Source organism: Lepidochelys olivacea (assembly GCF_965140295.1).
Source record: "Lepidochelys olivacea isolate rLepOli2 genome assembly, chromosome: 1".
NCBI lineage: Eukaryota > Metazoa > Chordata > Testudines > Cheloniidae > Lepidochelys > Lepidochelys olivacea.
Genome location: NC_140411.1, coordinates 274,835,461 through 274,979,639, shown reverse-complemented (window position 1 = coordinate 274,979,639; position 144,179 = coordinate 274,835,461). Strand labels below are relative to the sequence as shown.

The following is a 144,179-nucleotide window of genomic DNA, read 5'->3' as shown; positions in this document are numbered from 1 at the left end:
CCCATGCACGTCGGTGGAAACACTCTATGTAGTCTGTTGTTTCGACTGTCAGGAGGATTCCATGCAGAATCCTTCTTGTAGAGTTGGTAGGAAGGTTGCTGTGGGTTAGTGTGCTGTTCAGTGGTGTGGTGGAAATATTCCTTGAGTTGGAGATGGTGAAAGTAGGATTCCAGGTTACCACAGAACTATATCATGTTTGTGGGGGTGGTGGGGCAGAAGGAGAGGCCCGAGATAGGACAGACTCTTCTGCAGGGTTAAGGGTATAGCTGGATAGATTAACAATATTGTTGGGTGAGTTAAGGGTACCACTGTTGTGGCTCCCTTGTGGTATGTAGGAGTTTAGATAGTTTAGTGTCCTTTTTCCTCCTTAGAGAAGCAAAGTGTGTGTTGTAAATGGCTTGTCTAGTTTTTGTAATGTCCAGCCACAAGCAAGTTTGTCCACTGAATGGACTCCATCGGGGGGCAAACCAGAAGAGGCTTACTGCAGACAGTCATATGCTTTGAGGATGGTGGTGGGGCATGTCAACTTCAGTAGTCCCATTCAGACCAAAGAAGGTCCTGGGTAGTAACAGTAAGCACAATAACCTAGCCTGAAAAGCAACCACAATAGTCTGAGGTAATAAAGTAAACACAGTAGTCCTGCTCCAGGCCTACCTTCCCTCAGGGAAGCTCTGGCATCTGTCAGTAGGTTCTGACCCCACTCAGATCCTTCTTCAGGGAGCTAGCGTGAGAAATCTGCTCTCCTCAACTGACCTAGTTCTCACCAGTGAAGCAAGGCAGAACTGACTGAGTCCAGTGTGGGTTTGGTGCACTCCACATCTTTTTCCCATCCTCTTGCCCCCATTGGCTGCTTTTCACTGTCAGATTCTGGCAAGCCTCCACAAGCAAACTATACTCTGAGATTAGAAAGCCAGTCTTGGTTTTGTAATTTAAATCTTTTTCCCACAATGGTGATTCAATTAAAAGTTACAATCAGGAACCAAGTCAAGGGGAGTCTTGCTTAGAGCATGGAGCAGTAGTCCAGCCTATCAGTTAGAACTGAATCCAGCCAGGGCCAGGTCCTACAACAAGGCTACATGTCAGAGTCAAAAGCCAAAATCACAGTCAGAAGGCAGGGCTGGGACAAGCACAACCACAGACAAAGAGCAGTCAATACAACACTGCTATTGAGCTTAAGTATAAGCCTGCTGACTCCTGGTGTCTCAGTCAATCAGATGGCTTCTGTTAGGGCCAGCTGCACTCCTTTGGTTGCCAGGAGACTGGCTCTGTTGCAGCTTGGCAACTGACAATTAGATTTTCTAGCAGAGAGACAAGGTGAGTGAGGTAATATCTTTTATTGGACCAACTTCAGCTGGTGGAAGGTACAAGCTTTTGAGCGATACAGAGCTTTTCTTCAGTTTGTATTATGTTTAGACAATCCCCAACAGCTAGTTGCCTTGGAAAAGAGCTACCTTATACAGTAACTCCGCACTTAAAGTCCTCCCTGTTAACCTTGTTTTGTTGTTATGCTGCTGATCTATTAGAGAACATGCTCGTTTAAAGTTGTGCAATGCTCCCGCATAACGTCATTTGGCAGCCGCCTGCTTTGTCCACTGCTTGCAGGAAGAGCAGCCCTTTGCAGCTAGCTGGTGGGGGCTTGGAACCAGGGTGGACCCGCAGCCCCCCATCAGCTCCCTGTTCCCCTAAGTTCCCTGTGCGACAGCCGCCCAGCAGGCTATCAATTGCCGGCAGTTCAGCTGTCCCTCCCCCCACTGCCATGTGCTGCTCCTGCCCTCTGCCTTGGAGCTGCTCCCAGGAGCCTCCTGCTTGCTGTGCGGGGGGAGGAAAGAGGTGCTAATGTCAGGGTGCCCCCTCCCCTCTGCTCCTGCCTCCCGCTTACCCCTTCTCCATATAGAACAGGGTGGGGACACAACAGGTCTCAGGACGGAGGGAGCTTGCAGGCCACAGCTGCTGTCTCAACTTCCTGATCTACTTAAAAAGGAAGTGTACTTAGAGTGGTGTCAGCATAGTTAAAGGGTCAATGTGCATTTCTCTCTCTCACATGGGATGTGTGTCTCTTTCTCTTTCTGCCATGCTGTCTCCCTCCCTCCATTCATGCTGCCTGGTAGAGTGTGCGGCTACATTAACAACAATGCTCAGCCGAGTGCTAGTTCATCATTTAGCAGTAAGGCATTCCCTGGGAAATATCCCACCCTCTTCCACTCTCTAATTTCACCACCTCAACTAAGCTTCACAATCATCATTACTGTGTACATCAGTGGTTCTCAAAGCCGGCCCGCCGCTTGTTTGGGGAAAGCCCTTGGTGGGCCAGATCGGTTTGTTTACCAGCCGCATCCGCAAGTTCGGCCAATCGCGGCTCCCACTGGCCGCGGTTCACTGCTTCAGGCCAATGCGGGCTGCGGGAAGGGCGGCCAGCATGTCCCTTGTACCGTGCTGCAGCCCCCATTGGCAAACCACAGCCACTGGGAGCCGCAATTGGCTGAACCTGTGGATGCAGCAGGTAAACAAACCGGTCCGGCCCACCAGGGGTTTTCCCTGAACAAGTGGTGGACCGGCTTTGAGAACCATTGGTGTACAGTATTAAATTGTTTGTTTAAATCTTATACTGTGTATGTGTATATATGTAATATAGTTTTTGTCTTTGTTCTTGTCTAGAACCTAACCCCCCCTCCCCCATTTACATTAATTCTTATGGGGAAATTGCATTTGCTTAACATCGTTTTGGTTAAAGTCACATTTTTCAGGAACATAACTACAATGTTAAGAGATGAGTTACTGCAGAATAAAATATAACAGATTATTAGACTCTTTCGATAGAATTTTAAATCGTTTGTAAATAAAATTCTCTAAAAGGGATATATTTCCTTATTCTAGAGACATGATTTTTTCAGGTTTCAGAGTAACAGCTGTGTTAGTCTGTATTCGCAAAAAGAAAAGGAGTAGTTGTGGCACCTTAGAGACTAACCAATTTATTTGAGCATAAGCTTTCGTGAGCTACAGCTCACTTCATCGAATGCATACTGTGGAAAAAGATCTTCTACACTTTCCACAGTATGCATCCGATGAAGTGAGCTGTAGCTCACGAAAGCTTATGCTCAGATAAATTCATTAGTCTCTAAGGTGCCACAAGTACTCCTTTTCTTTTTATGATTTTTTCAATTTTTTAGTGTAATCTTTGTAGAACTCTATTGGTTTCATCACTATTTATTTCTCTGGGCGTTTTAAATAGGGATAAGAGAAGCATCTTGAAATGATCTTCTCATCAACACAACTGTTCTTCCAGACTGGCTGATACTGCCATCCCAATTCTTTACTTGACGAGCTGGTGCCAGTTATGGGATGGAGCAAAGGCAATTGTGGGAACTTGACTCCAAGCTCCCATACTTCCCCAAAAGGAGTGTTCATATCCCACAATGCACTACAAAAATGTCCTACAAGGCAGCATACTGAGTCTAGTGGACACTGGGATGCCTACCAACAGTACAGCACATATTTTTCCAATAAAATCTCTTGTGTTGAAGATGCGCAGCACCAGCAAAGGCAGACAAGTGTGCACATGCACTAGAGATATTACAACGTTGGTAGCTGTATTCTGGCAAAAATGTTACTGGTAAAACTTTCTAAAGTAGATATGACCTTTATAACAGGGTATACATTTTTTCCTTTCATATCTCGAACTAGACAAGTTAGGACAGATTGTTAATTTTATATGCTAAGTGAATTTTTGGAATATGTTGCTTCAGGGCGTTTCCATGCCAAGTTTCATTTAATTAGGACTGATAAGAAACATCTTTGATTATGATGATGCTAAGGAATTTTTATAATGTCAGACAAAAGCTTGTGCAATTTAGTAACTCCAGTACAACCTCTGTATCCTTTCTGATTATAATTGAATGATCCAGTTTGTGAACAAGAAGATCAAGTTTTTGAAAACTTGAATGAGTCAGAAGAAGATATGGTAGCTGTATAAATATGTCTTCAGTAAGAACATATTTATTTGGGGCAGTGGCAGAGGTTTCTTGGGTATTTTTTGGTCAACTGAAACCCACATTCCAGAATACAAGATATATATTGTATAGAGGTACTCTGTTTTCTTTGGCTATCTTCTTAATAATTCCTTAGTAGTTTAGAGGACAGTTTGGATGACATGTTGGATATTTATATACTTTCCCTTCTGTTCTCTATAGGGCTATTTTATGAGTTTATAAATACATTGTTATTAATGGAGATCTAAAAAATTATAAAGAGCTAGAGGTGATCAAAAATGTTGACATTTTTATTACAAATTTAGTCAGAATTGTGAACATTTAAAAGTTTCAACCAGCTCTAAAAATAATAAGGACAGGTTATTGTGCTGGGGTGCACATTTTCAACACTGAATAGACAGGAAGAATTAATCATCTGACTTGCATTTGAAGAGACTACAGTAGTATAAGGGGCCTATCATCAATCAAACGTAGGCTTTGCCCCGTATCCATCAGGCCACGCCCATCTGTATCCTTAAGACCCGCCCCCTGGGGGTATTACTTCCAGAGTCATGAATGACACATGACCAGAAGCAAAGGGTGTCATGTGACCCCTCTAATAACTCCTCCCACTGCCCTCTACCAGTCAGGATGGGTTTCATCCCCATAGGACCGCCCTGAGAGGAGATTTGACCAATTGGGGTGTTCTGGGGTGGGGTGACCTTCGACCACCCACAAAGGACAAAATGGAAGAATGAACCAGCTCATGGTGGGGTCATGGCACCCATTTTCACAGGCAGCTGTAAAAGTTCATGTTAAACCAGGTGATTAATAAAACTTGCTTAAATTTGTCAATAAGAACGTGTCCCCTCCATACTCATGTTAGTAAAAGACGGTACAGGTAACAGTCATGTCTATGCAGATGGCTCTGTTAAATATATTACACCTCCAGGGAAGTTGGGAGCTTCGATGGGGTGAACCCTCTTTTTCAAGTGGCCAAAAAGCATAGCAAATCTTTAAATAGAAGACAGGTAACAGCTTACCTTTCAGACCAGTACACTTACGCTTTACACAAACCAGTTTGAATACATTTTAAAAAAAACAAGACCATTGTTTCAGATGCACATACGCAATGGCAGGCAGATTTGGTGGATATGCATTGGTTCTCCAAACACAATAGCAGTTTTAAGTACATCTTACCAGTGATAGACACCATATCCAAATATGCCTGGGCCTTAGGCCTAAAAGTTAAGATGAGTGGTGAGGTGTCCAAAGCCTTTAAAGCTATTTTCAGTGAAGGTCACGTGCCTCAAAAATTACAAACCAATAGGGGGAAAGAATTTTTAAACAAACCTTTAAGCAGAGTGTTAAAGCAGCATAGCATTCACCATTTTGTTACTAATGATGAAGTCAAAGCAGGGGTTATGGAGCAATTTAACAGAACTTTAAAAACTAGGATGTGGAGATATTTTAGAGCCCATAACACCTTTCGCTACATCAAGGTGTTACTGACTTTATAAAGAGTGACAACTGGAGCTTTCACAGAACTATACCTACCAGACCCGCTGATGTTAACCCTTCAAATTCTCTGAAGGTATGGAAACCAGTTTATGGAGACAGTTTTAAAATAAAACCGGTTGTTACCCCTTTTAGAAAAGGCGACCACATGAAACTATCTAAAACCAAAGGAGCTTTTGAAAAAGGTTATGAACAAATGTTTACCAATGAGATATTCACAGTGGATGAAGCCTTAACCAGGGGTCAGAAACCTGTATACCAATTAAAAGATTACAAGGGTGAGATAGTTACTCGATCTTTTTATTCTTAAGAATTACAAAAAGTAAACCCCAAACGAGACAGGATTTACAGGATTGAAAAAGTTCTAGCGGAGAAAGGAAAAGGGAGAAAAAAGCAGCTACTGGTGAAATGGTTGGGGTGGCCAGATAAGTTTAACAGCTTCTCAACTATGTGACATTTAGACACAAACAAAAACAATTCCTCCTGCGAAGAGAGAGAGAGAGAGAGAGAAATGAGCGACGGTGGGTTTTACATTACTTTGCCCCGTGTTTTTCCCCAAAACACCATCTCGAACTTTACAATATGTCAAATTAAGCCCTTGGATGTCCTGGCTGTCTGGGAGGTGTGATTAATGGAAATACAATACCCACACAGCTGGAACACTATAAACAAAGACACCCGTTTCAAAATCACCTTTGGAGCTATGGAGTGGAGTTTTGACCTACGATGAGGTTATTACTCGTCCATACCTGAATTACTGGATCATATGAACAGTACCATGGCTCGTCATCCCGGACTGCCTGAGGTGCTCATGAACTATGACCCTGTGGGTAGAAAAGTTAGACTTAAATCCACCTATTTTACTTGTATGTTTTCTACCAGCGGGGAGCTAGCTAACAATCTGGGTTTGGGCCCCAAGTGCAGCATCCAAAACATCCCCTTCTCAGCAGACATCACAGAAGGTTTCAACTCTTTGTATCTATACATGGATATCATAAAACACCAGTTTGTGGGGGACTTTTCATTCCCCTGTTACGCTGCATTCCCATCCAAGGAAGTAACAATGAGTTTGTCACCATCACCTACGATAAACCTCATTACGTTCCTGTCAGTAAACACCACATTGACACTATCATCACTGAAATAAAGACAGATCAGAACAGACACGGCTCACTTTGTTTCAGCAAGGTGATCATCAAGCTGCATTTGCGTCCGCGAAGACAGTGAGGTTTCTAAAAAGCAAAGCGGTATGGTGACCCTAAAAAATTACGGCAACCCCACCGTCTACAGGAACTATTACAAAGCCCAGGCTGGATACCCCTTCCTGGATATCATGGAGCCGCCATGATGTCCAGGGCTGACATGGGCGGAATATTCCATAGCCTCTTTCTAAAAGCCATACCGCTTTTGAGGAGGGGGCTAGAGATGATTAAACCCCCCGTAAAAACCGCCACTCAAAACATAGCTACCACATCTCCCATGCTGTTCTGGAGAAGGTGGGGAATCCAGCTGCACAGGAGGGATTGGGACTGATGTACATTAAAAGGAGGAAGAGAAATGGGTCCCCCAAAACCCTTTAAAAGAAGGGCTTTGATGCTCAGTGCCGGCCGTAAGCAAAAGTCCAAGAGGAAGCCTGGGTGAAAGAGGAGACACTCTCTATCTGGTAAAAGAGATATATTTTAATCAACATGGCTTTTGTTCACAGCAGTTCTGAAGAGTGCACCAAGTCTGAACTAGGCTTGTTCCAAATAGCCCTTATGCAGACCAGCACTAAGAAAAGCATCTACACTGAGGTACTGCCTCTATTGGCCGTTACAGAGGCTGCCCCCATCAACTTTTTTATAGCAGGGAATGGCATGGATTATATGGATTTGAACAACACGCTCTTGTACCTATGTGGCAAGACTGTAAAAAGAGACAGAACTGAACTCACCAGGGACGCCGAAGTGGGCCTGGTGAATTGCCTCTATTTTCAGTCAGTTGGATGTCTCTCAGGGAGATTGCCTCATAAGCCAAAGCAACAACCATTACTCTTACAGGGCCTTTATAGAATTGGTGCTCAATTACAGTGATGACACCCTCGCCATGCAATTTTCTGCTGGCCTGTTTTACAAAAACACTCCCGGACAACACAAAGAAATAGAACTGGATGGTGGAAATCTAGGGTTTGTGAGGCGGGCAAAGCTGATGGCCCTGAGCAGGACCATAGAGCTGTTGGGTCATCTACACAGCAACCTGTTTTTTCTAGAAAAACTTTTGTTGAACAGAGTGGATGTGAAAATTACACTGATGCACAGTAAAGACACCTTCTGTTTAATGGGCAGTGCAGCCAAAGGCTTTAAACTGCACATTGTATCAGCATCCCTTTTTGTGAAGAAAGTATGGGTGGCCCTGAATGTCCATATGGGGCATGCAGAGGCCCTGCTTACCACTAATGCTAAATACCCCGTGGGCCATGTGGGAATGAAAGTGTTTAGCGTCCCCATGGGCAGCAGGGCCAGTAACCAGGAGAACCTGTTCTTGGGACAGTTACCCAAAATGCTTGTCCTAGGGTTTGTGAATAATGATGCCTTTAATGGAAGTTACGGTAAAAACCCCTTTCATTTTAAACATTGCAATATTAATTTTGTGGTCTAGTATGTGAATGGTGAAGACATACCAACTAAGCCTCTGCAACCAGACTTCGAGGCTGGACGCTGTGTGAGAGAATACATGAATCTGGTACAGACGGCTGGTAAACACATGAAAGATCGTTCTCTGTTAATCAACCATGAGCAGTTTGCACAGGGTTACACCTTGTTTGCCCTTGACCTGTCTCTTGACCAGGAATGCACCAATCACTATTCCCTGATTAAAACTGGGAACCTGAGAGCAGAAATACATTTTGGGAAGGCTTTGATTATTGTGTATGGGGTTTTTGACAACGTCATAGAAATAAATCGGAGGAGAAACGTTCGTTTGACTACATGTGAATATGGACACCGTGCAGCTCTCACGTTTCTTATCAGCCAATCCTTACACAAAAAAGAATTTCTTAGATGTGTTCCCTTGCGATTGGCTCCCTGGCAGCAAGCTGTCTCAGAGACCCCTAGGTTTTGTGGTCAACACGCATCCGCACAAACAACTGTGTGAACACTGGCTCGCCTTGTATCTGGCAGAGTGTAACCGTGGAGAGTTTTTTGACTCATATGGGCATCCCCAGAACAGTGTTGTTTCCTAGAAGCATTATGAAATTTTTAAACAAAAATGCCACTGACATCATGTTTCACACTACATGATTACAAGACCCCCACTCCACCACTTGCAGCTATCAGTGCATGTTTTTCTTACATCATCATAGCAAGGGTTTATCTTTTGACCAGATTTTAAAATTGAATTCTAACGACTTAGTGCAAAATTACCAAATGGTGATGAATTTTGTAAAAAATATAAAATGTAGATACTCGGGCATATCTAGCCTCACTCAAAACATGGTTCAACAAACCCAGATGTGAGTATCTTACAAGATTTTCATAGCCATGTTACCCAATAAAGCACCCCAGGTGAGGGGTTTAAAGACAATTGATGTTTGGTGGGTTTTTGTTCTTTTAAAAAAAACCAACCCAATAACCAATTCAGAAAAAGAACACGTAGATATTAATATTTTTTGAGAAGTATAAAAATGTTTTATTTAAAGCAAAACATTACCAGTTTTAATTTTCTTTTTAGAACATGAAAAAATTACATACTGGTCTTTTAGCCAATTTTCGTTATTTAGACGGCAAAAATCAGGTCAGTGTTTCTCAATCAGCCCCGGTATCAGCGGTTGAGTCCTTCAGGCATTCCAGAAGATCTCTGTTGGCCGAGTTGCCCATGACGGAAGATGGTACGTTCAGTTCCACCATGGCATTCATAAACACATCCCACCCATTAGGTACGTGTCTGCTAGGAACAGAGCGAGTCTGGATGATGGCCCTGACTAAGTCGAGCATGTTAGAACCGTTAAACACAGAGCCTTTGTACACAAAAGCCCCTTTATTGTTCCATGAAGAGATATTTTTATCCTGGCCCTGCTTATTTAGCAATACTAATGCATTTTTCTTATAACGCTTATTCACGTTATCCAGCACCTCCTGAGCAACAGAGTCTGAGGTCTTTGGTGTTTCTGGGAGTTTGGCAGTCACACTCTGTTCCAGTTCCGGTAGAAAGACCCTTTATCCGCATCACTCTGCTTCATGTACGTTAGGTACCTTTGAAGCACAGAGCTGTAAAGTTTAGCCTTTTCATAAATTCGGCTAAGTCAGTCCTTTGAAGAACAGACTTCATTTCAGCATCCCATAAGCGAGTTGTGGTCATTCTGATATTTTCCTCTGCTGGAGGGGGAGCCCTTAATTGCTCCAGCTGGTGGCTGGGCACCAGGTGCATTTTTTTGGCATACTCCATTATCGATTAGTCAAAAGCCCCGTTATCAGAGGGGTAGCAAAACTTAACAGAGGTCCGACAAACCCCCCAGACTGCTTTACCAGATGCTTCTTTCTTTTAAGTGAAACCCTTTTATTACACAAAGTTTTTATAAGTGTGCATCTCTTTTTCAGCATGTGCACTTGATTCATGCCAAAAGTAGGTTTCCTTTTAAGGTATTGAGCGCTATTTCTGAGATGGCTGCTACTAAACCATCAGAGGCCGAACACAGTATAGCCCTCCTTTGCTGTGGGGATTTCTCTTCACGCAGCTAGACATGTTTTCGGTCAGCAACCTTGGCAGTTAAAAAGGGCCTGCCGATAATTCATCTCTTTTTATACCCGGCTGTTGTTCTTTTCAAAGTATAAACTGCCAGCCAGTCTGGAGGGAAAAGACCAGTTCTTAGTCTATAAGCTTCTGGTGTGGAAGCATTTAAATCCATCACCAGGTAGCATACGTTCTTTTGGGAGCATCCTCAAAAACTTCTAGAAAGAATTGTGCTTTGCCAGGGTACATTTGCTGAGCAATTTGTAATTTATCCCTGCGGGTTTTGAACAAAACCATGTACTTTGTGTTTAGATTAACTGTGCGACTCTTTTTTCCCTGACAAAATATGTTCTGAACTATTACATAAGGCTCAAGTTCCTGTGATGCACGTACTTGGTAAAGGCTTTCTTGATTTCATGCTTTCACAAGAAGAGTTTATGAGATCGTCTACGATAATCATATTTACTTTATTAATAGGAAACAAACGGTCAGTGTCAAAAGCATCGGGCAGCCCCTCCACAAAATTGATAAAGAGATATTTACTGAGCAATTCTTTATACAGAGGTTGCCAGCAACTGTTACACCAAACAATGTTCTCAGGCATAACAGACAACATTTGGTTGGCATTATCCAACATGTTTTTAATAAAATAACTTTTCCCACAGTTTCTAGGCCCTGCAAGAATTACACAAAAGGGCTGTCTCCACCTTGTATCCATTTTCAAAAGCCATATGACAGGGTTTTAAACTGTTCTCCAAGGACCCTCTTGTTGCATTTTTTTTTTGCATTTTTAAGGGCCTTTGTCTCTATTTGCCCCTGATTTTTGTTCCTTATGATAGAGGGCTGCTGCACCTCTATCTTTTTTGGGGTGTTCTCTCCCAGGGCCGCACTATAGTCCAGGACTAGATCTTTCAAACTGTCAAAGGTGATCTTTTCACAGTTTGCTACGTTCAGGGTAATCCCTTTGACTTTCATATAGGCCTTTCCTCCTGACAGCTTATACCCATATGTTTTTGGGCCAGCTGACATAAACTTGGTGAGGTGTTGATCTGGTAGGATATCACTTATGAGGTCCTCTATGTCTGAAACCCATCCTAATTGGTAGAGGGCAGTGGGAGGAGTTCTTAGGGGGGTCACACGACCCTTTTCTGGCCTGGTCACCCCCTCCCCAGAACTCTCCCCATTGGTCAAATCTCCTCTCGGGGCAGTCCTATGGGGTGGGGGGGTGAGACCCATCCTGTTTGGTAGAGGGTGGCGGGAGGAGTTCTTAGAGGGGTCACATGACACCCTTGGCTTCCAGTATGTGTCCATCTTGACCCGGAAGTAATACCCCCTTTGAATCACCTCCGTGTGATTCAATACCCAGGGGGTGGGTCTTAGGGTGACAGGTAGGCGGGGCCTGATGAGTCAGGGAGGGGCCTAAGTTTGATTGATGGTAGGCCCCTTATACTGCTAAGAAGGATAACCAACGGCCAGGTGGGTGCCAAACAAACATCACCAACCATTGTCCAGCAAGGGAACGACAATGCAATGACTCACTTGCATAAAGTGACACTAGGAGAATTGCTTAACATTGTCTGGGCAATCAGAAATGCCCACCAGACATGCCTGGACTTGTGTTCTCCAAGGACATGGACTAAGGGTATAAAACACAACACAGTGGTCCCATGCTTTGCCTTTTCTCTTCTCCCCACTTATGCTTCAAGAAACAAGGAGGCTCAGAAGACTGAAGACTCCAGCAAAAGAGACTGGCCCAGGTTTCAAGGGTGAAACCTGTGTATTATGAACTGTAACATCTAGTGGGGTGAGAAAACTGCTTGATCTAAATACTGCCTAGTGTTTTGCAGGTTTAGGATTTAGATTGTGTGCTTATTTTGTTTTCTTAGGGAAAAAGTTAGAGATAGTTACCAATCACTTATAATCACTTAAAATCTATCTTTTGTCATCAATACACTTGTTTTACTGTTTACCTTTACCAGCGAGTTTGCCTAAAGGTTCAGTAAATCTACTCAGCTCACAAAGGCTGGTGCATGTCCACTTTCCACTGATGAAGTGATGAACCAATTAATAGACTTGCATTGCTCAAAAAAGGGTCTTGAGCAGTGCAAGACAATATATTCCTAAGGTACAAGGCTGGAAGCTGGTGGGATTTGGCTGGTGCCTTTCTCCGTGTGATTCATGAATGGCTCTGGGAGCATTCATTCAATCTAGGTGGGTGTGGGGCTCCACATGCGGTTGTACTGAGTGGAACACACCTGGAGGAGTTTGCTGCTTTCCACCAGTAAGGCATTGTGAGAGACGATCCAGAAGAGTGAATAAAGGGGGCATAGCAGTCCCACAGTCCCAGCTTGCACCCTGCGAATCCTGTCTCCCTCCTCCCCTTACCACAGGGACCCACCCCCTGCTCCTCCTCTTCCTCCAAGAGGCCCCACCCCCTGGTCAGGCTGGAAGCTGAAGCCAGACCATGGTAAGAACCTATCAGAGAGCCCAGGCCACTGTGGGGAGTCCCAGACCTTCCACTTGCCCTGTACAGAGTGACAGGGTTTCCAAAAGCATCCCCCAGTCTGTGTCCCTGCCCCACATCTTTCCACAGCGGCCCAAGCTCCAAGGGCAGCTCTTACTATAACCCGACTCCAGCTTCTGGTCTGGGGGAAGAGGAGGATCGGAGGTGGGGCCACAGAGGAAGAGGAGGAGCAGGGGGCAGGGCCAAAGTTCCAGCGCGGGTGGCCCCTCCATTTCTACATAGATCCCATGGGCCCATGCATTAATCTGCCACTGTGTATCAGGGATTGTCTACACAGGGAAACTGACCAGTATAGCTATTCAAGAATAGCTTCCTGTGTGGACATTCTATTCCAGAATAAAAGTCACTTTATTATGGAATAATTAGTGTGCTTTGTGATCTTCCTAGTTGTTCTGAAATAAAGAGACTTATTCCAGAATAAAGTGTCCACACAGGGAGCTATTCCAGAATACTTATTGTGAAATAGTTTATTCCTCAAAAATTATTCTGATCAAATTCCTCATTTAGACAAGCCTTAAATTCTCTCATTTTCCTTCCAACAAGGAATTAGCCAGCTCAAGAAGTTCAACCCTTCTTGCTTCTTGGAAGCCAGTAGATTTCTGTACATTGTGACTCCTTTTTTTCTCTCTCCCCTCTCCTTTTTCAGTCTTTCTATTTGTTTTACAGTCTGCATGCACTTTATTCAGTTGTGGAATGGAAACTCAAAACTATCCAAATTTGACTCAAGAGATTGAATCCACAATATCTGAGTAGATTCAGAATTAGATGAAACAAATTCACCCATTCCCTATTTGAAGAATGAAGGGTTGAGCGTTGTTCATGCTTTCTATACTGCAGTGTACCAGAAGGAAATATGACACCTGGAAAAATGCTAGTCTCTCCTATTTCAGCTTCTGATTCACAGTCTGTCACATATTGGTCACAGATAGCAGAACACTTTGTACTATGTGGGGGCAGGTATAATGGGGAGGCAGGTATAATAGGCCACGGGAGTTAAGCCTCCTCAAACCCAGGCAGTGGTCCTGTCCACACTCCACCCAGAGGCCGTGCCCTCACTCCGCCTCTCTCCCAAAGTCAGCAGAGGCTTGGCTCAGGTCGGTCGGTGGCCAGGGATGGCCTGGCAGGGGGCACAGCGGGGGTTTCAGAGATACTCTGGCTCTGGCGGGCGACATGAAGGCAGGGTGGGGCGGGACCTAGCCTCCCCGAATGGGCGGTTGACCTGCCACCCATGGCCAAATCAATTAGCTTTTGAAAGGATTTAGCACTCTTAAATTGCTCAATCTGAGAGTGGGATCATAACAAGTACCTTCTAGTGACTCAGTCAGTCAAGATGGAAATCCTGGTTTAAAAAGAAAGAAAGAAAGAACCATAAAGACTAAATGATGCACCTGAGCTAAGCTTTCTTGCCCTTCCACCAGATGGTGGAGCAGTGGTAGTTATCCAATGCAGAGTTTTTATGTAAAGCACCATTTAAACAGGCCTGAAAACTGAAATCAATTACTGAGGTTATTTCAATATCCCAACACTGCAGTGAGGGACGTAGGCCCACAAAATGTGGACAAAGGGGGACATGGATTCCAAAAGGAGTAACAAAATGTAGATATTATCTCTTCATTGTCCCTCTGTTTCTCCCCCAGTCTTAACTCCTTCCATCCTTATTCCCAAATCTTCCATTGTCTACTTCTATAGCTCCATTGCTTGCTCCATTTAATCTTTCTCTCTCTTAATCGGTCCCTTTCTCTTATCTGACAGCCTTCCCATACAAGAACAGGGCCTATGGGAAACAGATCATCCCAGACTAGAGGTGACAAGTGGGATAGGAGGGAGGGAGGTGTGAACTCTCCCAGTGCCTAGGTTTGGCCACACTCGTTACACTTTCCAGGTGGCCAGCAGCTGAGAAGTGATTGGCTTTAATGGGGCCTGTGATTGGCCTTTGTTCAAGACCTCCTGAGCTGAGAAGTACTCATAGCTGTTGAACGCTTCCTCCACTTGGCTGCCTGCCTTCAAGTTACTCCTATATCTGTCTGGGGTCCATGGTAGGTGGCTGGCAGAGGATGAACAAATAAATACAATATAGTTTAGAAAGAGATGGGTAAGTAAGTGTGAAAAATCCCCTCCTTCTTAAACCTGTTTCATTTGCATCTTGTCCTATGAAATGGCAGATTTTTCAGATATACAACCATATCTAGGCCTGGCTTAAATTCTGTTGTGGTCAAAAGCAGATTCTAAGATGGTTTGACTGGCCAGTATGGAAGTGGTTAGAAATGTATTAAAAAAGCAGGTCCCATCCTAAGTAGATTGTAAATCCATCAGAAGGGTAGAACATGATTTCTAAATATAGTTCTAACATAATTTGACCATTCTAAGTTGCTCATCCAAGCTATGTTAGAACCTGATCTTGTCACAGTTAAATTTAAACTGGGCTTAAGCATGAGGAAAACTCAGTTATAAAGAGTTTGAAGATGAGCCTTAAAAAATTCAGGTCCCTCCCCAGATCTCAGCTGTTCTACTCCCAGTACTTATTCAACACATTCAGGGATGATTCATAGAGCTTTATTCTCAAATCTAAAGCCAGATGGCTTAACATCATTTTAGAGTCTAGAACTCAAATATTAATGTTCAGTTTTATTTAAAGACACTTATTCATAAAACTGAAAAATGTAAAATAAAATCTATATGTGAATTTACTGAAGATGATGGAATAATATCCACTGAATAATTTGGGACAGGATTTTTTTTTATAGCCTTTTCATTATACAACCACTTTGCAGTGATGGGTAAATAAATTGCAAATATATTTATCAAATAACTTGTTATGTCAGCTTCACAAAGTTTGTATAACATAATCCATTTTCCCCGTTATTTGGGCATTACTAGAATTTACTCTTGCACTAGAAATGTAACATTTAAACAGGAATATTCTATTTTATTAAAAACCCTCACCCTGAAGCCTAATTACATTTCACACATTCCTCTGTCCTTTAAAGAACAAACTATTTAACTCTTGCAGCTGGCCCAGCAAGAGAGCACTGTGGCAATATGGGAGACTGTATTACACTGTTTCATGGAGAATACTAGGGATCCAAGTTTAGGATAATGGTTAATCCGATGAAGTGAGCTATAGCTCACGAAAGCTCATGCTCAAATAAATTGGTTAGTCTCTAAGGTGCCACAAGTACTCCTTTTCTTTTTGCGAATACAGACTAACACGGCTGCTACTCTGAAACCGGTGTAAAGATAGTCTCTGCAAGTAGCAGAGGTTGAGTCATCCTTTATATATTTGTTTCCTCAAGGTAGAAATTTTACATACTGATCTAGTTCTCTGACTATTCAGTATGGCATGATGCTTTCAGTAGAAATGTACAGCTACCTGGTGTGATGGTTACTTAGCTGCCTTCAGAGGCACAGCCCTTGTCCCCTTGTATTAGGGAAATGCTGTCCTATCTGAAGACTGTTTATGATAGAAGTCAAATACAAGGTCAGCCATGTGACTGATGAGGCCTGCAATGATTTTATGGCTGTGAAGAATCCTAAATAGCTATATTTAGTTTCTTTATATTGTACTATAAGAAGAGAACATCTTAATACCGCAATTACTACTTGATGGAAATTGCTGGGTTCTTCTGTTTAATTGTTTGAACATTGACTGAGGAAAGGAAAACAGGAATGTTGTTGTAATGGGTTGTGGGGCTAAGTTATATGTATAATTAATAAACTCCCTGTCAAGGTTCCTTCCCCACTCTGAACTCTAGGGTACAGATGTGGGGACCTGTATGAAAGACCCCCTAAGCTGATTCTTACAGCTTAGGTTAAAAACTTCCTCAAGGTACAAACTTTGCCTTGTCCTTGAACCCTGTGCTGCCACCACCAAGCGTGTTAAACAAAGAACAGGGAAAGAGCCCACTTGGAGACGTCTTCCCCGCAAAATATCCCCCCAAGCCCTACCCTGCAGTGGGCAAGGGTTGTAGTTTTCAGGGCTGGGTGGTGAACCTACAGGTGTTGGAGGCAGCGGGTGGCAGTAAGAACCCAGATGTTGGGGAAAGTGGTTTGGAGGTGACATGGTGGCACAAGGGAAGCAGTTTTGGGACGAGGGCTGCAGGGTGGGGGTGGGCGCAGTAGTGCTCCACCTGCATGGCTACGAGCACCTGGATCGAGTCCGCTTGGCGCTCCATGATGCTTATCAGCTGCTCTGTGCTTTGGTGCCAGCGAGCCGCATTCTGCTGGCGGACCCTCCTTTCACTCTCCCACCACTCCTGCACTTTTTTATTTTCATGAGTTGAATGCTGCATGACTTCTTTGCTTCTACGTGGTCTCTTCCTGATCCTTTGCAGCCTCTTGGCCATTGATAACACGGACGGCTGAGACCTCAAGGTTGTATCTGTAAAGGCAAAATGCAACACGTAACAGAGGCAGCATTGTTCACCCCAGACAGAGCAATGATTCCCCCATACTCCAGGACAAGCACAGTCTACACAGTAGCATAATTTGCCCATCCCAAAGCGAGCGCACATAACCCATGGGAGCCCCAAAATGGTGAGTAAGCACAGGGTCAAGCGTGACTGTTTCACAGCTGTAATGTCCTCTGAGTTTCTGTGCCTTGGGGAGAGCCAACAGCGGCAGGGGGCCCCTATACTGAACACTGTCCCCACATTTTCCACAGGAGTTCATCCTGAAAGATATCTTGCTGCTCAGGGTGACCAGGGAAGCAAGGGAGTGTCTTCTACTGCAATGTGGCTTCTGCCCTGGCCCCTATGCAGCTTGCCTGTGTGCAGCAATGGTCCCCCTGCCCCTCATGGCACAGTGGCATGAACAAGTTAGCCTGATTGGGGTAAGGACAACAGTGGCTCTCCTGAAAAACCTGCGCAAGCGCATTGCCCAAGTTCTGGATGAGACCTTTGAAGAGATCACTGAGGCCGATTACCACGATGTGAGAGAGCACATCAATGCCCTATTCCGCATCTAGGCATGCATGCAGCCCTAACCCTCCTTGCCCCAAGAGCCTGCACCAAATAACTTCCTTCCCAAAATAAAAGCCGCTTACTGGGAACCTCTTCTGGTTTTTGTCCTTCCCCAAGCACCGGCCGCCGCGACTGGCTATCTTCCTCCTGGCTTGAGAATAGCTCCTGGCTGCGTGAATCTAGGGATTCCGGGGTGTCTTCCTCAGCACCCTCACTCCCGCTTTGCTCCTCCTCCTCCTCCAGCCTTGTTGAACTGGGCTCTGAGGTGTCCATGGTGGTACTCGGCATGGAAGTGGGGTCGCCCCCAAGTATCGCGTCCAGCTCTTTGTAGAAATGGCAGGTTGAGGGGGCAGCACCGGAGCGGCTGTTTGCCTCACGGAATTTGTGAGAATGTAGGCATTCCACAGCTCCTTCACTTTAACCTTGCACTGCAGTGCGTCTCAGTCATGGCCCCTTTCCAGCATGGCTCTTGATATCTGCCCGAAGATATTGAAATTACTGTGGCTGGAGCACAACTGGGACTGGACAGCTTCCTCCCCGCAAACACTGATGAGGTCCAGTACCTCGCCACAGTTCCATACTGGGGATCTCCTGGTGCATGGAGGCATGGTCACCTGGAAAGATGCGCTGAGAGCACTCCATGCCTGGCTGAGCAAACAGGAAGGGGATTTTCAAAATTCCCAGAGAATTTAAAGGGCAGGTCTGATGGTTGGTCACCTGAGGGCAGGGGAGTAGAGTTCAAAGTGATGACCAGAGTGGCTAGAACAGGCATTGTGGGACACTTCTGGAGGCCAATCACAGTGCAATAACAGACCAGGGTGTCCACACTGGTGCCATGGCGCTCCAGCGGGGGGCAGCAAACCTTATTCCACTTGCCGAGGTGGAGTACCAGCAGCGTTGTAGCTGTGGAGACAGAGTGCCCTACATGCCTTATCAGTGTGGACAGGGAGTGAGCTAGGGCGCCCAGGGCTCCTTTCTTGCGCTGTAACTCGCAAGTGTAGCCAAGCCCCCAGCCTGTGCATGTGTATCATCAGAGCAGAGGGAAATGACAGTCCCACATTTCTCTTTCAAACTCCTCAGCAGAAGCAGTCCAGAAATCCCCTTGGACAGCAGCAGTTCCAGTCTTAGCATCAATAGTTGCACACATCCTCAGCATCCAGAGAGTCTGTAGTCTAGATACAAAGTGGCACAGGCTTTGAGACACAACGCCCCGCAGCAAACAAACCCTAGGCTTGCATTGTTCAGCCGCTGAGCCCACAGGACTGGCTCCAACCACTGCCGTGCAGGATATTCTGTTGTGGATCTTTTTCAGTCTCTCCTGTTGAAGCTGTTCCACTGTGTATAAATAATTAAATATCCATTGGGCCAGATAAGGAGTGAAAAATAATTCTGTAGTCTAGTGGTTAAGGCATTCACCTGAGAGGTGGGAGATCCAAATTAAAATCCCATCTCCACACTGGGAGTGGTGATGAATTGACATGAACAAGTATCCTAATGAGTGGAATAAATAATATAAGGGAGTTCACCTTTTTCTTGGCTGTTTTGTGTGGGTCTTTCTAGGAAGAAATGGTTTAGGGGCCTAACTCCAGGAGAAGGATAGGGCTTAGGCCACAACCCTCTCCACAGCTTCTGCTGTCAACTAGTTTAGAACATAAGAACGGCCATACTGGGTCAGACCAAAGGTCCATCTAGCCAGTATCCTGTCTTCCAACAGTGGCCAATTGCCACATGCCCCAGAGGGAATGAACAGAACAGGTAATCATCAAGTGATCCATTCCCTGACACTCATTCCCAGCTTCTGGCAAACAGAGGCTAGCGACACCATCCCTGCTCATCCTGGCTAATAGCCATTGATGGACCTATCCTCCATGAATTTATCTAGTTCTTTTTTGAACCCTGTTATAGTCTTGGCCTTCACAACATCCTTTGGTGAAGGGTTCTACAGGTTGACTCTGCATTGTGTGAAGAAATACTTCCTTTCGTTTGTTTTAAACCTGCTGCCTATTAATTTCATTTGGTGACCCCTAGTTCTTGTGTTATGAGAAGGAGTAAATAGCACTTCCTTATTTACTTTCTCTACACCAGTCATGATTTTATAGACCTCAATCAAATCCCCCCTTAGTTGTTTCTTTTCCAAGCTGAAAAGTCCCAGTCTTATTAATCTCTCCTCATACAGAAGCTGTTCCATAATTCTAATAATTTTTGTTGCCCATTTCTGAACCTTTTCCAATTCAAATATATCTTTATTGAGATGGGGCAACCCTATCTGTACACAGTATTCAAGATGTGGGAGTACCATGGATTTATATAGTCGCAATATGATATCTTCTGTCTTATTATCTATCCCTTTCTTAATGATTCTCAACATTCTGTTCGCTTTTTTGACTGCCGCTGCACATTGAGTGGATGTTTTTAGAGAGCTATCCACAATGACTCCATGATCTCTTTCATGAGTGGTAACAGTTAATTTAGACCCCATCATTTTATATGTATAGTTGGGATTATGTTTTCCAATGTGCATTACTTTGCATTTAGCAACACTGAATTTCATCTGCCATTCTGTTGCCAGTCACTCAGTTTTGTTAGATCCTTTTGTAGATCTTTGCAGTCTGCCTGGGACTTAGCTATCTTGAGTAGTTTTGTATCATCTGCAAATTTTGCCACCTCACTGTTTACCCCTTTTTCCAGATCATTTATGAATATGTTGAACAGTACTGGTCCCAGGGGACACCACTATTTACCTCTCTCCATTCTGAACACTGACCATTTATTCCTACCCTTTATTCCCTATCTTTTAACCAGTTACGAATCCATGAGAGGACCTTCCCTCTTATCCCATGACAGCTTACTTTGCTTAAGAGCCTTTGGTGAGGGACCTTGTCAAAGGCTTTCTGGAAATCTAAGTACAATATATCCACTGGATCCCCCTTGTCCACATGCTTGTTGACCCCCTCAAAGAATTCTAGTACATTGTGAGGCATGATTTCCCTTTACAAAAAACATGTTGACTCTTCCCCAACACATTATGTTTGTCTATGTGTCTGACAGTTTTGTTCTTTAGTATAGTTTCAACCAGTTTGCCTGGTACTGAAGTCAGGCTTAAACCTGCAGATTTTTGTGGATCCCACTTGTAGGTGCCTATTTCTCCCCATGCATTGTATATGGAGCCTATATGCCTAATTCAGGGCCATGGATTCCGTGAGGTGGGTAGGCATTAAAAAGCTCAGCACTGCAATGCTCAGCATTGCAGTGCCTAAGTCTCTTTGTGGAGTTAGCCTAAAAAGTTCCCTGTACTGCCCTCTGCACATGTGCAGATACACAGAGGATTTATCAAAAATCCATGTCTTCTCCCTGCTGCTTCTCTCCCCTCTTCAGACTAAAATAAATCAAATTGTCTCCTACCTTATTATTTCCTACCTTTAAAGAAGAGAGAATATTTTAAAATAGTAAAATGCTCCTACCTCATAGATTTGCAGTGATTAAAGAGAATGAATACAAAGTACACTTTCTTTTTCTATGGGCTCTTTATTGTGTGGATCTTTTCTAACTGGATGCAGACTGCTCCCTTCTTTGTGGGTCACTTCATGCTTCCAGCTTTCCACAACGCGATAGGAGTTCTATCACTTTCCAAGTGAGGGCTGAGGATTTTGTTCATTTTTATGTAACTTTGAGTTTGGGAATGACCAAATTTCAATCCATCTCAAAAAGCCAATTTTTGTATCTCCCTGCCCCACTAAAACTCTTACTGTCACCCACTTCCTCAAGCACCTGTTGTCCCCACTCAATCCTCCTTCACCATAGCTTTTCCCTGGCTTTGCCTCTCCCCAAAGGCTATCATTTCTCAACACCTCTTCTGTTCCCATCAGCTTCTGTTAAAGGCCTGGATTGTTTTGTGCTGGGCTGTCAGCTACTTGTAAGCATAAAAGCTTCAAACCATTGAATAGTACAGGTAAACAGGATTTAATATTGCTATACATTTTTAAAAGGTGATATGGTTCAAAGAAAGAACCCTTGACACAGAAATCACAAAAGCAATGTCAACTTAACCATATTGTATCAGAGGACAAGTGAAATGTTTGAGATGTTGAAACAAGTAACTTTATTTATTTTATGTTTTTGAAAACCTATTGATCTAGTGTTAAGTATAGAGACCCTTTAATCCTATTGCAAACACCAACAGGTTCAAGAAAGAACTGCTAACTCATAGATTGTCCTTTCTTTACCAGAAGTTTCAAAGGCCTGCAGCCCAGGATGGGCTTCTGATAAAACACTTTGGGTGTACTTCTAGAGGTCAAGTAGAAGAAGAGAGCTTCCAGCTGGCTGAAAGTGGAGAAGAACAAATAAATAATCCCACACAGGCTGAAAGTTCAGGATGCTGGAATCTCCCTTTTGTAATAATTAGGGGTAGGCGTTTGCCTGATCCTCAGTATAGTAGATCTATAGTATAATTGTTTTAGCAGGATTGGTTTTATACCAGCTTAAACCTGCCTTACAATCAGGTAAGGGTTATTACTAGAGCTGGCCCAAAATGGTGAACATCTTTGTAAAACATTTTTGAAATTGTGTGGAGAAGGTGAAGTGTTTCAAATTGCCATATTCATCAGCACACACAGCCATGAAGAAAGGTTCCAACGAAAGCTCGAGCTCTGAGGTAGGTAAGCAGATGTCTAACAGCTAGTGAAAACATTTGAGAGACTTCAAAATTCCTAAGAAATAAGGAAAGCACAGCCCTCCCAAGAGCAGGCCAAGCTGACTCTGTCTTTGGCAGTGCTCTTACAGAAGAATTCTCACAGAGACTGATCACCGTGGCACATGTGTGAGCAAATGCTTGCATTGCAGGATGACGTGCAACTGGTGTGACTTTTCAAAGTTGGAGAATTGATTCAATATCCTCAAGGATGAAAGAAAGGGATTAGAGGAGAATTCAGGGAATCAGTGTTTGCACCAAACCAACCATGATAACTGGCTCAGTCGACAGAAGTAACTACTTAGAAAAATGTTTCCCAATTATAATACCATTGTAAAATGCTACCTGGAGTGACTGAAGAATCAAATTTGCTCCTGAAGTGATGGGATGTAAGCAGGAAGAGAAGACTTGGGGGAACTGTTGTTTATTGTGGTAAATCTGGTTTTCAGTCAGCAGCCTCTGAACTACTGCTTATACCTCCCGAGTGTCCTGGAGATGCCATGGTATAGCCTACCAAGCGTCATTTTTGTTCTGGAGTACTGGAGACACATACATGTTGTGTAGATGGGAGGTAAGTATCCCAGCTATACATGCTGGCCTGTTTGCTTGGTCTGTCTTCATTTTATACTCCTTGTTCATGGTAACCTATGGTATCAAGGGCCCTGATTTTCAGAGGTGCTGAACATCCACAATTCCAAAACACGTCTTAAGTAACTGGGAATGTTACGTGTACTATGGGAAATAGCGCAGGGAGAATCAATCAAGTACACAGCTCAGTTTAGCAACATATTATGGTGGTTTTGAAAGCAAGTTGTTCCATAATGAAAAAATATTGCTGTTATTGAAGGAATCTTATTTGTAGTCAGAGAAATGCTGGCAGTTGAACAAAGAAAAAGCTATTATCATGTACTCTCCTGAGGGAAATCTGTGTTTTTATTTTATTACTCCTTCCTCAAGCAGAGTCCTCTGTTTCTTGGCATGAGTAAAAATGACACCAAGTAGCAGAGTACCGTGTTAGCTCAAATATTTTAGCGACTTGTCAAGGTGGCTGCCTCTGTTTGCTCTACTGTTGAACTCTTCCCTTATTTGACCACTTTTTTCACATCCAGATCATTTATCAGCAGCTGGAAGTTGAAGGCAGAATGTTCAAAGTGGGAAATGAAATGCAAATTTTTAATAGTGAGGCTAATAAACCACTGGAAAAGATTTCCACATTACATGGCAAATTCTCGAACACATTTTAAAAAAATCAGGCTTGGATATTTAAAAAGTGTTAACAAGATATACTGAGTTCAACCTTAAGTGATGGGCTAGATGCGGCCTAAGCCTTGTCCCTCCCCTGGAGTTAGGTGCCTAAGGTGTTTCTTCCAAGAAAGGTGGTGGCTCATGCCTAAATTCACTCAAAGCAGAGAGGGAGGTGAGGAGAAGAAGACTATCTTATAACTTTTAGCCCAGTAGTCAGGTTACTCACTCAAGCTATAGAAGACAGCAGTTCAAGTCCCTTTTATGCATGAAATGAAGAAGGGATTTGAAATTGGATCTCCCACTGCTTAGGTGGGGGCCTTAATTACTTGGCTATAGGATCATTCTTATGTTCTATTTGGCCCAATACATATTTAAGTATTTTTTGCCCAATGGAACAGCTTCAGGAGAGACTGAAAGAGATCCACATGAGAATATCTTACAGTACAGTGGTCTCTGCCTACTTCTACTCTTCTTGCATTTCTTGCAAAAAAAAAAACAAAAACCCAGCCAACCCAACAACAAAAACAACAACCCAGAGACAACAAAACAAAAAACCCAGTTTAGGCCTAACTCAAAGACAGGGTTCATGGCTATGAATCCTAGGCAGAGACAGGTACCAGCCTCTGGTCTGGATTTAGGCACCCAAGTCCCTTTGAGTGGCAGGATTTAGGACCCATCCATCTCCTCATCATTTCATAGAGTCATAGAATATCAGAGTTGGAAGGGACCTCTGGAGGTCATCTAGTCCAACCCCCTGCCCAGAGCAGGACCAATCCCCAATTAAATCATTCCAGCCAGGGCTTTGTCAAGCCTGACATTAAAAACTTCTAAGGAAAGGGATTCCACCACCTTCCTAGGTAATACATTCAGTATTTCACCACCCTCTTAGTGAAAAAGTTTTTCCTAATATCCAACCTAAATCTCCTCCACTGCAACTTGAGACCATTACTCCTTGTCCTGTCATCTGCTATCACTGAGAATAGTCTAGATCCATCCTTTTTGGATCCACCTTTCAGGTAGCTAAAAGCAGCTATCAAATCCCCCCTCATTCTTCTCTTCCATAGACTAAACAATCCTAATTCCCTCAGCCTCTCCTCATAAGTCATGTGTTCCAGACCCCTGATCATTTTTGTTGCCCTTCGCTGGACTCTCTCCAATTTTTCCACATCCTTCTTGTAGTGTGGGGCCCAAAACTGGACACAATACTCCAGATGAGGCCTCACCAATGTTGAATAGAGGGGAACGATCACATCTCTCGATCTGCTGGCAATGCCCCTACTTATACACCCCAAAATGCCATTGGCCTTCTTGGCAATAAGGGCACACTTTTGACCCATATCCAGCTTCTCGTCCACTGTCACCCCTAGGTCCTTCTCTGCAGAACTGCTGCCTAGCCATTTGGTCCCTAGTTTGTAGCGGTGCATTGGATGCTTCCATCCTAAGTGCAGGACTCTGCACTTGTCCTTGTTGAACCTCATCAGATTTCTTTTGGCCCAATCCTCCAATTTGTCTAGGTCCCTCTGTATCCTATCCCTACCCTCCAGCGTATCTACCACTCTTCCCAGTTTAGTGTCATCTGCAAACTTGCTGAGGGTGCAATCCACACCATCCTCCAGATCATTAATGAAGATATTGAACAAAACCGGCCCCAGGACCGACCCTTGGGGCACTCTGCTAGATACCGGCTGCCAACTAGACATGGAGCTATTGATCACTACCCGTTGAGCCCGACAATCTAGCCAACTTTCTGTCCACCTTGTAGTGCATCCATCCAGCCCATACTTCTTTAACTTGCTGACAAGAATACTGTGGGAGACCATGTCAAAAGCTTTGCTAAAGTCAAGGAATAACACGTCCACTGTTTTCCCTTCATCCACAGAACCAGTTATCTCATCATAAAAGGCAGTTAGATTAGTCAGGCATGACTTTCCCTTGGTGAATCCATGCTGACTGTTCCTGATCACTTTCCTCTCCTCTAAGTGCTTCAGAATTGATTCCTTGAGGACATGCTCCATGATTTTTCCAGGGACTGAGGTGAAGCTGACTGGCCTGTCGTTCCCAGGATCCTCCTTCTTCACTTTTTTAAAGATTGGCACTATGTTAGCCTTTTTCCAGTCTTCCGTGACTTCCCCTGATCGCCATGAGTTTTCAAAGATAATGGCCAATGGCTCTGCAATCACATCCGCCAATTCCTTTAGCACTCTCGCATGCAACGCATCTGGCCCCATGGACTTGTGCACGTCCAGCTTTTCTAAATAGTCCCGAACCACTTCTTTCTTCACAGAGGGCTGGCCACCTTCTCCCCATGCTGTGCTGCCAGGTGCAGTAGTCTGAGAGCTGCCCTTGTTCGTGAAGACAGAGGCAAAAAAAGCATTGAGTACATTAGCTTTTTCCACATCCTCTGTCACTAGGTTGCCTCCCTCATTCAGTAAGGGGCCCACACTTTCCATGGCTTTCTTCTTGTTGCCAACATATCTGAAGAAACATACCTTCTTGTTACTCTTAACATCTCTTGCTAGCTGCAACTCCAGGTGTGATTTGGCCTTCCTGATTTCACTCCTACATGCCCGAGCAATATTCTTATACTCATCCCTGGTCATTTGTCCAATCTTCTACTTCTTGTAAGCTTCTTTTTTGTGTTTAAGATCAGCAAGGATTTCACTGTTAAGCCAAGCTGGTCGCCTGCCATATTTACTATTCTTTCTACACGTCGGGATGGTTTCTCCCTGTAACCACAATAAGGATTCTTTAAAATACAGCCAGCTCTCCTGGACTCCTTTCCCCCTCATGTTATTCTCCCAGGGGATCCTGCCCATCAGTTCCCTGAGGGAGTCAACGTCTGCTTTTCTGAAGTCCAGGGTCCGTATTCTGCTGCTTTCCTTTCTTCCTTGTGTCAGGATCCTGAACTCGACCATCTCATGGTCACTGCCTCCCAGGTTCCCATCCACTTTTGCTTCGTCTACTAATTCTTCCCGGTTTGTGAGCAGCAGGTCAAGAAGAGCTCCACCCCTTGTTGGTTCCTCCAGCACTTGCACCAGGAAATTGTCCCCTACAGTTTCCAAAAACTTCCTGGATTGTCTGTGAACCGTTGTATTGCTCTCCCAGCAGATACCAGGATGATTGAAGTCGCCCATGAGAACCAGGGCATGCGATCTAGTAGCTTCTGTGAGTTGGCGGAAGAAAGCCTCGTCCACCTCATCCCTCTGGTCCGGTGGTCTATAGCAGACTCCCACCATGACATCACCCTTGTTGCTCACGCTTCTAAACTTAATCCAAAAAGAAAAGGAGTACTTGTGGCACCTTAGAGACTAACCAATTTATTTGAGCATAAGCTTTCGTGAGCTACAGCTAACTTCATCGGATGCATACTGTGGAAAGTACAGAAGACGTTTTTATACACACAAACCATGAAAAAATGGGTGATTATCACTACAAAAGGTTTTCTCTCCCCCCACCCCACTCTCCTGCTGATAATAGCTTATCTAAAGTGATCACTCTCCTTACAATGTGTATGATAATCAAGGTGGGCCATTTCCAGCACAAATCCAGGTTTTCTCCCCCCCCCAACACCGCCCCCAAAAAACACTCTCCTATTGGTAATAGATTATCTAAAGGGATCACTCTCCTTACAATGCGTATGATAATCAAGGTGGCCATTTCCAGCACAAATCCAGGTTTTCTCCCCCCCCGCCCCCCCCGCAACACACACACAAACCCACTCTCCTGTTGGTAATAGCTTATCTAAAATGATGACTCTCCTTACAATGTGTATGATAATCAAGGTGGGCCATTTCCAGCACAAATCCAGGGTTTAACAAGAACGTCTGAGGAGGCGGGGGGGGGGGGGTAGGAAAAAACTAGGGGAAATAGGTTACCTTGCATAATAACTTAACCACTCCCAGTCTCTATTCAAGCCTAAGTTAATTGTATCCAATTTGCAAATGAATTCCAATTCAGCAGTCTCTCACTGGAGTCTGGATTTGAAGTTTTTCTGTCGTAATATCGCAACTTTCATGTCTGTAATCGCGTGACCAGAGAGATTGAAGTGTTCTCCGACTGGTTTATGAATGTTATAATTCTTGAGGTCTGATTTGTGTCCATTTATTCTTTTACGTAGAGACTGTCCAGTTTGACCAATGTACATGGCAGAGGGGCATTGCTGGCACATGATGGCATATATCACATTGGTAGATGTGCAGGGGAACGAGCCTCTGATAGTGTGGCTGATGTTATTAGGCCCTGTGATGGTGTTCCCTGAATAGATATGTGGGCACAGTTGGCAACAGGCTTTGTTGCAAGGATAGGTTCCTGGGTTAGTGGTTCTGTTGTGTGGTATGTGGTTGCTAGTGAGTATTTGCTTCAGGTTGGGGGGCTGTCTATAGGCAAGGACTGGCCTATCTCCCAAGATTTGTGAGAGTGTTGGGTCATCCTTCAGGATAGGTTGTAGATCCTTGATAATGCGTTGGAGGGGTTTTAGTTGGGGGCTGAAGGTGACGGCTAGTGGCGTTCTGTTATTTTCTTTGTTAGGCCTGTCCTGTACTAGGTGACTTCTGGGAACTCTTCTGGCTCTATCAATCTGTTTCTTCACTTCTGCAGGTGGGTACTGTAGTTGTAAGAATGCTTGATAGAGATCTTGTAGGTGTTTGTCTCCGTCTGAGGGGTTGGAGCAAATGCGGTTGTATCGCAGAGCTTGGCTGTGGACAATGGATCGTGTGGTGTGGTCAGGGTGAAAGCTGGAGGCATGTAGGTAGGGAGACTCTCAGGTTTTTCTGCAGTTTCATACCTGAGCTCTGAGCAGTCATACTGCTTCCTTACATACAGTGCAACTCCCCCACCTTTTCTGGCCTCCCTGTCGTTCCTGAAGTGTTTATACCCATCCATGACAGTACTCCAGTCATGCGAGTTATCCCACCAAGTCTCTGTTATTCCAATCACATCATAATTCCCTGACTTTGCCAGGACCTCCAGTTCTCCCTGCTTGTTTCCTAGGCTTTGTGCATTTGTATATAGGCACTTGAGATAACCCGCTGATCGCCCCTCATTCTCAGTATGAGGCAGGAACCCTCCCCTCTCACATGCTCCTGCTCGTGCTTCCTCCCGGTATCCCGCTTCCCCACCTACCTCAGAGCTTTGATCTCCTTCCCCCGGTGAACCTAGTTTAAAGCCCTCCTCAGTAGGTTAGCCAGCCTGCTCGCGAAGATGGTCTTCCCTCTCTTCGTTAGGTGGAGCCCGTCTCTTTCCTATTGACTATCTTAGATGACTCACTGCTCAGCCTACTGGCTTTTGTGGATTCTATTCTTAGACATCTCTCTCTCCCCAGGCTTTGTGTAGGAACCTAGGCACTCATCTTGGGTCTGTGGATTCCAGTGTGTGGTAAGGTACCTATAAGTTAGGCATTGCTACATTGAGCATTGTAATGGCTAAATCCCTTTGTGGATCTAGCCCATTGTCACTTCAGTAAACACTGCTGCTGGGCCTGTTTGTCAGTGCTTTACTTTTCCTCCTTCTGATCCCTTAGTTCTATATAGCTAACCTTTACGGTGTTCTTTTCTTCTCAGTCTTCACACTCCCTGCAGTTCAGTCACACTTCGGATTATGAGGCCTAACACTCAACTCAATGGCATTTTTCTGTCAATAATGCAATAACTTTTGAAAACCACATCTGACCAATTACACAATTTTGGGGGAATGTTCAATGGGCAGAATCCTATCATTTTCCCACTGTTTTTGATTTCCACTAATCTGAGTGTTATGCATGGAGGTGGGGATAAAAGGCCTGGGGAGGCTAAATCTGCCCAAACAACTGGCCCACCACATTTGGAACACACTGCTGCCGAAAGGGGCCCTGACCATGGCCCTGCCCACGGTTCATCCCGAGGCCCCACTCGTCATCTTCCCCCAAAGTCCCCACCCTTGCTCTGCATCTTCCCGTCCCTGCTCCGCTCGTATGAGGGTCTTGGGGGCGGGGGGCGAAGAGGAGGAAGCAGTGGGCGGGTGGGTGTCTTGGGGGAGGAGGAGAAGAAGCGTGAGCAGTGGACGGAAGGCCTTGGGGGAAGGGGCAGGTGGGGGCGGGGCAGGGAGGAAGGCCTTGGTGGAGGGGGCAAGGAGGCGTGAGCAGCAGTAGCAGGGGGTAGGATTGCCAGGGGTCTGGTTTTCAACCAGAACATGTGGTCAAAAAGGGAACCTGGCAGTATCCAATCAGCACAGCTGACCTGATGCTAAAAGTCCAGTTAGCTTCAGTAATTGGCCTCTGTCCCTGGGGGCGGAAAGAGCAGCAGCTGAGGCTGAAGCCACATGGAGGAGCTGCTCTCTGCTCAGCTGCTGATGCCAGTGGCTGGCTTCTGGACCAGGCTCCAAGAGGTAGGTGCTGCCACTGCTGGGGGGAGATCCCATCCATCCCCCTTCTGCCCCACCATGCCCCAGGTGCCCCGGCTGGGGAGAGGGGTTGGAGGGGCAGTGGGGCGAGGGGGGAGGCTGGCAGAGGAGGTGGGGCTGGCAGAGATGGAGGGGGGCATGAGTGATGGAGATGGGGGAGAGAGTGAGCGGGGGCAGGGCTTTGGGGGAAGAGTCTGGGCAGGGGACGGGGAAAGGGCCTTTGGTTTTCAGCAATTAGAAAGTTGGCAACCCTTGGGGGGTCTTGGGGGAAGAGGCACGAGAAGCGGGTAGGGGGGCTCGGGGGAGGGAGCTGAGCATGGATGGGCCTCGGGACAGGGCCACAGTCCAGGCACGCCCAGCCTCCTCAAACGGAGGAGTCACGCGTCGCCCATGGTGTTAGGATTATCCAGGCTCTGGATACAAGAGTGAGGCAGTGACCTCACAGAGGCCCGTGGAAGCCTGGGAGCAGAGTCATTCTGAAGAGAGGAGTGAGGCTTAGGGGGGTCAGAGAACCTCCTCTGCCTGGAGCACCCAATGGGCATTCTGTCGGCCTGTTTTTTTTGTGTGGAAATGAGGCTGTTGGAAACTTCTCACCCCTCCCACTCTGGCCAGCACCTTCACCCACTGGGGATCTTGTCAGCTTGGCAGAGGAGGCAAAGAGGTGTGAGCAGCAGGGGCAGGGGGTAGGATTGCCAGGGGTCCGGTTTTCAACCTCCCCCAGTTTATACTGGGGTTGTGGGTTCTAGCTCGGTGTACAGTTCAGCTTACATAATCAACAAAGTGTGCAGTCCTTTAGTATTCTTTATTTAAATACATTCCTACATATTTTGCTTCCTCTAAGTTCAACACCCTCTTCAGAGCAGTGATTATGTTATAAAATTGTGGTCTGAAAGCACTGCTGGCAGCTTGCAGAGAAGTGGTTGGCCACATAGTGCAGATTCTCCACTGTGCTGCCTCCACTCCACCCCAAGCCCTGGTTCTGCAGTTCCCATTGGCTGGGAACTGCGGCCAATGGGAGCTCCAGGGGCAGTGCCTGCAGGCAGAGGCAGCACATGGAACTAGGAACGGAGTTGGGGGCATTGCTGTCTCCCTGCCCCGGAGTCTCCCCACAGGTAAGCACCACCCCACACCCCAACCACCAGCCCTGAGCCCCCACACACCCAAACTCCTGCTGTTGGGGTGCAGGGGGCCCGAGACTGCCCCAGCAGTGGCCGGTGTGCCTGGCCCAGGGGCTGCCCGAGCTGCTCAGGCACACCGGCTGCTGCAGAAGTCAGGGGAAGTCTCAGAATCTGTGACCAACACGGAGCCTTAGCAATGGTTAATGGAAAGTCAGTTGACAGAACAATCTTGCTATTAAGATGTTGTCCATGTAATAGAAGTTTATGAACCCGTAGTTTAGTACTTGCCTAAAGAGGTTTGGTGATTTTTTTCACTTTTCTCTGGGCCATGCATTCAAAATCAAAGGTAGTTTTCTTTTAACCTGGCTAAACCAAAGCACACCTTCCTGTATCCATATTTCTTGGTTTTATGTTTTTGTGGGTATCAGTGATTTTATCTGAAAGCTTAATAAGTTGTAGAATCATTGAAATATAGGGCTGGAAGGGACCTCAAGAAGTCAAGTCCAGACCCCTGTGCTGAGGCAGGACCAAGTTAACCTAAACCATCCCATTTGCATTTGCCTAACCTTGTTCTTAAAAAATCTCCATTGATGGGGATTCCACAACCTCTTTTGGAAGCCTATTCCACTATTTAACTATTCCTATAGTTCGAAAGTTTATCCTAATATATAACCTGAATTGCTCTTGCTGCAGATTTAGCCCATTACTTCTCGTGGACATGGAAAACAATTGATCACCGTCCTCTTTATAACACCCCTTAACATATTTTAAGACTGTCATCTGGTGTCCCCTCAGTCTTCTTTTCTTAACATGCCCTGGTTTTTTAATACCTTTTCTCATAGGTTTCATGGATTCCAAGGCCAGTAGTGACCATTCTGATCATGTAGTCTGACCTCCTGTATAACACAGGCTATAGAATTTCCCCCAAATAATCCCTAGAGCTTCTCTGTTAGAAAAACATGCAATCTCCATTTAAATATTGACATGATCCTTGGTGAATTGTTCTGATGATTAATTACTCTCACTGTTAAAAAATTACACCTTATTTTCACTCTGAATATGTCTAGCTTCAACTTCCAGCCATTGGATTGTGTTAAACCTTTCTCTGCTAGATTGAAGAGTGTGTTATTAAATATTTCCCCCCCATCAGCTACTTATAGAATTAAATAGCCACCGGCTGTACTGGAGTGAAGTTGATCAATCACCTGTCTGATACTTATGGTACAGCATTATAAATAAGTCTAGAAAACATTTGCAAGTTTTACAGTGCCAGAAAATTGTGGAACGGTACAAAACAAGTAGTAATCTATGTCCACGAGCTACAGAGCGATTTAACTACTTCACTGGGATGCTTTTCACCCAAGCTTTGGCAAAGGGGCAACTGCCCAAGAAAGTTTGCAGTATTGTTCTCAGGGAGTCATTCAAGAATTTAGACACTTCCTCTCTGCCTTAGTTGATGCTGTTAATTGGCTTTGTTGTCTACAAAGGTGAAGGTTGTTTCCTGTCTTGTTCATGCTGACAGCATTGTCTAATAGAAGGATAGTCTAAATATTTAACTTCAGGGACATGACAGATTAAATAGCCAATGAGTCCTAGTAATGATCAGTCACAATATAAGTGATGATAAGGAGAAATTTGTAACATGACATTTTGATACTTGTAATAGTTATACTGATAAAAGCTACAGGTTGCCTTCCAGCTTAACTTCAATTTGGCATATTTTACTATTCTGAAAAGCACAATACACAACAAATAAACAAAGAAGCTTCTGTGATCTCAATGGAATATTATTCCATGAGCTCAAGAAATATGTCACATTGTGACAAAAAAAGAAAGATAATTGCCCTGAATTTGGCTGGAAGCCCAAGCCCGGAGAAAATCATGTCTGCATTTTTAATTCCTGTTTTCTTGTCATGGGATTGTGCAGAAAAGGCCACAAATCAGGAGAGCAGTAATTGCTTATGGTAAATGCTCCTGTATTGTGTTGAAATAATCTTTTTGGGAGTATGGTGGAGGCCCTTACTCTTCATACCTCTGGGATTCAGCAGCGCATGTGAATTTCTTTTATGCATTTTACAATCTAAAATTTTGATTGTGTTAGCACATGGCCAGTGCAGCTGTGGGGAAACTTCAGCTCTTTTAGAATAGTTTTGAACTTTGGAAGAATTTCTACCACCAATAGTTACATGAAAGGGGTAAGAAGCTGGAACTTTATAAGCTGCAGTAAAATGTGAAATCCTGAACCAACCCATCTTCATTAAAAATAAAAATTGTCAATTGTTATCATTCAGGAACTTTCTGCAAAAATATAAATTAAGTAGTTCCTGCAGAAAACAATTCTATGCTAACATACACTAAAATGATCTTGGAGCCAGTGGGTCACAATCTCAGCTGGTGTAAATCAGTGTAGCTCCATTTGGCACTAAACTGTTAAACTACATTGCTGTAATGCAATTCATATTGTTATAATGCTAAGTGTTACTTTTCTGCTAGCTATAAGCTGGGGACACTACACTAAGTGGCCTTTGATTCTGGGGAGAAATCCTTCCTCTGAGGGAAAGGAACAAACAATTTATTTCTTATTCATCTTTGAATATAATATGACTTACATCTTTTTGGAGACCCACAATTATGTAAAATAAAGTACAAAATACAGCAAATAAGGGATTCTCTCAACTCTATAGAACATTTCAGGTTTTAGACTATAAATTACCTCTTTCCAAAAATAGACATTGTAAAACACCTTGCGTTCACAATTTTTTTTCCATGGCAATTGAAACCAAAGTACCAGCATTTGACCCAAATGATGAATATCTATATGCGACTTGGAAAGTTACCCTAAGTGGCTGAGATTTGTATTTGTCCTCTTCTGGGTATGTCTACACAGCAATTGAACACCCACAGCTGGCCTGGGTCAGCTGACTAAGGTTCACACGGCTTGGGCTGTGTGGCTGTAAAATTGTGGTGTAGATGTTCAGGCTGAAGATGGAGCCCAAGCTCTGGGACCCAGTGAGAGGGGAGGACCCCAGAGTCCAGGCTCCAGCCTAAGCCTGAATGTTTACACCACAATTTTACACAATTTACCACAGCCAAAAGCCATGAGTCTGAGCCAACTGACCCAGGCCAGCTGCAGGTTTTTAATTGCTATGTAGACATACCCTTAAGGAGCTACAATAATTTTTAATCTGAGGTCTGCGTGTAGTGTCCTGAATCACAAATAAAAATGTGTGTTGGCACTAGAAGCTTGATAATGGGTATAACACATCTTAAGACTTCATAGAATTTTATTTCTGAAATATCTGCACATTACTTAATAGAGTCTCCATGCAAAGGGGTCTAGAATACCATTAAATCCATTTAAGAATATGCCAGGATTTATGAGAGATCATGAATATGACTGAGTGAAGACAATGTACTCATATCATGGCAGTGCATAAAATCTTTATTTAGAACAATAAAGTATATGTATATAATGTAATTCCATTTTCAAACCAGTATAAAAAAGGATCAGGGTATACATCTATTTTTAAGAGGACATATATATACACACACATATCACATTTTATAAACCTTGTTGCTTAACCTTTCAGTCAGAATGTAACTATGCAAGATTGTGTTGTTATTTACACCAAAATATACAAACTCTCTCACATGACGCAACCACCAATGTCTGTGCCTCTGTCTCTAAAGAGTCTGAAATCTCCACATCCCAACTATTTGCTAATATAATAGCAACATGCCAGTATTACTGTACATCTATTTTAAATACATAGTTGAATCAACTTCGATCTGGAGAAAATTTCTGGATAATTCTTAAATGCAAATCTCATTGAAAATAGCTAGAGTAGTACACTGTTAACTTTTCAAATTAACAGTTGTGTTGTGTGTGCTGAGCAGTTTCACTATTACAAATGGATAGCAACAGAAAATACACAGGTGGTGAAGATCAGAGTCTAGAAAATGTGCAAGTTTAAGATGTTTTTATACATGTCCCATGGAAGAGCACATTAGTTTTTAAAAGCTCTTATAAAATGACTTCATGACTAAATAAGTACCATTAATTTATTCAAGTAAACACACTTCTAAAAGAGCACATTGAATTTTGCAGTATACCATTAGCTGCTTTATATTCTCACAAAGCTGCTATTAATAGCATGCAAAGTTCAGCTTCTCCCAAGGAAACTTCCAAATGTTTCTTCCTTACAAAATCCACTGAGATCTGAGAATAATTTAGGTTGACTTTAATACAACAAAGCACTCCATTTTAATAAATGGACACTCATTTTCTAATCACAACAAGACAAGGTCTGACCCTTCCTAAAAATGAAGGATTTTAACATTTATTTGTACTCAGGAATTGCACAACTACTTACAAGATAGGCAAAAGTAATTAAGGGCCTCCTTCTGCCACCATTACTCCCACTGAGTAGCAACTTACTCCAGCAGTGGTCCCAGTGATATCAACTGCTTTTTGTAAATTGGCAGATGACTGACACCATGCATGGAGTAAATTCTACACAACAGGTAGCAGAATCAGGCCCTTTATAACAATTTACATATATATCTTATTAGATTTCCAAATGCCAAACAATCTACCCTATTTAGAAATATTTAAATTTATTCAGGTTTGTGATACTCCTCTCAGAAGGCCCAAACACCTGGTAAGTCGGATAAAAATGAAGGAAAAGCCATGAGCTGTCAAATTGATTATCCAGCTCAAATGCTTCACGTGATGCTATTGCACTTTGTGCTAATGGATGTTTCCATTCCAAATGAGAACAATTATGATTGTGTAAACTTTGTGTTGTCAGAAGGATTGTACATGGGTGCTGTTTCAGGGATACATGAATGTCATTCAGCCTCAAATTTACCTTGTTCTGTGGCAAAGATGAATGTGTGTGGCATTGTTATAAACCCCGTCTTATAACTAAGTTTTAAGACTGTTACTGTTTAGTAGCATTGCATTTGGAGGCAAATTTTATATCAATTTATAAATGCACTATTCATTGTTATCAAGGGTAAAATGAACTCAACAAAAAACTGTAATTTGAACTTCAAAGCCTAATTTGAGACACATCAAGATGTATTACTCCAAATGCTTCATGTTTTATTACTGTTAATTTTCCTCAAATATTCAGTTTGGAAAAATAGCATCTTTATGAACAATTAAGGTAGTTGAATAACATTGGGTTTTGTTCCATTACAGAAGCTAAGAAAACCGCTACAAGATTCCAAATGCATTCAGTTTTCTTGAGAAAATACTGTAGATTGCAGCAACTGGGAAATGTTTATTGTCTAACATTTTTGTCAAGTGTTCAGTGATATTTGTTGCCATTTATTATGGGCACATTTCCTCTATCTCAACACAACCAGTAAGGGGCAAGCAGAGCCCTGAATGCGGTTATTTTTTTAATCCTGCTTCTGCAGGACCCACTCTCACCTGCTCCCGCATTGTTTCTTGCATTTTTTATTCCACTCCCACCCTCAAAAACCTTAGATTCTGCAAATCTTGTGTGAGAGAGATTCCCTCCATGCTATTAAAACAAACAACAGTGGGTTAACACACACACACAAAATTCAGACAATTTTTAACCACTAAAAGAATAAAACAAAGCTTGCTTAAACCATGTGAAAATACATTTAACTCCTGTTATAATAGACATCAAATCTTTCTATCCCTTGCTTAAATTTAAGCATTAAAACCTTTATTTAAAATAAAAAGAAACTTGCTTTACATTGCTGAAATTCTATTTATTCCAAACTGACGAGATATTTAGTGTTTTCCCACAAATTATGACAGTCTTTTTTTTTTTTTTGCCCACCCAATCCTTCCAGCAACAAAGGACATTTTACCCACTCCTGCTATTATGGCAGCGGGTTCTGCAGGATCCTAGTCCCGCTGCGGGGCTCTAGGTGCAAGTTCCCAAACAAACATTCGGTCATGCTAAGATTCAAAAAGTGGAACTTTTAAAGTAGGCATCAAATACTAGTCTAAGGGACCAGTAAATACAGGCACATACATTATTGTGTCACACTAAGCTGCTACAGATGGAGAATTCTACTGCTTGGTTTTCCGTAGTGCTAAAAGTTGCCAAGGGTTTGATTTTTAGAGGTGCTGAACTTCTCCCATTTATTTCAATTGAAATGGTAGATGCTCCAGCACCTAATGAAAGTCAGGATATTAGGGCCCAATTCTGACTTACACAAAAGCCTCTTTGACCTGCTGTAAGGACAGATCCTCAGCTGTTGTAAATTATCATAGCTCCATTGACTTTAATAGAGCTATGACAGTTTACACCGGCTGAGGATCACTGCTAAAACACTGAAAACTGGACTTAGTGTAAATGAAAACTAGACCTAATGGGCAAATTTTGACCCCACTGAAATCAATAGGAGTTTGCCACTGACTTGCCAAGTTTCCACCCAAAGTGTCTCTACATGTCTGTAATCTCCATCATTGACCATAATACTTTTTGTACATTGTGGCACTCAAATGTCTTAATAATTACTTGACCCTATATATAGCAAATTCCTTTGACATATAGTTCATAGCAGATTAAGGAAATAACTAAAGCATCCATGAGTTCTTTTAAAAGTTTAAATAAAAGTACATCTAAGATATAGTGAGCTTTATGAAGACATTAAAACAAAATATTTTAGACATATTTGAATTAAAACTGTTATTGGGTTAATAGTCAGCTGTTAGGCAGTTTGTCATTTGGGGTGAGACATTCCTACTTTCTGCAGCAGACAACTTTAAAATAGATAAGTAGTTTATCTGGAAAGAGCCTGTACAAATGGGATGCATAAAACGCATATTGCAAGTTTCAGTATAGTATTTTTAGTGCCTCCTTAAAAATGCATGCCTGAAAAAGACTTAATTTTTTATCAGTTTTGTTTCTGTAGTCCATGTATTTAATAATAGCAGTAGACACTGAGGACAACCAGAAATAAAGCTTTCATACCTTGACTAGATTTCATCTTAAAAAAAAAAAAAAGAAAAAAAAAGAAAAGGAGAATGCCAGATTAAAAAATAAAACATTATTAGTAATTTAAAACACAATACAAATAGCTTTTACTGTATGTCAGCAGTAATTAATAAATTCATTCTCAGTATCTTCCACATTTCCTACATCTTATACAAGCCAAGGAATCAGTGGCATGCATCATCAATATTTAGAAAAGGTTTCTTGCGTTTAGTGTTATTTCAGATGTTGAATGCAATTCAAATTCTTTGTTTCCCCTCCCCATTCTATGGCTGGAATGTTAACTGGAGTCTTCACACATCCAACAGTTTCTTCTAATGCTGTCAAAGCTCCATCCTGCTACCGTCACTTCCGCTTTACTTCTTTTTGATCCATTCTTTGCTTCTCCTAAATGGAGACCACCAGCCCAAACAAGTTCTGTGGAGGATTTTTGAGATGGACATACATCCACCCGGCACAAGACAGAGACCACCTCTCATTTTACATATGACCTTTGCTAGATATTAAACCAGTTTCTTAGAAGTGAAAGGGTAGCACACTGGTCCATTGCACCACCTGACTGGCAAGTTTTTTACAACAGTACTGCAGAGTATGTTTTTGTATCCATTTCTGCATTTTCTTTTTCAATTCAGAGTACTCCATTTGTAGGCATCAGGGTAAGCAAGAGGACACAGGATGTAAATTAAGAATACAATCTTCCTTATGACTTTCAAAGATTACATGTATCTGGCGGCATTTGAAAGAAAGATGTCTTTTGTTCAGGCCATGTACTTCCTTTGCCAGAATCAGCTGTAAGGACTATACAGTTACAATTCCACACAAGGTAGGTATTTGAATAACATACAGTCCTGCTCACAGCATACTCTTCTTGATGCTATTCAATTCAGTGTTGGTTTCACAGTAACACACACACACACACTTCGCCCTCATCTCTTTGAATCGATATGGATCCTAGGCAGCAACCAATGCAGACTCAGTCTGTCACTCCAGAAGGAATATGAATATGCTTAAAGTTGCTTCATTTATGAAGCAAACATGGAACTGTTGGCTGCCTGGGGGTGGGGGGGAAAGAAAATTGTATTTTTGCTGGTTTCTCATACTCATTAATAAGTAGTAGAAGCCTAGCAGAGAAATATAATACTTTCTTTATAGAAATAAATAATGAAATAACTTGTATGTACATTCTTTCATCCCAAAGCACATTGCCAAACATGTTTAAAGGGGCCCCAATTAGAGTTAATGTACAATTCCTCTAGCTTCCCAATCCTGGGCACAGAATGCATTTAGACCCTGTTCCTGCATACACACACGAGTAGTCCTGTTGAATTTAAAGGGACTGCTCATATGTGTATTTGCAGGATTGTTGTACAGTTGCAGTACAGGGAAGCCTTAACAATAGAGCTTTTAAAAAAAGTTAAAATGAAAGGCAAGCTGGTCTTCTAGAGTAAATTAATTGGTTATGGAAATCATGTAGTCAAAGCAAAATATTTTGGCATTTTCTTTTACAGTATTGTTTGAAAATAAAATCCATGTGCTTTTTTCTCCCACACAACTAGGTGGCCAAGTTAATACCAATATGATACTAATGCTTCATGAATGAAGGTCCTGGATAAATATAGAGTTTGACAATGATGCAGAACAGTCCAATAGCTTAGCAGTATAGTATTTCATATCTGGAATCACATCAGTATATTCTGTAAATATTCTTCCCCTGTGGAACGTTTTCCCTACTTTCTGTTATTTCCCCCACTCATCTATTGCATTCAGGATAATATATTTATATTATAAACTATTCTGAGACAGCCTGTCTCTTCATGATATAGCACTGCAGCTGAAGAGGGACTTGGGGAGTGAGGGTTGGAAATTTTCAATGAAGGGCCTATGACTCTTCAATTGGCTGTCACACCAAAGGAGGAAGTGAGAGCTGTCCCTCATTTTGGGATCTTTGTCTCCCACTGTGATATTGAGAGGGCTGGCTGCAAGTTAAATAACTAAATTCAGAACACAGGATAATTATATGTGCAATAAGACTGTCTTACAAGTAGGCTAAGCTGACTAATACAAAGTTAGCTTTAGATGTGGCTTCACAGAATAGACACCGTAAATTTCAGCTGACAAAATTTATGAAGTTTGTGGTAGGAATCTGTCATACTGTCATGTTTAAGGACTTACCAGTACATGAAAACAGTAACAGTGTTGGAAAAAAGCAACAGTTACACTTGTAAGAGCTCTTTTTCTCTTTGCTGCAACATACTGGAAGACATAAAATAAATTTATTTCCATTGTGCTAAAATTTCAGGGAATGGTGGCAATTAATGGCTGCATCTGCTAGTTAAAATAAATACATTAACAAGCATCACCACAGTGTTTGCGGTCAAATAGTGTTTGAGCACTAATAAGTGCTACTTAATTACAGTAGAAGATCAAAACTTTGTGATGGGATGGTAGGAGAAAATATTGACAGGTTTCAGAGTAACAGCCGTGTTAGTCTGTATTCGCAAAAAGAAAAGGAGTACTTGTGGCACCTTAGAGACTAACCAATTTATTTGAGCATAAGCTTTTGTGAGCTACAGCTCACTTTAGATAAGCTATTACCAGCAGGAGAGTGGGGTGGGAGGAGGTATTGTTTCATGGTCTCTGTGTATATAATGTCTTCTGCAATTTCCACAGTATGCTTCCGATGAAGTGAGCTGTAGCTCACGAAAGCTTATGCTCAAATAAATTGGTTAGTCTCTAAGGTGCTACAAGTACTCCTTTTCTTTTTAGGAGAAAATATTGTATATGTTTAAAAAGACTTGATGGGGAAAACAGCCAATTTGAATTTTTTGGAGAGGTAGTCTCTTGCATTGAACTGTGTCTCAATTTTTTTTCATTCTACCTGTGGTGTCAAGGGGAAGATGTTCAGCTTTATTAGTCACTGTACTAAAGTGGGATGAGTTTTTTGTTGCGAATGATATCTATATTAATGTAAGCCTTAATATGTTAACTAATCCTCCATGCATAGGCTGATGTTTATGAATTTGTTAGCCATTCTAAATTGTTTGAACACTCCGAAAATTTCAGTCTTTGGGTTCATAAAGTATGATTGGTCATCTAAGTCTGTGGAATTGTTTCTTCTCACTGATTGAATAAAAAAAAAAAAATAGTTAAGGAAGAGGGTAAAGATTTCAAGATGAACACACCTACCTGAATATTCACATGAATGTTAAATTTGAAGTTGGCTCATGTGAATTTTCACAATATTAATCCGTGCTTCATAGCACAGTGAATGGCAAAATCGATTTCCAATTGCTGGTCTCTACATAAATCCAATCATATTTTGGGATTGGCTAGATACCACCCAGCTGCTCCCCTTCCTGTATGGCAGTCTTTCAGCACTGTTTTATCTCATAGGACTGATCATTTCCCCCTTCATTAGCAAATTCTACCTCCCTTGTGGAGTAAGCACAGAAGGAAGAAATAAAGTCATCTGCTGCTATCTACCAACCTCCCCTTACAGCTGTTGCTGCTACCAAAACTCCCCAGGGGAAGAGAGGCCATCATGACCTGCCTTCCCTTTCCCCATACTAAGAAACACTGGAACATCTGGGTCCTTCATTCAAGCAGCAGGAGGGCAGGAAGTTGTGAGGAGTGCACCATGGTCTCCATCTGTAACAGAAAGGATAGGAGTACTTGTGGCACCTTAGAGACTAACAAATTTATTTGAGCATAAGCTTTCGTGAGCTACAGCTCACTTCATGGGATGCATGCAGTGGAAAATACAGTGGGGAGATTTTATATACACAGAGAACATGAAACAATGGGTGTTACCATACACACTGTAATGAGAGTGATCAGCTAAGGTGAGCTATTACCAGCAGGAGAGAAAAAAAAATATTTTTTGTAGTGATAATCAAGGTGGGCCATTTCCATTGTGTAACGACACATGCACTCCCAGTCTTTATTCAAGGCTAATGTAATGGTGTCCAGAGTTTGCGAATTAATTCCAATTCAGAAGGCTCTCATTGAAGTCTGTTTTTGCAGTTTTTTTTTGTTGAAGAATTGCAACTTTTAGGTCTGTAATTGAGTGACCAGAGAGATTGAAGTGTTCTCCAACTGGGTTATAGGTGAGGACAAAGCCCGTTGCCAACTGTGTCCACATATCTATTCACGGGACACCATCATAGGGCCTAATCACATCAGCCACACTATCAGAGGCTCATTCACCTGCACATCTACCAATGTGATATATTGCATCATGTGCCAGCAATGCCCCTCTGCTATGTACATTGGCCAAACCAGACAGTCTCCGCGTAAAAGAATAAATGGACACAAATTAGATGTCAGGAATTATAACATTCAAAAACCAGTAGGAGAAACTATTTCCCCGTGTTTATTTTTCCCCCCTACTGTTCCTCACACGTTCTTGTCAACTGCTGGAAATGGCCCACCTTGATTATCACTACAGAAGGTTTTTTTTCCCTCTCCTGCTGGTAATAGCTCACCTTACCTGATCACTCATTACAGTGTGTATGGTAACACCCATGGTTTCATGTTCTCTGTGTATATAAAATCTCCCCACTGTATTTTCCACTGCATGCATCCGATGAAGTGAGCTGTAGCTCATGAAAGCTTATGCTCAAATACATTTGATAGTCTCTTAGATGCCACAAGTACTCCTTTTCTGTTTGCGGATACAGACTAACACGGCTGCTACTCAGAAAGGAGAGGGGCATCTCTCCTCCCCCAGGGGAAAGCTGACATGCAGACAGTATCTTTTCTCCACCGTCTTCTACTACATAGAGGGAAAATTATTGATAGAAGAAGGGGAAGTTAGTCTGAAGAGATGAGCCTTTTCTGTCTCAGTACTGACAACTAGAGGTGAAGATGAAGGATAATCATATATGATGAAGGGATGTGATCCCAGGTGGTCTCCCTTGGGCCTACAAGTCTTTCATTTTTAATCTGCTACAGAAGGAATATTAAATCCATCTTATTCCGCAAAAGATCCCCTTTGAAGGGAAGTTGCTACCACAGGAAGCAGATTTTGCCATTTGCTGAGAATTCAGTAGCTGAACTCCCTCCCTTGACATTACAAGTATGGAACTTCTCCCTGGCTTCTGAGTGATTAACCTTTCAACAATAATGTTCTCCTAATGGAGTTTTTTTGTATCCAGAAAAAACATACGTACATTTAGAGTAGCAGCACACTTTAAGGGACATACTCTGGGCACAAATTCTATCCAATACATTTTTATGACAAGAATCTTGGTAATATGCACTTTTTTTTTTTTGTTTCCAAGTGCACCTTTCAGACAACAAGAGAAACCATTAAGAAACAGAAAAATGATACATCTCATCTTTGAAAAATCAAGTATGTAAAGACTTCAGTGAAGCAAAATACCTTATCTCATTATCCTCTTGACAGTTATTACACTGTGCTGTTTCATCACTTTCTGGTCTGGGTGTGCGATGTGTTTTCTACGAGGGAAGTGCATCAGATATAATTACTGTATAGTGACACTTTAAAAAAAATAACCAAAACAAATGATAATTATTCATTTAAGTCTCCCTTTCTATTTTCAGTATCAATATGTTCTTGTACCAGATAAATCAAATCTCGCTTTCAGATGCTCACATGCATCCCACTGAAGTCAAGCAGAGTTATGCATGCAAGTGTGATAGCAGAATTTATATGTATTTTATATTCAATGAAGTGTTATGTTTTTAACCAAGTACAATACCAGGTTAATAGCTCCTAATTGTTAGAGTGTGAGAACCAGTCCTACAAAATCAACTGGAACTCCTTGTGTGAGCAAGATTACTCCTCTAAAGCTGTGCAGGATTGGAACCTATAGAAACTTAAATCTGATCTACTGTTAAATGTTTTGCTGGGACAGCTATGTCATTAGGAGTGTGATAAAAATCATACCCCTAACTGATGGGGCTATGCTGGCAAAATCCCCAGTAAGACACAGTGATGCTGGCAAAAATGTTTTTTTGCCAGTATAGTTTACATAATTTGGGAACTGTTATAATCTATACCAGTAAAATAATTTTGTGCATCTGCTAGGTGGGTTTGCTGGTATAACTTTTTGACCAACTTGAATAACCTGGCACTCAGCACCAGTTACAGCCCCTGCTCTACTCCCAGCTGTAGATGGCCTTGCCGGTGCCATCCTCTTTTGGTGCAAATATGACGGGCTTGTGCCAAAGCCCCCTAGTGGGCATGCATCCTCCGATGTCGGCAGGCATATCTGCAATATACCGTGACAGTGTATTCAATTGTAGCGGGGATCTGCAGTAATTCATCAAAATTGCAATCTGGAATGTTGCAACTCTTTACAGGTGTGGTCATCAGGTCACTGTCTCAGGTGAAATCAATCATCTTGGCATATCAATCACAGGCCTAATGGAAGCAAGGCTGATAGATCATGGAAGCCATGAGGTGGAAGATTATTTCTGTATTCCGGCAGCCCCAACCACTTACATGGGGTAGCACTACTACTGCGAGGCGAGACCATGTCCTCCTTGATAACCTGGATGCCTGTGTCATCTCGATTACTTATTGCACGTCTTAAACATCGGCATGGTCACCTCGCTGTCATAGTCGTCTGTGCACCGACAGAGGAATCTGTTGATTTAGTCAAAGGTCATTTCTACAATCAGTTGGAATCTCTAGTACACACCGTCCCTCCACATAATAATCTCATGATCCTGGGAAACCTAAATGCAGTTATTGGCTCCCTGCGAATTGGGCTTGAATGGGTTATTGGTCTTTACGGTTCATGTACACCCAGTGATAACTCTTGCCGCTTGCTCACATTCTGCGCCTCTCAGAACCTTTCCATTCTTGGGTCATGGTTCAAGTGGTGATGCATATACCAGATGTCATGGATCTCTCACTATGGCATCTCTCAGAAGTAGTTGGATGACATCATCCCACGTGTGATAGGTGTCTCTTCACCTCCTGTAGAGTATTTGGTGGTGCATAATATGCTATGAACACAGACCACCACCCAGTGGTTGCCCGCATGGCACTGACTCTCCGACAAGCAGGTAAGCCCTCTGCGATGATGAAGAAATTTGACATTGATGCACTTCTCCATGTGCCGGTTTAGCCAACAGGTTTTGCAGCGACGTCAGCAATAGATTCTCTTCTTTAGCTGACCTGCCAGACAATATCAAGGTTGCCTGGTCTCTGCTCACCTCCATCCTCCACCAATCTGCTAAGCCGACGATTAGCTATAGGTAGGATGACCGTATTTCCCTATGCTGAATATGGGATACCTCGTAAAATTACTCGCCCACCGAGTTCAACGGCAATCAATCAGAACTATGCAGTACAAACGTTCAAATTAACATCAAGTTGCTTGTGCCCATTAAAAAGAAATGCTGCGTAGCTGGATTCTTTTAATTTACGTTCTTATCTCTAAGGCTTTAGGGTTCACACAGGAAGAGGTGACACCCCCCCCATACATCTCTCTTTCACACACAGGGGGATTGACTGACCTGAGCCTCCCTTCCTGGTGTTCCCCACCCTCCATGCCTGGCTGGGCCCCCTGGAATGGACCAGCCTCTCCTGGTACCTGTAGCCGCATCTTCCTGAGGCGGCATGGGGTGGGGGGCACACAAGGTCACATGCTCCCCCGCCCCAGATTTCTGCCTGGGTTCACACCAGAATGTGGCCAACAGCAGCCTTTCAGCACTGTGCTGGGGGAGGGATGACCTGGTCCGTGTCTTTGCAGAGCTCATCTCTTCTTTCCTCCTCTCCTCCCTCTCCCATGTGGCTGGAAGCAGCTTGTCTCTTTCTGCCCACAGAATGTCGAAAGGCAGCTAACATCACCAGGCTGCTGCTGGCCACTGACATAACCCAGCTACCTCCTGTCCCACGGGCTACAGTGCAGGCAGGAAAAGGTTAAGCCCCAAGGATGCACAGTGCTCCAGTGCCCAGGGAACCTGACTGCAGGGGCTTCAGCGAATATGGCCAGAGAGGTGGCTCATCAGGGGAGGGTGCCTAGGGGACAGAGCAGCCCCACGCTTCCTGGGGGTAAGACCTAGGCTGGGGGGGGGGGGTGAAGAGGGTGCTAAAATCCTGCCTCGGGGGCTGCTGTGGAGCCTGCAGATTTGGGGCACGAACAGTCTGGAAATTGCTTCCCCCTGCCCCTCCAGAGCTTAGCTGAGAGGTGGAGAGGCTTCCCCATACCAGTGCTGTGTGGGGCTTTGGCACATGCAGGGCTTTGGTCCTCCTGGTCAGCGCCCCAGGCTGAAGGGTCTTGGGCTTTCTCAGAGTGCCTGCCCAACCAGAGGCAGTGGGGGAAGGAAGGAGCCTGCCAGCCGGGCTGTTGGTGAGCTGAGTGCTCCAACCAGGGGCTGGTTCTCTGCACAGTGCTGGGAGAGAGACACACCCTGCCTGGGGGGAAGGGGGGAGGGATATGGAGCAGCAGCAGAGCTGGTGGTTGAAGGGGCAAAGCAGTGAGAGGACAGCAAGAGGGGAAGCACGTAAAGAGTCAATAGTGGGCAGCAGAGACGACATGTAACCAGCCCCTGCCTGGCACCTGCCCACACTCACCAGCCACCACAGTTTACAGCACAGAGCCAGTACTGGCCGGAAACAGTATGTGGGGTAGTGTCCTGGGGGCTGTGCTGACGGACCAGCAGGGGGAGCCCGCACATTGCAGCCCCGCACATTGCGGCTTTGCCCCGTTCCCAGCCTTGCACTCACCCCCCCCAATGTCGGCCAGTGGACCCCTCCACTCACCGCTGGTGGGCGAGCAGCTAGCGAGCATGAACCAGCCAGCAGCAGAACCCACCAGTACTGATGGGTGGGGGACAGAAAATATGGGACAATTTGCCTGTTTTCTAAAAAAAGTCAGGACACCTGTAGGAGGGCTTAAAAACGGGACTGTCCCTTTAAAAGTGGGACGTCTAGCTATAGGCACTCAGCACGCTGACTCTGGCTATCAGAGCAGGCCTTCCAGACAATCAAATTGAAGGCCACAGTCTGCCAGCATAGCAATAAGCACACTTGTATTCAGCTGAAGCGAAAGTTTAACACCCTGTCACACTGCAATCATGAGGCATATTATAACCAAGTGGCGGATGATGTCTCCCCTGGCTAAGCCCAATTCAACTTAAAGCTGGCATTCTGTGCAATCTGCAACCTCAGTGGTCAAGAGGTAATCGCTACAAACGGCATCCTGAGGGACAGCCAAAGCCACCCATGTAAATCGGATGATGACATCCTCTCACGCTGCATGGAACATTTTCACAGCACCCTGAACCACCCTCCAGCTGCTGCTTGTTTAGAGCTAGGAAATCTGGCAACCACTGTGATTTGGGACTGAGACACTTGCACCAATGTTGGATGAAGTGAAGAATGCCATCTGTAAACTGAAAAACGGACACGCAGCCAGCGCTGATGGCATCCCCCCCAGAGATGCTAAATTGTGCTATTGACCCTGTAGCAGAATCACTTCTGGCCATCTTTTCTCTGGTGTGGAGATATGGAACCTTGCCAGCTACCTGGAAGGACAGTATTGTGATCTCACTTTTGTAAGGGCAAGGGACTGCGCAGTGAATGTAAGAGCCACAGGCTGATCATCTTGTTGTCCATGCCAGGGAATGTGTGTATGTTCTGCTGGTGCATTTGGAGCCCCTGCTACATCAGAAGCATTGCCCCCAACAGTCAGGCTTTACGAGGAACAGGTCCACAATAGACATCATTTTGGCCCTCTGCTTGTTGTCGGAGCTACACCACGACTTCAAGAAGCCCACGCACATCACGCGTATTGATCTTAAGGCTGCATTTGAATCAGCTGACCAAGTCACACTATGGAAGGCCTTAAAAGGTGTACGTGTTCCTACCACTCTGCTGGACTTGATCAGAGAGCTGCATAATGGAACCACTGCCAATGTACCTCTGGGGAATTGGATGTTGGCATCTTTTAAATCAGTATCTGGTGTCAGGCAGGGCTGCGTCTTAACCCCTGCACTCTTTTGTCAGGAAATGGATTTCATAATGCAACATTCCATCAGGTCAACAGGCAATAAGCTTGGTGATCTCTTGCTCTCAGACTTTGACTATGCTGATGATGTTGTTCTTCTAGAACAGAGCCCCAACAGGTTTTACGAGGCACTCCAGAAAATGGAAAAGAGTTCGCTAGGGTTGGCTTCCATGTTTCATGGTCAAAGACAAAGCTGCAAAATCTAGGACCAAGTCCACCAATCTCTTTGAACAATGAAACTGTCAAAGCTGTCTCCAGCTTTTGCTATTTGGGTTCTATACTCACCAGTTCCTCCAACTCTCACACAGAGGTTCTCCATTGGATTGGTATTGCAGCACTTGCCATGTGTCGTTTACTACAAATATGGAATCAAGATCATCTCAGGATGACCACAAAATTCAGGATCTATTAGAGCTGTATCCTCTCCGTACTGTTGTACGGCTGTGAAACATGGACAGTATGCTACTCAGACTGGGCAAAGCTGGAGGCTTTCCATAAAAAAAAAATGCCAATGTCGTATATTGGGAATAAAGTGGAATGACTTCATTTGTCTACTGGAACCATTGTCCACAGACAGTGTCTTATGCTTTTCAAACATGTCACAAGAATGCCATAAGATGTTACAACAAATGAAGTTCTCAGCGTGGCTTGTAATATCTGGGATAAAATTCCACCAATGAGGGGTGGAGACAGCCCAGAGGCAGCCCCCTTATTACATGGGTTCATCAAGTCTGTTCTGATGTTGGACTCTTGGGCCATCAAGCCCTTGTGGCCACACAGGAACAGACCAAAAAAGGGCTAACAATTGCTACTGCGGACTATTCAGCTAAGTGTTGAAGAAGAGTAAACCCTTTCTAGTGCAGACAAGACCTCAATAAATGGAAAAGCACTACCACATCAAGACATAAATTGGGACAACTGGAAAGTTGTGGGAATTCTAGTTCCTAAATTTCAGGCCTAGAGTTATTGTGTTAGCACACCAACAGGCATTTTTTATTAGTATTATTAATTATTATTATTATTATTATTTGGAAGGAAGGGCAGGAGTGAGTTAGGAATTAAAAACAGAGATTCACTGATTATATATGTTTGAGAGTTACATAATTCAGTGAAGTTCAAATGATATGCCCCTAGTTTTTAAAATCAGGATACTTGTTTGCTTAGGGATAAAATGTAACCGGTCTCTGCCTACCCAGGTAAGTTTGAAAATTTCTCACCTTCCAGCAGACGGCTCCCAAAGTAAAGCCGATAAGAAGAGAAAACAATGACGGCAATGCTATGCTTATCCCTTTCAGGCTGGGGCTGCTAATGAAGTCGAGTGCCTCTTCTGTAATTAAAAGCAGGATAAGTGAAGACAGATTTTATGGAAAAAATTTCTCTTCAGAGCAGCATTGTTAACAATAGCTAATTTATGTACATAAAATGACAACTCTCAGCATTCCAGGTAACTGAGATAAATACTTCCTTCAAAGTTTTTTTTTGGTTGGTTGGTTTTTTTGTTGGCGGTGATATTCATGCCAAAAACTTACAGAAAATTTGAAGTGAGCTGTAGTCACGAAAGCTTATGCTCAAATAAATTTGTTAGTCTCTAAGGTGCTACAAGTACTCCTTTTCTTTTTGAGGAAATTTTTTGTTGCTACTGCACAAGTCCTATCCTTCATGCACACAAGCAATTTCCACTGATCTCAGCAGGAGTTATGTGTAGGCTGAGGCCAGAATTTGGACCTTTGGTTAGTTAGTTAAGGCAGGATATGAAAAATCCTGTGGGGGTAGCCTAGGATTCCACCTTCTAAACTGCAAATTGAGCTACAGGACACTTGATTTAAACAGCTTTAACCTAGCTTTACTTAGTATCAGGAACTGCAGCTGAAATGGTGCATTATCAGGATACATTGAAAACCTTAGACTGAGTATTGGAAAAGAAATGCTGTGGTTAGATAACAATAATATGCAGTTTATAAAATATAAGTCCTGTGTTTAATCATGATTCTGATCAAGACTGAACTCTACTAGAACCCTGCAGGTGTGTAAATACTAAAGGGAAATTTTAATCAAGCAGAACAGATACTCAATTATTACATTACTGAAAGAGTAGAGATTCTCTGGAGAAAGGAAGACAGGTAGATGCAGCAGACACAGTTATGTGGAACAGAGTGGGAACACTGAACACAGAACAAACTGGTTAATCTGAGGTCTGTGGCGGTTTTCCCTCCAAAGAATTTGCAGTTTCTGCTAGCTTAGTCTTCCAGTAAGTCTCTACTCCCTGTGCACATCTTTTATCAAGCCCTCCCACAATTCACAGAGTTTATGTAAGAATCTGGATTTGGGATGGGTTTGCTGATGTGCATTTCAGAGATTTAGGGCCATGACTCAACTAATAACTTAACCCCATATCTAGTACTAGACCTGAGGCGGTTTGGAACTAGAACTAGACCTCTTGAATACACATGAAAATAATTCATATTGCTGATTACACACAGATCTTATTTTTAGAAGTAATTCCAACATGGTTCTTGTGGTTTACTCAGGAAGAATGCAGACTTGCTTCTGCCCAGGGAAAGAAATCCATATTTTGTTCATTAGCCATATTTCCTTCTTGGACACTTTACAGTTATACAACTAGAGTATATAACTACCCAAAGCTATGGGCATTCCCATTTGTAAACACCTTACTCTTTTGACAAAGTTCCTCCACTGCCTTGGTGGGTCCGGCGCTTATTGGCGGATTTGCTTCCCTCAGAGATTCACAGCAGCCCTCAGTTTGGTCACTTTTGCTAGTGGCCAAACCTGCCATTCACTCAGCTAACCTCATCACTGGCCAGCATGGGGAAAGGGAGGAGAACAATCCCCGCGGTCTCTGCTGACCCACCTAGTGGGTCAGGGGATAGGCCAGGGACCTTCCCCTTTGGTGGGACCCACAGTTCAGGTCACCTCCTCATCTCAAATATGGAGTTGAGGGGGGATGGGGGAACCCAGGCCTGCCCTCTACTCCAGGTTCCAGCCCAGGGCCCTGTGGATTGCAACTGTCTACAGTGTCTCTTGTAACAGCTACATGACAGCTCAACTCCCTTGGCTACTTCCCCATAGCCTCCTCCCAACACCTTCTTTATCCTCACTGCAGGATCTTCCTCCTGAAGCCTGATCATGCTTGTACTCCTCAATCCCTCAGCAGCATGCCTTCTCACTCCTTGCACCTCCTCCCCTAACTGATGGGAGATCCTTTTTAACCAGGTGTCCTGATTAGTCTGCCTGCCATAATTGATTCTAGTATGTTCTTAATTGGCTCCAGGTGTCTTAATTTGCTTGCCTGTCTTAATTGGTTCTAGCAGGTTCTTGATTGCTCTAGTGCAGCCCCTGCTCTGGTCACTCAGGGAACAGAACACTATTCAGCCAGTGGCCAGTATATATGCCTTAGACCAAACTCCTGTAACTCACTGGTCTGGGTCTGTCACACTCTGTATACTCCAGGAAAAATGAATAATCTTCAAAGGAAGGTATGTATGTTGTTGCAGATCTCAGAGAGCAGAGAAGTTATTTGATAACGTGTTACCTTAGTTACCATATATAACCTACCACAAATTCTCCACCTACTCTACAATGCCAGTCTCAGCACGCAAGGGCAAGTGTGTAGACTTTTACATAAAACACTTTTAACAAAAGTTATTCAAAGTATTCAGCTAGATACACAGATATCTAGTTAATTGCTACATTTTCACATTTGTTAATGTACATATTTCAACAAGTCTTTGGACTATAAACTAGCTTGACTTAAAATTAGACACTACTGATTGGAAAGTCTCATTTCTGATAAGAAGGCCTCAACATTCAGTTTTGCCTTCATTTAGCATTGACACAAACTTGAAAGGAATACTCAATTAGGTTTGTACCTGGGGAGGCAGGGCATATGGGACACTGTCTTCTAAATACATGTCAGGTCATGAAAAATTTTAACTCTTTTGTAAATTTGTTTAAGATCCTTTTGAGTTTATAGAAGGTGGTAGCTTTATTTCTGGTAATGTCTGCAGAGGGGTAGGTACTTCCAAAAAAAAAAAAAAAAAGTAAAACTGTACCACATGATCCCTGCCCCTCCTGGAGAGAAGATATGGGGAATTGGTACAATATATGCAATTAGGTTCAGATGTTTATATTCAAAATAGATTATATTTACACTGTTCTCATAGGGCTCCTCAAGCTTCTCAGTTGGTTTGTTTTCTGTTGGAATCACAGCACAGATAGGGTTTTAAGAGGGAATCTAGGCCAAAGAAGTTAGTGGCCTTACAGATGTACTCAGGAAGAGTGTTCAGTTGATAGGGGATGCTATGGAGGAAAGCAGAAGCATTTGTGTGGGAAGCTGACAAAGCTCACCGTGGGAGAAGAGGGCACCACAGAATGAGAGGGGGGAATTGACATCATAGTAAATCTTGTCCAACTTCACTTTGAAAAAATGTTCTGCCTCTTTTTACTTCCTTACAATAGAAATTTCAAACCCAAATAGGGTAAGAGTCACCCAAACAACACTTGAGTTTCAGCAGGTTTTGGGCAACACCCACCCTCCATTTAAAAATTCCTAACAGGCTCAGACTCCCACAGTCTACTGATATTTTGTGGTGTGGAAATGTCTAATGATCTGCCTTTCTCCCTGTTTTTAGTGTTTCTAGGGGCAGTCAGCTGATCATTCTCGCCAAGCCGGAGAGGAAGGGAGCTTTCCCTCACTCATTAAAGAGAATCTGGGAGCAGGCTCCTCCTCTGAGGAGCCAGGTTTACCTTTTATTAGTGAGTACATCTGGGAGCTGCTGTATGGCAGAGTGCAATGGTCAGCAAACTGAAAATAGTATATGTTGTAAATTTCGTGGACACTCAGGAAGAGTTACAAGCTATTTCTGGAACCTGACAGCTTGCAACCTCTGCAGGGGGCCTCTGTAGCATCATGAACAATAATTGGTTTTTCAAAATACTTGGCTAATTTCCATGAAATAAGCTGTTTGTTCCACTGAACTTAAAAAAAAAAAAAAAAAAAAAAAGTCAGATGCATCACTGATCACACAAGATCCAGGCACTGTAGTTATTGGCCTCTGGTAGCTTACAATCTCTGTTGACAAAGCTATCTGAACTGGTAAATACATCTTACACCATGTATGTAGGTTCAGCAAGAAATTACAATTCAGGCCAGACATTACGTTTTGTTGCCATATCTGTCTCAAAGGGATTTGCCCTAGATATCTACTCATCTCCAAAGTAATTATCACACTATTTTATCACTTCAAAATCAGTATTTCCCACCTGTTTGGTAAATCTTTTGTAATTAAAAAGAAGGGGTCAAAGAAATGGAATGCAATATGAATTTCATGAACTGGAAACAAAGCAGATTAATGCCTTTTGAAGATATTTTGTTAAATAATATTTTCTTAATTAAAAAGATCCAAATTCTACCTGGAAAAACTTAGGGATTGTTATGGATACACACAAGGCATGCCTGGATATTCTTTGAGCTGCACAGTACTGAAGAAATGAGTCAAACTCTTGCAAAGAAACAGCAGGCAAAATGGCAGAATGCAGCACTGAACTTTCCATGAAAGTACAAACAGCACTACTGAGCTAGAAGTGAAAAATAAGTAAAAGTCAGACTTTTTGAATTTTAAACAGGGGAACAGGAGGCTACCCAACCTGGATAACAAGACTAACTTTGACTATTCATCTTGGTTTAATCTGTTGAAAGAACAGGCATCATTAGGACTCAAGGCACCAACCCTGCAACTTTTTCTGTGTTGAAGACCCTTATTGGACTTCACTGGGACTCTGCATAGCACAGCAGTCCACCTATGCAGAACAAACCGCAAGAATGTGACCAAAATCATTACTTAGAATTTAAAAATAGGATAGGGTACAGTAACTCCTCACTTAACATCCTCCTGCTTAACGTTGTTTCAAAGTTACATCACTGCTCAATTAGTGAACATGCTCATTTAAAGTTGTGTAATGCTCCCTTATAACATCGTTTGGCTGCCTGCTCTGTCCACTGCATATCAGATTTTGTGGAAGAGCAGGCAAGACTTTACAAGGGAGCTTTGCACAAGTTCCTCTTCTCCGCCTCCTCCCCCTCCCTCCCACTGCTTCCCCCCCACCAAACAGCTGTTCAGTAGTGCTTAGGACTTTCTGGGAGGGAGGGGGAGGAGCGAGAAAGCACTGCATCTCCACTTCTCCCCCACCCTCCCAGAAAATCCTAAGCGCTGCCAAACAGCTGTTTGGTGGCATGGAAGTGCTGTGAGGGAGGGGGAAGAGCAGGGAAGTACCGCATCTCTGCTCCTCCCCCTCCCTCCCAGAAAGTCCTAAGCACCGCCAAACAGTTAGTTTGTTTGTTTGGCGGCGCTTAGGACTTTCTGGGGGCGGAGGGGGAAGGAGCATGGATGCGGTGTGCTCCGGAGAGGAGGTGGAGTGGGAAGAGGCGGGCCTGGACCATCCCCTGGCAAAGTTGGCATCTGTTCTTCTCCGGGTAAGCTGCCACTGCTCCTGCGAAGGTGCTTCCTAGCATTCTTGCCTGCAGCTGGCTGAGCCTGTGTGGGGTAAGCCATAGGCACTTCCCAACCACAGTACAGTACATAATGCCTTTTGTCTGCCCCCCGCAAAAGTTCCTTGGAACCTAATTCCCCGCATTCCCATTAAATCTTATGGGAAAATTGGATTTGTTTAACATCGTTTCACTTAAAGTTGCATTTTTCAGGAACATAACTACAACGTTAAGTGAGGAGTTACTGTATAAAAATGGAAAGGTGAAGCACCAGACAGAAGAAGCTGTCAGTTGTTTTCAGTAGAGAAATCATGTTAGTGAGGGGAAAAAATTGGTTTGGAACATGTGACAGTTCCGTATTCAATATCATATGATTGGTACTGCACTACTGCCATCAAGGCAAAATGAGAATGGAATCAGTCCTTCCAGTTTACTATTCAGTTGGTTTGGGTAGGATTTTGTCAGAAAGGGGAAAGGAGGTGAGATTAAACAGACTGACAAGCTGTTTTTCCCTGTTTTCTTGTTATGGGAACTACTCAGGACATGCTGCTCTATTTTTGCAATTTTATTTCATTTTATTAAAATGTCCAGAGATCCTCAGGCATGACTGTTGAAATAAACATCCATTCAAACTGTAAAAAGTTTAATATCATTTCCTTATAATATATGCAGAATTCTATATTACAATCATCCTTTTTCAACAGAGCTTTTATAATACATTTCAGATTTTCACTATATGCTCTTTGGAATTCAAAGCAGTTACAAAGTCATCTTTTCTTGTGAACAGATTCATTAACAATGCAGTATTCATAATTTGTCAGACATTCATCTGGGAGGATATAATTGTAAACAGAGGTTCTATAAACATGAATCCAAAAATAATTACTTTCAATATTTAATTTAAAAAATTACCACAGATGGAGATGATCAAAATTTTGGCCATTTTTTTTCCCCAACTAAATAATTTTAATGGAAACGGTTTGCAGTTTTTTGACAACCTCTCCTTTATGGGTGTTTCACTGTACAAAGTTTGAATACAATGAACCTTTAGATTAAGTTGTGGGTGTGAATATTTTGATCACAGTACTTTAAAAGGTGTAAAACTTGAGTTTTAGTAACCTCCCCAAATGGGGTGCTAAATTCATTTTCAGAGATGCCTCTCATATTGAGTTTTGTGGGGGAAATTAATTATGGGTCCAGTTTTCTGGGCCCAAATATCGAAAGGCTTAAGTAATATCATTCATGAATCTAAATACCTGATTATGCCCACAAAATGATTCTCAATTTTAACTTGTGAGCAATGAATGGTATGTCAGATTGATAGCTAAATGCCTATTTTACATTTCTTTCTACCCTTGATCTTCACTTCCTGTTTGAAACTTGGGTTTGAAGGTGCTGGTTTGAAAACAGTACTAAAACACATAGATTTAATCTGAGTCTAAACTACCTGCAGCTCCAGAGTCTCAGTCACAAACAGTGTATTTTCTGCCCCTTGCGGTAGTCACTGGTACTTAGCTATGGTGTGAGGAGTCCTGATCTTGGCTGCATTGCCTGGCATCAATCCCATGGTCACTGTGCTGGTCCAGGCTCCTGTTTTGGGTGTAGGCTGCTCCTCCAGCTGTGCCCTGGCCTGCTTCTGGGCTGATCCCATAGCCCTGGGCACAGGATGCATTTGGGCCTACTCCCCCCAGCAGCCACAGCAAAAAACTGAACCTGTTCAGGCCCCAACTATGTGTGTGCTCTCTCTAGCCCTACCCGTCCCAGCTGATTGGCTTTGGGCTAACCTCGTGTCCCCACTTGGGCAGAGCTCAGCTCCTGTCCTGGAGTGACATTCCTCTCTTCCAAAGAGAGGTGGTCTGGCTGCTGGAAGTCAGGGGTAGGATTTTGTCCCAATCCTACTTAACTGCAGATCTAGGGAATGAAGGCTCTACACAATGGGTTTATCTACAGTTGGAGCTAGGGTTTTGATTCCCAGGCTGAGGAGACATGCATACCTGGGGGAGGAATAGCTCAGTGGTTTGAGCATTTGCATGCTAAATCCAGGGTTGTGAGTTCAATCCTTAAGGGGGGCCATTTAGGGATCTGGGGAAAAAAATGGGGATTGGCCCTGCTTTGAGCAGGGGGTTGGACTAGATGACCTCCTGAGGTCCCTTCCAACCCTGATATTCTATGATTCTACGCTATCACAGAATGCGCTAGCAGCTAAAAATAGAGCATAGACATGAGTGGCAGGAGGAGCTAGCCATCTGATTGTGTGTCTGGTGTCTGGGATGGAACTGTACTCAGGGCAGGGAGTTCCTTCCATCACTTGTGCTACGGCAGCTACACTTCTATTTTTAGTCAGTTAGCTCAATGAGAACTAGTGCAGACATGTCTCCTCAAGCTGGGAATTACACTTGAAGTGCAGACCTACCCTAAATCTCCCCCAAACACACCTCCTAAAGAGACAGCAACAGGGCAGGGAGAGCCTAATATCTGAAAGTGGCAATGGTGGGTGAGGGTGAGAATCTTCTGGAAACTAGGTTTCAGAGTAGCAGCCATGTTCATCTGTATTCGCAAAAAGAAAAGGAGTACTTGTGGCACCTTAGAGACTAACAAATTTATTTGAGCATAAGCTTTCGTGAGCTACAGCTCACTTCATTGGTTGAATCCAATGAAGTGAGCTGTAGCTCACGAAAGCTTATGCTCAAATTTTAGTCTCTAAGGTGCCACAAGTACTCCTTTTCTTTCTGGAAACTAGGGGCTGGTGTGCAGAGCCACAAGCCAAGCAGGGAGCAGAAATGTAGGCAGCCAAGAGTCAGTTTGTGTAAGGGCCCCTAGGGAGTGGGGGGGAAGTGCCTTTCTCTTAGTAACTTCTCCTGTCTCGTGGCCAGGAGTTGCTTTCTTGCTCATCAGCAAGGCAGGCTGCCACAGGCTTCTCTCTCCCTGTGCGTTCCTCAGCAGGAGCAGCACCATTCATCCCACCATACCACATATTTAGTCACCCCAGTTACATGGGAAGTATATGGAAAGAGCTGGAAAGAGACATACAGCGTGTCACAGCTGTTGGTGCAGAAAAAGAGCTAGGGAAATAATACTGTTACAACCTGGGATGCTGGCAAGAAAGTAGTAGTTCCTGGTATCAAGCCAGAAGTTACTAATGGAGAGTTACTTTTGTTCCCCAGTGTAAACTCTCCTTCCCATTTCCAGTCTCACTGCAGTTCCTGCAAATACCTGATGACTTTTCTTTTCATTCCAATGCAGCAGTCGGCAGATTCAGTGATGTTCCCAATGCCTTCCACAGATAATTTATTAGGGCAGAAGATGGGAAACCTCTTTCTCTCCTACAGGCAGGACACTGAAATCAGGGCTCTGGATGTCCACCCAGGTACTGCTCTAACTTCTGCAACAAATATTAGAGCAACACCTCAGTCTCCATCAGGCTCTGACAGACCCCTCACTCTCCGGAGGTAAGAAATCAAATGCTTGATTTAAATAACATACTAAGAGTTTGTTGGTTTTGTGTTAATCCCCTCAGCTCAGGATTTACTAGATCTAAAATTTATTTTGTTTAAGTTGCTGTAAAGACTAAAAAACACCCTCTAAGTCTGCAGTAATTTTAACTAAGTTAAACTACAGAACATCTATATTTAAATATGTGTAGAATCATAGAATATCAGGGTTGGAAGGGACCCCAGAAGGTCATCTAGTCCAACCCCCTGCTCGAAGCAGGACCAATTCCCAGTTAAATCATCCCAGCCAGGGCTTTGTCAAGCCTGACCTTAAAAACCTCTAAGGAAGGAGATTCTACCACCTCCCTAGGTAACGGGGTGTAACTTCACCCCTTAAAAATACACCCATTAAACTGGGAGTTGTACAAAGATTGGGAAGACGGGAAAATGAGTCCATCTGAACGTGGCCTATTAGAATATGCTGTATCCAAATCACTAGTTCAGTATTATCAAAATTGACATAGTAAAGCAACAGTGTTAGTGTCATGATGCCAATTTAAGAAAATTTCAGTAGTAGTTTGGAACGGTTTCATTTTCTGTCCATTAAAATTAAATGTTGGGGAAGGCATGTTGGTTGAGGTCACATGGTTTGTGAGTCTTAAACGCACTAAAAAATCAGAGTGCAGAGATTTGCATTGTCATTTTTGAAAGTCACCACATAGTTGTAATTGTATGGCATCCCTGGAGTCTGACTGAATCAGGTCATTTCATTTTGGTGTAATTACAGATAATACGATGTACCATCAGACATTATAATGATCCAATTGCTTTGCATGGTTAAGGCTACTTTCCTCTAAGTGCTCATAAAAAAAGTGTTAAATGGAAATATACATATATCAGTTCATATACCTATATCATCAGTCCATTATATAATTTGTACTTACTGTTATTGTCACTGCTATCATTCCTAAGGGAGCTGGCAGCAACAGGAGGTAACAAAAATGGTTTTGTTACACTGACTCTTGGATCTAAATAGAAAATGAGTGTCAGTATTATGCAACTTAAAATACAGTTCCCCTTACGTAAGGCACTTGGCAAGAGGGCTACTCTGATCAGTTAACATATGATATTAGATTATGGCTATAGGGGCTGGATCCACAAAGGTATTAAGGCACCTAAACACCAGATTTAGGTGCTTAAATCCCATTTTAGATGCCACTGTGATTCACTAAACCCTTGCCTGGCTGCTGCCTTACCCTGTAGCACCTAAACACACTTGGCACCTAAGTTTTTGAAGTAAGAGTTCCCTAGGTAACTAAGTTTCTGCTTCTGGGCTTGCACACTGCTGCCTTGATTAAGCACCTAGATGGCTATCTCCTGCCTGATGCTCAGAGTGAACCTATCTCCCCTGAGGAGCCTGATCTAGTAGGTGTGCTCAGAGGCCAACTACTGGATTGGGTCCCATTCAAAATCTGTCTGGACGAGGAGGTGGCGGTAGTCACCTTATAATATTTAGTCCAGTGGTTAGAACACTCACTTGGGATGTGGGAAACCGAGGTTCCATTTCACCTCCTCACATACAGGGGGAGAGAGAGGTTTTGAACAGCAATGTCCTATCCAAGGCTGGCTTTATGGAGGAAGACTGCCCAGAGCATTGTGGTCAAGAGGCAAGGAGTGGGGCAGCCCTGGGGTGCAAGGCTGTGGAAGAGAGCTTGAGGCAATGGGGGGAAGGGGCAAGGCAGTGGGTCAAGGGTGCAGTGAGGGGCTGGGTAGTGGGCTGGGGGAGGCAACAGGGGTCAGGGGCAATGGGAACCCTACCCACTTCCATATCTTCCACCTCTCAGGAAAGTGCTGTAATCACTGAGAATCATGGAAGAGCCCTCTTCAAATCCTTTCTCCCCCTCTACCTGAGGGTGGAATTGAACCTGCATGTGTCTCACATCCCAGATGAATACTCTAATGACTAAAAGTTACAGTGTGGGCACCAACACCTCGGGCTACTTTGCATGGAGTGAGGCAGGTGCCTAATTCATTCTCACAAGAAACAACCGAGGCGCCAAAACCACCTACTCCAGGTGAGGGGTTCCCAGTTATGGATCACTAGCAGAGATGTGCCTAAGTCCATGAAAGGGGCAGGGTTTAGGACACACCCTGCTTGTCAGCATCTCCCATTGGTTAGTGTATGCAGCTCCTTCCTACTGACTTTTGAGGGTCCTATTCTTAGGTGTCTGTCTCTTCCCCATTCATTGTATAGGGAGCCTAGTAGCAAACTCGGGCTTTGTAGATTGCATTGTTGTTCCTGTGATTTTCTAGGTGTCTAAAAATGTTAGGTGTTGCAACACTTCAGCCTCTGTGTGTATCCAGGCCTAAAGTACTTCCAGTTCTTATTGGTGTAACTGTGCAACTGGATATGTTGCCCTAATTAAAACAATTAATTAAGAATCATCACTGTGGCAACAAAATTTAAGAAATTCAAAACATCCATTCATTAAGGACTGCAATGGGAACAAGTATATGAAACCACAGGAATCTAACCTGAGCTTGTTAAGACTCTATCATAAATCCATGATACTCTTTAGTGGGAATGGGCCAAATTCAGAGATGATTTTCAACTGGTGCTATTTACACTTCATTCCAGACACTCAGCCTATAAACTATGCCACCTTAAATTCCTTTAGACCTGGTTACCAATGCTTAACCTATACCACCTTACATATCGCCTCTGAATTGGCCCAGTATCCACAAAGACATTTTCAAAAAGATCAAACTGTCACAGTTAAGAAAAAGTCAAGTGCAAGATAAAATGCAGCACTAAGAACATTGTAAAAGAACAACCCAGGATATTTTTGTTGATGTGAAAACAATCTGAGCACATACACTGAAATAACTGTAGGCTGTGTTAATAAACGATGGTATGTAATGATGTCAGTTTTGCTATCAGGCTTAGTTCTATAGTACTAGCAGTGGGACTTCAGCCTTGACATTATTAGTCGCTGTCACAGATAGTAAAAAACATGAAGCTAATTGATCAGATCCTCAGACGCTCTGAACTGACTTAACTTTATTGACTTCAAAGGAGTTACATCAAATTTACACCAGTTGAGGATCTGGCTCAACAAAAATAGGAACAATTTTATGATCTTACTGTTCTCTGGTGTTTCTGTTGTTGACGGCAGAACACAGTCACTATGATCTGATGTTTCTGCAAAATCCTTGTAGACTTCAATGGTGCTGTTAAAGTACCTAAAGAATTCTTCAGGAATGAACCTGCCTTCTTCATAAAGATGAAGATTTTCTTTTCTAAAATTCTAGGGAAAAAATACAGAATTCTATTTTTTAAAAGTCCAGACAAATACTCATTTTGGTAAATCTGGCCTAAGAGATAGACAATGGGTACTTTACCAAGGAATACCAACAGGTGACACAGAAATTAAGTTAACATTTAAGATGCAGAGTTCTGCTTTACTTCAGGAGATCTCAACCTTAAAAATACCAAAAGCTCTGATCCCAGGATTTTGAATTAATTTATTTCACTTTGCAAAGTTAGCACTGTTAATCCACTCTTGAAAAATTGTCACAAAAATGTACAGCCTAGGCTTGAAATCTCCTCACCCATCTTACCCTAATGATGGGGGGAAAAAACAACCACCCATGAGATTTTAATTCTTAATTTTAAAAAAAGTTGTTTGTTCCTGGGTGTGTGGAATTTTATAAGGCTTTGCTTGACCATTATAATGTGAAACAGGAACACAATACATTCAGCGTTACCAGCATAAGTGTTTTGGATATTGAAACAAGTAACTGTGGTCCAAGTTCCACTATTGGTGTCAGCCTGCCTCTCTGGAGTGCATCTAAAAATAAGAGAGGGACTCCATAATTGTGAAGCCTGATGGATAATATGTTGTGCCAAACTAACTGAAGACTCTGAGATCCCTGTTAATGCTATTTTTTTAAACCTACCCTTATCTTTAATGGCAGCTGTTACTTATCCCAGCAATTCAAGTTTGGCCAGGGGCTAGTTTTTGGTCCTAATAAGTGTGGCAGGGACAAGAGCATCTTTAAATCATGCACCAAGAAAACTTCCTAGTGGGTAGTTCTTCAGTTTGTTTTCTTTTTCTTGTTACAAGGATAGATCTAGGTTCATTCTTCTTCCAGGAAACAAAATTACCTATTGAAGTAGTTCCTTCAAATTACAGAGATTACTATCCTCATTTCCATTTATCTAAAAGCCTTTCTTTTAAGACAAAAAATTTAAGTAAAATCACATTTAATTTAAAAAAAAAGTATCTTGTACCAGCAGACCATGGCAAATTCATAGATTGAATTTGCTGAGATAAATACATTTGGGTGTGTGCTAAAGGACAAAATTAGGATTGTAATGGAAAGGTAACTAAAACCCTAACATGCAATCATCATCACAGCAACTAAATAATGCACCTGACTGCAGGTCAGGAGATCAGGTTCTACTCTGAGGTTTGCCATAGACTTGCTGTATGATACTGGGCAAGTCATTTCACCTCTCTGTGCATCTGTTTCTCTCTGTAAAATGGAAATAATTGCACTTGCCCACCTTTGTAAGTGGTTTAAGATCTACTGATGGAAGGTAACTATAGGGTGAAATCCTTGACTTCAACAGGGCCTGGATCTCACACTTAGTACTTTTAATTAAGTAATTATTAACAAAACCATTTACTCATACACAGAGTACTCAAAGCTGGGCAATGTTACTCAGAATACAATTAGATATATCAGGGCTTACACATAAAACTTATTAACAAAAATAAGTCTTTTATTACTCTCATTCCTAATAAGGCTAGAATCAGACTCCTGGAGTGAGATTCCTGGAGCACTTCCAGCAACTACTGGAATTAGGGAGGTCCACTATCATGTATAATTGTCCTTGGTTAAAGGTCCATTAATTCAATATGAAGGTTTCTGAAATTGACTGATTAATATAATCTTACTAAAAAAGAAAAGGAGTACTTGTGGCACCTTAGAGACTAACCAATTTATTAGAGCATAAGCTTTCGTGAGCTACAGCTCACTTCATCAGATGCATATCGTGGAAACTGCAGCAGACTTTGCAGTTTCCACGATATGCATCTGATGAAGTGAGCTGTAGCTCACGAAAGCTTATGCTCTAATAAATTGGTTAGTCTCTAAGGTGCCACAAGTACTCCTTTTCTTTTTGCGAATACAGACTAACACGGCTGTTACTCTGAAACCTGTCATAATCTTACTAGTTTATCGCAGTCTTTTTCAGATATTTTTAGATTGAAATTAGTAATTATGCTCAGGATTCCAGTGTAAGTTAGATGCAAAATGATTCATGCTTGTTTGATTTACCTTGAGAATGAGAGTTAAATGTTTGGACTATGCACTGACAACATATTGAATATATCTGTTTATTTGGTCATCCTATACGTTGTAATCCCTCTGAGGCTTTTTAAGTGATTATACCTAAAGCTAAGATTTTGTCAGGGATATTTTTAGCAAAAAAGGGACAGACAAGTCATGGACAAGAAACAAAAATTCACAGAAGCCTGTGATCTGTACGTGATTTTACTAAAAATATCCATAACAAAATGGGTAGGGAGAAGGATAGGGTAGGATCCAACACACAACGCTGCTGGGGCTCTAAGGTCCCCACGCCGCCCATGGCAGCGGTGGCGGAGCAGCTGCAGGGGCCTCAGCTTGGAGCCTGGAGGGGACCCCATGACCCGCAGAGGCCTGGAACTCCTCTCAGAGCATCCCACTGCGCTGGCAGCTGGGAGCGGCAGGTCCTGGCTGACAGCTCCAGCTCTGCTGCCCCAGGGCTGATGTCACAGAGGTCTCTGGAAGTCACAGATTCCATGACTTTGTGATCTCCGTGACAAAATCCTAGCTTTATCTTATACCTTTTCTCTCACTTGATGTAGCCAATAGCTAACATCTCTCCATTGTACTCAGTACATCTTTAAAGGGGAAGTAGTAGTTGCATTGAACAGGAATTGAAACAACGAATATAGAACCTGAAGTAGCCTTGGTTGTAGGGTTTTTTTTGTACATGTCATGTACTCTGCTACAAAAATTCAGATATAATTGTGCAGTATAAAGGGGAAAATGCTCTTTGAGAAGATTACCTTATTTTTCTCAGAATCTAGACATGACATAATATCATTGATTATCCTCGTGAGATTATTGATGATTGAATAGTTGCTTAAAACATCAGACATATCTGAAAATTTTTGCAGAAGATTATGCAGACTCTTTGAAAACTCAGGCACCATCAAATGTAACCAACAGTGATTAGGCTGTCAGGGAAGATAAAAAAGAAGAGAGGCAGATTAAACACCACACTTAACCAATTTTTGCATAAGTAACACAGAGTGTAAAAGTAGATTAAATTGTTCCTTCCAATTTGCATCATCTTGCACTTTTCTAAATTGAAATTCAACTAACATTATGTTGCCTGCTGTTCTCTTGAGTCCTTTTGGTGCATCTTACAATCCTCCTTGATCTTGGCTGACTTAATTATGTTCTCTGCAAAGTTGTCGGCATAATGTTACCCCTTCTTCCAGTTTGGGAATAAATGTCAAACTTCAGTTTGAGCATCTGATCTGTGGGCTATTCCAGTATTACCTCTTTCCATGCCGAAACTGGCCATTTATTCCGACTCTTCCATATCATACCTACTTTTGTTTTTTTTAAAGACTATTTCTTGGACAATTGTTTTCCAGACAATCTTCAAAATACTCCCCATCTTCATTTCACTACTGTTGCTACCCTACACTTTTATAGCACCTTAAATCCAGGAGGATCTTTGAGTTAAGATTCTGTTCTGAAAAATAAGTTTCTAAACTTAGCATTATGGGATTCCATGATTTTCTTAATTTCTGAGCAACTCTGCATAGTTTACAAGAAACTGCTTCCCCCTCCAGTCTTTTTTTACTAAATGCCAGCCCTACAAATTCACCCTGGGTATGAAAGTCAACCTGAGGTTTTTCCTTCTCATGTACCCTTACCAATAAAAAGAATCAAGAGGCCAAGTTATGACCTCAATTACACCTGTGCAGTGACATGGTCTTCAAATCATGCCCCAAGTGATACCTGTGCAACCACAAGTCAGTGGATTTGCACAGATTTAGCTGATTGCTTCTGTAATTGGAACCTAGTAAATCATTCTGTTGATGTACAGGAAGTAATAAAATACAGCACACTTTTACTTAGCTATGTTGGCTCAGCAGGACTAACATGAGTAAAAAAAGGAGAGAAAACCTAAGTCATTATGCCTAAATACACACAGGCAGTAGATCTGTTCAACAAGAAGGGGCCAGGTTTATATACTGACAACTTTATATATAGAAATCTCTTCACAACAAGCTGTGCCTTCACCACACAATGCTCTATTACACATTGTAGGAAAGATTTTTAAAAAGTGAAGAATAATGTAGATATCAGTACCGTAAGTAAAACACTGGAATTTGTCTAGTACACTAAGCTATTATCCCAGCTCTTGAGAAAGTTGCCATGGCATCTTTAGTGACAAGTGGTCAAGATTTTGTTTTGCATTTCATATGGAAGATATGCCTTCAGTAGCACAGTGCCTGTCTCTAACACTTCTTGCAGTACCTTACATGATATGTGGAGTTCTTCCATCCAAATACTGACATGCCTGGGTTTTCTTCACCTTGTGAGATTGATCACAATACTAAGTGTTAAATTTGGTATTCCTTATATGTTGTGTTCAATCAGCATCACTTGGGGCTGAATGCTTTTCTAGTCTAGTTTACCTCCTATTCATTACCATTTATGGACAAAGTTCACCTTTCTGCATTTTTATGGGGGAGAGACATGCATACCTTCTAAGACTAAAACTATTGAGCAATCTTTATGTTTAGTGAACAGGTTCACATTTACAGTTTAGCTTTACCTTACAGTCTTCACTAACTTTGTCATTTTTGTGTAAAAGAAACCATAAAGCAGTATACCTCCTGGTATGAGTCCCCATGCAATGATGTAACAAGCAGTATGTAATGTTATTGTTGTGTTGGCCCCAGGGTATTAGACAAGGTGGGTGAGGAAATATCTTTTATTGGACCAGCTTCTGTTAGTGAGAGAAGTTTTGAGCTTACACAGAGCTCTTCCTTCAGGTCTGGGAATGGGAAATGTGTAACGAACAGTGACATTTTGGGCATTGTGCAATTGACAATGCCTGGCCTTGCCTCTCTGCTCCATTTGTATAGGAGCACTAACAGGAGGGCATTAGAAAGAGCAAAGAGTAGAAGCCTTGTTGACCTTTATTCTGTAGTAGGGACAGGTCTGATACTGTGCCCTTCCACACACCCCTAATGGTCCAGACAGCTCATCACCTGCACTGACTCTGCTACCACTAGAGCAGCACTACAAACAATATCTTGTAATGTAGAATACAAAAATTCTGTGTTTCCAGCATGATTCTAATTTGTTGCCCTTTTTGCTCAATAAGTGAGATCTCTAGGAGAGTCATGAAGGGCTCTGACTTCTAATGCTGTCAGCAGACTGATGATATTCAGCTCTAAATTTCCTTCTCATCAGAGACAAGCTGTGCACTTTCCTTGCTTTCTCAGTAGGGAAAGATCAAAGATAGGGATGAGAATAAGCTGGCTGAAGTGTGTTCAAAAGCACAGATGTGATAATAGTTGACAGAGAGAAATAGTTAATGGAACTGAGAAATTTACCACTGCTCCATCTGTACTAGTTATTTCTGCCCCCGACAAAGAGATTTACATCTCTGGGTACTTTTTACCTGACTGCTCTTATGCTCCCAGAAAGTAGCAGTAGAAGCTTTTATCTTTCTGCATTTAGCGAAGAGATTGCAGTTTCTTTTCATTCAGACCTTGCCTTTTACCTCCAGGTTAGACTTCTGCAATGCACTCTATTTGGATCTACTCTGAGAGCTACTCAGCTAGTGCATAATGCAAGAACCCTTCTGCTTAATGGAGTTGGTCAGTTTGAACACGTTACATGCACTGCGCTGGTTTCCCATCTGCTTTCTATGCAATTTACCTTTCTACTTTTAATCTATAAAGCTTTGGAGCTGCTACAATAGATACCATTTCCCACTTCATGCACCATACGAAGTGTCTGATAAAGTAAGGCACTTTCCTCAGTCCCTAGATGTGCACTTTTCAGGACTGAAGGCAGAACATTGCCAGAGAGGCTCCAGCTATGGGTTTCTTTGCTTGCAGGAATCTGTCAGAACCCAAATCAAAGGGCATTTATTCAGCCAACCCTTTGCCAAAAGTCTCTAAACTGAGGCATTGTCTCTTCCTATTTGTGTCTTGGTGAGTTAGTATTGCTGCTCATTGTGAATACATATGGATGTTAGTTTTTAGATGTGATGCAGCCAGATGCCATGGCCATGAAAGCACTGTACTTAATGAAATACATTGTACAGCCAAAGTTTGCATGTTTTATAGCCACCAATTCTTAAAGGCAATACTGCTGAAAGGAAACTTGTTGGGCCAAAACAAAACACCATTACATCTAAACTATATTTAATCAATGTAGGATGCAAACTGGACTAACAATCAGATTACTACCTATTATAGGGGGTCATAGTATTATATGATGTTTTGGTGATTACAAAAGTCACATTCTTGTTCACTTTATAAATCAGGGAATCAGGATGGATAAAAACCAATATTTTTTCAATTAAAAAAATCAGATAAAAAAATTAAATACACAGTTCTTTTAAATAAACCTATTTAAAATTAAATGTGAAATTTACAAATTAAATTTAGGTCTTAAATAATTAAAACTTTGCATTAAATGAAAAATAATATTAAGCAGTACATGTTTTCTGCAAAGTTTTAGAGAAACTCAGAGCACTAAATTTGTGGAAGCCATTGGTTAAGAACTTGAAACTAGAGTTTGCTGAAGTGCTACAGCAGTAGCCTCTTCTGCAGGTGCAGAGAGAATATTTTCTTCAATTCAGTTCATTAAAAGTAAAAACCAATGGGATTGAAAAAGCAGGAAACCTTGTTTTCTTCTTCCAATCTATGAATAAAACTGGGTATGAGAGGATGAGATCTACTAGCTCTAAAATCATGAAGGAACCAGTGACCAGAAACAATGAGTTCAATTCATGAACTCTACTTTTTACTTCATTTTAATAAATCAGTTTTAAATGACAAACATGTTTTGATAATGTGTTTGATTTTTTTTAATGCATCCAGCACCTTTAAGGTAGTTTTTGTTAATTTTTTTTTAAATGCTATTTTGTGCATTTTAATGGAATTTGAATTTCCAAATAGAGCTTGACACAAATCACAAGTAAACAAAGAAATCCTAGTAAATAATAAATGCATTGTTCACTATTTTGTAACAAATAAAAATTGTAAAAATTAACTATCTGAATAAATGTAAATTAAGCTGTATAATTGTTAAATAAATATATATAGATATAGGATATACTCCTAGTTAGCAAAAAAAAGGCACCTAATTTAGGGTAAATGAACAAGTTTTAAATAGTTACTAATTAATATCTTATCCTCTCTTTAGCAAAGTTACTGAAAAGTACAAATGTAAAACATGATTAAAATCAGTGATTTAAATCACTTTCATATAAATCAATCCATCCTGCAGGGCATTAAAGAAAACTTTCTGGTCTGAATTAATCTTAAAACTCTTCAGTTACAGACAAAGTAATAAGATCTTAAATTGAATGTTTAAAAAACCTTAGAGTATTGATTTTTTTTTTTTAAATACATATTTCATGAGAGGTACCAGATGGGATGAACTGGAAACTAATAGAGAAAACAGTGCAAATAGTGATAATGTTTACTTCCCACATAGTTCTGTCAGTTTACTTCACTGATCTGGAAGGATAAGAGGCTAGAGTTGAGTCTAACTTTTGCACTTTTAAAGACCACTCCGATGTAAATCTTTGAGACATGGAAGATAGATATCAAATATCTGTGATTTGAAAGCATGTTATGTGCAGCTACAGCAGCCTGTTACTATTTCCTTGTTTTTGGATGACTGCTGTTTGGGACTCATCAAAAATTGTAATCTATAATATATATTAGACCATATTGGATTCAGAAAGGACTCACAATAACAAATGATGCAAAGAAAATATTTTGTTCAGCTGAGTTTAATTAGCCTAAGATATCAGGTATAATTTGCACTCCTTGAGGTTAACTTGGGATTTTTGGTTCGTGCAAACCTCCAAGCTTCAATAGAACTCATAACCATCTATTCTGCCCCAGTGCAACACTGATGCCACACACATTAAGGATGGGCACGGGCGTTCAAAAATAAGACAGACTATTGTATTTTTGGGGTATAAACCCCCCCCCCAAACAAACAAAAGAACCAAAAAACAAAAGCCCCCAAGCCCTCATGGATTGTTGAGCAAGTCACGTGATTTTTTTGATCTCTTGAGATTGGCAATAATGAGAATTTACTGAACTATGTCCACTGTGCATGATTTTGGTTTTCATAATGAAAATTTCACACAGCTCTAGTTACAAGTATGATAGCCAACAACGTTACTTTTTACATCTGTTGAATAATACACAGCTAATACAGGACTATAGCAGGGTTCAAAAAAGAGCTAGATAAGTTCAAGAAAGATAGGTTCATCAATGGCTATTAGCCAGGATGGGCGGGGACGCTGTCCATAGCCTCTGTTTGCCAGAGGCTGGGAATGAGCGACAGGGGATGGATCAGTTGATGATTGCCTGTTCTGTTCATTCCCTCTGGGGCACCTGGCATCGGCCACTATCAGAGGAGAGGCTACTGGGCTAGATGGACCTTTGATCTGACCCAGTATGGCCGTTCTTATGTTCTATTTATATATTATATAATGTGCACAGTTATTTAGAGACTTGAGACTTTAAGGCCAGAAGGGACCATCATGATCATCTACTCTGACCTTGTGCACATTGCAGGCCACAGAATCTCACAAACCCACTCCTGTAATAGACCCCTAACCTCTGGCTGAGTTACTGAAGTCCTCAAACCTTGATTTAAAGAATTCTAATTACAGAAAATCCACCATTTACTCTCGTTCAAACTAGCAACTGACTCATGCCCCACACTGCAGAGGAGGGCAAATCCCCTCCTCCTCAGGGTCTCTTCCAATCTGACCTGGGCAGAAATTCTCTCCTGACCCCAAATATGGGGACCAGTTAGACACTGGGCATGTGGGCAAAACCCATCAGCCAGACACTTGGTAAAGAATTCTCTATAGTAACGCAGAGCCCTTCCCCTTCTGTCCCATCACTGGCTGCTGGGGAATATCTGCTACTAGCAGTCACAGATCGGTTACATTGTAAACAGTTTCATATCATACCCTCTACAAATTTAACAAGCGCAATCTTGAAGACAGTTAAGTTTTTTTCTCCCCAGAACTTCACTCCTCTGATTATTAGAAATCTTTAATCAATTTCAAGCCTAAACTTACTGATGGCCAGATTATAGACATTTGTTCTTGTGTCAACTTGTTCCTTAACTTAAATACCAGGGAGGAAGAGGAATTATTTATCTCTGATGTATTTATAGACAATTATATCTTCCCTCAGCCTTCATTTTGTTAGTCTAAACAAGCTGATTACATTAAGACTCCTATAAAGCAGGTTCTCCAATCCTCAGATCATCCTACTAGCCCTTCTCTCCACTTGTTCAAGTTTGAATTCATCTTTCTTAATTGCACACAGTACTTCAGATGAATCTCACCAGTGCCTTGTATAATGGTTCTAACACTTCCCTGTCTCTACTGAAATACCTCACCGGGTGCATCCAAGGATTGCATTAGTCTTCTACACACTCATATCAAATTGATGGCTCATAGATTTGGGTGTATTGGTCGATCACAGAACGACTCCTTGGTCACTTCCAACTGATACATCCCCAGTTTATAACAAAAAACCTTGCACTTTGCACTGTTACATTTCTATTTCTATTACTCTGGTCTTCAAGGTAATCCAAATAGTCTTGTATGATATTCCAGTCCTGCTCCATATTGGCAATACTTCCCAACGTTCTGTCATCCACAAATTTTATTAGCACGCTCCCACTTCTCATGCCAATGTCATTAACAAAAACATTGAATAAGATTTGACCCAAGACTGATCCTTGAGGAATTCCAGTAGTAACCTCCCTCCAGCGTGACAGTTCTCCTTTCAGCATGACCCGTTATAGCCTCCCCTTTAATCAGTTCCTTACCCTCCTTTTGATTCTCATATTAATCCCCCTCTTCTCCAATTTAATTAATAATTTCCCACAAGGAACTCTATCAAATACTTTACTGAAATCCAAGAAGTTTAGACCTACTGCATTTTTCTTTGGGTAGAAAATTGATTATCTTCTCAAAGGAAGAGATCAGATTGGGCTGACAATCTACCTTTTGTAAAAATATGTTGTATTCTCCCCCAATTACCATTTACTTCTATATCACTAACTACTCTCTCTTTCACAATTTGTTCTAAGACCTTGCATACAATTCAGGTCAAACTAACAGGTCTATAGTTTCCTGGATCACCTTTGTTCCCTTTCCTAAATAGAGGTACAGTATTTGCAATTCTCCAGTCAGAATATGACCCCCGAGTTTACAGATGATTAAAAATCCTTGCTATTGGGCTTAAATTCATTTGTGTGTTCCTTTAATATTCTTGGATGGAGATTATCCAGGCCCGGCAATTGGGTTCAATTACTCTGTTTGAGTTTGACTTCTACCTCGGATGTGGTAATTTCTACTTCCATATCCTTGTTCCCATTAGTCACCCTGTCATGGAACCCAAGCTCCTCATTACCCTTACTAAAAACTGAGGCAAAATACTCATTTAGGTGTTGGTCCATACCTAAATTATCTTTAATTTCAGCCCCATCATCAGTGCTTAGTGGTCCTTCTTTCCTTGGTTTCTTTTTATTTATATGGCTAAAGAACCTTTCAATTTTGGTTTAATTTCCTTTGCAAGGTCCAGCTCTGCAGGTCTCTTGGTAGCTCTCACTTTTTCCTGATGCTTTCTGATCTCCAACAGGTGGCTTTCTATGCTGATCTCTCTCTTCTTCCACTCCTTGCAGGTCTTCTGCTTTCTCTTAATAAGCAATCTGCAATGCTTGTTCATCCAGTTTGGTTTGCAACCATTACCTACATTTTTTTCACCTTGCTTGAGATTCAAGCTTCAAATAGCTTCTGTAACTTTCACTTAAAGTAATTCCAAGCCTTCTCCACATTCAGATCCTGGAGTTCTTCAGTCCAGTCCACTTCCCTAAATCTGTAATTTTTTTTTTTAAGTTTGCCCTTTTGAAATCAAGGATCCTAGTTGCAGAGGTATTTGTTTATTTTTTCATTTAGTTTAAAATGAATTAACTCATCACTCAAATCAAAGTTGTTCTTTACAACCAGTTCTTCTACGAGGTCTTTGCTTCTTACCAATACTAAATTTAAAATGGCATCACCTCTTGTTGGTTCAGTGACTATTTGGTGAAGAAATCTGTCAGCTATCAGATCCAGGAATATCTGACCCTACCTTTTGTGAGTAGTCCTTGTTCTCTGATATATAGCTGGGAAATAAAAGCCTCATAATCATACAGTTCCCAGTAGTATTTATCTCATTAAAAACATTAAAGAGGTCTCTATCCATATCCAGATCAGATCCCGGGGGTCTGTAGCAGACCCCAAGCACTATTCTATTGGAGCCTCAGTTACCTTTGTTCCTCAAAGTGATTTTGTCCAACAGATTCTGTTTTATACATCACTTCTAATTTCTTAATAATCTACCTTGTCATAATATACTATGTACTCCTCCCCCTGTACCTTTATTTCTGTCTTTCCTGGACAGCACATACCCTTCAATTTCTGTATTCCAGTCATGACTATTATTCCACCATACATATTTCTGTTATCCCTCTAATATTCGGTTTCACTTCCTGCAACAGTAGTTCTATTTCCTCTTTTTTGTTACCCAGGCTCCTTGCATTGGTGCACAGACATCTTAGTTGTTTCTGCTTGGCTTCATCCAGATCTCTTGCCTAATTAGGTACAATCATTTACTGCCAGTATTGCCTACGTGACTGCCGTGACTGTCAGTGGTACTTATGCTATCATTCCTCTTGTTGTTCATTCTCCTATACTCTCTTGTTCCTTTCTGCATTGCTAGATCTTCTTTTAATGCAAGTAATGGCTTAGATCATATGGTCATTGGGCTATCATTAGCCAGGCATTAGTTTGGTATATTGCTCAAAGTAACTTACACTTTTGGCACTTCTTCCACTCTAAAGAGGTCTACACCAGGGCTTTCCCAAATCATTATATTAATCTTTTTAAAATTTTGAACTTATGTCAGTGTAGCAATCTTTCAAATGTAATCCTTCATAAAATGAATTTGAGGGAAACTTTAAAACCAGAACTAATATCAGATCACCCAAAGACAATATTTGCAAGAGTGTATTCTTTAGATCATCACATGATTTGTAATGTTTTTAAAAAGCATATTTTAAGAGTGGTTATAAACTACAGTATTATGCAGGAAAAAGAGTGATGCAAATCATTACGTGAGTGAAATACAATATTGTCCTAATCCCTCAGAAGCTTCATTAAGGAAATAGTTACTGAAACTATCAGTCTCTGTATTTTCTATTTTTTTAGCAGCCTCCTACGTACATATTGTGGACATGCGCTTGCCACAAAACATTGTACAGTGTCTTCTCCAACATAGATAAAAACAAGTTATTTATCCAAATAAACAGTATGTTCCCCATTCCCACTCAATAAAGTGGATAATGATTGAAAACTATTTCCCAAAGAAAAGGTCTAAAAAAATTGAAAGTTTTTGCAAGATTTCTGTAATTAGCAAGATTTTATGTGACTGAAGCACTGAGGTCCAAGACACATAGAGCTGCAGCCATCATTGCCTGGCTATTTTATTGGGATTGATTTCAAGTAATTGTACATACCAGAGTATCCATCTTCTGAACATACCTAAGGGCTATCCTATAATCATTTGGAAGATTTCCAACCTAGAACAAACAAACAGGTAATAAAGAATATATTAGTGTTTGGTAAGAAAATGAAGGCTTTATTTTAGTCACTGTAGTTAATATACATTTTATAAAGTAATTAACACAATTTCTAGAAATTACTGATCAGTTGCAAATAACTTAAGTCCGTGTTTAGGGATTGTGTACATAAGAGTGGCTATACTGTGTCAGACCAAAGATCCATCTAGCCCAGTATCCTGTCTTCTGACAGTGGCCAATGCCAGGTGCTTCAGAGGGAATCAACAGAAGAGGTAATCTTCAAATGATCCGTTTCCTGTCGCCCATTCCCAGCTTCTGGAAAACAGAGGTTAGGGACACCATCTCTACCCATCTCGGTTAATAACCATTGATGGAGCTATCCTTTTTGAATTTATCTAGTTCTTTTTGAACCCTGTTAGTGTCTTGGCTTTCAGAAAATCCTCTGGAAAAGAGTTCCACAGGTTGACTGTGCATTAGGTAAAAAAAAAAATACTTCCTTTTGTTTGTTTTAAACCTGCTGCCTGTTAATTTCATTTGGTGACCCCTGGTTTGCTTTTCCATTATCTCCCTACTCTTCACAGACCCATGTTGACCTTATTCAGTGGTCATCTCAAGGCAGAATCTAAGATGGTAATACTGTCAAAGAGCAGACAGTTTAAGACTCAGGCTTCAAGGTGAGAATGGACCATTATGATCTAGTCTGACTTCCTGCATATTGCAGGCCACAGAACCTCATTCACTCCTGAAATAGACCCCAACCTCTCTCCGAGTTTCTGAAGTCCTCAAATCATGTTTTAAAGACTTCACCATGCATCTGAAGAAGTGAGCTGTAGCTCATGAAAGCTTATGCTCAAATAAATTGGTTAGTCTCTAAGGTGCCACAAGTACTGCTTTTCTTTTTGCAGACACAGACTAACACAGCTGCTACTCTGAAACCTGTCATTATGCAAGGCACTGAATTTAGCCGTATGGAGTGGAAATCTATCAACTTCATGAAAAAACTTGTACAGATACAGACAGACATCAGCTTCCTTTCCAAATGCAAACAAATGGACATCATACCAAAAGGACTGAAGGTAAAAAATCCATTACAATCAACATACCACACAGACTATGCTGACAGCTTGTGCCACACACTCTCAAAGAAGCTGCGAAACCACTTGATCAACATAGTCTACAGCAAACAGGGAAAGATTAAGAATGAGCTCTCAAAACTGGATTAAAAAACAACCTTCCACACAAGCTTCCTTGTGGCTGGACTTTACAAAAACTAGATAAGGTATGCATCCGATGAAGTCAGCTGTAGCTCACGAAAGCTTATGCTCAAATAAATTGGTTAGTCTCTAAGGTGCCAAAAGCACTCCTTTTCTTTTTATGGATACAGACTAACATGACTGCTACTCTGAAACCTGTCACCATTTACACTAGTTTAAACAGGTAAGTGACCCGTGCCCCATGCTGCAGGGCAAGGTGAAAACCCCACAGGGTCTCTGCCAATCTGACCCAGGGAAAATTCTTTCCTGACCCCAAATATGGTGATCAGTTAGACCCTGAGCATGTGGGCCAGATCCGCCAGGCAGATAACTGGGAAAGAATTATCTGTAGTAACTCAGTGCCCTCCCCATCTGGTGTCCTGTCTCCAGCAGTTGGGGATTTTTGCTACTGGCAGTCTCCAATGGGCCACATGCCATTATAGGCAATCTCATCATTTCATCCCCTCCATAAACTTATCAACCTCAGTCTTGAAGCCAGTTAGGTTTTTTCCCCACCATTGCTCCCCTTGAAAGGCTGTTGCAGAACTTCATTTCTCCGATGGTTAGAAACCTTTGCCTAATTTCAAGCCTAAACTTGTTGATGGCCAGTTTATATTCATTTGTTCTTGTGTCCACATTGGTGGTTACCTTAAATAACACCTCTCCCTCTCTTGTATTTATCCCTCTGATGTATTTATAGAAACCAATCATATCTCCCTTAAGCCTTCTTTTGGTTAGGCTAAACAAGCCAAGCTCTTTGAGTCTCCTCTCAAAGTAGGTTTTCCATTCCTCGAATCATCCTGGTAGCCCTTCTCTGCACCTGTTCCAGTTTGAATTAATCCTTCTTAAACATCGGAGACCAGAATTGCACACAGTATTCCCGCTAAGGTTTCACCAGTGCCTTGTATAATGGTTCTAACACTTGCCTGTCTCTACTCGAAATACCTCACTTGATGCATCCTAGGACTTCATTAGCTTTTTTCATGGTCCCATCACATTTGCAACTCATTGTCATTATGTGATCAACCAATATATGCAGGTCTTTCTCTTCCTCTGTTGCTGCCAACTGATAAGTCCCCATCTTATAGCAAAAATTCTTCTTGTTAGTCCCTGAATGCACTTTGCACTATTAAATTTTATCCCATTTCTATTACTCCAGTTTACAAGGTCATCCAGATCTTCTTGTATGATATTCCGGCCCTCCTCAGTATTGGCTATACATCCCAACTTTGTCGTCTGCAAACTTTATTAGCACCCCCTCTCACTTTTTGTGCCAAGGTTATTTAATAAAAATGTTAAAGAAGATTTGTCCAAAGACTGATCCCTGAGGTACTCCACTAGTAACCTCCCTCTAGCCTGACAGGTCACCTTTCAGTATGACCCGTCGTAGTCATCCCTTTAACCAATTCCGTATCCACCTGTCAATTCTCATATCAATCCCCATTTTCTCTAGTTTAACTAATCATTTCCCATGTGGAACTGTCTCCAAAGGCCTTACTGAAATCCAAGAAGATTAGGTCTGCTGCATTTCCTTTCTCTAATAAAAAAAAAAAAAATCAGTCATCCTCTCAAAGAAAAAGATCATGTTGGTATGGCACAATATATCTCTTGTAAGACTATGTTGCATTTTATCCCATTTACTGTCCACATCTATGTCCTTAACTACTTCCTCTTTCAAAATATGTTCCAAGACCTTGCATACAATTGAGGTCAAACAGGTCTGTAGTTTCCTGGACTACTTTTTTCCCTTTCCTAAATATAGGTACTATATTTGCAATTCTCCAGTGATAGGGTACCACCCTCAAGATTACAGATTGATTAAAAATCCTTGCTATTGGGCTTGCAATTTCATGTGCCAATTCCTTTAATATTCTTGGATGAAAATTATCCAGGCTCCCTAATTTAGTCCCATTAAGCTGTTTGAGTTTGATTTCCACCTTGGATGAGGTAATTTATATCTCCATATCTTCGTTGCCATTAGTTACCCTGCCACTACCCCTAAGCTCTTTATTAGCCTCATTAAAAACTGAGGGAAAGTATGTGTTTAGGTGTTGGGCCATGCTTAGATTATCTTTAATCTCCATTTTATCCTCAGTGCTTAGGGGTCCCACTTCTTCTTTCCTTGTTTTCTATTTATATGGCTATAGAATGTTTTACTATTGGTCTTAATTCCCTTTGCAAGGTTCAACTCTGCTTGGCTTTTGGCAGTTCTCTCTTTATACCTACACTTTGACTGCCAAGAGGTAGCTTTCCTTGCTGATCCCTCCTATCTTCCATTCCTTGTAGGCTTTGTATTTTCTCTTAATCACCTATTTGAGATGCTTGCTCATCCAGCTTGGTGTGCAACCTTTGCCTATGAATTTTTTCCCCGTGCTTGGGGTGCAGGTTTCAGATAGCTTCTGCAACTTTCACATAAAGTAATTCCAAGCGTCCTCCACATTCATATCCTTGAGTTCTTTGGTCCAGTCCACTTCCTTAACTAATTCCCTTCATTTTTTAAAGTTAGCTCTTTTGAAACAGGGACCCTTGTTGCAGATCTGTTTTTGTTTATCCTTCCACTTAGTTTAAATTGAATTCACTCATGATCGCTCGAACGAAGATTGTACTTTAGAACCAGTTCTTCTATGAGGTCCTCATTACTCACCAATACCAAATCCAAAATGGTGTCACCTCTTGTTCATTCAGCAACTATTTCTTGAAGAAATCTGTCAGCTATCACATCCAGGAATATCTGGCCCTCCTATTATTAGCACTTGTCCTCCAATCTATATCTGGTCAAGGAGCACACAAGGATCATAAGGCCATTGGGGAAAAACTAAATGAATGCTTTGCATCGGTCTTCACGGCTGAGGATGTGAGGGAGATTCCCAAACCTGAGCCATTCTTTTTAAATGATAAATCTGAGGAACTGTCCCAGATTGAGGTGTCATTAGAGGAGGTTTTGGAACAAATTGATAAACTAAACCGTAATAAATCACAAGGAACAGATGGTATTCACCCAAAAGTTCTGAAGGAATTCAAATGTGAAATTGCACAACTAATAACAGTAGTTTGTAACCTATCATTTAAATCAGATTCTGTACCAAATGGCTGGAGGATAGCTAATTTGACACCAATTTTTAAAAAGGGCTCCAAGGCGATCCTAGCAACTACAGGCCAGTAAGCCTGACTTCAGTATCGATAAACTGGTTGAAACTATAGTAAAGAACAAAACTGTCAGACACATAAATTAACAATGTGTTCGGGAAGAGTCAACATGTGTTTTGTAAAGGGAAATCATTCCAAATTCACTAGAATTTGCTAAGGGGGTCAACAAGCATGGGGACAAGGGAAATCCAGTGGATATAGTGTACTTAAATTTTCAGAAAGACTGACAAGCTCCCCTAACAAAGGCTCTTAAGCAAAGCAAGCTGTCATGGGATATGTCAAGGAAGGTCATCTCATGGGTCAGTAACTGATTAAAAGATAGGAAACAAAGGGTAGGAATAAACGGTCAGTTCTCAGAATGGAGAGAGAAATAGTGGTGTCCCCCAGGGGTCTGTACTGGGACGAGTCCTATTCAACATATTCATAAATGATCTGAAAAAAAGGGGTAAATAGTGAGGTGCCAAAATTTGCAGATGATACCAAACTACTCAAGATAGTTAAGTTCCAGGCAGACTGCGAAGAGCTACAAAAGGACCTCACAAAACTGGGTGCCTGGGCAACAAAATGGCAGATGAAATTCAATGTTGATAAATGGAAAGTAATGCACATTGGAAAACATAATCCCAACTATACATATAAAATGATGGAATCTAAATTAGCTGTTACCACTTAATAAAGAGGTCTTGGAGTCATTGTGGATAGTTCTCTGAAAACATCCACTCAATGTGCAGCGGCAGTCAAAAAAGCGAACAGAATGTTGAGAATCATTAAGAAAGAGATAATAAGATAGAAAATATCAAATTGCCTCTACATAAATCCATGGTACGCCCACATCTTGAATACTGCATGCAGATATGGTGCATCAAAAAAGTTATATTGGAATTGGAAAAGGTACAGAAGAGGGCAACAAAAATGATTAGGGGTATGGAACAGCTTCCGTATGAGGAGAGATTAATAAGACTGGGACTTTTCAGCTTTGAAAAGAGACTACTAAGAGGAGATATGATAGAGGTTTACAAAATCTTGACTGGTATAGAGAAAGTAAATAAGGAAGTGTTATTTACTGCTTCTCATAACACAAGAACTAGGGGTCCCCAAATGACATTAACAGGCAGCAGGTTTAAAACAAATAAAAGGAAGTATTTTTTCACACAACGCACAGTCAGCCTGTGGAACTCTTTGTCAGAGGATGTTATGAAGGCCAAGCCTATAACAGGGTTAAAAAAAGAACTAGGTAAGTTCATGGAGGATAGGTCCATCAATGGCTATTAACCGGGATGGGCAGGGATGGTGGCCCTAGCCTCTGTTTTCCAGAAGCTGGGAATGGGTGACAGAAAATGGATCACTTGCTGATTACCTGTTCTGTTCATTCCCTCTGGGGCACTTGAGGCATTGGTCACTGTTGGAAGACAGGATACTGGGCTAGATGGACCTTTGGTCTGATCCAGTATGGTCGTTCTTATGATGTTCTTGAAATGAAGGCCCCATAATCACACAATTCCAAGTAGTATTTATTTGATTAAAAGAGGTCTCTATCCATATCCAAATTGGATGTTGGTAGTCGATAATGCACCCCAAGCACTATCTCAGAGGAACCTCTAATAGCTTTCTTCCCCTAAGTGATTTTGGCCCAAACAGACTTTGTCTAATCCATTCCATCACTTCTAATTTCTTTGCTGTCTACCTCATCATCAATATACAATGCTACTCCACCATCTTTTGCTACTCCACCATCTGTCTTTCTTGAACAACACATATCCTTCAATACCTGTACTCCAGTCATGACTAATATTCCACCATATTTCAGTTATCCCTAGAATATGTGGTTTCACTTCCTGCAGAAGTAGTTCTAGTTCCTCCATTTTGTTACCCAGGCTCCTTGCATTGGTGTACAAACATCTTAACTTGTCTTTGCCCACATTCCTCATCCGATTTGGTACAGGAATTCTACTGTCAGTATCACCTGACTGGTATCAGCACTATCCTTCAGAAGAGTCTGAGTAATTAGTTAATGGAGGAGCATGTTTACATTTCCATATTTTAACTGAACTTCTGGAAATATCTGAAATGTATATGTGGAAAATGAAACAGTCATTCTTTAAGTAACCTGTAATGCCCCAAACAGGTAGACCCTGGATGAGAAATTTTCCGGGGGGGCAGGGAACCAGTTTAAAAAAAACCCGAAACAAGCAATTGCCTGCATCCTGCTCACTAATGCTCCAGTTCAGCAAAGCAGGTTTATTTTTGAGCATGTGTTTACATCCAAGAGACTTAATGGCTTGAAACACCTGCTCAAGTGCTTTAACTGTGGCCTAAACCTTGTTCAGAAAAGCAACCCCAGTTCTTGTGAACAAGGGACATTCTGTTATGGGCACTTTTACTTAGAAAAGTTTCCTTTTCTGCGTGCTGTTGTAGCAATACCATTTAATTTCCCACACTCTCACTCACTGAATCATTTGCACTAGCAACCGCTCTAACTATATACAAAATTTCAAAGCAGTCACTGTATACACATAGTTCTGGTCAGCCGCAATACTTATGCCTAAATAAGTTCAAAATGTTATTGCATTCATATCATGGGGTGAACCATGAGACTCTCACTTTGATGACCTCCATCATTCTCCTAAAGGGAGTTAAAAAGGTCATATTATATAAGAATATGTGCATGAATAGTCACCTTCATGCTCTTATATATTTATATAATTTGACCCTTATATAATCTGTATAGTTTGACTGATTTTTACTTTTTTTGCACATGCACCTTCCAAAAGTAGAGGTTGAAAAGGTGTCACTGAATTCACCATGCGTATTTCTATATCTATTGCCCTTTGCTTCTTGATTCTGAGGTGCTGACTCAGTAGAAAGTAGAACTTTAGAAAAATACTGTTGCAGTATATTTGTCCTTGATTTATTTTTAAAGAAAATGTTGGTACTTTTATTTCCTCTTTAAATTGGTTTATTTAATCTGAACCCTCTCCCACTCTTTTTTTTTTTTTGCAATCTTATGCTTTCCTTTCCAATAGGACACCCACACATCATGCCACATTAACAGATATTCTGGTTGTCTTTCCAGTTTATTTGCTATGCTCAGGGATACAGCATTTTAAACAGCAAAGACACTGAAGACACTTCTGCTGGCGCAAAATTCCCCATACATAATCTACAGGGATTTGATACTTAGCACTGTCAGCAATAGTATATTATTTTAAGAAAGGTCAGTTCAAGATGAAATTTGTTCCACGTCAATGAACACTACAAGAACGGGCATGCATTATGTATACGGTCTACTTTACTGGCATAAAGCCTGTCAAGCACTTTTCATGCACAGTTAAAAAAAATAAAGGCCAAGATTACAGATTTACTGAGAATTAACATCCTTAAAACACCCCCTAGAGATACTAGATTATCATTAGACATTTTTCTCTATGATCAATTGTAGAATTTGTAACTAAAAAAGGGGAATTTGGGGATGGCCAAATCAGAGCATACATTCTCACTCTGACCAGAAAGAGCTTTTACTAAGATGTATTTATTAAACATCCTAGGCCAGATCTTTCACAGGTCTAAAATGGCATAGCACAGTTGAAGCCAATGGAGCTATGCTCTGGCCCAGGCTGGCATGGTACTTTACAGATATATGGGAAGATGAGCTCCCTGCTAAAATAGAGTAAGATATGTCTATCAAATTATTAATTCCATTTTGTATTATGTATTGAACATCTGTCTAAACTTGCCCAAGGCAAGCCTATGGAATTGCATTCCAGACAGCTGCCCTGTCTCGGAAAGGTGTTTGATACCTCACTGAAAGACTGTCAGTGAGGAGCCAGCAACTTGATTGCCTCTGAACTGCTGACCCACTCCCAAGAGACGTTTTTTAAAAAACACACAGGGATCCAAAGGCAGGGTGAGCATGATTGGCGGAGGGGCTGGAGCATCCCAGTGGAGCACATCCCGAGGAAACTGAGCCCTGGTCTACACTACAAAATTACTTCGGTACAACTATGTCTTTCAGGGATGTGAATAATCCACACCCCTGGCCAACACAGGTCAGTATAACTAAGCACCAGCGTACACATAGCTACTGCCTCTCCCGTCGGCTTACAGCATCTTCACCAGAAGCGCTACAGTGACGCAGCTGCATCGGTGCAGCTACCTTGCTGTAAATTTGTAGTGTAGACCTACCCTGAGATAGATCTTAATTAAGAGCAGGGTGTTGCTCTGGCAGGTGTGTGGTAGGGGGAAGGCAACTATCATCACATGTAAGGAGGACCTGCAGAAGTGACTTTGGCTATCTTGAAATGGTGACAAACCTCAGACTCAGAGAAGGGATGAGATCAGACCAGGGGTGGGGGGTGCATTTCAAGATTTGTGTTGTGTAACACTCAAGTGCTTTTAAAAAGTACTCACTGGTTAAGAAACTCCTTTACTAAGCTTGTGTTCCTTGCTTTCCTGCCATGTTGTCCTGAAGGAGTTAAACGAGAAGCCCAGAATGGTGGAGCTCTAGGGGTGCATGTGAAAGCTATTGGAGGATGCAGGAGACTCAGGCAGATTTTGGGATATAAGGTGACTGGGCAGCAGCACTGCACATCCGAAAGGAGGACAGTAGGCAAGAGGTCTGAGTGTGACAGTGTAACAGAGGGACCCAGAGCTAGGCCAAACGCAGTTGGCTTCTAAGCACAGCAATGGGGGTCAGCTCACTATAGATTAGTGGCCATACAGTGGATACAGGACCAGGTTGTAATACCTGCCCCAAGTTTCCTATTTATAAAAATGAAGCAAGTAAAGACACCATCTGTTGGCAGTTGTGATGGACACTATCAGGTCACATAGGGAGTCTCAATATTCAGTTGAATGCTGTCAAGAATGACACGCAAAAAGTTGACTTAAATATAGTTTAAAAAAAATATAGGAAAAACAGATGAATCCCCATAGAAATGCTTCACAAGTGATACAAATTCCAGTACCCTGCCCTTATCACACAGAGCAGAAAAACAGTACTGTACAAGAAGGATGGAATGTTATGTGCATCTCTGCAATGAAATGATCCAATATTAGAGCTTTGGTTTTGAAAAGTCCTTTTATCATGAGCTATTTTGAGAATTTTGAAAGTCAAAGAAAAAGAAAACCGTGAACGGAACTAAATGGCAACTTTTTATACATCTGATAATTACATAGTACCTATTGCATTTCTCTGTAAATTCACACTTCTATAGTTTAGACATATCTACACCCCTCCTCAGTGATTTCAACTGACAGTGCTGATACTGCAGAACCATCTTCCAAGAATTTTTATCACCTCATACTGCAATTATACCTGAAAACCCAGCTGTTTTCTAGTGGCCACATAGATTATCAAGAGCAGCAGTCTTACTGCTCATACGTAAGGGTGGTTGTTGTTCATGGCAAAAATTAAAAATGTGACATTTCCTTTTTAAATAAAACAGAAGTCAAAACACACCACAGTTTAAGTTGATTTTATATTAGAAAAGTATTAAATAGCCATTAGCCATAGTTTAAAAGCAGAAAGAGATCACAAATCACCAAATATAAACATGAACATTTTAATAAAACTCTAGCTAATGTATCTTGTTTGATAAAGTATATTATCCATTCCAAAAATAATTAAAACCATTTTAAAACTTGTCACTCCCCCACAATCCACTATTTTGGACTGGATTTAAAGCAAAATGTGTATATATTAATGGTAGTCCTGCTGAGCAGCAAGTTGGCTGGACTGACAACTATGACTCCTTACAAAGGCCTGAAAAAAATCATTTTTTCCCCACAGAAGTTATGGCTGTGATAAGTAAACAGCTAAAGTTCAATATGCAAGCATTCTGAGCTTTGTTTTCTGCTTTTTAATCCTACTCTAGTTTAGACACTCCTGTACCACCCCTTTAAGTTGGCAGAAACCATGCTGTCCACTTGTGCTGGAAGCCTCCTTTCCAGAAGGTCAACCTTCTCATATTAATTTATTTCTGTAATTAGATTTATCAAAATCTACAGGAAAATAAAGTGAGATCTAGCTCTGTCACTAAATTATCAGACTAATGAATTTATGCTCTGCAGTGGTATTGCTTTAGGCAAGAAAATGGAATAATAAACATTGTGATTCAAGTTCATTTTGGGAAAGAACTTGGAAGTTTTTCATCTTGGGACTCATTAGAAGGCTAAAGTGATTTTATAACAAATTCTAAATGAGAAACATGTATTAGCTGCTTAGCTCCAGTTTTAAAATTACTTTAATTTAAAAAAAAAATACTTGTTTGCAAATGACTGGCCCATAAAATTAGGAAGTATAGCTCATACATTTCCATGATTCTTTGTGTGAAAAACTCAAAGGAAACACAGTAACTTTGTTGAAATAATGTTAATAATATAACACAGGAAATTCAGGGTTTAGGGGAGGGATCAGCAAACTTTGGCATGCCGCCCGTCAGGGAAATCCACTGGCGGGCCAGTACGGTTTGTTTACCTGCAGCATCCGCAGGTTCGGCTGATCGCAGCTTCCATTGGCTGTGGTTCGCTATTCAAGGCCAATGGGGGCTGTGGGAAGTGGCGTGGGCTGAGGGATGTGCTGGCCACCGCTTTCCGCAGTCCCCATTGGCCTGGAACGGCAAACCGCGGCCAGTGGGAGCTGCGATCAGCCGAACCCGTGGACACTGCAGGTAAACAAACCGTCCCGGCCCGCCAGCGGATTTCCCTGATGGGCCGCGTGTCAAAGGTTGCCGATCCCTGGTTTACGGTGAAACTCCTTTGATAGATAATCCTGATGCACATGGAGTATCTTTTGCAATACAAGGCATTTATAGATCACCCACTGTTTGTACACGTTGGAAACATCTTGGAATAAGAATGATGCAAAAAAGAATTCAGCTCAAGCTCTAGAATTGGGGTGATTGTTTGTCAGAGGTCAGTGAAGTCACCAGTTCCAGAATTTCCCGTTTTTAGAGCACCCTGCCTTGCTGTCTGGGTCCCTTGCAAATACCAGAAATGCTACCTGAGCCCTCTGCAGAGAGCTCAAGAGCTGCCTCTTCTTGCTAACTATCTGGGGCACAGAAGCCCAAGTCAGTGAGGGGGATGCGGGGTGGGAGTACATATAATTTTGTAAAGATCATAGAGGAGTCAAGAATCCTTGGTGAAATTTTGGTCCCATTGAAGTCCATGAGAGTTTTGCCATGGACTTCAGTGGGCCCAGGATTTAACCCCTTGATTTTATTAAAGTTTGTTATGACTCATCTGACTATTTTTGGAGGGGCAAAATTCTGTGACAAGTGACCAGCCTTATCTATAAGATGTTAATCTCTGTAAAAAGCCAAGAACTTTAGTTTCTTTGTGAATTTCCAAGACACATTTCCTTGACCCTTGAGAAATCCTTAGATAATATGCGAACAGTCTCATGGTGCATTATAAATGATTTCATCTGCAGCCCTGTTAATCAAAAAGGCAAAAATGAAATAGTTTCAGTAACCTTAATATAACTTGTAATCACAGAACAACATACTGTACCACACTAAGGATTTATAATAGGGCAGTCCTAACAAAATTAGTTTAATGAATGAGAATGGTTTAAGTCCAGGGTATCAAATTCATTTGTCTCAGATTGTCAAATTCCATTTTTTTCAGTCCACGGGGTAAGGTATACGTTTAGGATTTTAATATTCAGAATTCACTGAAGAACAACCCACAGACATCAAAGCAAGGTTTTCAGAAAGATAAAAGGTAAAATAGGTCATTGAAGTAGTAACTTAGTCATCATTTGATCAGTACCTTATTGTCTCATTCAATTTTTAAAATATGCTCCCCTTTAGGACACCATTTCTGCCCTTTGTTTCTATTTCCTACCCCATCCTCCTTGCTTTCCTGCCTTTGGATCTCTGCTCCTTGCTTCCTTCTGCATTTCCTTCCCTAGAGCAGCTTTTACTTTCCACCCCCTGGGGCTTTATTCCTGCCACCTTCTGCATTCTAGCTGCAAAAATGATCAGCAATGAAATAGTTAATGTGGACATTTTTAAAACCTCATCATTAGACTTAAAATAACATCCCAATTAAATTAATGTTAGCTGGGAAGTTTACACTTTTCAGAGTTTATGGCTGTCTAAAGATTCAGGAAGACAATACTAGATTAGTTATACTATTCTCACTTATGAGGACTTAGGACATCTCTACAGTATAAACTTAAGTCAGCCTATTTTAGGTTGACTTACAGTAATCGCAGTAATTACTGCACTGATTCATATCCACACTGCCCTTCAGTCGGTGATTCGTGTCCTGAGCAGGAGCACTTCCACAGACTTAAGTGGGACAGTCTGAGGGGCAGAAAGCCAGGGCTCAGCTCTGAATGCAGCTCCCTGCCAGGAGCCTGGCTCTCCGCCGGAAATGGGGCAGCTGCACCAGGCTTCTCGGCTCCCCACCAAGAACAGGGCAGCTGCAATGGGCTTCTTGGCTCCCTGCCAGGAATGGGTCAGCTGCATTTGACTCTGGGTGCAGAGCTCCCTGCCGGGTGCAGCCATGCTCCCAGTGGGGAGCCAAGAGCCAAGAGGAGTGGGGGGCAGCTGAGCTCCCAGCGGGAGATCCGTGACCAGAGTCTAGTCAACTGCTGTGCTCCTGGCAGGGAGCTGGGAGCCTGGGCACAGAGAGCCCAGGTGGCAGCCTGAGCTGGGGTCCTGGATGGAGCCCAGCTTGGAGCTGAGAAAGAGCAGCAGCCCAGCTGGGGAGCCAGCTTTCTTGTCAATTTCACAACTCTGGCAGAGCCCTGAAATTGATGAAAGGCAGTTAATAGATGTAAGTAACCCAGTGTCTATAGGGACACTGCGTTGCCCTAACTACACCAACGTAAGCCCTACACCTCTTGTGAAGGTGGAGTTATGATGGTGTAGTAGGGCACTTACATTGGTGGGAGCAAGGCTGTAGTGCGTACACTGACATAATTAGATTGACGTAAGCTGCCTTACATTGACCCAACGCTGTAAGCTGCCTTACATCAACCAGGCCTCAGAAACATTTTTTTAAATATGAAAGCTCAGATGCTGCAGAGTCTGCAAACTCCATGCAGAGCTCATAAATATATCAAACAGAAAAAACAGAGTCCATAGGTGAGGTGTTTGAAGCCACTTGTTTAAATGGTTGGAGTCTTGTAAATACCAGATATTACTTGTGCCTCCAACTGTCTAAAGAAAAACTTTTTAAATAGGTAGAATACATAAGACAAGAAAATGTAAGATTTATATTCCTAACAGAAGGAGCTTTTTATTCTATTTGTGCTGTATAATGACCTTGATGAAAATTTTATTGAGACCTGGAGGTGGCATTTGACCATCATAGAAAGTACACTCAGCAGGTTCTCAATTCTGGAGATTTAGCACCTTTTTTCTAAAAAGGTCAGTGTGATAGCTCTGTTTACTTGCTTTTGAAAAAAAAAAAATTACCATAGCACCAGTGACACAACTACTATTGACAGGTGCTGCAATTAGTTTTGTAACATGGAATATTTGCTCCACGAACAGAGTGCATTTCCCTTAAGATGCCTTAATACAAAAAAAAAAAAAGCCCAGATGATTGGCGGTGAAGAATGCGCTCTAAAAAAAAATTACTTCTATAGCCATGAAATTATGGCTTCCAAATGCCCTTAAAAAAGGGCTGACTGAACCGGTTCTAATACCCACTTCTCCTCCCACGGATTAAATTTTGAATATTACATTAAAATTGTCACTCAAATCTCAGAGAAAACTTTATTTAAATAAAAAGATTAAAAGTTCTGTAGATAAGATTTCTCTAAAAAGAAACCACTTTTGCTCATTTACATTCTGTGTTTTTAGGAGCATTTTATAGAGTATTTCTTTATGTTGCAATACTAGATTATAGCGACTTCAGAATATTATAAATCAGAAGAATCACTATCTATTTAGACAAATATATAATTTCTGTAATCTTTATATTTTCTAAATCTCTTTTGACTTGAGCCTGCTGTTACTGAAGTCAATGGTGATATATGCCCACTGACCTCAGTATATTACAGGAACTAGTTCTTTCAAATCCTAAATTTTGGTAAATGTTCCCCATGCAAATATTTATAGACTAAAAAAAAAAAAAGGGGGGGGGTTAATTCTGCTCTGATATGCTAGTGTAAATCCAGACTAACACCACTGAAACCAATACTTGCATCACTTTATAACAGCAAAATGTGATCCTCAGTCTATTACTCAATATAAACTTGATTACGGTCCAACATTCCGCATAGTCAGAGATTACCGGAAGTTCCTCATTCCTTACTTTGATAGTAGAGTGCTGGCGTATAGCATATATACTAAAATGCTGATTTCCAAACTGCATGCTATATTTTTATGTTAATAGAATAAAATATGGTTTAATAGACTAGAACAATGTTTTATAGAACAACAGCTAAGCTCAAGGCACTTTATACATGCATTTTGACTCCCTTTACACCTGAGCAACTCCATTGTCTTCCAGATTATTACTACTAAATCTTTATGTAATGATAATGCCCAAAGACCACATTTGGGACTGGGTCCCCATTATGCTGGTCTCTTTACAAACACAGAAAAGACTGAATCCCTGCCCAGAAGGGTTTAGAATCTAACAGAAGTTTATGAACAGTACAGGATGGGGAAGCAACATACAAGCAAATTAATCCGGTGAAGAACTGGCACATCTTAGTTACATTTGTATTCCATCTAATTGAGGTAGAGGTTGGGAGTAGGAAAAAGAAAGGAGAAGAGGAATAGTCATAGTTCATCAACTGCCTAGCCATGATGATCATTTGTAGTCATCACAGCAGAGATAAGTCTTAGGGCGAGAGTAGAAGGAAGAGAAGAGAGCTTGTTTAGATTTTAACAGGGCATTTTTACCACGCATAAGGGGCAGCATGAAAGAAACCCTGGAGATGATTATGGGAGAAACTGACTGGTGGGTGGTAAAGTCTGAGAATGCTGGCAGAGCAAAGGCAGGGGTTGACATCACAATAGGTTATTAGAACAAATAGGCTGGGTGGGGTTAAGTTATGAAGGGCTCTAGGCAAAGCCAACAAGTGTATATTTGATTTGGAGATGAAGGTGAGTCAGGTGAGAGACTCCAGGAGGGAGCTGATGTGGTCAGGACACTAAGCCAAGATTATTTTAGCAGCAGAATTCTGAATAGACTTGAGCAGAGAGATTGCAGTAGTTAAGTCCAGGAAAGAAGAGGTTGCAGTAGTCAAGGTGTGACATGAGGGGTTGGATGAGAGCTTGGGCTGTGTGAACAGAGAGGGGAAAAATACAGATTATAGAGGTGCTATGTTAGGAAAAAATGGCAAGATTTATGGCCTGAATATAAGGATTCAGTGAGAGGACAGAGTCAAAGATGACATCCAGGCAATGTTCTCCACAGTGAGTGAGAATAAAGGGGAGAGGAGAGAGTTTGGCGGGTGGGAGAAATCAAGAACTCAGTTTTGGCCATATTGAGTTTAATCTGATGTCCGGACATTCATGATGAGAGGTGAGAACGACAGGTCAAGATACTAGACTGGATGATGTAAGATGACTTACAAATCAACCTCTGTACGGAGGCGCTATCAGCATAAAGACAAACTGAGTTACATTAAATGTAAGGTTTCAGAGTAGCAGCTGTGTTAGTCTGTATTTGCAAAAAGAAAAAGGAGTACTTCTGGCACCTTCAAGACTAACAAATTTAACTATCAGTAAGTGTAACTAAAGGTAGAATTTGGCCCTTGTACACAAACATTAAAGTAACTCAAGGCAAAACAGATATAATTGTGCATTTAGCATTAGCTCCTGTGGCATCCCTGGAACTATAGTCTGTTTTAGTGAGAAAGGAACAGTTAAGGTATATAATGTGGAACTTTGAAACAAGTTCCTTGGGTTAATGGAGAAATAAGGCAAATCTATACCACCAGAACTGAAACTCACTATGTAGACTTCTAGCACAATGAGTCCCTGCTCCATATCTGGGGGCTTCTAGGTGCTTCAGCAATAAAAATAATAAACAACAGACTTTATTATGCTCCACATTTACGCATGATTGATCCTTGTAACTCAATCTCCTGCAACCAGTGATAACCAGAGGCATTTTTCATTTCAATTCAGATATTTTGCTTTGAAGTGCATAAATGTTGCCAAAATGCTTAAAGTTAAAAGATTTATATATTTTAAATGATGCCCAAACTGAATGTTTGATCACTTAACTCTTTGGAAAAAGAAAAGGAGGACTTGTGGCACCTTAGAGACTAACCAATTTATTAGAGCATAAGCTTTCGTGAGCTACAGCTCACTTCCTCAGATGCATATCGTGGAAACTGCAGCAGGCTTTATATATACACAGAGAATATGAAACAATACCTATTCCCACCCCACTGTGGGAATAGGTATTGTTTCATATTCTCTGTGTATATATAAAGCCTGCTGCAGTTTCCACGATATGCATCTGAGGAAGTGAGCTGTAGCTCACGAAAGCTTATGCTCTAATAAATTGGTTAGTCTCTAAGGTGCCACAAGTCCTCCTTTTCTTTTTGCGAATACAGACTAACACGGCTGTTACTCTGAAACTTACCTCTTTGGAGTATCTACATTTGTATGCATTAATGATACACTATCTCTAGATCATAAAATGTTGATGAATATAAAAGAAATGCAACAAATCAACATAAAAGCTCATGTTTCCAAATACACTGCTATCATTTCACTACCCAGCCATTTCCAAAATAAAGGCAATACCTCCTTTGAATTTAAGTATTAAAAGGTTTCTTTGGAGAGGAAGGGAATAGCATGTATGAAGAGCATTTAATCCTGACATCCTGAAATTAGTAGCACAACTTTCATTGCCTTCAGTGGAGCCATGATTTCATCCATAGTCCATTGTTACAGAAACCTGAAAACCCTGCCGAACCAATTCAGTTTTGAAGTATTCTGTGTAATACTGTACTTTGCTATTGCTGTAGTCTGAACAATCAGTGCTCGATATGAATTACTCTCCACCCTTGCATACAGGTGTGTTTGACGCATCAGGGGTCAATTTAGCAGGTCTAGTGAAGATCCGCTAACTCGACGGCAGAGCGCTCTACAGTCGACTCCATACTCCAGCTTCCCGAGAAGAGTAATGTAAGTCTCCCATAGACACAGCACAGCAAAGACACCACGGTAAGTTGACTTAAGCTACATCAACTCCGGTTATGTTATTCACATAGCTGGAATAGCGTAACTTACGTCAACTTACCCCGGTAGTGTTGACAAGACTTTAGGCTCTAAAACCACTGTAGTTTAAGACCCATAATACATATCCTCCCTATGCCATTCCCAGTGACAAGCTCTCAATAGTGCAGTATACTTAAAAGGGCACCATCAACTTGTAATAGTCTAATTTTTAAAAAGAGTTAAAGTAGTTTAAGGTACGACACCTATCTCCAAGTCCTGCTCCCAATTTTTGTGGTTTTATAGTGATGACTTGTGTGTGACACACTCACATAAACTGACCATACAGGGGAGAGAGAATACACAAGTAAGTGAACTGGAAAAAATAGAAAAAATTTCCCTTCTAGTCTCTGTATTATTCCCAGGCCTAAATTCTACTCACCACACGGGCACAATCATCTGCCACATGGATCCACCTGCAGGGTCTAGCCCTTAGGTGCTAGCTCTTGTAACGGATGTAGGTAACAAAATTCATATAGGAGTGAAGTTTTTTAAGCTAATCATACTATTAAGATGAGCTATCACAGGAAAACAGTGTGAATGCTCATATTGCATGCAAATGTATTGCTCCCTACGTTTACATCTTATTCAGTTTTAAGCCATATATTGTTAAATTGGAAGAGCTAACAGATTTATTCCATCTGAAAATATGACAATTGATAAAAATTGGTGATGATCTTCTTTCAGAATAGTTTGTCCTTTATTTAGCTAACCCTCACAATCAGTTCTGTTATTTAAAGTTACTCTTACAACATTTGAGGAAACAAAACAGAATGTTCTTCAAACAGAAACTATTATCCTGAATGAACATTTAAATAATTTGGAATTAAGCTGAAGGGGACTGCGGTGAAGCACTAAGTGTTTGAGAAAGAACACAGAAAACAAACTGAGGAATTAGGAGAATACACTGTGTGCCTGATGGACATGCGAACTGCCCAAATTAAACAGGATAAGGACATCTGAGATGTGCTGGCACTAAATGCAAGCAACATAACACTGAAGTCTAGAAACTGAAGTCTTTAATGCAACCTTAACAATAGCAACCATTTCACCACATCAGAGCAACAATTTGGGCTGAAGGGAAGTTCTAGATGATAGGGCTTGTTAGGGGATATTTACTGCTGAACAATTAAGAGCTATGGACCAGATCCTCAGCTGCTCGAAATCAGCGTAGTTCCAGTCAATGAACTACACCAATAGAGCTGCACCAGATTAAACCAGTCAAGGATAAGGCCTTATATCTATATTTAGCTGAACATTGCACTCATGTGATTAACAGTTAAGGAATATTTTTTTATGTTTAATTGAATTTAATTCTAATAAACAGGTGCCAGTCTGACAACCCTGAAGAATGAAGTCCTATTAAACACAAACTGGTATAAAAGGATAGTACAAGTTATCCTACATGATCACTCTTCCCTATTCTGCTTCAGTTGTGACCTGGATCAAATCTAAGGGTAAAGAGGGAATCCTTATTGAAACTATCTGCTAAGCCTGCTAACAAAAGCATTTAATGTAAAGGCGTTTTTTTAATTATGTGAATATTGTAGAAACTGGGCCAATACCAACAATTGATTTCAGGTGGGCCAAATATCCTTCAGTTCTAAACACTTTTGGTCACCAATCTGGTTTACCATTCTGGTCTCCAGAATGGAGTTATCCAAAAGGTATCAGAATATTTACTTTAATCTCTCCTTAAAACTTAGGTGTCCTTACTTCCTTCCATTGTTTAATATTTTAAGAAGAGGATTTTTTTTAAAAGTCACTTACCAGTTTTGTAATGTCATTCACATCATCTGTCACTGGATTCCCACAGGGACTTTGGGCTTTGACAAGAGGATTAAGTAGGAGCAGTTGAAGATAAAAGCAAGTGATAATCCAAGTCTATATAAAAAGAGAATATTGATCTGATAAACGTCTTCAAAATCATACTGATTACAGACAGTAACATGTGAAAACCAAGATGATTTCAAAACATTGCCTTGGCTATAAAGATGGGAAGAAAAGACTACTGGCCTCATTGTTTAAACTTTTGTTTTTAAACAAGGATGACAGTAGCTCTTTATGGTAGTACAGTGGCTTTCGTGCTTCAAGAACACACACGAACAAAAACTTTGATTGTGATAGTCAAAGTTTAACAAAATTAGCAGCATAATCAGGTTATTGCTGACTAGTCAGATCTTTCATTAAATGTCATCCCTGATCATTAAAATGTATGTACAGTATATTCCATTCCAGCAGATAAATTCCAGTCGTAACTAGCCATACTAGAACTGAAATCTCTAGAAAACACTCCTCTGGAAGTCAAAATGCAGCAAAACATAATACACCTTCATATATACTCAATAATTACATATAGGTTCATCTAAAGTGCAGAAAATATGCGTAATACTGACCAGTTTCAAAAAGGAAAAAACTATGAACATGTTAACTGAGAAGTTAGCATTTAGCATGGAAAAAACAGACAAAAATTATTGCTTTAAGTGACAAACAGATTTTTGTGCAACAGTATCTTGAACAGATTCTTGTGTGACAGAATCAAGTGTTTTGGCAATAGTGGCTTTCATATGTGAAGATTAGATGCAACATCTTCAACAGGCCAGTAAACAACCTGGATACTAAGCCTACTATAGAGTCAGCCAGAGTTTACTTTATTCACCGTCCACATGGCAGGGGTCATATGAAATACACTTAAATGATTAGACTTTTTCCAGGAAGGATGTGCTTAGAAAGTAGTAATGGGAAAATTGTTTCTCAGCCATCAGATCTTTCTTTTGCACAGCTTGATTCCCCATGCAAACTTATTCAACATTAAATGCACTTGCTGGAAGGAATGGTTGGACTTCATGGACTCAAATAACACTGATAACGCCAGTACCATTCAGATAACTGTCTGCAATGTGCAGATGGATGAGGAGGAGCAGATTGATGTTAAACCCTAGCAAGACAAAAGATGACACAGACTGGCAGAAGGAAACACTCTGAAAAGGTTACATCCATGGTATAGACTCCACCAGTTGGAAACACAATCATACCACATCAAATCAACATGCAGCTTAGGAGTACTTCTGGACCCTTCATCAACGCTGAGCTCTCATGCGGCAGTGTCCATACAATACTTTATCCTCTCCAGCTGGCTAGAAGACTGTCACAGCAAGGCAGAGGATGACCTGGCTTCAGTAGTACATGCCTTTGTTCCCTCCCATCTGTAATACATCAATGCAATATACCTAGGTTTGAGAGACTCAGTCCTGAGGAAACTCCCAACTGGTGCAGAATGCAGCAAATTGCATCTTCAGCAACACCTGTGATAAGCAAATCATCCCAGTACTCTGTTCATGGTGCTGGCTTCCTGTAGAACACCATGACAAGTTTAAGCTGTAGATCTTTATTTTCAGTGTGCTAGATGATCTGAGCTCAGAACTCAAAAGACTGCCTCAAACTCTGGGACTTTGCTGTTAACAACGTCACTCCTGGCACAATTGTCTATCTAGTCACAGACAAAGGCAAGGGCAAAAACTGTTTGTAAGGGCAAAATCTATTTGTGCACGAGACTGAACCTCCATTGGGACTGTGGAACTTGTTCCTCCAGGAACTAAGATTTCCTTCAAACCTTTCCACTTTCTAGCCCAAATGAAAAGCTCATTTCTTCTTTCAGCCTTTTGTTCAAACAGTATAGAGCACATTAGCTTAAAAAAAATCCAGAACATGAAAATTTTCTCTAGGGAGCTGAATAGGGAGGAGTGATACATGAGAGATATTAAGCACCAATTTACTTCATTATTGGAAGGCACTCAGATACCATGGTGAAGATGCGTGCAGTATAAGAATCTAAACAGAACAGATCATAATGGCAACTATTTTATAAACAGCTGTTAAAATCAATCATCCTAGCTTTCAAGTGAACATTAACTGACCATTCATTCATGGGCAGCGAGGGAACCCCCCCCCTTTGGGAAGGCTCCCTCCCTCCGTGTTAAATTAGGCGCCTAACTACCTCTGAAGTGCTGGACTTGGCCGCACCCTTCTCCAACATTTCCTACTGGCTAGCTCAAGCTGCTCCCTGCTCTGCTTGCTAGCTTCTGTGAACCCCTTTTTTAGGCACCTCTCTCCCTGTCCATTGTATAGGGAGCCTAATCACCAAACCTGGGCAGGTTGAGGAGTCTACTGTGTGCTTAAAAGTTGGGTATTGCAACACTCATTGTTGCCACACCTAAGTCTCTTTGAGGACGTAGCCCTTTCCCTCTTTGTACTTCAGTTTCCCCATCTGTAATATGGGGATAAGGATACTAATCCTCTTTCTAAAGCACATTGAGATCTACTGATGAAAAATACTATATAAGGGCTAGGCATTATGTTTCCTATGAGTGAGAATTATCTTGCCCCCAAAACTGAAGAACTTGGAGGAAACCGAGGAGAGCCTCTGATTCTCTCTCAACAGGGCTGTTCCTGTGGATTTTTCCCATGGGACAGCAGGATATGGCACCAGATTGTAATTTAAAAAATGCAGTAAATATGATAACACTGCAAACAGGCAATAGGTGGCATTTGGCTTCAAAATGCACCACTTCTACTCTCAAAGTAAAAGGGCCAATTCTACTCTCAAAGTTACACTAGTACAATGCCCGTTGCAGTTACCAAGAGCTTTACACATGAAAACTAATCCTGAATAATGTAGGGTGTGACTTTAAAATTAATTATTCCTGATTAACTCCATGCGTGAATACTCCCTATCCTGGAATAAGAGTGCTGTAAACTAAATTAGCTGAATACACTTAAGACAAAGAATAGCTAATAAGAAACAATCTCTATGTAGACAAACTAAGATTTAGGGCTGTTTCCAAACATGTTCTTTGGAGAGGCAGACTGTTGAAGTACTGTTTTATTTACTCACCTGCTCACTGCACCAAATTCTGTTCTGCTTTACATATAACAATGAGTCATACCAGTGTACTAAGGGAAGAATTTCACCTCACATGTCTAATGAGCAGGGAAGTAATTGAATCCTTATATAGAAGGGTGTTTTGCTATCCCAAGTGCCAAGCAGACCTGAACCAAATTAGCAGCTCCAATAAAAGTAGTACCACATGTTAGACAACAAACTGGACTTTGAGACCTCTTGTTAGTTATTGTACCTCATATGGTAATACCTTAAAGGTGTAGGCCATACATAAATTTTGAGAACAACAAAAATAACTTTACTCATATGCAACAGTTAAAATATACAATTATATATCTAATGTAAGTAATCAGATAGAAAGTTGTGGTTCATTTATAACTTTTATAAAATACATATGCTTTGTGGATTTTGAAGTATCAAATGAAAGTTTTCTTGTCCATTTATTTCCTATTGTAGGTGATCTGGGAAATTTAAACTTAATCCCATCCCACAGCAGCTGAGAAGCTGCAAAATTATTGCTGCTCTGAACAAGTTATCAAAATACTTTGATTATTTATATGTACATATTGATATCACGTGTGCACATGCATGCACACACACACACAACTGCATAGACTAGAGAGCTAAAGGATATTTGTGTTATATGCTCTTCATCTGGAGCCAACTTTCTAGTTTCATCAATACGAGTTTTGTTAAATCGAGGATGGCATAACATGAGCCACTGTGAACTGTCACGCTGTCTGGAGTGCCTCACAACTGTGAGTGCCTACCTCAGGGCAAACCATCAGAAAACAGGGCAGACACCCCAAACTGGTGATGTGTTCTATAATTAGATTTCACCAAGCCAGTAAGAAATGTGAACTCCTGGATCACTGTAACAGTCTTACTACAGAGTCACAGGCAGTCCCCTTGACTCTCCAGTCTAAATTACCACGCAGACAAAATGGATTTAGTGATAAATGGTCACGTTGCTCCCAGTCCTAAGAGACGAGTCACTTGCCCCTAGATCAACTGGTACCCTACCTCTTACACCAAAGACAATTCTGTAGCCAATCCTGTAATAAACTATCTAAAGGTTTATTAACCAGGAAAAAAGGAATAAGCATTATTTACAGGTTAAAGCAGGCAAACATACACACACAAATGAGTTATCATCTAAATCCTAAGAGTGACAGAGCTGTATCTATCAATTCAAAATGTCATTGAGGGCAGACCTAGGGGTAACCCCTGGGGATCTCTGCCTCAGAGTGTCTGGCCCTTTCAGAGTTCAAACAGCCAAAAAAGATGGAAATTTTTCCTATGACTTGTTTTATTTCCTTCACTCAGCTTCCAAATCCATAGGACGAGCTTCCTTGCACATAGAATTTCCAAGATGAGATAGGGCCATTAACCCATCATTTATATTGAGATATTTGTTGATGGCCCATCTGATTTTGACAGTGCTTCTGGATGGGTGGGGGTGGGGGAAGGACGATTCCCATGCCTGGGTTTTCGAAGTTATAAAGCAAAATTTACATATTTTCCTATAGCACAGAATACAGACATTGCAAGTGAGATTAATGCATGCAGAAACTTACAAGCATTTCATAGAGTCTAAACGCTACATACATTCTTATATGAGAAATACCTATTGTTAGCAAAATTAACATACAGGTGAACTGGTCTGGTCTCCAGCTATGATTTTGTTAGTTCTTCGCTAACGTTTGCAGTCTTGACAAGAGCGGCATCTGGCCTGCCAGCATCAATCAAGGATAGCGTAACATGAGCCATTGTGAACTTCATAAATTTATAAAAAGTGTTTCCAGCTTTACATTTAAACAGGTATAAAGAAAGTTACTAGTACAGTACATTTTAATGTATACTGGAAAAGCTTACAGATTTCCACACACAGTCTGAGGGTGATACTTTCAAAGCAGGGCATGGGATTTAGCCACACATATTCGACTAAAGTCAAAAGTAACTGAAGATGTGTGACAAATCACCTGCACTACTTGCAGAATCTCCACTTGCCTGCTTAGTAAGCTACATGGCACCTGTTGACAATTTCATAGTGGAAAGAATGCCACAGGAATAAATGAAAGGTGTGTATGTCAGGAGAAGCATGAATAAATACCACAAACTGTCTGGAAAAAATATTTTCTTAACTACAATTTTTTGCCAGAAAAATATTCTGAAAGGACAAACATATACATCAAAGAAAACCACTTTCAACATTGCTGCCTCCCTTGCTTTCTTTTGCACATGGTTAGCTAGCCTTGCCCTATTTTTATTTTATGAATAGGGGGTGTACTCATCTATTCCCTTATTCTGAAGCCGTCTGAATTGTGAAAATGTAAACAATGCCAGGAAAAGGGGAGAGGCTGAAACTGGACTAGGAGAGATTAGTTCAGAGCAAATTTCAAAAATGGATAATTTGATTGCTCTCAGGCTATAAAGCATCTGCATTTTCAACTAGTCTACAGTATTTGAGAGACTTGGCTAAAGGTCTAAAATGCAGCAGACTTCCGTCTCACAGTGTAACATATTAGTTATGCTGGTTAATATGTAGCAATTTCATAAGGGGAAAAAAATTAGGGGAACACCAAAGTTTTAAAAAAACAACAACACCACACTAGAAAGCTTGGATATTTTCCAAAAGTCTAGCTTGTAGTGATAGCGTGGTTCCAACTGTAACTATGGAGAAGCTGTTGCTGCTCAGTAATAAATTACTTACAAAGAAAAGAGGTAGCAACCACCTGGCAAGGCAAAAGAAGCCAGATAAAAATAGCAACAAAATAAAAATACAGAGAGCTGCTGTTCTACATTACAAAATTTTATCGTGTTCAAACAAAGGCCACATCTACACTAGCACTTATGTTGGCAAAACTTATATTACTCAGGGGTGTGACAAAAAAAGCCACACACCCCTGAACGACATAAGTTTCTTTGGCATTAGCGTTCATGTGAACAGCTTCTCTTGCCAACATAGCTACCACTGCTGGTTGAGGTGGTTTTATTAAGTCATCCAAATGGGATGAGTGTGGTGGATAGGTAATCTGTTTACCCCAAAGCAGAAAAGGGTAAGAAACCCAATCTCAGTCCAAAAAACAAAATGAGGGACTTTGGAACACTGCAGTGGGAACCACTGGTTTAACCAATTTAGAATAAGCTCCTGAGACTGTGTATTCTGTAGAGAAGGAGCCATATTTGATATCCTAACTCCTGCCCTTCAAGCACTGCTCCACACCAATGGTTGAACTGCATTGACAATATTATGTAGATGCGGGGTCCTCCACCATTTCTCCTTCCCATGATCCCAAAACCATCAAAGTTCCTTGCAGCAAAGCATACAGTTCTCCAGAGTCAATACAGGCCACAAATGATTGAGAGACTGGAATCATAGCAATAAGTTGCAAGTTGTTTGGCACAGTGAGTGTGTGCCAGGTGCTTAATCGGGGCTTCTCCCATCTTCTCACCCATCCAGATTCACCAGCAAATACAGGACTACTTCAAGCGTCCACGGTCTCCTGAAGCACCGCTTCCTTACATCAGAGCAGAACCATGTCTTTGTCTAGTGAGATGTAGGAAAGAAGAGGCAGAAGCTGCAGTAAGTCTGGGTAAGAGTAGGGAGGTGGCAAGGCAGGAGCAGGACAGCTACAGAATCAGCAGGAAGGAGCATGCTCCTTCTTGCCTCTGCTCCTGATGAGCCTTAACAACTGTGGGATTTTACAAGTTTTTTATTTTCTCAAGAAAGGGATTCAACCTAATAAATACCCCTTGTGACCCACTTCCAGGACATCCCCAGTCATCTGATAAATCCCTCTGTAGACCATGCTTACTGCAGAAAATGTGAATTACTTATACTGAAGTAATTTCTTTAACTAAGGAAATTATAATCAGCCTTGAAGACTTAAAAAAAAAAAAAGGAAGAAGAAGATGCCTATTTGATAGAACCCTTTCCTAATTCCACTGTATTCAGTAAGCACATGTATCCTTAAATCCTCTGTTATTGCTGATTTCAAAAGCAAATACACACTTCCATAGCAACTGATACTGCTTTTATTTTGGTATATTTTAACGTGGGTGGGGAGTGCAGATAAGGATAACAAAACAGATTTAAATAATTCATCATGAAATAATAAGATTTATTTAGAACTCTGACAAATAGCAGGACTACAGAAGTATTCATTAAGCTGTGTCATCTTGTTATGGTACTCACATGCATTCTGTAAACAAACACACGTAAATATTTCACAAGTTACTTTTATATCCATAGTATCTTCGGGTGATATCTAAAATAGTTAACACACAAATATATTTAATGTTTGTGTGTGGTGGTGGTGGGAAATAGTCAACTAATGTTACAAATTTAAGAGTGGGAGGGGTGCAACTAATCTGTATCTAATTTTAGTTCAGAAGGCTCTTTCGCCTATACTAGTTGTTTTAGCCTTATGTAGCTTTCTTCCTCGGACTTCCCATGAACTTCACATCCACATAAACTGTTCCCTCTATCCTTGTCGAATCTCACTCATTTTCCTTTGGAAGATTTCTGAGGTGCTTAGGGTTAATGGGAGAGGACAAAAGCAGTGTATTTTGAATGGTTTATCTGTTTGGCAATTCAGTGATCTGTGACGTTGGAGTGGAACTTGCCAGAATCCACTAGCTGAACGTAGTGAGGAAAATACTGTTGCCCCAATGAACTTGGTGATTATGGGGCTTAGTCTCCTCTCAATTACACTTGTAGTAAATCAGGAGTAACGAATTTCAAGTCAATGCATTACAATAGTCTAAAAATAGTTAAGTGGAAATAGAAAATGACATATTCCATTGTGGAATACCTTTCCCTCTTCACTGCTCCAATTAGCTTCTCTACATCTATACAGATAGAGACATCCCCCCTCCGACTCTGACCTTTCCCCATAATGGGCATCATAGCGACACATCGCTCTGTCAGTGGAACAACACTGTATTGCACCTTTCGTCTTCTCCACATAGTTCAGGATCTCAGGATAATCACTGTGCTCTTCTGCACTTCCAGGTTCACATCATGCTGCCTCAGTAGAACTGCTGCGGCATGCTACACTTTCTGCTCCCCTTGACAGATGCAGCAGCAGTGGGCAGCACCAGCCAATCTGTTACTGCTGCACTTAGTAATATACAGAATTGTACCTGTGCACTGCAGTACAGTGTATGTGTCTCTAGTGGCATATAAGATTTACTATTATAATACATCATGCACAAGACTGAGTTTAGCTTGAAATAGAGAGAATTTTCAATAGTCTAGTAATTTTTCATTAAATTTATTACAATACTATGTTTTTGCTCAGTTTAATTTGTCATTTTTCTGTAGGGATACGAATACAAAATATTAGACTGTCCTCTACAAAAACACTGTTGCCAAAAACACTCTGTCCGCTCTTTAATCTTGCATGCCAATCTGTGAGGCAGGCAGTTTCCTTGTGTCCCTTAATGTGTTTTGGATGACAGCCAGTAAGCTTAGCTTTCAAACACTGGGAAACTTAGTTACCAAGAAACAGGTACTTCGGCCTGGATGCTGGTCTCTTGAGGTCATGTTAACTATATCCATTTAAATATTTACTGATTTTAATCCATCAAATAGCATTCTGATTCTGTTAGGAACTAAGAGTTCTTTGAGTCTCCTCTGCACATTCCTACTCTTGGGATGCACCAACCAGTGCAGCAATGAGTGTGGAATCTTCTGGTAGCAGGGCCTGTTAGAGTGCTCACACATCCTTCCCATCCCTATGCCCAGTATACGATCACATTCTGAGGGCAAGGCATTAGAAGGGGGCTTGTGCCTGTCGTCCCCTCAGTTCCTTCCAAATGCAGCAGTGAAAGGATGTGAACCTCTCCGGATCTCCCAGCTCCATAGCTAGAGTGCCATTTTACCTTTTAGACTAGTTATCATTAGGAAGTTTTATAGTTCGTTTTTAGGATAGTTCAGATTAGCATTTTAGCTTTAAGTAGGAATACTGACCGGTACCGACATGGTACATTCTAGCACAAAGCAGCATGGATTTAAGAAATGCATGTTGTGCCCAGGTGTGCTCCCAGCATCTGAGGTGCATGTTCACTGCCTGAAAGGCCTAAATGAGACTCATTCTCTGGCATGTTGTGCTATCTGCAGCACGTGTACTCCTCGAGCCCGGAAGGAGACACAGAACAGACTTCAGACCCTTCTGTTACAAGAGGCCTCGTCAGTCAAGTCTCTGTGATGCAATAATTTTAATAGATGCAAAAGGAAGGATAGGAGACCTGAACTGGCTCCGGGCACTTGTGGATCTAAGAATGTATCACTTGTGGCACCTTAGAGACTAACCAATTTATTTGAGCATAAGCTTTCGTGAGCTACAGCTCACTTCATCCTTTTCTTTTCGCGGATACAGACTAACACGGCTGCTACTCTGAAACCTGTCAAGAAAGTATCAGTTATGAAAACTCTGGCCTTGGCACAAAGCTCCAGTTCCAAGACAACTGAGCTTCCAGTAGCCAAATCCTCTGATCTGGCACCAAAACTATTATGGTCATTGGAACCAGTACCAGATAGAGACCCTAAGGATCCGGACAACTGACTAGAGCCAACTACAGTACCTAATTTGCAAAGCACTATATTATCTAACAACACACTGACTTTTTTGGTTAGGTAATAATAGAACATGGATGCCCTCTGGCTATATCAACTGTAGTTGTAACTTTACAAAAAGCAATGGATAAGATGCTAGGCATCACCCAGTGATGTAAACACTAGGCTTGGATCCACAAAGGTACCTAAGCACCTAGCCTCCAGTTTTAGGCACCCAAGTCCCATTTTTAGGCACCACTGCGATCCATAAAACCCCCGCTCAGCTGCTGCCTCACTCTGTAGGCACCTAAACTCATTTTGCCCCTAAATTTTTGCAGCAAAAGTTCCCTTGGTGCCTATGTTTTTACCACTGTGGCCCAAAACATTTCCTATGCTAAAAAACTCTGTAACCATGATTCACCTCATAGAATCACAGAAGTTGTAGTGTGTCATCTCTACAGACTTTCATCGCCGTTTCTCCTGAAAATGAAAAATGCCCACCTCCTGTTTCCCATTATTGCCACCAGTGGAGCTGCACTGGTGATAAATTACTGCGATGAAATTTGCTCGTGAAGACACAGCTAGTGCAAGAGCATTTGTATCATCTTGTGTCACTAGAATTGCATTCCTGCTTAAGCCTTTGTTTACCTAATAGCCCAAACATTCAAATCTTAGTAAGCAAAAAAATGCCCACCCTTTGCCAGCTGTGAATGTGAAGAGGAAAAGTTTTACAGGACAATGATTCTAGTCTTCCATAGCCAATCTAAGATGGCAAAAAAGCTTTGTAAAAGAACCCTGATTAGACAGCATTGAGCTTGCAAAGTAGAATGCCTTGTGTTCAGCCATTCAAGGTCATTATTTATAGCCACTTGCTACACAATTCCCTTCGTGAAACCTGTTGGACAGGAGGCTAAGTACCCTGAAGCCAGCCAATTTAAAAAACAAGCACATTATGGATAACTGAAGTTATGGATGTTTGCAACAAAAACCTAAAGCCACATGGAACTCTTCTGGCTTCGAGTTTAGGTACTCACTTGAAAGCCAGAGATACTGTATAGTTAAAAGATGTGGGAAAGACCATGAAAATTTCAATCAAGTTGAACTGATTTGCAATTTAGTCAAAATAATGCAAAACTTACGTTCTCAGTTATTCTCTGCAACTTTTTATAGAACTGTAGCTAGTCAAGTGAAACTCAGCAGGTTTGACAGAGTTTTACTCAGATTTTTTGGGGTTGTTTAAACCCAAGACTTGGGAGTATACCAACCCACAATGTTTCAAAACCAACGGAAATGTTTGAATGAGCCTCTGAGAAGTGATACTGCCAAGTTTTACATCGCACTATGGAGAAGATGGACTACTAACCTTTAAGACTTCAATGTATTTTGATTCTTTCCTTTTTTCGTTTCATAATATCCAACCATTTACACTACATGCTAGGTGTGCACTAAGTAATAGTGTTTCATGCAAAATTAAGCTCAGCTGCTTCCAAATGAAACAAATGAAAGCAAAATAGGATTTGTAACTTAATTTTCTGGCTAAACAAATAGATCCTTTTAATTATTTCAGATTTTGAATTAATTATCAATATTATATATTTGATAGAAGAAAACTAGGCAATAGTTGTACTTGCTGTACGTAACTTTAGTTCTCAAATAGCCTTTTATGCGTTGTATAATTTAGGTCAATGTTCCTATGAAGAGGGAGAGCTACAGGAGACAATTTAGTCTGTTTATGGTTTATTAGGGTAACAGTATGAAGATAGAAGTATAAACGATTTTCCATTTTTATTGATATTATAATGTGCTTGCCTTTAATAGTCTGGGAAAAGAGTATTTAGCTGAAGTGATACACTGATAGATGAGAATAATCTCAGATGCCATAAAGCTGGAGCATGCAGACAAGCACAGAAATCCAGGTAATTGGCACTTGAAGGTAAGGCTAATCGTCAAATCTTACTAGCAAGAATACAAGTGCTGGACTGGCAGTAAGCCCCTTATCTCAGTGCCTGGAGCTGCCAATAAATTATGCCATGTTTTACCGCAGTTTAGCTTGTATGTTAGGAAGAATGGCTCAACTGCAATTTTTAAAAAAGTTTCCTGTCTAAAAATTATATTTTCTTTCAGAACAAAACCTACTCCCCAGCCATGCCAACTATTTATACTACCACACCACAGAAAGAAAAAAATAAACACTTTTGTTCAGGGGAAATTTACTAATTTGTACCATACCATTCTGTATTTCAGCAGACTGGACTAAACTGTTTAAGACCTTTATAGAAAAGATTACTTTTCAAAGAAGTACCAATTCTTTTCCTCCTGAAGAAAGCAAACTGGTAGAACAGCTCTTTGGGGAATTTAAAACATTGTGCAAATTGGCACAGAATGGTAAATTTAAAAAGGACAATAGGAAATGGGTGGGGATGGGACAAATCAAAAAAAGTCCCTGTTACATGAGAAGCCACTTACTGTTTTATTTCATTAGATAGAGGGCAGCCCATTTAGCTCAACTGCCCATTCAGTATCCCAGAAGGAGAATACATATCTTTTTTCAAAAGATTTTTTTTAAAATTGTATTTCCCCCAAATGTTATTTTAAAGAGTTGTATGTGTGAACATTTCCCAGGGATGTACCATGAAGTATTTCCTTTTCTTTAAATGGTTGACCCTAAACAAGCTGTCAGTGTCCCATTAGAAGTGTGGGAGCTATATCGTGGGGTTTTATTTATTTATTTTACACACACTTTAAATTGAACTTTCAGTGTCACACCTCAGATTTATTTTAAAGTTTAATAGATCAGACTGAAATATTATTCTAAGGGTTTTCCCTGTCTCACACCAAACACTGAATTGCTACTGATGGTAATTTTTGAAGAGGGTAGTATATGAAACTGATCTTAGAATTATAGGACAAATCTCATTTATGCAATTAAGACAAGTAGGATCAGGAACATAAGAATTGCTATACCCATTACCAGTCTGCTCCTGGTTGGTATCCTTTGCTTCAGAGAAAGGTGCAAGAAACCCAGTAACTGACAGTTATAGACTAACCTGCCCATAGGGGAAAATTTGATCCTGACTCCATGAATTAGAGGTTACCTTATGTCCTGAAAAATGAAGGATTAAATTCCTTCTATTAAAAAAAAAAAAGAAAGAAAGAGAGAGATATCTAACGTAACTATCGATATTTTCATTATCTAATAAACATCCAATTATTTTTAGAATTCTTCTAAGCCGCATGTCATAGGAGAACTATGCAGTATTATAGCCATGTCAGTCCCAGGATATTAGAGAGACAAGGTGGGTGACACAATATCTTTTATTGGACCAACTTCTGTTGGTGAGAGAGACAAGCTTCTGAGCTACACAGAGCTCTTCCTCAGGTCTGGGAAAGGTACTAAGAGTGTCACAGCTAAATACAAAAATGAACAGATAGTTGAGCATAAGTAGCTAGCACATATTCTAAGGGAACATTCCGGGTGAAACGGCTTATTAATACCCCTGTAGTCATAGGACAAAAAGGAGAAATAGTGGGTTACAGATCAGTTCGTTGTAATAAGCTGTAAATCCAGTGTCTGTTCAGTCTCTGTAGTGTAGACAAGGCCTACAAATCGGAGTTTTGTCAATGCAAGTTACTCTGACAAAAAGCCACTGCTATAATTAAATCTCTGTTGCATGCAGCTGGAAGCAACCAATCCTGAGGCAGAAGCTGACCAGTACACAACCAGGGAGAGGGGGACAGCCCGACATCAGCTCCCACCTCCCTCCCTGGTTCCGCATAGCACAGTACAGCACCAGTCTCTTTCCCCTACCCCAACCCACCCAGCAGCAGCCTGCCCTGCCTGCTGCTGTATTCCTAGTGCCTGGGAGAGCAGGATTCCGTGTTAATGTTTTGATTTTGCAATTCCCTCCGAGTTCTCCCACAGCTTCCCCTCCCCACAGACCAAGGAGATCACCTCCTCCTCCTTCCGTAGTCCAGCCAGGAGTGCATTTGTTGTCGGGACTTGCCATCCTCAGCTTAGCAGTTTCAAAAAGTTCCTGGGTCTTTGAAAGAGGAGGGGTGCATGCGTAGCTGTCTAGCTGGATGCAGGCCAGTGGAGTTCAGAACAGTGAGCAGAGCGAGTGGTCACGGGGGGTAATTGTGGGATAACTCTTGTAGCCCAGTTACAGCGACGTAATGAACGCAGTGTCTACACTGATGCTTTGTCGATCTAACTTTGCTTTACCCCTCGTCAAGATGGTTTTATTTTGTTGGCAAAGCAGGAGAGTTTTGTTGGCAGCAGGAGCATTGGAGTGTGTACCCCTCCACTGTTTTATCCATAAAAGCTGCCTTTTGCAGACAAAAAAAATGTGTAGTTGTAGATAAGGCCTTAGTGTCTCGCAAAGTTATGAATTTGAGCATACAGGCTTGTCTTTTGAAAGTGTTGTGCAGGTTTCCTTTGAGTAAGAGGACAGATTGATCACTCTATTTCTGACCTTTTGTGAAAAATATTCACCCACAAGTGATACAGTGTTTTTGACTGATTTTCCTGTGCGAGTTCATTCAAGAGTGTAGTGATTGTCTGGTTTCACCCACAAAGTTGTTATTGGAGCATTTAGTGTTGTGGTAGGCATGTGTTGGACCCACGGATCTTGAAAGATGTGTTGTTGGGTGTGTTAATCATTGCAGCAGTGGAGATGTGTCTTTAGATTTTGCATCTGTTGTTCTGGCAGGGTCTGATGGTTCTTTGAGTTGGTGTGTCCTGGTCTGTGGGGAGCTTGCTTCTGATGATGAGCTTGGAAAGGTTGTGGGACTGTTTGAAGGCCAGAAGAGGGGGTTCAAGAAAGATTTCTTTCAGGATAGGGTCCCCATCAAATATAGGTTGTAGTTGTTTAATGGTACCCCTTATGGGTTTCAGTGTGGGTTAGTAGGTAACACATAGGGGTGTGCGGTTGGAAGGGGTTTTATTGAATCAGATTGTCTCAAGGTATTTGAGTGTCCCACTCCACGATGCAATCTATTTCTCTTGTGGAGTGTCCTTATTCGGTGAAAGCGGTTTTAAGTGTTACGGTGTATATCTGAGACTCTCTCTTCGGAGCATATTCTGGGGTATCTGAGTGCCTGGCTGTAGATAACAGATTTCTTGGTGCGTTTGTGGTAGTTACTGGATCTATAAAGATAGGTGTGGTGCTCCATTGATTTCTTGTATATAGTTGGCTGTAGAGTTCCATTGCTGAAGCTGATTGTGGTGTCCAGGAAGTTCATGCGAGTGTGAGTGTGTTCCAGAGAGAGTTTAATGGATAGGTGGTGGTTGTTGAAGTTATTATGGAAATCTATGAGGGAGTTTATGTTGTCTGTCCAGATGATGAAAATATCATTGATGTATCTCAGGTATATCTTTGGTTTTGTGGTGCATTTATCCAGAAACCACAAAACAATAAGAAAAGTATTAACTATTTTAAATTTGCTATCTTTCACTTTCTTTGAATGTCCTTTTGTTATTGGATTAAAAGAGATTGTTCTTGTATAAAGAGAATGGCCAATTTACACTCAATGTATTGCTTTTGTCTACTTCTATTCTATAATTTCACTACTTAGTTACCTTACTAGATTCTTTTGAAGGACTTTACCAAAGTCTTTTGAAAAATCCAAATTAGTTTTCAGCAGTTTCTCCTTATTAACTATTTTCTTGATATACTTAAATAATTCTAGTACATTAGGGACACATTTTACCAATTTTTTTACTTGTTCTGTATATACAGAAGGTAATAGAGATACTGATCTAACTTCTTATAAGGTTTCCATCTAATCGGATGTATTCATATCACACCTTGAAAGAACAGCTACCAGATGTACTGAAGTCAGTTCTCTGACCTACCCTTGTTACAGACCCACTGGTGTAAAACCCAGGCTCGAAATCTTGTTTTAACAGTAGCTTTCCATGTTGTAAGGTGGCCTACCATGGGACTATTGAGCCCTGGTTCCCACAATTCAACTATAATTGCCTTTTTAGAACAAGTGCCTTGCAAAAACATGCAGTTTCCTTGGCTCCCATGAATAGCCTTAGAGAGAGCCTATGCTGTAGTATAAAAGGCTGGTGCAAACCTACTGAGATGCATTGAATATATGAATGTAATGCACTTTTCAATGTACATGCTGTAAGATTTCAAAAGCTGTTACTAAGATATTTTCATTAAGAAATAATTTCTAGTTGCATTTACTCAACTGCAAGATGGTAAATGCCATAAGAAAAAATAATTTTCCTGGTTCTAAACTTATGGTTTTTCCAACTATTCTGAATTAAGAAGTGCTTGCTGCATTGGAAACCTTTGTGTTAAGAAGAGGTTACAGTGAGTCAACCTGTTCAGTGCTGATGTGAAGCTTCACACTGTGACATTTACTTAGCACAGTTTAGTAATTTAAGTATATAGACAGGTTTCAGAGTAGCAGTCGTGTTAGTCTGTATCCACAAAAAGAACAGGAGTACTTGTGGCACCTTAGAGACTAACAAATTTATTAGAGCATAAGCTTTCGTGGGCTACAGCCCACTTCATCAGATGCATAGAATGGATTGAATCTATTTCCCCATGTTAAGTAACCTCACACCTTCTTGTCAACTGTCTACATGGGCCATCTTGATTATCACTACAAAAGTTTTTTTCTCCTGCTGATAATAGCTCATCTTAATTAATTAGCCTCTTACAGTTTGTATGGCAACTTCCACCTTCTCTGTATGTGTGTGTATATATTTATCTATCTTCTTACTATATGTTCTATTCTATGCATCCGATGAAGTGAGCTGTAGCCCACGAAAGCTTATGCTCTAATAAATGTTAGTCTCTAAGGTGCCACAAGTACTCCTGTTCTTTTTAAACATATAGAGCATTCAGCTTTAGGTGGGATATTGTTCTTGGATGGTGGCATACCAAGTTAGGAGTGTTTGGATCCCTGCAGTAATAGAAATAAATCGGTAAGCTATTAATTGGATTAAGTTTACATACGTGTCAGGACCATTTGTAAAAATCCCGCCCCCCAACCCTGTTTTAGTGGGGAGGACATTTATTTGGACTGCATGGAGAAAGCACGGTCTCCAGAAGGGAAGTGGAGGGAAGAGCCCATGCCCAGAAAATGCCTCCTCCCAGCCTCTTTGGATCAGGGGCATGTTGCTGGTTGGACCAAAAAAGGGGTTAAGTCGCTTCCAGAGGGAAGGGAGAAGAGCACATGCCAGAGCCTGGCCATGCTCCCTCCCCCTCCTCAGCTTCTATGCAACTGACTGGCCGACCAACCAGAGGGGATAACTGATTAGTTTAAATTGGTGGTGGAGGTAGGGAAGCCACTTAAGCCTCTTGCCTCTTCAGCTGCCCTGCCTTCCCTTCCTGTAGTGTAGGGAGAGAGTTGCATTTCCAAGATGCTTCAGATCTGATCTATAGACAAGCATGTTTTTTGGGATCAGAGAGGATTTTTTCCCATTGGACCAAGTTACTGGCGATCCGGTGGGTTTTCACCTTTCTCACTGCATTGTGAAGGTGCAGCTGGGGTAAGGAAGGATATGATTTAGAAGTCTGATATTAAGAGATAACATAAGAATGTATAGTTTGTCATTACTTGCAGCCAGTGTCCAATGTGGATAAAGGCTAAAAAGGCCAGCTCCCAGAGGTAAATAAGACGCAGGATTTTTGCTGACGGTCTGGGAGCCTACAGGAAAGGCCTGAAGTCTTTGCAGATTGAGCTCCCCCATTGGTTCTCTCTACCTACTTTGAAGCGGGGGGGGGGGGGGAAGAGAGGAGGAGAGGACTTTGAATTGAGCTGAATCCTGGGGATAGGCTGAGGGTTTTACTCTGAGTTATCAGTTATAAATTCGGAGCCCTGTAATCCCAAATTGGACTCAGTTAAATGCCTGATATGTGTGATGGGGTGGGTATATCGCTCCTACCTAATGATAATAAAGTTGCAGCCTGTCACTTAAAATCCATTCCAGTGTCTGTCTTTTACTCACCTATGTGTCCTGTGCATAGTCAGAAATGTTCAGAAGTATAGGCTGCAGTCTGATTACTACTGGTAAGTTTCCAAGACATCACTAGAGCTAGTTTGTGAGAAGAGATTTTAAAGAATATGGTGAGGAAAAGTTAGCCTTGGGAAAATAAGCAATTAACTCTAGTAGATTCAACCATAGTGTGAAAAAAAAATGAATCCATCGTTTGTAGAATCTCTGAGCTTCACTGTATAACATACAGCAGGATGATACAATACTCTTAGAAGACTTTTGTGTTTCATTAGCAAATGATTGACTCTTTGGAATGTAGTATGCGGTATTATGTAAAAAATAAAGATAAGAAATAAGTCAGCTACTGAAATAGCATCCAGATACTATGTAATGAGCACAATATAAGTGCACTAAATAATACATTATTTATTACGCACATGGTTCTGTAATGTGCAGTGTTCTACAAAACATAGGAGTCATTCCTGCCCTGAAGAGCTTAATTTTACACAGGAAAGACAACAATTCTGTTGATGTACATATTGAGAGTTCATTGATAAAGAAATCAGTATAGGAGCAATTCATGGAATTGGGATTGAAAGGAGGAATTTGAAGGAGAGAAAGTCATTGGCAGACTACTGTAAGTATAGTAGGCAGCACAAATAAAGGCATAAAGCTAAAAGTGAGAGGAATGAAGAGAATAATAAAGAGTATTTGCCAGAAGAGGTGCAGAGATGCAAGTGAAGATGAGAAAGTTGTACTGGATGTGGTAGAAGCCAGAGAAAGGATTCAAGAAAGCTGGGGGTGATAGTATAGGAACAGCAAGAGAGGAAAATAATTTTTGTAATGGCTTTTTTGTATAAATGGATAGGGAGATGCCAGGAAGAAGAATGTTCTAGCAATTGAATGAGAGATGATCAATCTGAGACAAAGGCTTATACCATGGGGATAGAGAATGAAGGAATTTTAGTGATATTATAAAAGAAAAAAAGCAAAAGGAGCTAGTAATAGACAAGATATGCTGGGAAAAGAAGAGAATTGCTAGCAGTTGCTAAATACAAGATTAACTATGATTGAAGGGCCCAGTCCTGCTCTCATTGAAGACAACTGCAAGAGTTTCATGGGCTAATTGAATCAAGATTGGAGCTTCAGTGTCCAGCATTATATCAATTTGGAAACAGCCAGTCAACAATGTTTGGGACTAATCATGGTATAGCCAGGTTGAAAACCTCTGAGCTTTAATGGCTAGAAGTCAAACCTGGGGCATGTTATTTTATTGTGATTAGGACAGGACCAAACCAAATATAAATATGCTCCGTTTAAAAGCATAGACAGGCTTTGGCCCACATATCCTTGACCATAAAAGAGCCAAGCATGCATGTACAAGAATACACTATTTTTATGACTCAATTAGATTTGGGTCTAATTTGTGCTGGCAGTTTTTGTGCTGGAGAAAGGACTGCTATATATGACTCAAATTTAATCATTTGAAATAGGTAGCAATTCTGAAGGTTAGGGATACTATTTGTCTTTCTAAAATTGTCCAAACCTAGGAATTCTGTCCAGTATTATGTATTGGAAGCTTAGATATTACCCAGAGGAGAGTGCCAAGTAGCATTATACAAGTTTTCTAAATTAAATTGGTTGTCTATTGTTTATAATCCCACATGACTCAAACTTGAATTTAAAAAAAAAATAAAATCTGTCCGCTTGCACTTCAGTTCAAATGGGAGTGGACATCCAGATCTGTAACTGTTTAAAAAGGATTGGTGAATAAACTTGCATTAAATAATGGCATAACTGAATGCATAACACAAACCATCCTTTAATTTATAATTAGTGACTAGGGAATGGAATTTAAGGCATAGAAAAAATAAACCATTCACATGTTTCAATTTTAGCTCCTGTAAGTTTCCAAGCACCTCTCTTCACCTGTTGACTTACTTTGAAGATATGCAGCACATTATTAATTTAAATAGACCAAACCTGACCCATCAATGTTACCACAGTCCATTAAAGTTAGGCCATAAAAGTCAGTGTTAGTTATCATGACATCTTAGTCCTATTTTAAACATAAAAATGAGCTCTGCACAAGTCACAAACATACACACACACACACGGAAATCTCCATACTCATGGCACCTACAGTTTGAAACACTGGGCCTGATGCAACAGTGCATTATTCCTGTTTTACACGAGTGTAATTCCCTCCTATTTGTACTTAACTACTGTCACAAAGTGGTTTTTGACACAATTTGTGTAGAGTTCGTAATGCAGGTGTCCCAAATGCGGTACCCATGGGTGCTATGGTGCCTGCAGGAGCATTTTTGTGCGCCCGCAGGACACCCCGCCGCCAAAATGCTGCTGAGAAGCGTTGCGACGCTTCTTTCCAATGCAGCAAACACTCCTTAATTCAGAATAGTTGGAAAAATCGTAAGTGAAGAAGCAAGAAAGATTACCTGAAATATATGCCAAAAATAAAATCGGTATCAGTTTTGACAATGACATCTTCAGAAGTGAAAGATATTGCTACTGAACAGTAATGTAAAGGCAGGCAATAAATAATGGCCCAGCATCCTGCTTTCTTGTGTTTCTCCATGTGAGAGTCTCTTTAGGGATGACCCATTGCAGGAAAATCTCTGTCAGACAGGCTTATCTCATATACTTTAAAAGGCTCTTCACTGAGCCACAGGATTGTAAAATTCAAGGGTATGGAGATCCTTTCTTCATATCTCAAAAAATGGTTCACGTGAAGGCAGTGATCTAACACCCTTTGAATTTTTTATTAGGGCTGTCAATTAATCACAGTTAACTCATATGATTAACTCAAAAAATTATTTTCAGTTTTAATCACACTGTTAAACAACAGAATACCAATTGAAATGTATTAAATATTCAGACGTTTTTCTACATTTTCAAATATATTGATTTCAATTACAACACAGAATATAAAGTGTACAGTGCTCACTTTATATTATTTTTATTACAAACATTTGCACTGTAAAAATGATAAACAAGAGAAACAGTACTTTTCAGTTCACCTCATACAAGTACTGTAGTGCAATCTCTTTATCCTGAAAGTGCAACTTACAAATGTAGATTTTTTGTTACATAACTGCACTCAAAAACAAAACAATGCAAAACTTTAGAGTCCACAAGTCCACTCAGTCCTGCTTCTCGTTCAGCCAAACGCTAAGACAAACAAGTTTGTTTACATTTACGGGAGATAATGCTGCCCACTTTTTATTTACAATGTCACCAGAAAGTGAGAACAGGCATGGGACTTTTGTAACTGGCATTGCAAGGTATGTATGTGCCAGATATGCTCAACATTCATATGTCCCTTCATGTTTCGGACACCATTCCAGAGGACATGCTTCCATGCTGATGATGCTCGTTAAAAAAAAAAAAGTGTTAATTAAATTTGTGACTGAACTCTTTGAGGGAGAATTGTATGGCTCTGGCTCTATTTTACCCGCATTCTGCCATATATTTCATGTTATAGTAGTCTCAGATAAGGACTCAGCATATGTTCATTTTAAGAGCACTTTCACTGCAGATTTGACAAAACACAAAGAAGGCACCAATGTGAGATTTTCTAAAGATAGCTACAGCACTCAACCCAAGATTTAAGAATCTGAAGTGCCTTCCAAAATATCAGAGGGATGAGGTTTGGAGCATGCTTTCAGAAGTCTTAAAAGAGCAACACTCTGATGTGGAAACTACAGAACCTGAACCACCAAAAAAGAAAATCAACCTTCTGCTGGTGGCATCTGACTCAGATGATGAAAATGAACATGCGTTCGTCCGCTCTGCTTTAGATCGTTATTGAGCAGAACCTGTAATTGGCATGGACGCATGTCCTCTGGAATGGTGGTTGAAGCATGAAGGGACATATGAATCTTTAGCGCAACTTGCACGTAAATATCTTGCGACGCCGGCTACAACCGTGCCATGTGAACACCCATTCTCACTTTCAGGTGACATTGTAAACAAGAAGTGGGCAGCATTATCTCCTGCAAATGTAAACAAACTTGTTTGTCTGAGCAACTGGCTGAATAAGAAATAGGACTGAGTAGACTTGTAGCCTCTAAAGCAGTGGTGGGCAATCTGCGGCCCACTGGCCACACACGGCCAGTCAGGGTAATCTCCTGGAGGGCCACGAGGCAGTTTGTTTACATTGACTGTCCGCAGACATGGCCGCCCGCAGCTTCAATTGGCCGGGAATGGTGAATCGCGGTCACTGCAGACGGTCAATGTAAAGAAACTGTCCCGTGGCCCGCCAGTGGATTACCCTGATGAAACGCATGAGACCCATGGGCCACAGGTTGCCCACCACTGGTTTAAAGTTTTATATTGTTTTATTTTTGAATGTCGTTATTTTTTTGTACTTAATTCTACATTTATAAGTTCAACTTTCGTGATAAAGTGATTGCACTATAGTACTTGTATTAGGTGAATTGAAAAATACTATTTCTTTTGTTTTTTACGGTGCAAATATTTGTAATAAAAAATAAACATAAAGTGAGCATTGTACACTTTGTATTCCGTGTTATAACTGAAATCAATATATTGAAAATGTAGAAAACATTCAAAAATATTTAAATAAATGGTATTCTATTATTGTTTAACAGTGCGTTTAATGGCGTGATTAATCGTGATTAATTTTTTTAATTTCGAGATTAATTTTTTAAATTGCGCAATTAATCACAGTTAATTTTTTTAATCACTTGACAGCCCTAATTTTTATAAGGATATAAGTTGTAGAGACCTTCAAACTTTCACAAACAGCGAGATCTATAAGCCCACAATTGGAAGAATAATTTCTGGAGAGGACACTGGGTATTGATCTGGGTCCATTCTCCTAATAAGAGAGCAATATAACAAGTAAGGAATGTTGGAGACAAGAGGTGAGATTGTAAAATAAAGGGAGCTAGAAAAATTCACAAACTAATCAGATAATTAGATAAGCATCTATTACAAGTTTCCAAACCTTTAGAGATATCCATCATTAACACCAGTTATATACATTTCAATTAAATATATATCTGGGGTAGTTACTATGTTAGGTCACATAATTTAAAAACAATTAAAATTATGTTTGGAAGAAACAGTATGTTCTTTAGGCAACACATTTAAATTACTGTTCAATTAAACTGTAACAGAAAACTCTCAAATTAAAAAAAAAAAAGTCATAGGTCTAACATATCTAAATTATTAGAGACAGATTCTGCTACCCTTACTCACGATGTGCAATATCTTACTAAAAATCAATGAGACTACTCTTGGAGTGAAGTACTACTAGATGTGAATAAGGGTGGCGAAATCAGGCCCTTAATTTGAATCAAGTTAAAAAATACAACATTTTAACTATTCCGGTGTATGCAACATTAACTTAATAAGTAAGAGGTCTTTTTCATACTGAAGAAACTACAGGAGTTTCCTCAATAGTGGGGAAAGATGGTTCAATGTTTGGGGCGCTAGCCTGTAATCCAGGAGATAAGGGTTTAATTCCCTGCTCCACTGCATACCCTGTGTGATTCACTTAGGCTCCCATTTTAGAGATAAGTAATTGACTTTCAATGAGACTTAAGAGCCTAAGTGCCTAAGTCACTACTGAAAATGGGATTACACTCTAAGTCACTTAGGCCTTGCAATGCCTTTACAATTCTGGGCCTTAGTCTCTCTGTGACTCAGTTTCCCATGTGTAATATAATAATAGTATTTCCATCCCTCACAGGACCTTGTGAGGATCCATACAGTAAAAGATTGTAAAATGCTCAGATACTACAGTGATGATTGCTCATTAACAGGGTTAAAATATGGTCAGTCTTGCACTGTCAATAGAACAAAAACCATGTTTCTGATCTATGCTACAGAGTCTTGACTTCAGCAGATAGAATGATCTGGCAACACAGTTTAGTCATAGAATATCAGAGTTGAAAGGGACCACAGGAGGTCATCTAGTCCAACCCCCTGCTCAAAGCAGGACCAATCCCCAATTTTTGGCCCAGATCCCTAAATGGCCCCCTCAAGGATTGAACTCACAACCCTGGGTTTAACAGGCCAATGCTCAAACCACTGAGCTATCCCTCCCCCTCTCCCCCCTGTATGCATTTCCAAGTATGAACTTTGCTTTAATTATGTCAGGAGACTCAAGTAGTTTCTGAAAAGTAGATGGGGTCAGAGAGAAGGAGCCAAATCTTATAGTTCTTGCATGTCCAGAAACTGTGAGGAAACACTTAGGAGGTGCCAGGAAGAATAAAATTCTGGGTCAAATATTTTTGATTAAAACACTTGACTCAGAATTTTATTTTTTCCTGGCAGCTCCTAAGTGTATTATGTTTTCCATGTGCATTCTTAAACAGATAAATATCTGATAATATTTACACTTATGTCTGGTAATAATAATTAAAACCTCCCACCACAATCAATATATGCTGTATACAAGAATTTATTTACTAATTAAATGTGTGTTCATATATTAAAAACTCACAAAATAAAAATTCATGAATACAATTAAATACACTGCCGCAGCTCAGATAATTACCAGCAAATAAAAGTCAAAAAAGTGAACCTTCCTCTCTCCATTCATGTTATATTCTTCCATCTCCCTCATCCCAAATCCCAGGAAAAACAGATCGGTTTGCAGTGTATTTGGAAGGTTAACTAATCTGGTGTTTGGCATACCAAAGACCAAATATAGAATAAACTCTTCCATTTTCATCTGTCAGCTCCCACACCACTCAAATGGAATTGCGTAGAGGGATGTTTTTCATGCTTTGCTTTAAATAAATGGGTGCTATGTTTACATGCTACATACTTAGCATTGCCCTCTCTAAGCCAAAGTGAACATTTTGCCAACACTGAACTTTCACACCATACAGTGATTACATGAGCCAGTGTACCATTAAGCCACATAACATCAAACTGATAGGACAGCGGTAACTTTAGCTAGCATCTAAATTTTAATTTGTTGAACAAGAGGACAACATGAATTTCATATTATACAAGAAATTGCCCCCTATGCTGGATCACAGATTACAGGCACACAAACCCATGGACATGAAATGCAAGCAGGCAGAGCAAATCATCATACTAATATCCAAAAGCACACCCAAAAAGACAGCAGTCTTTTAGACCATCCCACAGATGTTTCTTCATCAGCCTTCCTTCAGAGTGTTCATAGTGCATTGTTCACAACAAACTAAATAAACTGGTCTTCTAGAGAAAGAATCAAAACTGGATGGGGAGGGAACCCTATCTGGTCTAGCAGCTCAGTTCTTTGAGGACTGGTTATGGTATGGCATCCTCCTAGCTCCTAGACATTCTTGTTCTGTCTCCCAAGCAGAACTTGTGGAGATCCATACTTTACTTGTGTGGACCTCAAATGGCCTGCAGTGTATAGCTCTCTTTCTCCTCTTGAACAACTGTGCAGGGCAGGAGAGACTTAGCAGAAGTTCAGCCTTTGTTTGTTGGGAATGCCTCTGAATGCTCTCACAATGCATTGTTTTGCACTGGATCCATATTTTCCTTTTTTTTTGTTTTGGCTTTTTAGCATGCTATTATGCAAGATGCAAATTATATATTTCTTTCTCTGCTTTCTGCCAGCTTCCCTCTTATATAGTTTGATTGTACTTCATACTAATACACAGGCTTCCTCTCCAGTGGCAAAGAATGTAGTAAAGCTAGGACTGTCCCTTGAACGGAGCCCAGAAGGTCATGTAACCACTGGCAATGAATGCACCCATTCAACGGTGAAAAGCTTCATTTTGCCTTAAGCTCTTTTCCACTACTAAGGTCTCCAAGAGGTTGTGTCTAGCCTGATGCTGCAGGTCAAAATTCTGAAACATTTAAGTCATTTCAATAATGGTGCCACTATCACTAGCTCCAGTTTTTCTAGTTAGCTCTGTGTGATGATCCCTCTCTGTACTGTTTCTTAAATGAATTTGAACCAATTTAGATTATCCTTTAATTAAACAAGGAATAAGAAAGTCAAGAGATTTACTAAATATTCTAGTAAACTGTATTATAGCATCATTACTCACCATATTTCCTCACATTTAAAAGGTTGTCTTGCTATAAGTGATATTTTGTTTGTTTTAATATTAGTATGCAATAGAATATAGACTCACTTCCAGTATTAATGTTTAATTACTAAGGGCATAATCCTGCAAATCCTCTCATGAGAGTAATCCTTCAATTAGATTACTTCAATAGGACTATTCACATAGTAAAAATTTGCAGGATTGGACCCTAAATGTTAAATCATATGTTAAAAAGAGAATTACTATCATCATTTTTTGATATAGCCAGGAGCTGTTGGTGCGTTTAAAAAAGATTTTTTTTTTAACCAAAATGCAGAGTTTTTGAAGAAGTAGTTTCAGCATTTAAATTATTGATGAACCAATTCTTTGCAATATCTCTAATTTTGTCAGGTCACAGACTATATGACTGCTGCAAATAAAATGATAAACTTGATCATGTTCTATTGTACCAAGTTTAGTTTTTAACAGCACATTTTTTTCCACTGTCCATCAGCACTTTACTTGTAGTCGTATCCCTCAACTAGCCCCTTATCTGAAATGGTTGAACACCTTATCTTGGATAACATTATCTTAAACGTAAGAAACCGAGATTTTTTTTTTCCTATTAAAGTAGTTTTTCAAGGCAGTTTGATCCTGCCCAGCTTGACCTTTCTTAACACAGATCTAGCGAACAACTTCCTTCCCAGCCTTCCAATCCCCCTCCTTTTCTCTGCAGCAATCATAAGGGATGTTTATGTAAAAAAGGAGTAACAAGGCAACACTAACTCACTTCTATGCAATTCCACTATTTGGTTAAACATCCCATTTTTGTATCTGTTATTAGTTTTCTTTCTCTGTATGTAGAAATGGATATTTGTAGTGAACAAATCTTTCAGCTTACAGTTCCCTCTGCTTTGATCTCTTCAGGATGATTATTGGTTTGCTTTTGTCCTGTCTGTTTGCTAACCTATCACCTTAGATAACAGGTTGAATTCAGAAAAGAACACACAAAAGCTCTGCAGGATGCAAATTATTGTGTGGTTTGGTGGCTTGTTAGGGGGAGGGGGAGCACAACTGCTTGAAGGCTGACAAGTTGCTGCACAGCAGTGACAGAAGCAGTTCCACAAAATTAAACCACAATTTGAAAACCCCGCAGCTAAGCCATATGCTATGCCTTCCTTCTTTTCCTAGCTGAATGGGTGGGATCCATTATGCCTGCTTTGCTCTGTATTTGTGAATTTGGAAAAATGTTTTGATATTTTAAAAAGTTGAACATTTCCTTTCACTAGGACTGTAAGTTACTTTAGCATAATTCTTAACTACTTCCTGAACAATTTCATTCTCTTCCGCATAAACAAGTTTAAAAGTAAGCTGGTATGGGTTAGCACAACATGCTGGCTCTCTTCTGGCATCCAACCCATTTTAAACGAAAGTATAAACAAAGATTATAGCAAAGCAACACTAGTGAATAATATGTTCACTGCTGCATTGTTTGCTCACAAGCTTTGAAACAATAGTTTGGAGGTGTCAGCCACCACCATTCAACTCAAGTGAATGTTGGACATGACAATTTACAAAGTTGATCATTTTAGTATAAACATGTGGTTAGATTTCACTGAAATTAAAGATGGAAAAGATTAATTAGTGCTGACACCTAGAGCTACTGCAGGGAAGTTCCCTACACAATATATTTTCTACAGCCATCTCCGGGCCAGTTTTAAACATTCCAAATGATGAGGGCTTCCTGTTCCACCACTTCTCTTGGGAGACTATTAGCTGCTTAGTAGATCACAGGTAGGAAATTTTTCCTGATTTTTTTCAACGAGAATTTTTTAATTTTTATTTTAACTGTAGCCCATTAGTCCTAGATGTACACCAAGACTCTAAATGATCTATCAGGGAAAGGGACCACGTGTATACAGCAGTCACCGAGAGAGAAGAGAGTAGCAAAGTGGGTGGGGAGACTCCAGAAAAGGAGAAGGGGGAACCAGCAGTCACCAGAAGGGTAGCAGCTGCTCCCCAAAGAGAGCAGTGAGAGTAGGGCATGAGTTCCACTATTCCTTCCCCCTCTCCAACAGCAGGATCTTCTGAGGTACCCTTGGCTCTCTCTGATGTCAGTGGGAGTTGAGGGTACTCAGCACCTTGCAGGATCAGGCCCGAAACTCTTGCCTTTAACAAACAGTTTCTGGTGATTTTTAAATCAGATTATTTTCCTGCTGCCTTCTGACCAACCGTGCCTTCCCTCATCCCCTTTTAAAATGTAAACAGTACAGTAATTGTAATCTCACATAGAATTTGGAGAAATAATGGCACATAATCCACCAAATGTACAGAGCAATTCTTTATTACTGGGGTGGGAAAGGGCAAGGGGAAGAATGCCAAATAGCCATCTAAAATGTATCTGACATGCTATATAGTACAAGCTACTTGAATGAAGCTAGTGACCATATGTAACTTCTTTATTGAGGTCATTTTCCCAGCTGACTTCTGAGAACTGTTATGATTAGATCTTTACTTCAGACCTATCTTGGAACTTTTCCGCAAATTGCTTGGTATATGGGACAATGCTAGTAGGAAGGAATTCTTCAAACCCCCGACCCCAGTAAAATAGCAATGTTATTATTAATCGTTGGAACCGATCTGCCCTTGCAAGGCGTCCAGAACCTCCCGCCTCCCATGCTAGCTGAAACTGACAGCTGAAACTGAAGCAGCCAACCTGCTGAGGCTTAGGTGGTGGAAAAGGGGTTTACATTTCTGTTCCACCCAAATCCATGTGTCAGAAGCTAGGAGTCTCTCCAATTACCCAGACTTTAATAAACTACGTCCTTTAATACTCCAGAGCCTGAAGCAGATCTTACCGGACAGCAGCTGGTCTAACCTAAAGCCATTTACACAGGCAGGTAAGGCAAGCTGGCTCCCAAACCACCTCTAGCCCCTGCATCTTGAACGCTTTTCTTTGCGTGCATCTGGCCAGTGAACAGATTCGTCCCCAGCATGCAACATGATTATGATGATGATTTGTAGAAAAGTTCCCACTGAGCGGTGCGCCTCCTTCAGCTCGGCACCCCCCCCCCAGCACCTCGGACGCTCCCTGCCTCCTGGCGTGCGCGGGGTCTATGTACTCACTTGTGTCTTCTTCATAAGGAAAGACAGCGCTGCAATCCAGCCCAGCCGGCCGCGTGCAGTCTCCCTTCAGCGGCACTGTGGCTCCAGCATAGTGCAGCGGCGGATAGTCCACGCATTGGGGTTGCCCAGAGCGAGCGCCCACTCTCTCCCCGTCCCCTTGGCTCGCAAGCCGCGCTGCTCGCTGTCTCCACGGCGTGAGGCGAGCCGCTGACTGAGGCCGGAGCCGGCGCGGGGCCAGCTCTTTTATAGCGCCGCCGTGTCTCCGGCAGCAGGCGCAGTAAGAGCCGCGGCAGCCGCTGAGCCGGGGCGAGACACGCCTTTCCCCTCCCTCTCCTCCCACAGCCTCCGGGAACGGGGAGCAGAGGCAGCGCCAACAGGGAGCGAAGTTTAACAAGCCGGGCTTGCCCGCTCCCACCACGGGCGGGAAATCCGACCTCCCCTTGGGGGCAGCCGACCCTGCCGGTCCGTGCCCTGGGGAGAGCTGGGCCGGCTCGCAGGCTGCCCCCTGGGGAGCGTGTGCCAAGCCTCTGGAAGCAGCACCTCAGGAAGCAAAGCTGGGGGCTGCGGCTGCGTCCTGCCCTCCCCTGAGCTGTGGCCCGCCCGAAGCCCCCCCAGGGTGCTGGCGCAGGCCAAGTAAGAGAGAGACTCAAGCATATGGGGCAAGGGGAGTGGGGGTTGGGTTTAATTCCCAGACCTAGGTGCTGGCCTGATGTGCTTGTTATACCAATAAAATAAAAACCAGCAGGATCTTATTAAAGGGGAAAAGGCAAAATGCCACATTTATTGTGAATACAGAAAGAATCATAGTAAGCAGTTAGCTATAGCTATAACATTCCATTCAGTCTCAGATTCATTCATATAAACACATACAGGTTCTGCAAGGTTGTTATCATAGTTAACAGCCTTAGAGTTGCGCATGCCAAGCCACTGGCCAGGTGGTCTGGATATGAGGAGGGAGCAGGGCCTTGTCAGATGCTCATCTGATGCTCCTGGAAGTTGGTTTGCAGAATCAGACCCCAAAGTTCTCACTTTCTAGAGTCCATTTTTATAGGAATTTCTTCCTATGCCAGTCTATGGGAATTGCTTCACCCTGCTGTTGCTGAATCAATCAGCAGATGGCACATTCCTGATGGCTCTGTGCTGCCAGATGTTATCTTGTTCTTTGGTTCTCCCATCCTTGAGGCTGTTGGGTGGATTCCGGTCTGCCCTCCGGGGGTCCTCTGGTTATTTCCACTTGACACCTTCTTCAGCCAATGGACACTGGATTCTTAGGCTAGCACCTCCCTGATCATTCAGTTGTTAGCCACACCAAGCATCCATCCACATACATCTTCTATCTCTATTTTAATCACAATTGTTAACAAAGAAAGATGAATACAACAAAAGGGCAGGGAGTGTCTGGGTGCTGTTTCTATTGTTACAGAGTATTGCTTTGAGTCCCTCTCTGTGTGAGTAGTTGTTGTTACAAAGAATTGCTCTGAGAGCAGACTCTGTCTTAGAATGTACTAACACAATTAGCAGCTTGCAAGTTTCACACAGAGAGGGAGAGAAATAGTACCAAAAACCAAGAGACCTCTTAAATAGTAATACCCTGGAATTTAAACTATGGGGAATCAAACTTATTTGTGATTTTAGTACAGAACTTCTTTAATATGATCCAACATGCTTTCCATCCTGTTCAGGGTTTATAGTTTGGTTCAGTGGCTCTCAGCACCCCCACTATCCAAATTGTTCCAGCCCCTATGTTCCAGCAGTGGGTGTGTACTGTTGTGCTGTGCTTGGTGCAGTGCAGGGTGCTGACAGTCAGTGCAGGGTGCTGACAGATCAGAGTGGGAGCCTTTTACATCCACTTTTGCACACAGGGTTTGGGGGCAACGATAAACAGGGTCTTTACTACACTCTGGCAGTCGCCATGTGGCTTATTGGTGCTGAGAAGCTGTTACAAGTTAGTATAAATTAGAGCAACCCTAAGGCTCCTTTAAATCATGCTGTCGGCTGAAGCAGCCCCAGGCAGCCCTGAAGAGTGAGGGAGTGCAAAGATCGCTTATAGTCATAGTTGCCCTCTTTCCTCCCTTGCCTCAGTGGTGCTAAGAAGAGTTCCATTTCAGCCAAGGGGTCAGGCAAAAGAAGGGGAAAATAATATACCTGCATCTTGAGAAATAGTTGCCAGTGCTTCTTCCTTAAGGTCATAGCATAACATGTAACCTTAAAACCCATGAACTGCACACTTGTAAAAAATTTAAAAAAGAATTAAAAACCCTGGGGATTTGGTACAGAGAAATCTAGCACTAAGACCTTATAGAGAACTGCAAAGAAAAAATAATTAGAAAGGACAAACTTTTGGATTGTGGTGTTACTGTATTTCTACACAGGAAAAAACAATTCTTGTATGTGGAGTTCCGGAAGCCAGAGAAGGAGAGAAACAAAGGCTATAAGATCCTTAGCTGTCACTTCTGGAAATGGCGAGTTTGTGAGCTTCAGCTACAGTATTGTACCAGATGCACAGCAGACAGGTGAATGAGCTAAGATTGACCAGAGTGACATGGTGAGAGGAACAAACAACCTAGAATTGCATGTTGCAAGTCGGGAAGTTGGAAGAGTGGAAGGCAGGAAAATTACTGCATTTCAGACTTAGGACAGAAGAAAGGGAGTAATTAAGATGACCTGAATGACCTTTGAGTGTTAGATTAGCTCTTACTATAGTAGTTTTGTTCTTTTTGAAACACTTAGGGAGAAATTCTGGCCCCACTGAAGTTGACAGGAGTTTTGCCATTAACTTCCATGTCGGCAGGATTTCAGTTTTTAAGGGTATGTCTACACTTTGAGTTGGGGATGTAAGTCCCAGCTTGAGGAGACATACCCATACTAGCTCTGATCAACCTAGTACGCTAAAAATAGTGTGTAGCTGTGGCACCATGAGTAGAGGGATGGGCTAGCCCATCTGAGACCCTAGACATGTACTCGGGGTAGCTAGCTCATCTCGCCACTCATGCTGTCATGGCTACACCCTCAGCTTAAAATGTAGACATACCCAAGGAGAGAGAGAGAGGGAGAGAGAGAGAGAGAGAGAGAGAGAGAGAGAGAGAATGTGTGTGTGACTGTGCAGGAAATGTTTCAGGGGAGATTTACTCAGATGTTGCTCCCATTGAAACCAATGAAAGCTCCATCAGTATATCAGAGGGCATAATTTAGTTTTTAGAACAAGAGGTTGGGATTAAAAAACAAAAGTGTGGTGAAGACACCACTCTCCAAGATTTCAGTGTAAACAACATAGATCTCTTACACAAAACATATAACACCTCCTCCCTTCTAAATTAATCAAGATGTTTCTCTTACCTGGCAGGGTTGTTTCAAAATACCTGGGAGGCACTGGGATAGTATGGTGTTACCTGCCTTACAGTGATAAACTCAAGTTGCCCAGTCTATTAAACATAATGAAGAGAAGGGTAAGGGGTGACTCGATTACAATCTATAAGTATCTACATGGGAACAAATATTTAATAATGGGCTCATTAATCTAGCAGAGAAGGTATAATATGATCCACTGGCTGAAAGCTGAAGCTAGACAAGTTCGGAATGGAAATAAGGCGTACATTTTTTAACAGAGAAAGTATTTCAACGGTAAGAACAGTTTGCCACGCATCATGGTGGATTCTCCATCACTGACCATTTTTAGATCAAGATTAGAGGTTTTTCAAAAAGAGATGCTCTAGGAATTATTTCGGGGAAGTTCTATGGCCTGTGTTATCACAATGGTCTCTTCTGGCCTTGGAATGTATGAGTCTGTGATGATGGGGACCTTGTCAGTACCTAGATAGAGCTACTAAAGGAGGAAAAACCATGAACTACCATGTTGCAGTGGAGTCATCCACATGCTCCCAGGTGATTCTGAGCTGACAAGGTTAAGAAAAACATGTTCTGCTGTACTGTATTTATTTTGTGTGCCTTCCGCATCTTGTGGTTCAGGCACTGGCCTGGAACTCAGGAGAACTCTATCTATTCCACAAACTCCCTGTGTAACTTTTGTTTCCCATCTGAAAAGTATTGCAAGGATACATTCATTAATGTTCGTGCAGCTTCCCTGAGCACTGTGGTGACGGGAGCTATATAAGTACCCAGATAGAGCTATGAAAATTGGGGCTACTCAGCTCTGTCAGGAAGTCATTTCAAAAGCAGCCCAAGAGAAGCAGTTGACAATATGTGTAAAGACCAATCCCGCCCACAAGGAGAAGGGCAGATCTTTCCCACTTAGAATTTTTGTGAGCCAAATTTTCTATGGGTGTAAATTCAAACCTTGCCCTTTGGAGACAACTGGCCAAACTTTGCTTCCACACCAGCTTTACAACTCTATAACAACATTGATTTTGTGCACTGGGGGTGGGGGGGAGAGGGAAAGGATTCTAGATTTAGACAGGGGGTAGTGAGGACCTGGTGGTCCTAGGGCCTCTCCCCTTGCACTGTTGCCCTCCTGTCCTTGTCACTTCTCACCACTCCATCCCTTCTGCCTTTTAGAAAGATATATTTAGTCAAAAACAAGTTACTGGGTTCAATACAGTTGTAACTGGGTGAAATTTAAAGGACTGTGATATACTGCAGGGCAGACTAGATGATGTCATGGCCCCTTCTGTCCTTAAACTCTATGAACCTATGAATGCATTTACATTATGAAACTATAAGAAAAAACTAAAATCAGCTGTGTTTTCTTTGACCCAGACCTCCACTGTGTAGGAAAAATGAAATGTGATACTAACTGTCATCTATTTGTGAGTGAACAGCATGATACTCCTCATTAAAGCTGGGTAGGTTAACCATAATGATTACCTTATAACATGTTATCAGATTTCAATCTTGTTCTTTTGACCCCTGCAGAACTCGTTTTTCAGAACAGACTCTTAATGGACATAGCATACATGAACACCATCTGGGTTAAGGTACGCGACCCCTAAACAATTCTTCAGCCTCACAATTTCTGGATCCCCAATTCAACTATCTGAAATTCATTACTCTCATTGTGGGATTGCAGATTTGGGGACCAGGAATATAGGATTTTTTTTCATCTTGAAATCCTGGGATTGTCAGTGCAGTAGTTTTAAGGTTGTGGCAAGCTGTGGGTATTTAGGATTGTAATCCATAAGTGTTTGTAAAATAACATATATGCTAATATTTGTTTGGCTAGGTAGCCAGGCACCTTGGCAGCTGAAGTGCAGCAGTCTACACTTTTCCATTTTGATATTTAATTTTCACTTAACCATTATAATAATTGTAAGAGTCACTATAATTGTCTATTTACGCTTTATTCAGATCTCCCTGGGGGAAAATCAGTACTAAAGACAATGTAAAGTAATGTCATTTTTCTTCTTGTTTTGTGAAGGCAAAAGTGGAGAGATAAAGCAAAATTTTTCAGTGATCACATTGCTAATAGTTCATGTCATGCTATCTGATAAAAAAACAAATTCCTGAAGTGGACAAAGGGCTATACTAAGAAACTGGAAATCAGTGAAGAAGTTGAATGTTCCAGAATGATACCATGGTGTGAAAAGTCTTGAAAAAAAAACCACTCTTCAAAATCTGAAGCCTTTCTTCTGTTGAGTAGATTAATCTCTATATCTAGGAACAAAGAGTGTAGGCCATATTGAGCCTTGGGCTCCACTATAATCTTATGTTGATGTAACTATGTCACTGAGGGGTTTTGAAATCCACATCCTGAACAACATAATCATATCAGATTAACCCCCCCCCCCAATCACCCCGGTGTAGGCAGAGCTATGTCGACAGAAAGGCTTCTCCCATCAACATAACTGCTGCCTCTTCGGGAGGTGGCGCGTCTATGCCAATGGGAGAAGCTTTCACATTAGCGTAGGCAGTGTCTTCACTAAGCACTTGTCATAAATATAAAGGGAAGGGTAAACCCCTTTGAAATCCCTCCTGGCCAGGGGAAAGCTCCTCTCACCTGTAAAGGGTTAAGAAGCTAAAGGTAACCTCGCTGGCACCTGACCAAAATGACCAATGAGGAGACAAGATACTTTCAAAAGCTGGGAGGAGGGAGAGAAACAAAGGGTCTGTGGGTCTGTCTATATGCTGGTTTCTGCCGGGGATAGACCAGGAATGGAGTCTTAGAACTTTTAGTAAGTAATCTAGCTAGGTATGTGTTAGATTATGATTTCTTTAAATGGCTGAGAAAAGAATTGTGCTGAATAGAATAACTATTTCTGTCTGTGTATCTTTTTTGTAACTTAAGGTTTTGCCTAGAGGGGTTCTCTATGTTTTTGAATCTAATTACCCTGTAAGATATCTACCATCCTGATTTTACAGGGGGGATTTCTTCATTTCTATTTACTTCTATTTTTATTAAAAGTCTTCTTGTAAGAAACTGAATGCTTTTTCATTGTTCTCAGATCCAAGGGTTTGGGTCTGTGGTCACCTATGCAAATTGGTGAGGCTTTTTATCCAACATTTCCCAGGAAAGGGGGGGTGCAAGTGTTGGGAGGATTATTCATTGTTCTTAAGATCCAAGGGTCTGGGTCTGTAGTCACCTAGGCAAATTGGTGAGGCTTTTTACCAAACCTTGTCCAGGAAGTGGGGTGCAAGGTTTTGGGAAGTATTTTTGGGGGAAGGACGCGTCCAAACAGCTCTTCCCCAGTAACCAGTATTAGTTTGGTGGTGGTAGCGGCCAGTCCAAGGACAACGGGTGGAATATTTTGTACCTTGGGGAAGTTTTGACCTAAGCTGGTAAAGATAAGCTTAGGAGGTTTTTCATGCAGGTCCCCACATCTGTACCCTAGAGTTCAGAGTGGGGGAGGAACCTTGACAGCACTACAGTGGAGCAGCCACACCGATGGAGCTACAGCACTGTAAATGTAGACAAGCCCTTGCACTACGGGGGACATTATCCTGGGAAGCAGTGACTCTGAAAAGGATTTGGGGGTCATGGTGGATCATCAGCTGAACATGACCTTGCAGTGGGATGGTGTGCCCCAAAGAACTAATGCAATCCTTAGTTACAAAAACAGGAGAATCTTGAGTTTGAGTAGAGAGGTTATTTTGCCTCTGTATTTGGCACTGGTGCAACCACTCCTGGAATACTGTGTCCAGTTCTGGGGACCACAATTCAAGAAGGATGTTGAAAAATAGGAGAAGATTCAGAGAAGAGCCACTATAATGCTTAAAGTATTAGAAAACCCTGCCTTATAGTGATAGACTCAAGAAACCAGTCTATTTAGCTTAAGATAGAGAGGGTTAAGGCGTGACCTTACAATCTCTAAGTATCTATATAGGAACCTATATTCTTCAGTCTATCAGAAAAAGGTATAACATGACCCAATGGCTGGAAGTTAAAGCTAGACAAATTCAGACTGTAAATAAGGTGAAAACTTTTAGCAGTGAGAGTAATTAAGCATTGAGACAACTTACCAAGGTTCACAATGGATTCTCCATCACTGACTATTATTATACAAGATTGGATAGTATTCTAAAAAGATATGCTCCAGGAATTATTTTGAGGAAGTTCTGTGGACTATGTTATAAAGGAGGTCAGACCAGATGATAACCATGATCTCTTCTGGCCTGTGAATCTATGAATACTTTTGAATATCTATGATTGATAGTCACAAAACAATCATATGGCTCTGGACTTATCAGTTTATTCTGAAACATTTCAGTCAGTCTTTAGACTGTCTCATGATACTGAAACAGCCTTAATGTAGTGATTGACCTCCATATACTAATGGATAATAAAAAACTACCGTGACTGATTATGATGAGTCTTTCAATTGCCTTTGATACCATTGGCCATCAGGTATTGTTGATAAAACAGCAGTCCCTGGTCGTCTGAGGTCTCAAGGGTGGGGAGTGTGATGGAATACACAAACTTCATACTGGGCCTGAAGGGTTTAAAAGGCAATACTAGGTCCAGGTACTTCCCTTGCTCCCAGCCCCAGTTCTGTTGTGCATGCTCCGGCTAGAGCCCCATCCATCCCCCTCCCCTGTCCCCTGACTGCCCCCAGAACTGGGCAGGAGGGTCTTGTGGGCCACCGTAGTGGGTGCCCACCCTTACCCTAAGAGCCAGAGGGACCTGCCAGGGGGCGAGGTGGGGAGTCTCGGTGGTGCTTACCTGGGGCAGCTCCCAGGAAGCATCCGGCAGGTTCCTCTGGCTCCTAGGGGCGGGGTAGCGTAGCTAGCGGAGGAGCAGGGGGAGCGGCTGCTCCCTCCACTGATCACATCAAAAGTGGCGCCTTAGGTGCTGACTCTGTGAGTACTCAAGCCCTGGAGCACTGACAGGGAAAATTTGGTGGGTGCAGAGCACCCACCAGCAGCTCCCCGCCCTGCGCCTGGCCCGAGCTCACCTCTGCTCCTCCTCCGCCTCCCTGGGCCTGAGTGCGAAGCCGCAGCTTGCTTCTCAGCCCTCCCAGGTTTCCCGCACGAACAGCTGATTTGCAGGAAACCTGAGGGGGGGGGAAAGCAGAGTGGGGCAGCATGTTCAGGGGAGGAGGCGGAGCAGAGGTAAGCTGGGGCCGGGCGCAGGGCGAGGAGCTGCCGATGGGTGCTCTGCACCCACCAAATTTTCCCCATGGGTGCTCCAGCCCCGGAGCACCCAAAGAGTCAGCGCTATGGTGCCACTTTTGGCCAGTTGTTAAATTTAGAAGCCCTTTTAGAACCGGTTGTCCCTCGCGGGGACAGGGTATGGAATGTCCTCAACCACACCGCCACGCAGTCTAGAGCACTGGGCAGGCTGGCGGCTCTCGCAGCCGCGCTGCCTGGCAGGAGCTTGCAGCCCCACCGCCCAGAGTGCTGGCGGCGCGGCGAGCTGAGGCTGTGGGGGTGGGGGGATAGCAGGGGAGGGGCCGGGGCTAGCCTCCCCAGCCGGGAGCACAAGGGCTAGGCAGGACGGTCCCTCGGGCCGTATGTGCCCACCCCTGCTCTAGGACATAGGTGTTGGAAGTAGGAGTGCTTTTCATCAATACAGGGTTTACAGTTTGGTTCAATGGCTCTCAGCATCCCCACTATACAAATTGTTCCAGCATGCCTGCTGCAGGATCTATACTACCTGCCTATGAATTTCCAGGTTGAGTTTACAGTGCTGGTATTGACCTCTACAATCTGTAGATGACAGGTTTCAGAGTAACAGCCGTGTTAGTCTGTATTCGCAAAAAGAAAAGGAGTACTTGTGGCACCTTAGAGACTAACCAATTTATTTGAGCATGAGCTTTTGTGAGCTACAGCTCACTTCATCGGATGCATGCCGTGGAAACTGCAGCAGACTTTATTTATACACAGAGAATATGAAAAAATACCTCCTCCCACCCCACTGTCCTGCTGGTAATAGCTTATCTAAAGTGATCATCAGGTGGGCCATTTCCAGCACAAATCCAGGTTTTCTCACCCTCCACCCCCCCACACAAATTCACTCTCCTGCTGGTGATAGCCCATCCAAAGTGACAACTCTTTACACAATGTGCATGATAATAAAGTTGGGCCATTTCCTGCACAAATCCAGGTTCTCTCACCCCCTCACCCCCCTCCCAAAAACCACACACACAAACTCACTATCCTGCTGGTAATAGCTCATCCAAAGTGACCATTCTCCCTACAATGTGCATAATTAAGGTGGGCCATTTCCAGCACAAATCCAGGTTTTCTCACATCCCCCCCACCCCCATACACACACAAACTCACTCTCCTGCTGGTAATAGCTCATCCAAACTGACCACTCTCCAAGTTTAAATCCAAGTTAAACCAGAACATCTGGGGGAGGAGGGGTAGGAAAAAACAAGAGGAAATAGGCTACCTTGCATAATGACTTAGCCACTCCCAGTCTCTATTTAAGCTTAAATTAATAGTATCCAATTTGCAAATGAATTCCAATTCAGCAGTTTCTCGCTGGAGTCTGGATTTGAAGTTTTTTTGTTTTAAGATAGCGACCTTCATGTCTGTGATTGCGTGACCGACTGGTTTATGAATGTTATAATTCTTGACATCTGATTTGTGTCCATTTATTCTTTTACGTAGAGACTGTCCAGTTTGACCAATGTACATGGCAGAGGGGCATTGCTGGCACATGATGGCATATATCACATTGGTGGATGTGCAGGTATACGAGCCTCTGATAGTGTGGCTGATGTTATTAGGCCCTGTGATGGTGTCCCCTGAATAGATATGTGGGCACAATTGGCAACGGGCTTTGTTGCAAGGATAGGTTGCTGGGTTAGTGGTTCTGTTGTGTGGTATGTGGTTGTTGGTGAGTATTTGCTTCAGGTTGCGGGGCTGTCTGTAGGCAAGGACTGGCCTGTCTCCCAAGATTTGTGAGAGTGTTGGGTCATCCTTTAGGATAGGTTGTAGATCCTTAATAATGCGTTGGAGGGGTTTTAGTTGGGGGCTGAAGGTGACGGCTAGTGGCGTTCTGTTATTTTCTTTGTTAGGCCTGTCCTGTAGTAGGTAACTTCTGGGAACTCCTCTGGCTCTATCAATCTGTTTCTTTACTTCAGCAGGTGGGTATCGTAGTTGTAAGAAAGCTTGACAGAAATCTTGTAGGTGTTTGTCTCTGTCTGAGGGGTTGGAGCAAATGCGGTTGTATCGCAGAGCTTGGCTGTAGACGATGGATCGTGTGGTGTGGTCAGGGTGAAAGCTGGAGGCATGCAGGTAGGAATAGCGGTCAGTAGGTTTCCGGTATAGGGTGGTGTTTATGTGACCATTGTTTATTAGCACTGTAGTGTCCAGGAAGTGGATCTCTTGTGTGGACTGGACCAGGCTGAGGTTGGTGGTAGGATGGAAATTGTTGAAATCATGGTGGAATTCCTCAAGGGCTTCTTTTCCATGGGTCCAGATGATGAAGATGTCATCAATATAGCGCAAGTAGAGTAGGGGCTTTAGGGGACGAGAGCTGTAGATGGTTTATCTATCTACTTGAAAGACTGCCTCTCTCCTGGTGTCATATTGCTGCAGCTGAGAACTGAGGGGCTCAAACTGAAAACAGAAGGGGGCTGCTGGCAGTGTTCTCTGCTAGGATGCCTGTCCTTTGGAATGTGCTGTTCCCCGCATGGCATCCCCTGTCTGAAATAGCCTGAATGTGTTGACCTTGAGGGTATACTGCAAGGCTCATCTTTTAAGGGACCTTTTAGGGAGGGAAAGGCTGTTTGTACGGCGATGTTTAACAACAGGTGGGGTATTTTTGCTGCAATTTGTGGCTCATTTAATTTTTATTGTATTTTATGGGATTGCTGCTGCTGCTGCTTCTCTGGTTTATATTAGTGGTGTTTTTAATTCATTATCAAGGCTGCAAGGAATGGAAGGTGGGACATATCTTGTGGTCTTACACATGTAAAAAAATAGCTAAATTATGGGGGTGGGGGAGAAAAGATCGCCCTATATCCTCTTCAGCCCAATCCAGCCTCCTTTTACATGACAGAATTGAACTTCATTCTAAATTACTGCAACACATAGTGGTCTCACTTGAAGTAGTGTCTTTTAAAATGTGTAATTAGATTCTGTGATTTGAATAGTTTCTGTCCCTCAGAATGATTTCTGATTCACATTATATTTAAATGAACATATGCAACAGAGTTTATATTACGTTTTCTGCAATACACTCTGTATTGCATACATAGGGACAAATCCTGAAAAAATTGCTTATTAATGGGAATAGTGCTGAGCATAATGCTTAATTCCACAGACACTGACACTTACTTGAGGCATGACTTTGAACACAGCTTTTCTGTGACTGTTTCCTCACTTGTAAAATAAAGTTAATAGTACTAGTCCATTTTATACATTGGTTTGAGTTCCTCAGGTGCTATATGAGTGCTAAGTATTATTTTTGTTATACATAATTATGCAGGACCAACCATACATATGCATTCTGTAATATATGTCACATACACATTATCACATCCTCAATTTTGATTTCACTGAAAATAACTGATTCTGTGTTTACTTTCTACTAAATACAGTATTCAGATTAAATATGTACATGATTTAATAATCCCAGATAAAAACACTAAACCAAACCAGCAAAATAAAGGTCAGGCCACAAAACCTCCAGGCCAGACTCATAAATTATAATAAAGGCTAATCAGTAAAACTCCAGACAGAAACATCTATTGTTGAGGATTGGTTATAATTTATGAGTTTGAACTGGAGGATTTGTGTTGCCTGATAGTGTTGCAAGTGATATGATCTAACATTTACTGAGCATAATTCAAATACTGGTGTGGGGTGGGGTGGGGGGAGGGATAGGGAGATTGGGTGGAGGTGGGGGCTTGTTGGACAATTTATATGCATTATTCCTCTCTCTTTTTTTTCTGTCTCATCTTCCATTCCTTTCTAACATCCTGTTGCTGAACACATGGGAAAGAAGTATAAGCACTGGAAGAGGTATTTTTTTCTAGATGTGGTTTCTATAGCTTTGTGCTGTACAGTGCCACTCCTGATAGGGTAAAACACATTAGTGTGAGTGACCTTTACTTTAGTAGCACTGTTCGGCTGTGTTTAAAGTTTGACTGCAGTCAGGGGAAAAGCCATTTCTGCTCCTTCTCAGAGTGCTTTACAGAGTGGATTGGTTTAAATCAGCTATTTAAATCACTGTTTTTAATCCTGGTTTAAATCAGGAAGCAGGAAACCTTGATTCAAATTGTCAGTTTTGATAATGTTTTGTATTTGTACTTTTTAGTTACTTTCCTAAAGAAAAATTGATTCTCATTCATAAGTAACCAATAAAACATGTTTGTAACTAAATACAGTCTTTACATTTTTTTGCTTCTTTTAGCTAATATAGAGGATACAATATATTTATACACATAGATTTAAGCAGTTCTGTAGCTTTGCTTGCATTTATTCAGATTCTTAATTTTTACTTTTTAAATTATGTTAGCAAATGGTGAATGATGTGTAACCCTTCTGCCCAATGGAGCCGACAGCAACAGGGCCGGGTTCAATATGTAGGGGTTCCTTTTCAACAATACAACACAGAACCAGCTCAAGCCCCCACCCAGTGACCTTGGAAAATTACACATCATCCCTGGGCGCCTCTGAGAGGCAATACTTCCCCACTCACAAATACAGAATCTGAGTGTAGAAAAGAAACTTTTAAGGAAAGGAGGGAAGTCACCCAATTAGAGAAAATGCCACAAGTGGGATTCATAATCATAAAACTGTGAGCAGGACACCCACCCCAATGTGTGGGGCAGTGCCTTCTGCCTCATGTTCTTGAGCTCTACAACCAACAGTTCCTATTCTGTGCCCCTTTCTGCTCCCTCACCATACCCCACTCAGAGTGGCTGTCCTTGGTCTGTGAGGACCTAGGGTTCAGAGGTGCATCTGTGTGAGTTTTCCTCCCACCCGGAGAAGAAGGCACCTTGCTTGAGCACTTGCTCTGTCTGTCTACCCCACCAGACATGGTTCCTCTCCACTGACCGCCCCCGCTAGCCGCAATTCCTCTCTGCTGGCCAGCTGCTCATTTTGCTTACCACCTCGTCAGTCACTCGTTCGCCAGCCGACTGTCAGTCACCTTCTGCTGCCACCTGCCTCTCTGCTGTGACCGCTGCACATCAATCTCTTAGTGATTTTCAGCTCTTTGTAGACTGGGCAGAAACACTGCCCTACCACAAGTCATTTCAGCTCTCATTTGAACACTTTAATATAACAAAAGGCTCCTAATGAAGCCTATTTATCTCTGTCTTTGAACAGTGGGGAGGAACAGGTCAAACCAGACTGGGGACCCTTGGGGAGAGTCCACACCTCCTGGGGCACCTGTCCTGCCCTGCCCCACACTTTCACAGGTGTCTGGCATTCGAGCCCTTGGCTTAGCAAGTTCCTTTCAGCTTCGGGTGACCCCTCAATTGGGACAAGGTCAGCACAGTTCTGCTCCTCTTTAGTCATACAGTGAAGATAACAACATTTTACTCCCCGTGCATTCAATATTAAAATGATTTGTAACCCAACACCAGCCAAAGTTGATCACTTGGAGCTACGCAATTCCTGTCTGCTAGATACTTATGAAGAGTAGGTGTGTTCATGTAAATACAGTTTGCTCCTGAAGTCTTTCCCCTCCCGAACTAGCTGTCAGGGGTAGTTCATTCAGATACTGCTTACAGATGCATTTCTTACTAAATGATCAATTTTTACTTGTTCTTTGTGTCAAGTGCTGTTTGGATTAAAATTCAATTAAATAAACAAAACCAGCATTTTAATTTTATTAATAAACTGTCCCTAAAAGTGCTAGATACTTAATAAAAAAGTTTATCAAAACATGTTACATTTAAAACTAACTCATTTATTAAACAAATGAAGCATTTTCTTTGATTAATGAAGTGAACTAATTATTTCTGGTCACCGTGTCCATCAAAACTCTAGAATTAGTAGGTCTGATCCTCACACCTAATTTTTGTTCAAAGGTTAGAAGTAGGAAACAAACTTGCCTGCTTTTTCAACTACCGGTTGGTTTCTTAACTTTGAATGTACCAGTTATTATATTGAACTACAGTAGAACCTCAGAGTTACAAACATCTTGGGAATGGAGGTTGGTTGTAACTTTGAAATGTTCATAACTCTGAACAAAATTGTATGGTTCTGTCAAAAGTTTACAACTGAACATTGACTTAGTACAGCTTTGAAACTTAACTAAGAAAAATGCTGCTTTCCCTTTATTTGTTTAGTAGTTTACATATAGCACAGTACACATACTGTATTTGCTTTTTTCCCCTCCTCTGTTGCTGTTGCCTGATTGTGTACTTTCGGTTTCGGTTCCAAATGATGTGTGTGGTTGACTGGTCAGTTCCAAATGATGTGTGTGGTTGACTGGTCAGTCTAGTGTTCATAACTCTGAGGTCCTACTGTAGCTGAATAAACTGAAATGAAGAAAATATTCTTTCTGTACCTTCAGAAAAGGCTATTGCTGTCAAAAGCTGGTTAAGCACTTCAAACTCTGGTTGCAGGTGCTTAACCAGTGACTTCCAGCAGTTCAGTTGTTTGACTTTCTTTAAAACTTACAAAAATATATTAATCAGTATATAATTGCTGCATTTAAATGACTTTAATAGATTATAATAAGTTTCGGTCATACTATAGGTTGTCACTTTCAAATTGAATTTTAAATGGATTTAGTTTGAAAAAGTGAACCTGTATTAAATTAAAACCAATTTTATTTTAAACAAAAATAACCAAACACATTTTTAAAAAAATCATTGATTTTTATTCCACCCTGGTGCTTTAACATTATCAGGAGTAGTACAGTGAGTGAAAGCACATCCAGAGAGCGCTTGATCTACTAGTCAGAGAACCAGGGAGGTAGATAAGCTAGGCCACAAGCCAAGATGACATGCTGCAAGCATAGGCTTCAGATACTGATGGGGGAGGATGGGATGATTGGCACAGTTGTGGCTTTCAGTTGCTGGGATCAGGTTGGTTGATGGGGTTGAAACTTGGAGATGGACAAATCATCAGAAAAAATATATTTCTAAGACCAGTGCTTGGTTTCAGGACCAGTAAACATCTCGATTTGTACAGGTTGGCCAAATTATTTGTTTGCTATTAAGTTTAATTAAACTGGAGCTTCAGTGTATGAGTGTCACCTAATTTACTGCAATATTTTTATATTGAATGTTAATGATGTCAGTTTTCAGTAGTTTTACAACACTTAATCTTTGTCCCTTGGCAATGGTCCCAACTCACAGCAAAATGAGATATTGTTGAATCCACGCTGCTCATCTTACAAGCATTTTTTCTTTTCATATCCAAGTAAAACTATAGCACTCCAATACAGTCAACTTATTTTTGTAATTTTTCTAAGTCTGTTTGATTTTAAAATTCTGACAACTCTAGCTGCTGGCTTACTGTAGACCTCACCGCAGTGAGCAAACAATTGTGGATAAAATGGGAATACTCTTAAATTTATTATATCTAGTGATTCTATGTGGGCACAACAAACCCAAACAAACAGCTTAAATGATCTCAAGCTAATAAATGGCCTCTGAATCAGCAGTGTTCAACTTTAGAAGATCTCTGGGGAACTCACTACAAAAAGAGCAACCATCCAGTTTGTATGTAGCATCTTCCACAGCCCCACAGATGCACAGTGGATTGCCCTGGATGCCCCAGGCATGGCTGGCCTTGGTACAGCCCACCACACCACACCTGAATCTGTTAAACTGGATTCAGAGGTGGCATGCGAGCCCAAAGCCAGGGAGCTGTTCATCCAACCTGATGATGATGTAGGAGTTCCAGGTAGTGGCAGAGGCTCTTCCCATTCTCTCTGCCATAGTGGTCTGATAGTATCAGCTGGATGGACAGTGTGCAGCACTGTTCAGTTAAGATTTCTGCTACACAGTCAGTGGTGGAATGCATTCTATGTATTTCTGAACAGTGGCAATTGTACCTTAAAGATCTGTTTGTTGGCTGCATTCTGATGCTGGATGTTAGGTGGAGAAATATTGGCTAGGACTGGTAACTACAAGTTCTGATGGCTTCAATTCTTCAATGATTCTCATGGTATGATTAAGCTGTGTCTACTAGTCCAATGTGGGCAGAGTTTAACCTAACTGGGACACTGTATTTGCCACTGCGTATCAGAAAGAGTCCCAAACTACTCAGTGTTTGCTCACTGGGTCCCCAGGAGCATAAGAACAGTTTGTTCAGGAGACAGTTTCAGTTCTTGATCTCTTGGGATACTTTAATGAGATAAAAAGAAAAGGAGTACTTGTGGCACCTTAGAGACTAACCAATTTATTTGAGCATAAGCTTTCGTGAGCTACAGCTCACTTCATCCGATGCATCCGATGAAGTGAGCTGTAGCTCACGAAAGCTTATGCTCAAATAAATTGGTTAGTCTCTAAGGTGCCACAAGTACTCCTTTTCTTTTTGCGAACACAGACTAACACGGCTGTTACTCTGAAACCTTTAATGAGATAGTATTTGTATGTGAGGATGCAATCTAGATATACTGGCTTTGAATCATGTGCTAGCCCACTGACCATTCAAAAAGACGTTATTCTCAGGTTGGCTCTGAGCATGATGTAAGTGGAAGGATGTTGATATGATCTTTGATGCACTTGGTTTCAGTCTCCCTTTCTTGAAACAGTCACAGAAGGCAGTCGTATCATTGTTCTGGTTCTCTTCAGCCTTTTGGAAGTCAGTCCGTTGAGGTCAAGCAGCTATCACATGAACCACTTGCGGATGCTGTTCGGTAAGTCATTGATGAATATATGAAATAAAATTGGTGCCAGAACCGAGTCTTGTGGGAGTCTGTTTTCCTGGAATCTCCAGGTGCTGGTTTTTGGCCCAGAGCCACCTGAAAATGCCTACCTCAGAGCAGCGGTCCAGTTGCCACGACAACTCATTTAAGAAAAACTCTTGACATCTTATACAGCGTGCCAGTATTCCAGATGTTGTCAAAGGCTGCTGAAAAGTCAAAAATGACAGCTCCAATTTTCTTCTTTTGAAATCCATTCTCAGTGTATGTAGTAAGTGTTAACATTTGATCACAGGTGCTTCAGTTTGGTTGAAAACCTGCCTGCATATCACTCAAAAGTGATTCTGTCATGGGTGTAGATCTTTGTACGATCATCTGCTCCCAGAGTTTGTAGCTATAACTCAGGAGTGATGTTCAGCTATAGGTGGCTGCTAAAGAGTGGTCTCTACCTAACAAAGCTATTAAATGATATTGAAAGCATAAAAGAGAGATTAAATGGACCAGGATGGATTTGATTTAAATCAAAATGATTTAAGTCATGATTTAAATCACTAACCAGGAAGACTCAGTTTAATCATAGATTTCTACATAAAAGTGCATTCTTGTTGGCTGTTATAACCTTAATACATATTCTTCATAACTCAGAGATAGATGTAGGTTTTATTTTTAGAAGGTACACACTAGACATTTTTAAAGTGATTTATTTTGAAAATGTTTCAAATTAGTTTAACAAGTATATCAGAAAATGAATGATTGTTTGGTTATTTCTTTTACCAAAGGTAATTGAAGCAGATATTTATGAAGTCATTGGGAGATGAACCATCTCCAATTCAACAGGTTAATCATTAATATTTGGAGGAATTTCTGGCCATGCTGTATTAGGAGGAGAACATCACCAGACAGACATTTAAATTGTTTTATTTAACTAAAACAACAATGTTATGTATTCTGGATTTTTTTCTTCAACAGCAAACTTATAATATTTTAACAAAACAAGCATATGCATTTTTGAATTTAGTTAAACGTTCACGTTTTTTAAAAACAGGTTTGTTTTTGTTAAAATTATTTTTAACTAAAATCATTAAATGAAATATTAAAAAAAATTAAATCAACTATGTCAGCCAGGTCAATATGTGAAACTTTAAAATATTGGCTTCTGCAGCTAACTCAGTGGTCTTCACCTTCATTTTTCTGTTTATTCATAATTTGGAAAAGAAAAACAAGCTTTCCTGCTTTTTCAGGTCCCAAACAATTTCTCAATTTGGAATGAATTAGTCCAAAGGAAGAAAATATTCTTTCTACATCGGCAGAAGAAGCTTCTGCTGTTAAAGGTGAGATTATCACTTCAACAGTCTCTGAATCCAAGTGCTTAAGTGACTTCCACCACTTCACTGGTGTGACTTTCTTTAAAACATCAGCAGCAAACATATATTTCTTGAATGGTTCACCCTTAGCTCTGAAATTTATTATAGTTGGCATTATGGAGGGCTGATTGCTGGATGTCCATTTCATAGCCAACTCTTCTTCTTCAGCAGTTAAGGTTTGACCCTGGTACCAAGTATTGAGAATATTTGCAAGAAAATGAGCTGGAGATAGTGCTTGTCCCATTTGTTTTTTTAATGCTCGTAATTTAACTCTGTCATTGCATATTTCTCTTTTTAAGATCTCACTCAGTTCCTTCCAAATTTCAACAGTGTCAGCAATAAAACAGCTATTTAGAATCATAGAATCATAGGATATCAGAGTTGGAAAGGACCTCAGCAAATCATCTAGTCCAACCCTCTGCTCCCCACATTTTGTTCAAGACTACAGAAATAAGTTTTAGGGTATTCAGCATGTGTTCAACATTTCTCTTAAGCCCAATGTTGAGAACTTTGGCTGTGACAGTGCCATATATTTTTTCACAATTTTGTTCACAAACTGTCATTAGATTAGGCCAGTTCCTGATATAGTGCTCAAAACAGTTCACTACTGAGTTCCATCGCACGTCTTGTGGGAGAGTTAGCTTGGTTCCTCCCACTTTTGTCAGAGCAGCTGCTGTAAAGTGCTTGTTACAGAAGTATTTTGCAATTTCAACAACATTAACCTTTATTTCTGGAACACTAAAGTCTTTTGCTAGGAGATGCATCAAATGAGCACTGCAGCTGTATGTTATTAGCTTGGGACTCTCTTCACTCTCTTCTAAATAATTTCTTCTCATCTTGGATACATTTGCAGCATTGCCTGTGACCAAGCTGCGTACTAGACATTTGAATTTTTTTTCACATTTTGTTATAGCTTTTACTGCTACTGCTTGTAAGTATTCTGCTGTGTGTGCATTTTCTGATGTATCAATTGTTTCTGTAAGAAAGACATTTCCTCCTTCTTCTGTCACACAAGCACATACAACAGGATCATTGTGGACATTGCTCCACCCATCAAGACTCAGGTTAACAATTTTACCCTCTAGACCTTTTGCACACTGCTCAATGTCTCTTTCATACACTTTATCCAGCAATTTGCCTGTGACATCTGCTCTGTTGGGTGGGCTGTATCCTGGTATTAATGACTGAACCATGTTAATGAAGTCTGGTTTCTCAATCATATGGAAAGGAGAGTTTGTTGCATAAACAAACTGGGCAATTTTTTCATCAGGTACCGTTTTTTGTTATCTGCTGGTTCTTATCACAAACTTAATTATGGTTGTTTCTGGATGATGGAGATTTTTTTTTCTTTTTGCTACAGGTGATATCCTGTGGCTATACATGATGTGACTGAAACACTATCATTGGCAGATAACTCTGAAACTATAGAAAATGATGGTGATCTTGAGGGTGGATAGTCTTCCGAATCCTGGATGTTGAGGATGATTTCTCCTAAACAAAATAAGTCAATGCAGTTATTTAATTATTACCACAATAGTTTAGTATTTAGTATCATTTAGTATTACTCATTGCATTCACTGACACTCAGTACTACTTCAAAGGTGAAATTGTAAAAGGAAGATCTGCTAATTTAGCTATTTATTTTTTATCACAACTGCATCTAAAATGATAGTACTATAGAGTAACAACTATATTTTTTGCTCAAACATGAGAATTCAAGAATAGTCCAGAAGGAAGACAGGCAATCCTTAAGAAAGAAGTATGAAATAAAAAAGTTTACTAACCTGAAGATCCTGCATGTTCAGACATGTTCCTTTCATCATCTTCAATGTAGCTTCCTCCTGAGAAGCATCTCATGATGTTGTTTCATTCGGTCAATCAGGCCTTGCATTTCTTTGTTGCACTGTTTGCATTTTGCACACATCCCTGTTTTACCCAGAGGTAGAGGAACTTCATTAAAATATTTCCAAACTAGGTCTCTTTTATGGCCTGCTGCCATTATAGGTTTTCCCTTCCAGTGAGAGAATGGTATGGTAGATCTCAAATCAATGAAGGCTATACTCAGAAAGACCTCAAGACTTTTGGAATATGCTGCTCAAACAGTTTCACTTTTGTTTCTACTGCCTGTCCCTCCCTTCTCACATTTATCTCCAGACTTCTTCTCCCTGTCCAGATGTATTCCACCCCCAACAATCTTCTATTAATTGAACTTATTGAAACTTTGCACTTTTAGAGAGAGGTAAGGGATTGACTCTGTGTGCACAAATTTGCAGAGGGACTATAGGGCTGAGGTCTGTTATTTCTCACCTCTACATATTATTTATTTATTTATTTATTTATTTTAAAACATGTATGCTGTTAACAGGCTTGTCATCTCTGGAGACACAAATCCACAGTTTGAGAACTGCAAAACTAAACATCTCTGATGATATCTTCTAGACTAAGCACTGAGTCCCATTGGGTAGATAGACAGATTAACCTAAATAATCTATACAGAAGCCCCTGGAACCCCATAAGATTGGGTCTCTGATCCGTAAACTATTGGAACTCATTTACAAAACTTTTCTTAAACATTACATGAATATATTGTCTCATACTATAGAACTAGAATTTATAACCCCTATTCCATGATCAGATATCTTTGAGTTGCAATGTATCTTAATTAAAGCTATCTTTAGATAGTTTTTTTTCCTCAAAAAGCATTTTATAAAAAAAAATCCAATTTAAATTTAAAACATCTGATTTTTTTTTAAATCATTGATTTTTATCCACCCTGAAATGGACTAATGCCTGACCTTGCAAAAGTTGAAACTTTCTGCAGATGCCTCAGTCACTGGATTCTTTTCCAAGGGTGTTCCCGGGCTAGGCCCTTGCACTCACCTAGACATCTGCTCTGCGATGTCCAGGTGTTCCACCAGGCCGGTGCAGTCATAAGAGGCTGAACAGTCTGCTCCTTTGGGGGTTGTCAGCAAACAGAGAAAGAAATTAACACGAGTGAATTGTCCCAAGGATGAGGCAAGGCTCTTTTTTCAGAGTGCTCGTGTTCAGCTGTGGCCCCAACTAGGCTCACAGGCTAATATGTCAACTTGATGAGGATCTTCAAATGTTTTTTAAGTTAAAAAAGACAGTGGTCACTCAGGGTATACACTTCTGGTTTTCCCATTTAATTCAGCCTAGATGTTGCATATTTGATCTTTCAAATCTACACAAGGTCTTTAGCATCATCAACTCTCAGTAAAGTCAATGGGAGTTGAAAATACTCAGCACCTCAAAGTTTGGCCCATTAACATCAGTGGAAGTTGAGGGAGTTCAGTGCTATTTAGGAATTTCCTCATAGAGCATCAGGAATGACAGTGAGGGAACAAGACTCATTACTTTCAGAGGCTTGCCAGCTTCTAATTCAAAGAACAAAACCACTGCAAACACGGCTTCTCTAGAATTTCAGTTTAAAAGTAGTACATGTCAGAAGA

The 144,179-nt window shown here is 41.4% G+C and overlaps 1 protein-coding gene across 3 annotated transcripts; it reads right to left on the bottom strand.

Moving 5' to 3' along the window:
* Positions 1-34,521: 34,521 nt before the first annotated feature.
* KITLG (KIT ligand) lies at positions 34,522-122,693 on the bottom strand. Of its 3 annotated transcripts, XM_084638998.1 has the most exons (10): positions 122,170-122,693; positions 93,368-93,481; positions 73,933-73,995; positions 64,128-64,298; positions 61,151-61,313; positions 58,950-59,033; positions 49,287-49,396; positions 43,467-43,543; positions 40,256-40,336; positions 34,522-39,135 (listed from the first exon to the last, which is right to left on the bottom strand). In XM_084638998.1, exons 1-9 carry the CDS (start codon positions 122,182-122,184, stop codon positions 40,297-40,299), a joined length of 837 nt encoding a protein of 278 aa, XP_084495124.1. In that variant the 5' UTR covers positions 122,185-122,693; the 3' UTR covers positions 34,522-39,135; positions 40,256-40,296. The 3 variants fall into 3 exon arrangements, with proteins under 3 accessions (XP_084495124.1, XP_084495125.1, XP_084495123.1); XM_084638999.1 differs by lacking the exon at positions 40,256-40,336; XM_084638997.1 differs by lacking the exons at positions 34,522-39,135; positions 40,256-40,336 and adding an exon at positions 41,234-41,731.
* Positions 122,694-144,179: the final 21,486 nt, after the last annotated feature.

Excerpts from the sequence above, each read along its gene's own strand:
- KITLG (XM_084638997.1), bottom strand. Across the intron at positions 64,299-73,932 it reads TTCAGAAGATGGATACTCTG|CCTAATCACTGTTGGTTACA; the intron begins GTATGTACAATT and ends CTTCCCTGACAG. Across the intron at positions 59,034-61,150 it reads AACAGAAACACCAGAGAACA|ATCCAAGAGTCAGTGTAACA; the intron begins GTAAGATCATAA and ends TTTTCTATTTAG.